Genomic DNA, 125487 nt, shown 5'->3' on the forward strand with positions numbered 1-125487 from the left:
TCTGAGACACACTGCCTACTGGACCTCCACTGAACTGGTTCTATCAAATTAAGGGTTTTATTTCAAAAGCAAGGATAAGGTGGGAGGTAAACCAACCACACCAAATCACTTTATACAGCTTATCATTCCAATACACTGTAAATGTGTAGAAGCAAAAATCATAGTATTCATTTGATGTGTATAACATTTCTGATAAGCTGCAGCTGTCTTGCAAAATTAACAACCAACTGTTAAAAGTTTCAGTAACAGTCTAAAGTGTTTTATTTGTAATTTACATAATGGCTTTTGACTGGATTCACCTGATCAGTAAAATCAACCAAAAAGAATGAAGAAAACATTCTCATTTTGGACATTTATTGTTGTAGATACACAGTATGAAACAGCCAAAAGCACTAACCTCAATGTGTCACAATATCAGCCAAATCCTCATTTCACATTATAATTGTCTGCCTTTTTTCCCCCCTGCCTTCAGATCTCACCACTCCCATCGGTCTTGAAGTAACAGATCCTCCCATTCCCATCACCTGACCTTCCAACCCACATGCACACCTGTTCCTAAAACCCATGAACCCAGCTGCATATACATTAACAAGCCCACTTCCACTGAGATAATCAGACCTGGAAATTGTCCTGAGTTGCCCTTTCATACGTGTAGTATACAGTAGGGCATTTTCCATGTCAGACTTGTTCTCGCCTTCTGGAAATATTTTGCTTGTTTGAGGAAAGAGGCGGCCCCTTAGCAGAGCATGCAGGAGGAGGAGGGGAGGGTTGGGTACTTTAAAGGGTGCCGACCAAATTACATTGGTCTACCAAATACTGATTCACCTTAGATCAATGGGTGCCAAATTTCTGTACCTGAGAGTCGATCTTTTAGCATAGCGTACAGAGATGGGATGACATTCTGTTCTTTTTCAAGCCAGTCAAGGACTGGCAGTTTTAGAGCTCGCTAGAGTTTGCCAGTTTCTAGTAGCACTTCATCCAAACCTACAGTTCTGTGGTGGCCCCCTCAGTGTTCCCCTCCTTCCAACATTACCTCCTTCCTGTGGCTTTCAAAGGATTCGAGCTTTGTTTCACTGCAGCTCCCATCTTCCCAATGTCTCACAATGTTTGTGGCTGAGATCGACACAGGACTGGGTGTTGTTCTCTCCAACTGGAGATCCTCCACATCAAGGAGCAGTGTGGAACATAAGGTAAAGCAGTCGCATACTGAACATCTCCCAGTGGTTGTCTGACTAAATCTTTTTGTTTCAGCTCACACCAGCTCATGGATTCTCTAGTAAGGACATCCCTCCCACCTGGCCAATCATCCTGAGGTTGGATAAACACTAGCTTACCTTTTTCAGGTGGTCTTTAATGGAACAGAACACACAGGAGTTTACTGCCACCTACACCTTTCACACCAGAGAGACAGACAAACTGTTGCTATATTTATTGTCTTCATGGTCTCCTCAAAGACATAATCTGTGATCAGGGACCTCAATTCACTTCTCATTGTACAGTCTCTTATGTGCCACCATCAGCCTTTCCTCTATGTTTTGGCAGACACACCTAATCTTGCAGAATGTGACATAAAGAGCTGCTTTCATGCTGAAAACAAAAGAAAAATTTCAATTCAATTCTCAAATTCTTCTTTTAATTTTAAATTCTGGAAACTTAATTTTACTAATTATTATTTTTTTTTGTTTATCCCAGTGGCAGATATTGTAAGAAAAGGAAGCTGATTCCAAATCCTGCCTTAGGTCTGCCAGCTATGCTGTATGTAGACTGACACCTGCAGAGGTCACATTTGAGCTAAAACTCTGCAGGGAGAAGGGCAGAGGAAGTCAAGAGGGAAGAGAAACACGACAGCGACAAAGAGATGATTGACTAGACTTACGTCTAGTAGTCTACAAGTAGTTTTCATGCACTGTTAAAGCTTATTTTCAGAGCTTGAACAATGTGCTGTATAGAACAAGACAATGAGTTCAACAAGTTTAGACAAAAGCAAGACAGAATTCATTTCTTACTTCTATATTCAAATTAGTTTTGTCATTTCTGCTTGAGTTGCTAGTTAGTAAGTAGAGACACAAAAATGAAGGTTCATTTACTCCTTCAGTACCACTACTGAATCTACAATACATTTTTTGTACCTTTGACTCCTCTTCATATATCTGTCTGCCAAAGTTACCAGTTACTTTGACACTTGATAGTTTACATAACACTTGCTTATATAATTGCTTATATAATGCAGGTGATACATTGTTAAACTGTTTACTACTCAGCATTGCAAGTCATTAGATCTAGCTCCAGCTGGATCAACTACAATATTAAACCTCTTCATTAATGAATAATTCCCATAATCATTATTCACTTGAAGGGCAGTATTATTCAGAATTTGTTTTTATTTTCTTATAATGTTTAGAAGCAAATTCATCTCCATTTTTACTCAAAAATAAAAAAAAAAAGCACACAGAGAAACAGAAATTTTTACACCATGGTGGTAGTGTTTACCACAGGATCTGTATACCTTCACTACCCACTAGCACTAAACAAAATAGAAGGTCTAAAGTGAAAAAACTGTTCCACTCCATCAGTTAAAGGCATATCGGGCTGCCAAGCATTGTTCAAACCCACATAATTTTATTTCACATTCCTGTGAAATTCCTTAAGTTTCCAGCTATACTAAATATGTCACGCTGCATTATGTGGAAATGGTGTGAACTGACGTGAGAGACATGGAAAACCTTTTATGTAATGGTGAGGCTATAATAGACAGCATCATGACATTGAATATTTCATTCATTTAAATTCTGTGGCTTCACTGAAGCCTTACATACAGATGCAGATGCTTGCGTCTGACACCGTCATATGCGTGGGGGAGGGTTTTTTTCTTTTCCCAGAGGAAACACTTGAGATTAAGAGAAACATCAAGTTTCAACCAGCTTAAGTTAACTCTCAGTCTGGCATTGATTTACGTTACTGCCGTTGCATTGCATCAGTTTACTCCTCCTACCCGGTAGTCGACACAAGTTAAAACAAACATGATTAACCACTGAACTACTGAGTAGGATTTCACTCAGAGCAGGGACAGATGTGCCAGTTACAAGTCTTTTTGTCAAGACCACTATTTATTTACTTCATATAGGGCTAGACAATAAGGCATAAAGTATTATCACAATAACTGATTGATCAGTATCAATCTGTATCTGATAATCACTGAAGCCAGTAGAAATAACAGAGTTCATTAGATAAACTTCACAAAACAGTTTATTAACATTAAAAATGGACTGATATAATGTAAACACTTAAGTGTTTAGTATAGTTTGAAATACATATTGTGATTAAAAATAAAATAATGTTGTGGTGGCCGGGATGGTATCTTTGCAAGTGATGGAAAAGATCTGTGTTTTATTCTATTTTATTTATTTATTTTACGTATTCTGCAGTCCACCGTATTCTATCACTTTTGAGATATCCAAAATACTTCCTTGTAATTTCAACTGCATTACTTTTACTGACAATTTCTTCAGCATTGGAGGATAATTCGAGTTCATTTTTCTTTTAGTATAACAAGCACATTGTGGCTGCGTAAAACAAAGTGAGTTTGGATTATGAGGGATCAGCAAGTCAGTGTGGACAGAGAGGCCAAAGATGTGGGATTTCTGTAAGTTTGTGTTCGCCTTGTTCCGCAGGTGTTTCATAAACTGACTATACTGTCCCCCTGTTGTTGCACTTATGAATAATGAGCATTGTCACTGTTGGCGCCAGTAAAATATATCCTAAAGTCAGCTGCATTCCCTCCGCTGTGGGCACTGCTCTTATGCAAACAGGCAGCGACACAGGGAGTAGAGGCAGAGAGGCAAAAATCGCTTTTGTGCTGATCATTTTTTCTCTCTGGTCCAGAGGACATCTACTTTCACATCCACTTTCCTCACCTACCGGCTCAAACTTTTGTTCTGCAGTAGAAAATGGGCATGTACTTTGATGTGCAAGTCAAAAACTGCAGACTGACTGTGATATTCTGTTAGATCTCTGCATATCAAGTAAAGCAATTTCCCATTTGTTTCATCACCAACATAAATTTTAACCATGTAGAGATCGTTTTACCACCCAGCCCTCGAGTCGGTGCACATTAAGCTGACAGTGTTGTCGCAAAGTTCGTTCTAAACAAGACATAAATCTTTCCTTTAACTTTTACTCCAGCATTTTGAAGCCAGAAGAACCAAAGCTGTCACTATTGAGTAAAAAGATACTCGCTGCACAATTTGATCCAAACCACATTTTCAAATAGCATTTCCATGAATACAACACAATGTTCTGATTTACTAGGAAGGGCGTCATGTCACGATCAACAAAAGAAATAGAAAAAATGAAAATCATAAATTATCACACAATTTTTTTCTTCCCTTGGAGTCTTCTTACCTAAAATCCACCATACTCAAATCCCCTAACTGCCCTACATACACTAGCGGAAGGCATCTCTCTTGTTCACTGAGAAAACCGAACTGCTGACAATGTTACTGGACCAACTGTGGCCCATTGCTCTAATATGATTCTGCTTATTACTGTCAGTTAAAAATATCCTTTATGCTCTATATACTAGATCAGGGCAAGTTCAATAGGGCCAGATATAAAACCGCGAAATGTAGATGGGCCGACATTTTGCTAATAACAAAATTTATACAACGCAAATGAGTGTAGTAAAAAAAACAGCAATGATTCTTCTCAGTTTCTCTGGAAATTTGGGGCTTCTTTCAAAAAGGTGCTTCCGAATGCCTTAATTAATGCCTTAATAAGCTTAAACTGCCGCTATGCACTCACTGCAAAATAAACACGCTGATCTGGTGTTTGGAGATGGACGTAAAACAAACTTGCCAGTTCAGGCAGGGTTAAAAATGATGGTTCTCATCGTCAATTTTACATTTCATGGTTGACAAAGACATATTTTCAGTGTTGCCTACATGTGACTGTCGATAGCCTGATGTTCTGAAAAGCTACTAGGTGTGGTCCGAACTGTGTAACATGAGAAAACATTGATTCGTGAAAATATATCAGTGCTGTACACGTGCAACTCTCAACAGAGATTACAAAGAATTCCATCATCAGCTCTGGAAAAAACTGTTTTTAATTCAGACTGTTACTGAATAAAACTGTAAAAAAGTGTAGTTTGCATATTTTGTCATATGAGATTTATATACACTGAGCTACTCGGAGGTCGCTTCTGGGCTGGATGTGACCCACTGCTGCCAACTGAATAATCCGGCATCAGTTTAAGCGTTAATCATTTCATATTCTGTCTTGTTCTCACTCGCAGTTTCAAATGAGCTAAGGAACGATCCAAAAAGTGTGCGCTCATTCCATCTTATTCTTCCACCTTTACATAACCAGATTAGACCGTTTAACAATGTATTTTTAACATGTATCTGCGACGTTTAGGAGCCATAAGGCTGCATGATACTGTAGCTCTAATCATTTTGCCATTCAGGAATGAATCCTGAAATTCATGTTATTCTACTCAATAAATATGACGATGGTGAATCAAGCTGAAACTGGGAGCGACGCAGTATTGTTGCATTTTCCCATGTGTCTTTTTACACATGCAGGGTGGACGTTTGTGTGTGTGTGTGTGTGTGTCAACCATGGTGTGTACTCACCTGCATTGCAGCATCTGTGGTCTCGGGGTTCCAAGTCCGCCCTTGTCCTCACTTGCCCTGCACAAGAAACACGCAGAAAAGGACTCAAATCACAAATAAAAAATGTGGAAAGTCATTGCTCCGTTATTTCGACCTGCCCTGTAAAAATTTATCAAGATCGGTGATTGATTAGAACGTGTGGTCTGCGGTTCTCGTTGCATGTCGTTCTCTCACAATGTGCCAGCACAAGCTGAGCACTGGACATTCTTACTGGAACATTTCTGCTGTTAAATGTCAGTGCTGTTGGGCAGAGGACCAGCTGGAATTTTTTCATTCTCCTTTTCGACCATATATTTTGTGAGCAATTATTTAATCTCATTTCTATCAAATTTATATAATAATTTACTATTTTTCTTACATATAAAATGTCAAAAACACTTCTTATTTTCAAGAGGTAGACTATGGAACTGAATCGAGGTAAAAGCTATTACTACTCTGTGCTTTCCTTTATTAAATAACCAAAGAGAGGAAATGTATGTTAAAAGAAATACACTAGTTAAAGAACAATGTTTTTGCTTTGAGACAACTGAGATAATGTTAAAAGAAAAAGAGCAGCCATTTAACTATAAGCATTTGTCCATTCAGACTGTACAATAATAAAACACTTCACTGATTCATTTTCTGCCCTTTAGGAAGGTCAGCCTCAGCCCTGACGCTGCTGGAGGTCTGCGAGCAAGGCGGAGGCTTAAGTGGTCATTTACTCTGAGCAAATCTGCCCTTCTGCTACTGATACAAAGTTCTACACACAAGCAAAAGCAAGGAAAAGGCCACTGCATTATTCCAAGAACAGCTCACGAACAAGAAGAGTATATCACCACTGTCCTTAGCTATTTCTGTGATGTTACAGTAGTAGCATGTCCTACCATGTTCGAGCTCAATCTTGCAGACACACAAATCAAACAGTTAAAGATTTTGCAAACACATGAAAGAGGCTGAGTAGGTGGTTTCAGTGAGAATATCTGGTCCTATTTAATTCCTAAGAAATCCCCTTTACTGCAACATGTACAAGAAACCTTGAAAATGAGATTACGTACAATCAGGGTTTAGTTTCAACATCTCTAACATTTGCCTTGGCCTGTGTTTGATTCCTCGAACAAGAGTCAACTGACTGTGTATGAGAACAAGATTCATATAGTGACCTTCAAACTGAATTACATCTACCACTATCAAAGAATCATCACAGTCTGAGATGTCAGGAAGATTCAATCATCCTTGTTCTTGCCATTCATCTCTCACCCAGAAGTGTCTATCGGTTATTTTTAGCTTTTGTTCTTTCCATACAATCACAGCTTTAAGGAATACAAGGGGATTGAGAATCCCTCACAGCACCTCAACATTCGGCTTAATAATGCAAGTGGTACAGTTTGTGTAGGTGTTTTATGGTTTTCTGTGCCTCTTAAGTACATAACGCGGGCAGCCTCTTTTTGCTGTGGGTATGTTAAAAACAGAACCCCACCCCACCCCCCCACCCCCATCTTCTCACAGGACTCGTGAACTCTCCATAAACCTGCAGATTCCCTCCAGAACGCTGCTGTCTCTCCGACATCAGTAGAACTAGAAATAAAACAAAAGAGTGAGGGGGGGGAAAAAAAAAAGCTGAAATAGACAATCAGGTTTAGAGAATGATGAGAAGGAGGGAATAAGGGGGTGAGGGGTGGGGGTGGGGGGTGTAGCAGGCCAGATTGCAGAGGGTTGAATCAATGCAGCGGCCTGGTCTCTCTTTTTTTTTCCCCTCCCCTCTCTTTTTTTCATTTTTTTCTCTGCTCTCTCTCTCTCAAATGATTCACAGTGGAAAGAAAAGGCCTTTTCCTTGTCCTCAGTTGAACTCAACATCAGCTTCCTGTTAGAAAGGCAAGGAGGAAACACTCAGAGCAACACGCGCGTGCGCACATGTACGCACACACAAATACACACAGAGGAAGGCCTTCACTAGTGGATTCTTTGCTGCCAGAGAAATTAGGTCAAGCACTTAAATGCCCTGCACTGAGATGCGCAGAGATTTAAAACATGAAGTGTTTGGTGGGGACAGCAAAGGCATATCGGAGCAACAAAAGTGCACGCACACAAAATGCTTGTTGCACTTAGAAATACACACTTCTGTAGCTACACACTGTACTGTCAGTTCATGGCTTGCCATAATTATTAATACCAAAAAAAGAGAAATAATCGGTGACAGACGCCCACAGTTCCTACTGTTAATGCACCATCCATCTGTGCAGATTAGAACATGACAAGGTGGCTTAGAGACATACAATAAAATAAATGATGCATGTTTTAAAAAAGGCTAAGAAAAACACCTTTTAAGTCCCACAACAAGCAGGAACTAAAGCAATACGTGCACACATTCTCAAAATGCCAGATGACCTGATTAGGGAGTGACAGGAGTCTCTGTGCGCCTCTACAACACAGCTCAGGACAGGATGGGACAGCACAACACGCCACATTGCTGGATCAGCAGTGCACACCAAAAATCCCCCCCTCCCGCCCTCTGACCTGAAACGGCCTTAAAGAAACAACACACCACATCACCATCACATCCAATCAACTATTCATAGAAATGCTGGATTGCACACATCCTGATCTTACCGTTTAGGGTTTCAATCAATTGCGTGAGATGTGAGAGAGCGAGAGGGAGAGCGGGAGGGAGGATGAAGCTGTTCTGAAAGCAAATGAGAGAAAATTTGGGTGAATCCAAGCCTCCTCTCCTCTCCATATTTGCCACCGCCAGTATGTCCCACAACGGGGCTCTGAGCTACAGGATGGCAGGGTAAATCAGATGATAATCATGCCAATTTTCACTCTGCAACCATGTGCTTTCTCCTGTCCCACTGACTCACAGTGGAGAAATGAGCCCCAGTCCATTGTCTGAGGGCCACCTGTGTTTCTGGTTCCTTTTCTCGAAGGCACAATGGCATTTTCCTGTTTATAGCGGCGCCTGCATTTTATAAACATTCAATATCTAGGTAATAATACATCTCATTAAAAGAAATGTGTTTACGACTGAGGACTAAGGCCAGAAGGTCGTTCTATTCCTGTTCACCTTTCCGTTTGTGACAGTCCTGTTCCTCTTTGCAGTGAAAGAGAGAGAAAATGGAGGGGGAGAGAATGTGGAATAACACAACACCATTCTTCTGTTAGCCAACACAGTTCTTTTCTTGTGAAACACTAAGTTGCAATTTCGACTGACACTCCAGTACTATGAGCAGAATCTTATCAGGCCAGTCGGCCAGACTGCAGGCGAAGCTTTGACACACACATACATAACGCAAAATACATAGCCAGGTGTGCACGATGCCAGAGATGATCAGAAAGAACAAACGACGACGAAAGACAAACTGATAACGTGTGGCGTGTGTGTGTCACCTTGTCTTGATTGAAAGGTGCCTATGTGTGCTGTGGGTAAAAGTTGTCTTTGCCATCAAGGATATCTGCGGCATGAGACAGCTAAACAAAAAGGAAGCGAAGACTGAATCTCACAAAGAACATGGTGGCGTGTCACAGAGTGCAGCAAAAAAGAGTGTAAAAAATAATGTGATTCTATTGCAAAGCAATATCCGGTTGACGATCTTTAATGCACTGTTGCATTTTTGCTTTAGATGCTCAGAAAAAGATGAATGAATGAATATTATTTGGAAAAATGTGCAGTTTATCAATTAATAATCCATAGCCACAAGAAGAAAAGATTCAGGATACAAAATGAACTCTTTATGAACCTAAAACTACTTTTTTGTCCTGCTCTCTAGTGCGAAAATCTTCACGTCCTGCCTAATGAATGTGAAGCTCCTGGTATGTCTGTCCAGGCACACAACCCCATGTCACAAATAAATATGATCACATACATCCTCACTTTAATTTCTCAAAAGAATTTGGGTTCAACTGAACGTAGTTTTGTGTTAATAAGCTCGCTGCACACCTGAGAAACAGACTGTGGAAGCCCACACAGGCCTTTTAACCATTAAAAATACATCGAGCTACTGCTGAGTTAGCTCCTCTCACATTTCAATGAATTAATTTCATCAAAAACTTCTCTGAGGGAAACCACAGTGACACATCAGGGGAAACCGCACAGCTCTGCCATATGTTCTCCTGTCTTACATACACCGATTATTTCATGGTGAACAGCTCGGGACACGCCGCTTTTCTAATTAAATGCACATTTTACTGAAATCCTATAAACTGCTCGCTTGGAGAACGGTGATGTTTTCCGCTGGACTGACGTGGTCTGCCCGGCTGCCTATCTTTGTTTGCATCGGAGACAACAAAGGGAAAGATTATGCCTCTCTGCGAAGGGGAAACTAGGGCACGAAACGGCGACCTCTTTTCTTGCATTGCGAGGGAGAATTTACAGCCTGGCGACCATTTCACGTAAAGGCTGGAAGATGTTTGGTACTTGTTCTCAAATTTACAGACGATTAATCTCTTAAACTGTTATTCCCCTGGAAACTTCTCCCCCCACACCACCACCACCACCCCCCCAAGGACTGTGGATCGGATCAGTCATGACAGTGACAATATCCACAGACCCAGTCTGGGGGAAATATATCGGTACATGCTCACGCTTAAAACGCCCGCGACGACAGCTCACTTGTCATTTTTACGCACTTTATGTGCAAATGCAAACCTGTTAAAATTCGCGTTAGAAAGAGAAAAAGGTTGGATATAAAGACTACGCACCGACAAGACTCAAGTTCAAGTTGGATGGTCTCTTCCTTCGGTGTGTCCAACTCCCAAGTCCGCGGGCTTTATATTTTCGAGACGGTGGTTTGTCATCTTGTTATGTGTCTGGGCCCAAACATGCAGAAAATAAAAAGCACAAGGCGACAATATTTGTGGAAAAAGTCCTCATATTTGAGTGTGCTGGGAGACGATCTCCGTCAGCGTCCGCCGGGGCACGAAACAGTTGCGTTTCCCTCCCCCGTCGCTGCGTCTCACTCAGCGGCCATCCAGCCCGGTTCAGTGGGGACACACAGGCTGCAGACTGCGCTGCGCGTCTTGAGCCGCCGGTGAACCAGATGCGTCAAGTTCAGCTGAGGTGAATCACCGTTATACAACCAGCCTGGGTGTGCAACAGCCCGCACACTTGCGCTGCTTATTTAATGTCTCCTAAAGCGAAAAAAACAGAAAAGACACATCTCACTGAAATATCTGCAAAACTAGGCTGTGTCCAGATGATTATTAAGCGCTGCCTCACTCCCCCCACCCCCTCCTGCCCCCTCCGCATATCTAAAAAGCAATGCCGGTATTTGCTTTTGTGAACTTCTTACCTGCTGTCAGTCTTATGACAAAAGACGTTTTCAGTCTGACATTCAATTCATTTTGGTTTGAAGACAGCTCACACTGCCGCCTTTAAATTATTAAACTGCATTTCATAGTCATGGGAGTTTTGTTTTGTTTTAACAGATTAAAAATTCACTTCTTAAGTTAAGTAAGCCAAGGTCACCTAAAGTCTAAATTTTAACGTCGTACACGGACTTCAACTCCATCTTGGATTGTTTCAGAAATAATATGATGTGTTTTCCTTTGTGGCCCCACCTTAACATTTAACAGCAAATTAGCCTCATGGGTTTAGCTAGAAAGTCCTAATCATGTTAACATTTGCATTTCAGAGCAGCAGACTTCATGTTACACAGCATAAAGTCATACAAAGTAATACTTAACGCCCTAAATATCACCTTGTCAACAATGCTATAAGATAAACACATTCAAACAGAGTAACATTTCTCAGGCTACCTACAAATTTAGTTAAGCTCAAAAGCTAATTATTTTCTCTTTATGCGAGCTGGCGAAAGACACTCACGTGATGTAAAGCAGCATTTCTCACACCTGTTTGCCCGCATTAATGAGCTTGATTCAGTTTTGTCCCTCCACCCCTTCCGTAAATTAATGAAGGACGGGCTCAGACACCACAGGTGACTGGAAGACAAGCCCAGACTTGTTGAGTTCCCCGATTTGCCTCACAGACACTTTATTGATTAATCAGCTGTGGAGATGAGGCGACGAGTAGCCGTTAAAGGACCAGTCTGTCATTCAAAATGTTACTGACATCAAAAGCAGGAGACGGGGAGACATTTAGAGCTATATGTGACTTCATGTGTCGGTTTTTAGGAGTGTGAAATTAAAGTAGATGACAATAAACCACATTTCATGTAGCAGTTTGGACTGGGTAATATTTTAGTTTTGTGCAAACAGTGGAGACTTATTTTGAGTTTGGGTGTCAGGGATTTAAAATATTATTGATAAAAGCAGAACGTGTTCTAACCATCATATTTTTTTATGTGTGTTTTCTCACTCTAAAATATTTTTACTTTCATAGTCACACACTTTGCAAACACAGACACACAAAGAGAGAGGTGGATAGGGCTGTTATCCCCTTTTAGAAAATTAGTTTTTCAGCAGAATAAAGACATCAAACAATAAGTGAAAATATTGAGAGGAAATGTAATGCTATCCTCCGTTTATGCTGAGGATGGACCCCTGCAGTCACTATTTAAAATGTAGAGACAGAAATTAAAGTGCATATTAAATAAAGTGGGGTGTTTTCACATTTAGCCTTAAAGGAATGGAAAAATATTAACTATTAATATAGGCTCCCTGTAATGTTTAAGAACCCACCCCTTCATCAATATGATGTAAATGAGTAAATAAGTACCTTAAAGTCAATAATTAAATAAAAAAATGTTAAAATCCCCTCATTAGTTCATTTCATTAAAAAAAAGGGCTATCACCACTTTAAGTAAAATTGGTTTGCAGAAAAAAGTTTTAACTCAAAAACATCAAATAAAGACATTATGTGATAGTGATTTGTTAGAACAAAATTAATAAGGCAGTGAAAAGGCAAAACTTCACTGTGCAGCTGAACGCAGACTTGTTTGTGTCGCTCTTCGTGTGTTGTTTGATTGTTTTCGGCTCTGTGCACATGAGCCGAAGCACCGGTCAGGCCCACTGAACCTCCACCACAGAGGCGAGTGTATTGAGTGGTGATAGAGCTGTATTGACAGGTGATATTACAGCTGCACTCAGTGACCGTGCCCCATGTACAGTACACCTATAACCATCAGCACACAAAGATAATATAGGATTAAGTGTGTGTGTGTGTGTGTGTGTGTGTGTGTGTGGGTCTGCTGCATAGAGGTTGAGCATGTAGGCTATAGCTTACAGGGATTAGAAGGTGACACAGGTTCATATTCATGGAAATTCACCTGGTGTGACTCAAGACTAACAAACACACACACACACACACACATTATTTTTTTCATATCCAAATATTCTTACAGTTTTTCATATTAAAGCTGAATGTTAAAAAGGTATTAACCAGGTTCACTGGTTAGAAAAAAATGCTTTTGAAATGAAGGCTGCATGAACACTTTTATATTACTGACTAATTCACTGCTTACTTAGTCTTTTTGATTTTTTTTTAAAAACGTTTTAAAATAAGAGCAACATTATTATCAGTATGTATTTAATTACAGTATTATTTGTCAAAACTTTTATACAGGAGAAATAAGTATTTATAATATTAGAAAATGAAATAGACCTTTTCCTTACATACAGGATAGTTAATAATGACTCTATATAACTTTTTATCTAACCTATTCTTTCCAAATGCACACTCACACATACAAGCCTGTTATTTGAGATTATTATGGTCCATATATTATTATTTCATTATTATATATGATATCTAACACACTATGGAACACGGAGGTGTATGCTGATAACACTTCGAGTTTTGGCAAGTCTTAAAATATATAGATTTGATCTGTAAATATATTTTGTACTTTTTTCTATTTTTTGGCAAGAAACAGTTATTAAGAAAAGCAATTTGTTATTTGAATGTCAGATTTTTTTTCAATTGTGACTGCTTATTTTCCATTGAAGATTTGGTGTTTTCTAATATGTAATGTTGATGCTTTAATTGCACAAGCAAAAATAATTTTGCATGGTTCCAGCTACTCAAGTGGGATACACATTCCCAGGAACTGTCAAACTTTAACAAAAACTGTAGCAGCGAGGTCAAGTATCACCTCAAGTATGAAATTAACAGATATCAGTCCCACTCATATGGATAATGTATGAAACACTTTTCATCCCAAACTTCACACCTAAATAAGCTTCAGCAGTTAATACTCATCACTCTTTTATTTTACACAGTTTGTATACTCAGATCAATTAAGAAAAAAGTATTGACAAAGGACAATTGACCTTCACCCCTGACCTTCTTTGACAGGATTTTTTTTCCATTATTTGAATCTGTCATATTAATCAGCAACATGTCCAAGGACGAGAGGAGAGGAGAGAAGGGGGTTAAATCTTGTGGAGGTAGCCAGGGTGCTCCATTTGGCACTGGTAATTTGCAATCAGACACTCTCTTTGAGCTCCTTCCCTACCATGTCTCAAGACAGTGTGGATGGCAGCTGAGACAAAGCTAGCATTCTCGGGCGCCCAAGGCCCCTCTTAGTTTTATTTCAGGCCACTGCTCTCAGACACAGACCATTCTGCATGGAGCACCCTAAGCTAGGAGAGTAGGAAGGAACAAGTTCAGAAGAGGAGGAGGGAGACAGGCGAGGGGAGGTGTGGAAAAAGTGGGAGGAGGCTTTGTCAAGGGGCTAAACTGCTGTCTCTCTCCCGCCGCCCTCACCACCTACCCTCCTCTTGCTGCTCCTTCCTCCCCTTGGATGGTACCCCGGGCCTGTTCCCCTCTAACATGCTGCAGTGCAGTGCCACGCCCCACCTAGCACCATGGAAAGACTTGAAATTGGGATTGATCGCTCTGCTCTGATCAGGAGAGCCAATCATCACCTTTTTTCACATCCACCATCTTTACTTACATGTGACTCTAGAGAAGTGTGCGGAGTTCAGTAAAGTCTTCAGAAGCTGAATTTGCCTCCCGCACATGCACCAAATGGACAATATACCATAAGGTATCTCATCTAGGGGTGCACTGATCTGACACACCGGATCTGAATTGTGTAAGTTCGTGACTTTATTGAGTGGATCCGACAATGTCAGAGGTTTAAGAGCCACATGAATCAAACCCCCACAACAACTTAATTACTGATTTTAATTCTGGGAACAAAAGAAAACTGGTATGGTAACTGGTTCTCAGAAGATACCTTAAGTTGAAGCCTATGAGTCAGTACCAGGAGAGAAAAAGTCATATCCCTTATATCATCCCCTACGAAGCTGCTTCAAAGCTTCTCTTTCTACACATCCTCCTTTGAGATTGGTGTGCTCTCTATATTTTTTATTAAAGTTTTGTTTGTACAGTGTAGGTTGGCTGAGCAGGTATGTTTTTACAGCAATGTCCTGTTTAGGGAAATCATTAAAACGAGTGAAGGATAATAGGAGCACATGCCAACAATGCTTTAGTGTAACTTATATTTAATTGAATTTCTCGCAATTCTGATATCCGCTCAAAGAGTGAACACACACACATGCACAACTGCCTGAATGTGCACCTGCGTTATCACTTCATTATCAGCAGTCCAGTGGTTGTGCAGTATGTTGAAGCTTGGTTGCCACAGGTAACAGGTCAATGATTACCCAGAGGGCCTTGGGTGTCCTCAAGCTCAGGTCAGAGCCATTTCCCCATGAGAGAGAGGGACAACAGTGAGCTGCAGCTGCCATCCGTAACTCTAAGCCTGTGCAGTTATCAGTGTCTTATCTTGCTTGAAATACTGCATTGTGTTCACATTGTGTGTGTGGGCTGCGTTACAGACAGGGTCACGCTTCAGCAGCACATGCTGCATTCTGTGAAGTTCAAACATGTTCTTATTTTTTTTCATAGCGGTCAGTTCGAACAAGGAGGTGCTACATTTTTTTGCCTGATGGTTACCTCTTTTTTTCCCCCCTTTTTTTTTTCTTACAGAGCAGCCATGTGTTCGGTCGTGATTCAATCAATGAATCAATGTCTGGACCGTTGTCCTTCATTAACCATCAGTAATGTTTACAAGCAGGTCCAAGAAGTAAAGCTAACGGAAATACATAGTGGTGGGGGGAAAAAGTGCCTCAGTCCTCTTTGGGTTTGGGCCGATTCCCACAGGTTGTCTCACTTATTAGCTGCTTTCCTGCGCCGGACTGAAGAGCACAATCCCTCTCAGTCTCACTTGAACACATAACAATGCCAGGAATGGCTGCATTTGTGCAGTACGACCATTAGGCAACATCCGACTGCCTAATTCATTCAATTTCTCCCTCTGCCATGCCAGCACAATTGGCCTGAAAGGGCGCAGATGGTGGGCAGAGGAGGCTGGGGAGCTTGTTGCCGAAATGCAAGCAAGCTAAAATCGGTCACAGAGTTCTAATGGCAAAAGGACTGGATGGGTTAAAGCACAGGACACAGGGCAGACTGTTGGGAAAATGGTGTCCTTGAGGCGATCCTGGCAGGACCCAGCGGTCACCCTGACCCCCCACTCTGAGCTTGACACTGACTGTATCTTTAGCAGTAAACGGTACAAATTACTGGATCGTATGGCTCTACTTTCTCTCTTTCTCTTTATCACTTTCTTTTGCACTGGATGACCACAAACAGTCATTGTCACTGCAGACCACGAGAACAATTGGGTTCTTATGCTGTGGCCGGTCAGGGGATGGGAGGGTAAACTTCAGCAATGACTGTACTAAGTAAATTATAGCTCCAATGGCCTGTGTGGTTTGGAGAGGCTGCGCATTGTGAGAGGTCCTGCAACTAAAACCACCAGTTCAGCACATTTGCTGCCTCTGTACTGCAAAATGACGACAGCACGGCAAATGCAGACGGTTTTTTTTCTCTCGTTTACCATCGTTCACGTTCACACAAACACTTTTAGCTACTGGTGAGAGTCAAGAAGCACGAGCAGCTCTCTTTGGAAAGCACTGACACTTTCTAAACTATACTGAGTCACATCTTATGAAAACTGAATAATTGCGTGACTGCAGGGCAATGAAGGACTACCACAGTCCTGCTCCCGCTCTCCCTCCCTTCCTCTCGCCCCCTTCCCTCTCTGAGATCGAGGCTCCGCCTGTCCACTGTCCTCCCGCGCTCCAGTCGCTCCACCCTCCCGCCCTATCCCCTTTCTACATGACATCATCTGCACATCTGTCGTCCCAACAGGGTGCTGGTGACACAGACAGGCCACAAAATTAGCAGAGCTCTCTCTCCCTCTGCCTTTGTCACCTTCTCCTTCTTTCCTCTTGCCTCTCAGTTTCTTGCTCTTCATCTCTCTCTCTCTCTGTGTCCCTCTGTCCTCCTTCTTCTTTCTCCCCTCTTACTATAGATGCTTTGCTTTCCTTCTTTCTTCCCCTGCACACCTTGCTTCCACCCTTTTTTCTCTGCTGCATTATATCCTGTAATAACATGGTTGCATCTCACCGTTTCCTACAATGTGGCACATACATTTGAGCCGGCAGGAAATGGCCATTAAACTAAATGATCCATGGGCCTGACCCCAGCCATGACCCGTGTGATTATGAGCAAACTCAATCAGCAAGGTTATCCCTAACATGATGTGACTCCAACAAAAGTTTTTCTTTCTTGACTATCTGATTGTCTGATTTGAGCTATTAGGGCCTGCTAAAACCGGTTAAGAGGTTGTGGTTATATCAATTTGTGTGTCTATGTGTGTGTGAGGGTGTGTGAGAGGAAGAGAAAGAGAGTGGGAGCGATTTTTAGTGCGTTTCGACAGTAAGGCCCAACCCATTAAGGGCCGAGTATTCTCATGGGAATAGAAACTTACAGAAGTGTAACACATGTTTGATTCCCCAAAGCCCCAATGCAGTAATTCTTCACGTATGAATTACTAGCAGATCAAATCAAGTCATACTGGATCAAACCAGCTGCAGTGGAATAACAATCTTTAGTGATGTAAATGAACAAATACAGTTAATTCTATAATTAACAATGTTCTCCAGAAAACATGTTTTTTTTTTCTTACTTTCTCTTCTCCTAGAATGCTTAAAAAAGAGTGAAATAGCAGCTCATAACGTGTTTCTCTGTCTTCTTTAAAAAAAAAATAGAAATAACTCAAGATGGAAAAAAAAGTGTATTAAAAGAACTGAAAATGAAAAATCATTTGTTGCGCGGCTGACCTTCAGCAGGAGGATGTGCACCGACCACTTTTGTTTCGGCAGTTTCAACTCAGATACCAGCACAGAATGCAGCAGACGGGATTTGAACCCAGGATTACGGAGGAGGGGGGATCAAGAGTCTGATGACCACCACACACTCTTCAACCAAACCCCTAAGAAAAACTGTAATATATTTCTGTATGCATTACATGGACCTTTACTAAATTAATTCTTACTAATATGTAATATTGCTCAGGAAACGGCACGTTGAAATTTGACAGCAACAGGATTCAGGAGGCAGAAAACATATTCTTTGTGAGCTGCTGTGGACACACACACACACACACACACACACACGCAGGTCTGATGGCTTTTGAATCTCTTTGTCAAATACTAATTTCTGACTTGTGTCTATCTGTAAAGCCACTCTATAAAGACACTCACTGCACAACACTATAAATGTAAAGTCTGTCACCAGAGAAGGGCACAGCTTGCCTTTTTCACACGCGATGCCTTGCTTCTACTCGGAGAGCACAAACTAATTCCTAGCAGTTTAAATAGATGATGGAATAAAGAGTGGACATATCCTTTTAATTTCTATCATTTAAAACCCTAAAACCAGTGACAAGCAACAATGAACACGATTATGTTTTAATATTAGGATCACTGAAACCATAGAGATCGCAGAAGAAATATTTACATGTCCCGCGTTTACACAAACAAACGCGACGGTTAAATTTTGAAATTTCGATAGTAGGAACCAAGATGGTGGAACCACTGAGGGGTGGTGGGAACTACAGGCTGCTGTACAGCCTCCTGTACTTTGAAACACAGGAGTGAAGAGCCCCCTTGAGGATCTGAAATTTACTCACTTTATCCAATTGTGCCTCTGAAATGCTGCAATACAGTGATGTCAACCTCACCTCAGGATCAACACTGATATTTGTACAGAATCTGAAATAAGTGGAGAAAAAAAGAAGCAAAAAGACTCAGTGCTAGCCCACTGAGTTACACATTTAACACAAATGAAAATAATGCAATGTGGTGGGGAAACCTGTATTACTGATAATTTAATGCTAGGGTGTGTGTGTGGCGATAAAGCATGCAATAGCTGCTATTCTCATGCCACGACAGACAAAGTGCTGGTGTAAAAGAGACACGCTTGACCCAAAGCAAAGTGGAGTACGAGCTGAACAAGGAGCTTCTCTGGTGCTCTGTCTCCCTCTGCAGGTACAATTGAGTAAAGGCGCGCAACTCAAACGACAAAGTGAGGTGCAGAAGGCTAAACATCTTGCAAAAAGTTGAAAAATAGCAAAGCAGCTGGGTGCGCTGGAAAAAACAAGAGATTTTCATGCTTATTAATCACTACAGGTGTTAATTCCAGTTTGTAGTGCAAAATCTAAACATTTTTTAGCTTAAATTGCAAAGAATCGGAAAATGTTGATCTAGAGCAGGTTCTAACTCCCTGTAGAACCAATAAGCGAGCCTGCTGTGTAACTGTGCTGTTAATCTCTTTTCAGTACAAATAATAAAATTATCACTTACTTTGTAATTGTTACTTTTCGGCTTTTTCAGTCGTTCGCGTTGCTGAATTCAAAACCGTCCCTGTTGATGCCATGTACCCATTTTCTCAACATCTGCAACATGTTTACAACTCCAAATCTGTATTTCTACACCAAAAACATAAATCCTCTTCACATAAAAGGAATAATTTCCAAAGACATTTATGTGCCTCGTGGCATTGAAAATATGGCCCTCCCTTCATCTGCTCTCAAAAAGGTTCAAGATGCTTCAAAGACAATAATGTCTCGAAAGTGGAATTGTTGTTGTGCAACATGGAAACAATTTTCCCCCCGTCAGCTTCGTCAGGTTTCATGGATGCTCTGAACAGTGTGAATTAGATTTGATTACAAAGTAGTTAGGTCGTAAATACACTCCTGCCTGTTCAAACCCAGGGGTTAGTTTTGTTTTTTATTGGTAACGCTCCGCAATCCCTTCGCAGTGCGGGGGACCATATTCATTTTCCCCAACCACAATCGGATTTCTTGTGCATTCCAGTAAGCGTTTCACCCCATTACATATATAAGCACCATGTGTTTGTCTTGCCATATTACAGTCTAAACAATGCCTCTGACATTGCGGTAAAGCTTGAAAGTCACTCGAGTTGCATGTCGCTGTGTGCCAAAATCGCCCATATGCACTTGTCTGACATAAACAAATTAAACCCATCAGGGTCTCTTAGTAGATCAGACGCACAGGATACAGCTTTGATGCATGTCTTTCACCATCTAACTAAAGCTCTCATGTCATACTTGAAGATTAAGGCTGGCGGTATTCAGTATTGTTCTTATTGTTAAGAAATCCTCCAAAAAGATCAGACCCAACAATTTGTCTCAGTACCATCTGTGTCTCAGCCCTCACACATGTGTCTCTCATGTGTACCTTTAGAAACCGGTCACATCTATCCACAGTTTCATTTTTTTAAAAAGCAGAGATTGTACAATATAGCAAACACTAAAAAGGACTAAATAGTGCTGTGGGTGGGATCTACTTTCTGCTGCGAATTAATATGAGCTGATGAGTGAGTACAGCACCCAACAGTTCCCATGTTCATCGTAATGAAGGACACTGGTGACAACTTTATTTTGTTCTGGACAACAATAGACTCTGATGGTTAAAGTTTCATAAATAGAAGGTATGAGGTACAAGTATAAGGTATGAGTTACCAGTGGCATTAATACACAATATTCTCACAATATTTTAGACACTTTACACAACTTATCTAGGACCAAAGACATGTCCACTGACTATTTTACCTGTGAAAATAGAAGCCATGGATTATTTTACTCGAGAAAGATTTTTTTATCGTTGATATTGTTATTTTTGCATGCCAGTCTTGGTAATAATGATGATGAAAGCAAAGTGTATTGGGCATTCTTCTCTGTATTATTTATTATTATTTGTTTCTTTATTTTGTTTTTTTCCCACTACCGTCTAAAAATTTAATTGTATTTGAGACACATTAAAGACTCTTTTCTAGTTGACAATCTAATACTTGCTCAGTTGTTTAATAAAGACATACATGAACATAAAATCTTCAAATTCACCAAAACACGAAACTTAAGGCTTCTGTGTAGGTGTGAGCTAATCAGCAGTGGTAGGTTATAATGGCTGTGCTGTATGCCAGCATGAATATGAGTGGATGCTATTAGTCAGCTAGTAGCCCAACTGCTATGAATGAGTCAGTGACAGAGAAGCATGAATGAAGCGGCTGATGCGAATCAGCTAATAAAAGCGTGACCTCGGTGATCTGCTTGAACAAACGCTGTGCACTCTGTAATGCATGTACACAAGGCTCAGTGTGCTTTCTAAAATATTTAGAGTTTTGGTATGTGTGTGTCGACACAGTATTCTAATATTATACTGTGTTATTTTTGTGGTGGTGTGCTTTCAGCTGCGTGTTAACGGGATTGTCTGACAGGATGTTTAACACTTTCACATGAGTCCCGCGCTTCTACAGACAAAACTGTCACCTACAATGACTTATTAGATGTTTACTTCGATGATCGACAATACCATTTCCTCAACACCCACTCAGGGACCCAGCTACAAGTTCTGAGCTCAAGGACAACACAGGGCCGTGAGCCCATAAGACGCCATTATTAATCTGGACTTTCTAGGCCTGCTTCCAGCTTGAGGCCCCTCTACATCACAGCCCCAGTGTCTCCCTGCATGTCTCCAGCCCTGTTATTCATCATCATCACGAGGATGATGCTATCAAAAACATTTCTGTCAAACAGAAAGTAATAGTCATCTTAGTTTTACAGCTGCTGTCAACCTTGATCTGATGTCCCGAAGAAGAATTCCTGCACAGCCCCAAACTTCTCAAGTCTCCATGTTCACCTCGTCTTCGGTGTAAAATGTGAAAAGAAACAGATATCGCTGCGCGAGCGCCAGGACAGTGAGTGTACGCTGCTTAAGTGCTATCTTGGCTTTGGAAATTGTGGTTTAGGAGGATTATTTGGACAGAAAGAGAGATGAAGAGGGAGTGACAAAGAGACAGAGAAAAACAGCAAGAGGCATTCAGAAGACGCATATACACACAGATAAGATCTGCCTTTGCCAGAGACGTTATCTGTGAGTTGTTCTCCAGCGACAAGGCCAAGATGGTCCAATTTAGTGGCTGCTTCTCATTCTTTACACTGAGTTATTGTTACACACAGTCTGACTGGGCATAAGAATCAGACCAATGTTAAAACAGCCAAAGAATTAAAGGTATTTTATTCTTATATTCTCCAAATCACTGCTGTCTTTCAAACTGATTTGTTGGCAGCTGCAGGGAATTAAAATTAAAGGGTTCGTTTCCACAAACCTAAAATTGATCACTTTGTAAGAGAGGATCTCTCTTTTGTCCCGAGGATTGATATCTCGTGTTGGAACAAATCTCATTAATATTATCTTGTTGTGTTTGTTCAGCTCAAGCAAAGCTCAGAAAGTCTCAATTTTCAGTCTCCACAATGTCAACAGCAAAGGAAGAAAACATGTACTCTGTCCTCTGTCCACTCTGTGAAGTAGCCCTATAAAACTTCTCGTCCTTTGAAGGTCGTTTGGAATTGAATAAGACGGTCTCCTCCCATTGTGCTTCTCCCTCTCTTTAAAGTTCCACAGCAAACAGGCTGCTGTTTGCAAGAAACCTCTTTAAGAGAAAAAAATGGAATAAATTCCTTTTGGATCGTCCTTGTTGGCTTTTCGATCTTTTTACACCTGGGCACTTCAAAGACCATATGGGTTTAACAAGAACATAAACCATGTAGGAAAATGTGATGTTTATTCTACTGTAGTGATTAATCATAAACTTCCTGCTTTTCCAAAAGGCAAAACAGTCTCAAACACATTTCGCAACAATTCTGCTTTGTGAATGAAAAAGTTGAATTTGTTGCTTACATGTACTACACCGCCTGCTGTGCACACACATGCTTTGGGGTGATGACGTTTGCTCCATGCCACCACACGAGGGCGTATTGTTGGTGATGCACCAACTGAACATGTGAGCTGGAAGAGTCTCGTCAACTGTCTGTCTGAAGAATTTCAGCAAGCATCTGTTGCGCTGAAGAGCCAGTGAGAGAAACTTTATCAGTTCAACCCCATAGAAAAAAAAGGTAGAGATTAGGAAAGCATAACATGAGGTGGAAAAACTCAAAAATCTTGCATACGTAGAAGTTTATCCCTTCTATAGTCCTCTTTATCTGCTCTGTAACAACCATAAGATTATAGATCTATTGCTGATTATCATTTCAATCATTTTGTCTATAAAATGTCCAAAATGCTAATAATAATTTCCCAAACCCCAATGAGACTTATCAAACAGTCCAAAACCCAACAAAATCCAAATAAGATCGAGAAAAGCATCAAATGACCACATCTAATGTTAATCAGTGGATAAATTAATAAATGACAACAAATGAATTAACCAGCTGATCATTTCAGGTCTAGTTTGGTCTTCCTCGAGTCAGACTACATTTTCACGCCCTTTTTAACAAATTATTTGTTATCTTCCAAAGAAGTCCCTCAAGAAAAACACAGTTTTATGTTATTTTTATACTAATATTAAAGTACAAATCTGCAGCAATTATATATAGGAGCAATGTGCTAAATAAGCTAAGTGTAGTTATTTAATGTGTCACTGACATTCATTTACTCAGAGACAAGGATGATGATGTGAATTCATTATGGATGACAGGGGAAAAGAGGGGCTTTCCATTGTTATATTAATGTAAAAATGACTGAAGTTGAGTTTTACTTGGCATGGTGGCATTAACTGTGCCCAGAAGGTCACAGGTTTGCCCCCACAGCTGACAGCGCATCACTAACAGCTGAAATAGGCCTGAACTTTTAGTGAGTAACAGCAAAAACCCCAAATGTAAATGCGAATATTAACGATACGGCTATAAGAGTGAGAGAAATGGATGGATGGATGGATGGACGGATGGAGCAGGAGGTGTGTCCGGGGTGGGCATACGGTGGGATGCGGGGTGCGGGGCTCATCTCATGGGCTGATGCACCGGGAGAGGCCACTGTCTCCCTCCCTTCCAATGCCACGACAGTCTCACTTTCGGAGACTTGAGCGGCACGTATTGTACATCCGGATCCCCATCTGCCCCCTCCTCCCTCCCTCCCTCTCCCTCTCTCTCTCTCTCTCTCTCTTTCCCACCCGTCCTCTATCAGTCCAGGTGGCGGAGCGCACTTCGGCCGTGGGATGCAGCCTGTCATCTCCGACACATGGACAGCGAAGCTTGGAGCTGCCGAAGCGCGCCACGGCTCCACTAGCTGAAGACGACCACGTCTCAACAGACGACGCTCCTGCGTTTTTGTTTTTTCTTTTTCATATCTCCTGGGACCTCAGATAAAAGGATATACTTGTTCACCCGCACTTTTTTTTTTGAAAAAAATCTTCTTCTTTTCAAACCGCAAGAGAGCAGAACCAGTTGTGTTCAATGCGCAACCATGCTCATCATCTCGTCTCGCAGTGCGCTGCTGTCCGTCTACTACCCGCAGATCTTCCTCATCCTCACCAGCGGTAGCTACCTGTAGGTTTCTTATCACTGCACTTGCTTAATTCTGACACATGTTGGCTTGATTTGACAGAGCACAGCTGCGCACAGCTACGCACCGGGCGATTTCGTAATCAAGTTAGCTCGCACCTTGAAATCACTGGCTGTTTGTCGCAGGTGTTTTATTAGGACGGGGATATGCGCTTAACATATGTTGCTGTATTTTTTAAATATTTCTTGTGGTTACATTTTGTACTATTGTGGAAGGGCATTTTGGAACTGAAAAAAGTAACTTGGAATATCCAGTCAAGCAAAAAATGTAGAAGCCTTGTCGATTAATCATCTGAGTCTACTATGAAATCAAAGACTGACTTGCACGAAACAATAGCAGCTGATCTTATTCCCATAACATCTGTCATTTGAAACTAACGTTCTGTCATAAATCGACTAGTAATAAATAGTCAACGAAGGCTTGAGGGAACGAAGCCAGTATTTAATCTACGTGATTCTTACATGTTCCACTATGAGCGCAGCTGATGAGAGAACCTGCTCTCGTGGATTTACACATTACAGCAGAACCACTTTGTCATTGGAGCACCTCGTCAGACAAGGGCCATAACTGGAAAGCAGCATAATGGAAAACAGTCATACTGTACTACTTCATGCTCTGTCCGTAGGTGTAATGAGCTCTTTCTTCTGGCATTAAGAGACCCAGGCCCCTCTCAAAGAGGATGATTGCTGCACCATGCATGCCTCTCATTCATAACATGGGCAGGTCCTGAAACTGAAAATAGCTGTGGCGGTTCATGTTTTCTGTAACACAGAAAGGAGCAACAGAAAGGGACTGGATTTAGATCCAGTCCTACACTTAACTATTGTTCTCTTCCATGTCTTCATGGTGGTCTATTAGATTACGCATGATGTCATGTGGACTAGGGATGGACTTAGTTTTAATCCTCTCATTTTGTTTTAAATCTATAAACTGTGATGAGAAGTTTAGCAAAAATGTTCTAACTATTCTGAAACACACCTTATCACCTTTTTCCCCTAAAACTGTCTCCATCTGTCTTCAAAGTCCCTCTCATTAATCCCTGTTTCACTGTGCCCAGGGCGCTGTCCTCTGTGGTAGCTCTAGGTGCTAACATCATCTGCAACAAGATCCCAGGACTGGCTCCTCGTCAGAGAGCCCTCTGCCAGAGTCGCCCTGACGCCATCATCGTCATTGGCGAAGGCGCCCAGCTTGGCATCAACGAGTGTCAGTACCAGTTCCGCTACGGTCGGTGGAACTGCTCGGCCCTGGGCGAGAGGACCGTCTTCGGACAAGAGCTGAGAGTAGGTCAGTCTGTCTGAAACTTTAGTTTTCCATTGGAGTTTTAAATATAGTTGCAGCAGGATGAGTGAGGGGAAGAAAGTTGCCCAGAGGACGGGAGTCTTGAATGGGGTTCTTCTAACTTTCCTAGTTTATTTCTTCCTATTTTATGCCGTTAGCAGTAGTAGATTTCAGTACAGTACATGACTTACAGGAAATGACATGTGCAAGGGTTCTCGGCTGGAGTCAAGCTGGGAACACTGTCGCTCTTGGTTGAAACCCCTGAGCCAGAGGGCCACAGTAGCTAAAGTGAATCCCTGGACTGTATGTATCAACATTTTCACAACTAAACCAATCTAACTGAATTTAGACAAGAGGCAATCTGAGCCTTGATGCACGGCTGTGCACTGATGTGTGATCAGGGAGACTTTAATCTGTCGACACGTGTCGTCAGGTATGTTAACTGGCCTATGCTAAAGCAAACTGAGCTGTGCTGTCTGATCTTCTGATCCTTGAAGTTGAAAGGACTGTGCCACAGTATGTGTGGATGAACAAAGTTCAGCACTGCGGTTTGACATCAGCCTGCCTTCTCCTTCTTGTTGTACTGCCCTAGAACCTCCTGTAACTGTTGTCAGTGGCATGAGAAAAAGCCGCAGCATACCTCGACTAAGTGGCATGAAACAGACTTCAAGATGGGTGGCGAAACTTTAATGAAAGCATTTTTGGAACACCACAAGCAGGAACCACAATGGATTCTCTGCTTTGGTTAGACACAAACACAAAAAGACTGCAATTCAAATACCTTGTTAGTGTCCCCCAGTGGAGATTTGATCTTTAATTTATGTGTGTGACATCACTGTGAATGCAAAACACAGCGACATAGCAAAGCAGTCATAAAGACTTCCTTATGTTTAATGCCCATCTGGGTGTGCCATCAATATCAAAACTATACTATCTGTACGAACTAACACATCTCCCCGGTTGTAGTCAACATTCTTCCCCGTTTTATTTCTCACAGAAGCCTGTTTGCTCCTAATGTGAACCTCTTATATAAATTGTGTTTCAGTCCGAAATGTTTTGTTGCGGTCTTGCTGTGGGTTTGGATCCATGTTTAATCTAGCAGCCCTGGGAGCAATCACTTTCTTCTACACGGGAGACAGGCAGACAGACGTCTGGATCCCTTTATTTCTTTTGTCAGAGGAAATGTCTCTTTTCTCTTGTGGTGGGTGAACGAGCTCGAAGAGACACTTTGGACCCAATTTTGATCCTCATGCTTTCCCCATGTGGACAGTTTCACCAAATCAGAACTTTATGGAAGACTAAATCTTGTTAGATCATCTGTATAAAAACTAATTAAGACTGTTAATAAATGTGGAGACATAAATGTTGAGCATGTCAGATTTCCTTTCATCTTGATGAATTTTCAGCAAGATTGGTTTCCTTCTGTACAAAAATGGAAATGCAAGCAAGGGCCATACCCCCTCTTGCGTCGCTAATGTACCATCCACCACTTCACTTGACTGACCTACCGTTCCTGTGAACTCATTAAGCATTGAGAAAGACCAGGGAGATTCATGCTAACCACTAACTGAAATCAGCTCCAGCAGCTGGATGGCAACAATGGAACCCTGCATGCACTGCTGTACAATCAAAACAAATCACAGTGCAAGGAGATGGCTGTTTGGCTATTGCATGCGCCTGATGCCTTGAGAAATGCTCACCATACAATATATCTGAATGGGTCATGGATTTAGCCTGATGAGAGAAGACTTCAGAGTTTGTTATGAGTTATGGACCGGGGGGAACCGCAGGCCCGATGGTTTCTGCGAGTGAATTTGTCAGGTTGGAAGGGAGCCATTAGAATCGCCTCTACCAGAGACGCCATGCATTAATACTCTGGGCTGTTGAAAAGAACAAAAGGGTCAGCATTACCCTGATTGGAAAGTGAAGATATCCTCTTACTAACTGTGGTGCCAATAAATTCATTTTCCCCTCCACGCCATAAATATAAATGTGTTTATTTTCAAGTTCAAATGGTGACACACAAAAGCTTGGAAATGGGCACATCTCAGTTAAGCCTGGCCACAGATTATTTCAACATGCAACACAACGGTATCATTTTCTATAATAATGTGGACCGCCTAAGACAGACACAGAGTGACACTTAATCCGCGTGAGAAATTCCATTGATGAAAAACATTAAGAAGTAGCAACTCCACGAGTGCCGATCCCGAAGAAAAGGCTCCTGTAGTTAGCCAGTAGATGTCACTTGTGTTTTCTTCACTATGCTGATAACTGTTCTAACAGTGACTGAGGTAGCAAACGAGGTAGAAAGAAAACTCAGTGATTAATTATGATTATATTAAAATATTAATTATAATACTTGTTACACTGATGTTCCTCAAAGTCACCTCCTGATAACTGGCTCATTAATTTGCCTCAAGAAGTACGGAAAATTAGAGTATGGCTGGAAAGACGCTCTCCTACTGAAGTGCTGTTGATTGAGATTTATAAATAAAGAGAGAAATAAGATTACTTCAACACACTCAGTACTGCACTTCAATAAGTTGGAGAACATTGTTCCTGGTGAAGAGGCAGACAAGTGGAGAGAGAGAGGGAGATGCATGACATGCAGCAGATCACCCAGTCACACATGTTTTAACTCATTTCCCCTGATTAGACCTCTTCTGGGTGCACTTAAATAAAGTACTCGAGTAAACTGAATTTGGTGACTTTCCCTCAGTGATTATTCTAACTAAGATTTCTCACTAAGATTTTATTTATACTGCAAATATATAGCGGTGTCAATTTTACTAATAATTGGTATCGTGTTGGCCTCAAAAAATGCCCAATTTGTCGATCCCTAGATGTTATACAACTTCATGACAAGTAAGCTGCGATTCATGTATAAAATCTGTGTTCCTGTAATAAGAACATTTTTTTTTTTTTTTTTTTTTACATCGGAAGGTCAAACCAAGCAAAAAGCCTGCTACTTGTACCGTAACAGAACGTAACTCTGACATTCATGCTTACTGACTTTAGAATGTCTACTCATTTGAGATAATGAGAGTATTCGTATCATGTTACTTTCCACTACTTTTCACTCCAATTCAAATTTATTCAGATTCTGCTTTTTTTTTTTCCCTCTCTTCAGGCAGCAGGGAGGCCGCATTCACTTATGCCATCACCGCAGCAGGAGTTGCCCACGCAGTGACCACAGCTTGTAGCCAGGGCAACCTCAGTCAGTGCGGCTGTGACCGCGAGAAGCAGGGCTACCATGACTACCAAGAGGAGGGCTGGAAGTGGGGAGGCTGTTCGGCTGATGTTAAGTACGGAGTGGAGTTCTCGCGACGCTTTGTAGACGCCCGTGAGATAAAGAAAAACGCTCGGCGGCTGATGAATCTACACAACAATGAGGCAGGGCGAAAGGTAAGTAGAGTCAATCTGACAAGACTATGGACGAACGCATAAAACATCATGCAACACCACACCTTAGTATGACCGCGTTACAGATTAGGCAAAAACAGGAAAATGGCAAAACTGGCAAAGAAGTTTGATTTATTTACCGTGTATTTGCATCAGTTTCTATAAATGTAAATGTATTCTATAAATAAATCTAGAAATGTATCAGTCCTAAACTGTACAAGTGCAGAAATTATTTTCATTTAAAAAAAAAAAAAGAAGCTCCTGTACACTGGAGTACAAGTAAGAAAGTGCATGTGCAACAGAAATGCAAAACTTGGCAGATACAGCATCCAAAATGGAACAGTGCCACAATACCACACTCCATTCACTGAATTACTACACATTAAGTGAGGATAAAGGATATTATTGCAAGTCTCTGCCTCTTCCTCCACCAAAGACCACACTTCTGCACCACCGCACACACCAAAGTCGAGAGCAATACCCCCACCCCCGAATGTGAAAGCCATGAAGGGGAAGACAGAGTCATTGATTTGTCCAGGATAAACAAGTTATAATGTTCTGATTATGAGCTCAGTCACTCAAAAATCACACTGTCTCACAATCAAAATATTTCTGTGATAAAAATGAGGTCACCGAGCTCAGTCACAAGGGCAAACAGTCACCTGTCAATTTTTGTCATCTAAGAATATTTGTATAAATCTGGCTCAAACCACAATGTAATTCTATAGTGTACAGTTCCACAACAGCTCTGGTTAGTTTTTTCGAGCTCTCACACCATTATGTGGTCTGAAGAAAGGTAAAGTTTATTGGAGACTACAGTTATTTTCCGCAGGTTTTTGACATAAAGTTGGCATGCTGGATGGTGTGTTGAAAGTTGAAGTATTCACAAGCCACGCTAAAAAAAAGGGAGGGGGAGGGGGGGTTTGATGGGTATCCGATTGCCATGCTATTTAATATTCAAGCCCAGGACCTGCATTATCTTGCAGAAGGCATTTTCAGTTATTTAGTTATTTATTAATTTCTACTCTCTACACGATCAGATCCTAGAGGAGAGGATGAAGCTGGAGTGCAAATGTCACGGTGTGTCTGGTTCCTGCACCACTAAGACCTGCTGGATCACCCTGCCCAAGTTCAGAGAGATTGGTTACCTTCTGAAGGAACGATACAGTGACGCCGTTCAAGTAGAGCCAGTCCGGGCCTCGCGGCTCCGCCAGCCGTCCTTTCTACGGCTCAAAGAGGCCAGAGGCTACCAAAAGCCCACGGACACAGACCTGGTGTACCTGGAGCGTTCGCCCAACTACTGCGAAGAGGACACGGCCACAGGAAGCACAGGAACTCGGGGCAGGCTGTGCAACGGCACCTCGACCCACACAGACAGTTGTAATGTAATGTGCTGCGGTCGGGGCTACAACACGCACCACTACACCCGCATCTGGCAGTGCAACTGCAAGTTCCACTGGTGCTGTTTCGTCAAGTGCAACACCTGCAGTGAGAAATCAGAAGTTTTCACCTGCAAGTAGGAAATGAGGATGTGGGGCACCGGGGTCTGGGGAAAACGGACAATGGCTGAACATAAAAAAAGTGATTACAAAGTGGAATTTGAAGTGAAGGACCTGGAAGTATTTATTCAACAATTTGCACATTTTTACATCCTATTTTGGAATTCTTTAAAGAAAGGATAAACAGACATGAGGGTTGGAAAGCATTGGGGAAAAAAAACATGACACGAGTGATGTAAAAATAAGAGAAACACAAGACAACGTCTTGCAAAGATGTCATTTACAGATGTCACGCACGAGAGGGAAAACAATAAAGACGACTGTCGGATCTTGAGAAGAGTTTTGCCACACGCTAACTCGAAATTCTACGACAGCGAAAAGCCTCAGACTGTCACGGGAGAAGAGACTCCTGAAGACAGCTACGGAATAATTTTAACTGTACGCTCACACTGTATTCTGTTTGAACACTGAAAATAAAGCAAAATTATTTATGTAAAACATCTTTCAAACCTAAAGTCTTACACATAGGATGGATTTGACATTTTTCCTCTTTTATGATCTTCAATTGCTACTGATACATTTCAAGTTGGAAGTAACTGATTTCTTTTGTCACATTTACAGCTGCCTAACAGCAAAATCTTTGGTTATTTCACCCTTCTTTTTTTTTTTTTTTTACCCATTATCAGTTGTCTAGAGATTAGTTATTTTTCTGTTGCGCTCACATTTCTCTTTTTCACTGGATATCAGTAATTTGAGGAGTTGTGCTATTGAGTGCTGTGCTCACACCTCTCTCATGGACAAAATCCCTCTCTCCCCCAACCGAGCCCAGAGATCCTTTGTTACTCCAAGAGCCAAAGAGGCAGAAAATATTCCCAAACTATTTAAAGCATCCAACTTGTCTGTCTGAACGGCACTTTCCATCCTGACCGTGCTCATTGTTTTGTTTTTGGAGGGCTCTTGACTTTGGAGAAAAGCATGTAAGCCTCACTGGAACTCCATAGAGGTGCAATCAGGTTCAGATACATTCAACATTCCCATGAACGGCAGAGACGTGGAATTCCACATGATGGCCTCTGCTTACACAAGGCCTTCCAGCGCGGTTTAGGCCTGCCTGGGTGGATGGCATGTGCCCTAACCACACAGAAGGGGGTATGAGAGGATCAAAGGCCTCAGAGCTATTTTTGGACAGCACCCTTAATGTATTCAGAAATGTTTATTTAGGCGTTATGTAACTTACAAAACAATTTGAAGAGTATATTTTTATATGAGGAACGTGGCACTTTATGTCATTTATAGATGGAAAAGAAAGTCACTATTTACCAGTGTTTTCTAATGTCGTTGTTTTCGGATTTGAGAGGTATAAATTATTTGGAATTTATGTCTTTGGATCAAAGTTCCTAAATTGTAAATACTCCACGTTAGCCCAGATTGTCCAACTTGATAGCATCCTTCACAGTTTAGCATAGCTCATAAATGCTGAGTGATTTAAAAGTGTTGGAAAGACAAGTACTTTTTATGGAAACCACTGTTAAGCATTTGATTAAACGCAAGGATACCACATTGGACTGACTAGTTGTGCAGCTTTCAATCGGAGAGATTTCTGCGTTTTCAGTTCTCTTCATAGTCCTTGCAGTATGAACGAACAACTCAATGCATCCTAAAATCATAGTTCAAATACAGCTAATATAAGTTTCTTTATTTGTTCTGTGGCAAAATAAAAGTCTGCATCACTTACAAATGTGGGCAGTTGTATTTTTTTTTTCTATTTTACCAATAAAATTGGAGCATTCTTTTTTAAGCCTCTTGAGTTTTATGTCACATGTGGTCTTTATAGGCCTTATTAAAATCATTACAAAAAGATGTTTCACACACAATAGTTTATTAGGCATTGCATAAACATATTATTTGACTCAAGCGTATTCTTCACACCCTGACAAAGTGTCTTTTTTGTTTTTTTTGATGAAGGCCAATAACAAACCCGAAGGCACGAACACAAACTGTGGTATAAACCGCTGATATGGGAAACACAAGATCTTCTGGCCTTGACTGATGTGGTGATGGTGCTAATGTGTTAGGAGGTGAACAGACAGCCACAGCCCTGCCACCTCATTCAGCCCGGCTGACTCGCACAGCCTCTTTCCTGTGGGCCTGAAAAGCATTGCAGCCAGCCAGTCGAGCGCAAGTAACAGCTGTTTTGTTAGCTGTCTGAAATCCTGGGGACCGGAACCGCATAAGCTCCCTTCACTATGCCGGCGGATTGAGGGGAGAGTCCAGCCGATTGTTTCAATACATTTTGTCATTAAAAATCAGAGGCAGAGCAAACAGGGTGGAGCAGGGTGTGAGCAGGCCCGTAAAGCGCTGCATTGTTGAGGTGTCAGGACCGTTCAGCTTACCCAACAACAGGAGGAGCAGGGAGGGATGTCATTCTGCAAACTAATGCTTCTGGTCTCATTCACTCGCTCACTATCAGGTCGTACACTTTCAGTACGTTCTCATTCATTGTCTACGGATCCAGAATCACTATCTATGATTGAAAGAAGCACACCCACACAAACACACAACTACAGCTAAATATATCAGTATTTACTGCACTCTGGTAAAACTCAATTGCAGCTTGTTCAGAGTGAAGAGAGGCGGTCTAAAGCGTAAAAGATGAAATGAGCTGTTGTGAGTTTAAAGATGGTTAATGATCTACGATGGATGCCATTCGCCCTCATGCTTTATACTTCTATAGTGCGATGCAATAGGATTAAAATAGAATATTAGTAAGATGAAGAATAAGATGACATTCACTAGACTATGTTGAGTATGAAACTCCTTATAACCTTAATACAAGAAGCACTGCAAAAGCAAGCAGAGATATTGTCTAACGAGCATTGTTTCTAAATTACAAAACATGCATAGCGTCGGTTATTATTAGTTTTATTATTGCATTTTGCGCTTAGCTGTCCTTAGATTAATAATATTATGCCCGTTTAATTAAGCAGTTATTTTAAGCTTTTGGGGGGGGGGGGGGGGGGGGGGGGGGGCAAATGTCTTTGTGCCTCTGGCAAAGACACTGGATTTAAGTAGGTAAGCCTGTGAGGGGGGCTGATTACATTTTGTTTTGGTCATTCTCTGTTTCGTGGTTACTGCAGAGGTCACTATGGGCCTGGGATTAAACCCCGACCCCTGCAGGTAAAATCAGTGTCTGTGAGAAGTGAAAAGCCCGGATACTGTGGAGCTCTTTGTCTTTGGATTAAAACACAAAGCATCTGCCTCGCCAGAAGATGCCAGCGTGCGCCCGCCTCTCCCAAACTCTTCATTTCCCAGAGTCAGGTCAAGACAATACAAGAGCGCCTGCTTATATACCAGGGGGACCCCACGGGCCTTTTGTGTACAAAGAATAACTTAACCTCCATCTGCCCATGAGTGCAAGCATTACTGAGGTAGGAAAGTAATTATACATACTTCTCTGATAGAAATACCTAATTCAAAAGTGCCTTGCTGCTTAATCTATTGGCAGTGTGTCCATTGATTATCCTGGACAGGCACAAAACATATGTGTTGTTAGTGGACAGGTCATTCACCCACAGCTAAAGCTTAAGTATTAGGCAACATTAATGAGGCTGCAGCACAACAAGGGTACATGTTCACACTAGTGTAACCATGTGGAAACGTACCTTCCTTATTCCTTTCTAAATAAATACTTCACATGAAAACTTGCTTGCAGGGCTGAGGACCTCCTCCTGGCTGCTCCTCTAGGGTTTTCAAGAGTCTTTCCTCATGGGCTTGAGCAGAAAGCTTCCATCTCGCTCCTCGACCAGGAAACCCAACTCCCTGAGCGCAGAGTAGTCGGAAGTACCGCGACGTTCCATCGCGGCAACCAGCTCCTGGTTCTGCACGTTGTGTTCTAAGAGGTTCCTGATGGTGAAGATGGCCCACTGGCTGATAACTATTGCCGCTGAATTAAGGACAGCAACGACAGTGGAACACACTAGCATGGTTTCCATTATTTGTTGATTTCCACAACATACAAAAAAAATCTCATTATTAATAGCTAAAGTTAATAATATTTGAAAAACCAGCACAAACTTCAAGTCTTGCTGGGTGTCAAATTTTCTTTTGTAATGACCCAGAGTTACTTTAGATGACTACAAAAACAACACTAATACTTTGCACCGTTTTTATAAATCCTAAGCAAATATTTAATGCTAATGTTTAATAATATAAGCATGTGGAAGTATTTGTAATGCAATTTTGTATTCAACAAAAAAGCAAAAAAATAAGTAGACAGATGAAGGAAAGACTGGTTAGAAGTAGAGAGGTTAACAGTTACTTTACATTTTCAGTGTCCTGCTCAGGAGGTCAAATTCATGATGTAATTTGCCTTACATCGCCAACAGCCAAACAGTAAATTAATTTAGCCTGCAGGTTAAGTTTTGCAATAGAAAACAATTTCAAATCACTCCTCTCAACTTTCCCAAATAAAATCATTTTTAACAATCCCAAAAATGCTGATACCTACATGAAAAAGGTGGATTGTGAGTGTTTGGTGTACGTGTGTAAGCATGTGTGGGAGAGGGGCATGGGGACAGAGACTCAGCTCAGACTATTGGCCTGGGTAAAAGACAACCTGGCACGATTCCCTCATTTCAGCCATCTAATACCAACTGGTAGCAGGATGCCCAGCAGGGGCTGGACATGAGAACAACTCGGAGGTTGGAGCTCAGTGACCTGCAGTGCGCTCCAAACTAAACAGAAATCAGTTTTGTTCAAGCTTGTACGACTCTTGTGAAAAGGGACACAACAAACTTTCAGCTTAGAGTGCAGAGATATCTCTGTATGAGACAAACCAATACAAAAGTCCTTTAATAAAATCCCTCTTTGTTAAGCTTACCCAGCGTGTCAGAGAGATGTTGATTTAAGTGTATGGTAATTTTTGAAGATGCAGTTTGTGAATTTTATGTATTGGACTGTACCATGTTGAAAGGTCCAGCACATGTTTTTAAAAAAGGGACTGAAAAAATATTACAAAACAAATCAAAATGCAACCTAATACAATACCATCATTGTGGTCTAAATAATTACCACAGAATTGACTTAACTCTCAGTTACAGTAAAAGTAGTATTTACAAGCAGGGCAAAAGACTGGAAATGAAGGAAACCAATCAGCTGATGCAGCTGAGCAGTTGTAAGCAAAGATGAATTGAGAGGTGGTAAACGTTATGTGAAAATTACACACACTGCAGCAATCAAAGCTTGACGCAACGCTTATTTCTGGTTGAAAACCCACGAGCTTCTCTGTGCCAACATGCCAAGTTCAATTCTAAAAGTGCCAGGATAAGATACACAATGACCAAAACGACTTCTGGGCAGAAATGTGAAAAGTGATTTAAATAAACTTGAAATGTATGGAGATAAACACAGATGTGTTTGTATTTCCAGACAATAGACTTGTGTTAACAAAGGATACATGGGTTGTTGCTGTCTATGTTGCAGTTGTCCAAGATGAGGGGGATGCCTTCCAGTTCTCGCACCTGAGGAAACAAGTTCAGTACAATGTCAAAAGAAAAGACAACGGTTTCACTTTCCATGTTTGCCATCGCTCAAAATTTTACAATAGTTTTAACAATTTAATACTTTTGGTTCTAGAACAATAATTTTGTTGACTGATTTGTTGAATGATCTGTTAGCCCAATAGAAGTTAATTTCACAGGGCAGTAACAGAGTTTGCCTATATGATTTGTGATTATATTACACCATGAATCAGGATGTGTCATATGGCTTATCTTGAGAAAACATTCTTGGGACAAAATGAAATCCAAAATTACATTTATGAAAATGTTGTGACAGCCTCTTGCAGCTTTTTCAAAGCAGCAGGTGAGAGTAGTATTAATAGCACCAACAGATTTTGCCACACAATTCTGACAAAATGTCTGCCAAAACTTGAAAAAGGAATTCTGGTTGAGCAGTGCAGTCTAGCCAGTAGTCACTTCTAAAGGGAAAACAAAATTCATTTAAAGGCTAGAAATGTGTTCGACCTTAAGTGTCCCTCACATCCATGCAAGAGCAGCAGTGTGGTTGTGGGTTAGTTTAAGACCGTCACAACCAGGAGATCTGCTCTGTATCATGTCTGAATCTGATTCTATAGGCTTAATTATTGTCTGTGCTTGCTGTTGCCTTCCCCCTTGCCGTTGTGGTTACCCTCCAAACATACTGGTAGGAGCTCCAAAACAAGACAAAGTGCTGAGTTTCAAAAAATGGGAATGTCATTTAAACTGTCAAAGAAACAAGGCTGACTAGCACGGGTACCCAGGTCTGCATTTTCCACTTTCAAAATGATTGTCTGAAGTTGCTTACATTATGTCCAAACCCATAAAGAGATGAATAACAAGCCACTGGACATTGACTTCAGCCCGGTACACGCAGTTCAGTGCTTTGCATGCACATCTTAAATTACATTCTCTCCCAAAGGTGAACAGAATGACATTTGGTTTACTGGAAGAGTTCTTAGTGAAAACAGATATGGGGTGATTTCTGACCACTGACAGACCACAGATCAGCATCCATAAATATTATAGAGAGGCCAACTGAGGGTGGCCATCCCACAAGCATTCCACAAATCTGTTTCTATTAAGTAGGACTGAGTCTATTGTGTGCCACAGATAGAGGCCAACTCCTCCCCATCCACTTTATTATCTATCTGTGCTTTATGTCAATAGTGAGATGCCGACAGAAGGCAATGGAGGGAAACTGATAAAATCACAAAAGCTGAGGGAGGAAATGTTTCACATGTCAGTGCAAAACCAAGCTGTCGTGTTGAAAGAGCTCATAAGCTGACAGTCGAAGGAACACACAGACTCTTGCTTCATTAGATGTTCCACTCGTTTGCAATCCTCAGCCCCCGGTGATCATGTGGTTTGATACAACAGCTCATTACTACAACCTGCACTTTGACCTATGACCCTTTTGTGTTAGACTGATCATGGGTGCTAAATGTATCCTAAGTGACCCCAGATGACATTAGAGGAGGGATCCCAGTGGATCAGGAAAGAAAAAAAAAAACACTTCCGTACTTTCACCAGATTTCACTTTCTTAAGGACCATAATCTAGTTAAATCGTACACTCGTAGTCATTTTGTAGACACATCACTTTCATCACATTTCTCCTTCTTTTACAAAATGGCCAATGTTTATACTGGATATGGATGGGTATTAATAATACCAAAGCACATCACTGTAGAACTTAGATTGGTCTTCCTAACAACAACAGCACTGCACATGTGAAACGGCAGTGGGTTTACAGGGTTTACGGCTACAGCTTTGTGCACATTGGTAAACCAAAAAACAACTCAATTCAGTAAACACATTTTCTAATCTCCTGACCTGCCCAGGAAATCTACCTTCAACACATTTTTTAACTAATTAGGGCTTTACAGTCTATGTCCAGTGTTTTCTTTAAACATTAAGCACACTAAATTCACAAATATCCATTAACTCTAATCCACCCAACTGCGGGAAGTTAAAATATAGCATCAGTGTAATTTAAAGCTAGATTTTTGTTTGATAACTACTTAATTCAGTCATAAGTTTAACAGAGTGCTTTTACACCTAACATGAAAAAAACTTTTTTTTTTGTTGTTCTTTAATCCATTCATCCATTCCAAACCTTGTTCTGGTTGTTGGTATTGTTGTGACACAGGTTTCCTATCAGCCTGATGAGATGGGCCTTGAAGCTGATGACAGGAGAATGGGAGGAAGGGTCTTCATCTGCACTGAAGGAGGAGAAGTTTTGTGTAGCGCTGAAAATATTCTTACTGGCCTTCCCTATGGAATGCACTTGCTCCAGGAGCTCTGCAGAGAGGGGTGAAAAGCAGAAAAGCACACTGAGCACACTGAAGAACACATTTAATTTACAGCAAAAAGCCATTACAGCTAATCACTCAGATTTTGCAGTATATAAATTTACTTTTGGCATTTTGCTGTAGAACTGTGTTTTCATGTGAAGCCCACTTCAAGAAGTGTCTATTGTGCGCAGCTGAGGTATTTACAAGTAAACAATTTTCTATTATTGGGTGATTTCATTTACCAACAGTAGTCATTAGAAGGTCAGGATGATCCTGCAGGAACATAAACTGCTTGAGGTCCGAGGTCATCTCACACAGCACATCCAGCAGACTTATCACTGTCAGCGCCTCCTGGAGGACCTACATGGGATTGCAACAAGCAGACATCGGTCACACGGAGAATGGATGTTGTGTGTTCAAGAGGGAAAAAGTCTGGTGAAAAATGGAAAACTAATATTACAGACAATTTACTCGCATCATGAGGGAAATAATTCTCCATAATAATCCAAACACCAGTCCCACTGGCCAGCTAAATACGCTTTTCTGTGTTTGAGGCCTGCTGAAGATACATCAGTAAGGTTAACTACTCCATATAGACAAAAGTATCTCTTTATGGGGCTGTTTTTCATTGGATGGGCTCAGTCCCTTACTTCCTGTGATGGGAAATCTTAATGCTTAAGCATACCAAGGCATTTTGGACAATGCTATGCTTCCAACTTTGTGGCAACAGTTTGGTGAAGGCCCTTTTCTATTCCAGCATGACTGTACCCCAGCGCACAAAGCAAAGTTCATAAAGACATGGTTGGATGAGTTTGGTGTGGAAGAACTGGACTGGTCCACACAGAGGCCTGACCTGAACCCCATCCAGCAGGGTTGAACTGGAACTGAGACTGTGAGCCAGGCATTTTGCTCCAACATCAGTGCCTGACCTCAGAAATACTCTGCTGCATGAATGGTCAAAAATTCCCACAGAAACACTCCAAAATATTGTGCAAAGTCTTGCCAGAAGAGTGGAAGCTGCTGAAGCTGCAAAGCTGTGTGTGTATTTAGAATGAAATGTCATTAAAGTCCCTGTTGGTGTAATGGCCAAGTGGCCCAATACTTGTGTCTATAGAATGCACATGTACCTCATCACTTGTAGCAGAGCCAGTGGCGAGCGTCAGCACAGCTCCACAGCCTTTCTGGAAGGAACTAGCCAGGAAGCTAGCAACACTGGGAGGGATTCCACACTTCTCTGAATCCTCCTCTCTTAGCTGGGCAAAAATCAGCTCTAATAGAGTAACTCTGAAAAACACACACAAACACACACACGACATGACGCATCTGTAGTACTTTTTCATTTAAATTATTCTCTACTTGCTTTTATTAGGGAATGTGATGGGGCTGTGTTTATTGTAGGATCAGTTTCCGTGTAATGCAAGAAGGTCTGCAGCTCTACAGCGACATTTACTGTCTGTCACTACATTTAAAGCAAAGTACCTTTCAAGGTGAGACATCCCAGAGTACATGCTCTCCACCAGAGATAAAGACTTGAGGAAATGCTGGGTAGCTATTAGAACCCTGTAAATGAACAAATACCAAATAAAAAATATCAACAAGTGGGAGAAAACAGTTTGTAATATCTTGAAATAACACACACACTACAAGCTCTTTAGAAGCACACACACAAAAACCAGACACACATACTTACGTCCAGTCTAAGTCAGGTTGCGTCCTACAAAGCTCCATCACCCTGAGCGCCACCTGGATGTTGTGAGGCTTAGACAGTTCTTCCACCTTGGCTTCATCCAAACATGTGTGGAGTACCATGGAGGTGTAGTTTACGGCCTTCTCATCATCAGCACTAAGCAGCTGCCTGTTCACACATGTTTGGGTTGACTCAGTGTGAGGACAAATGCTTTGAGATCTGTGATAATGCTTTCACGTAACGTAAATGGCACAGAATGTGAAAAAGGGGCTTAATGAGTGTAAGCCCAGTGAGTTACAAGGATTCCTCAACAAAAGTCAAAGGTCGAATGAAAACTTAAAACTAATGATGAATAAAAATAAGATGAACGATAATGTGAATTACAATGGTTTTATGTAACAGCGGTGCTTGCTGTATGAAAACATAACTGCAAACTTACAGGAGAAGGTTTGGGAAACTATGCTGCCAAATGTCATCTTTACACATTTGGTTTCCAACTGCTAAGTTGCCAAGGAACTGGATCCCACAACAAAGAGCTGGGCCATAGAGGAAAAAATAGAAAAAAGAAAGGTCAGTATTAAAAAAAGATAACTCATTTTATTAAGGATTAATTACCTTATTTTAGACTTACGTTCAAACACATATCTGCTCTCCAAATTGGTGGTCTGAAGAAGGTTCAAGAGTTTAAGAGATATATCAATGAAACCAAGCTTCCTAGAGGAAAAACAGAATTATATTCTTATTTACTTGTATGTTTCCCTGCTTTATTTTTCTGAGAAGTAGAAACAATAACATGAATGCAAACTGCATAATGCAATCTAATACAACAGCATTGCAATAACACCTACAGCACTGCAACACACAAAGTTGAATTCTTGAAGAGACTGTCAATTTTAGTTACTCATCATAGATTCTCGATCTTTTGTAGCTGTAGGCCACCCTGTTTTTTCCCCAAATCTTTCCCACATTCTCATTAACACTGCTTTGTATCAGGGAGTACCTGAGCACACTCTGGTTGCGAGTGCTCTGGACACAGGCGTTTCTCTGAGCCCTGAAGCACTCAGCGGTCAACTGCAGCTGTAGGGCGACAGACTGCAGGTCCTGATTCTCACTGCCGACCGCCTGCAACTCATCACACAATTGGGACAAAACCTTTAAAAGAGCGGAGAATGCCTCTTCCTCCACAGCATCTCTGGAACAACAAAAAAAACAGGAAAGCAGCGTGGTTAAAATGGTTAAAAGAAATGGTTGGGCAAGTCTAACCCTAACCCTGGGCACCCTCACTGCACTGCTGTAGACAGATGAAATGAAAATGAAGTAACACTCGACTTGACCATAGTGAGCCATCATTACTGTTAATTGTTTCACTTGTGCTTTTCCTGTCTTGACAACTTTATGTCTGAGGACGGAGCGCTTGGACAGTCGTCTTTGTAACTGCCTGAATTAATAGGTCAATGAAGTAAACATATTTTAATTAGCTATACTGCAGTAAGATGGGTGAATGAACTTCCATCCTACTGTTCATTAACACGGAAAGGGTAACAAACGGCCTGTATAATAGTAGCAATAGTGCTCAAAACGCATTAAGCTGAACATTTATATTTGAAAGTGCGTAGCTGACAGTTGCGCTTCAGGCTAGCTCAGCCGATAAGCTAACCTCCCTGTATCCATTTAAAATCCAGTAAAGGGCTTTTGTCCGCACCTGTATTCCTTGTCCCGTAGCGCAGTAGTAAATGTTTTTAAAACCTGCAAGTGTTCAGGGCAGTGTTTTTCATTCAGAATGCCAGCGAAAGACACTGGAATGTCCAGGTTGCTATTGCTGGAAGCTGCCATGTTCGCCTAAACCACGCGCGTGGGCGGGACGTCCGGAAACATTTCTAACACGCTATTGGTTCAATCCGGGATGAAGGCGGAGTCGGAGCATGTGCTGCTGTTTTCACACAGCTGCCGGTCACTCTTGACAATACAACGTTTAAGAGACACATTAAAGAGAGAACTCTGAAAATGTCAGGAATTCCTTGTCAGGGCTGGGCTTATCAGCATTGGAAAAAAACAAAAAAAGTGCCTTTACTTGAGTCGTGTATTTAAGAACAACTTTTAGTTAACTGTACTTTACTTGATTGTTTCCATTTTCTGCTACTTTATACACTACAACTCAGAGGCAAATATTATACTTTTTTTAAAGACTTAGGCTTTATGTTAAGATATGACAATACTTGATGCTCAGGGATACAAGCTGCAACATTTAAAGTAATTAAAATTAGCCGCACCTTAATCAATTGCAGCACTAAAGTGATGTAGCTAGACATGATTGCACTAATAATTACAATCCATTAATATACATTCTTTTGAAATGGGTCATACCTTTACCTTTGGTACTGAGTGTAATCTGATGCTTATACAATTGTACTTAAGTAACATCTTGAATGCATAACTTCAAACGACTCATTTCATTATAATGTTTACTTGTACAAATTGACTTCTACACTGTTATATTACTACTCAAACTTAAGTAAAAGATCTATTACTTTGTAGTTTGGCTATTACTACAGGATGTAGTAATTTATTTAGATAGACTGGGTGAATAAAGACTCTTCCTGCTGTCTGTTCACACTTTTTTAGTTATTGCTGTTAATTAATGAAATAGTGTAACTAAACTATGGTTAGAAATTTAGATGTATGATGTTTTCTTCCAGTAATCTATTACTGACAACCTGAGCTTCAGGCTTATTATCTGTAAAAGGAAATTTACAGTCAGGTGAAATAGGAGCATTTCGAATAAGGATGCTTTTATAAGGGGTTTTAAAGCCGTAACCAGTAACTTCACTGATGGTTAACAGACAATTTACTGCATGTTTTACACTGCATATTTCAGTTATAATCCATTACTTTAAAAAACATGTTCTCCTGCATCACACAGACATTGTAACTGTTTTGTTCATTGTTTTAAAATGCAATTTACTTCATAGTCTGTTGAGACTTTGTTACAGTAAATGCTTTGTATTAAGTAAGTGTTACATAAATCAAATTCATTTTGTGTATGCCGTAGGCTAGATTAGATGTTTGAGAGCTCCCATTGCGGATATTTTATAAAATTAGGCTCACTGTGTTTCTATACTTAGACATACCCACATTGCATCCAGTCATTTCTGAGACAGAAGTTCTGTACAGGCAGTAAGCTGCAGCTGCAATCACATCTGAAATCCATTCACCTAACGCAGCGTTTAAGAGCTGATGGTCAATGCACTGAGCCCAGATGAACTGTGGGACAATTGTTGCAAAGCCACAGGACAAGCCTTTGGCATTTCTATGTAAAGTGGCAAATGTTAGATTACAGGATTTTCCTCCATGTGCTTGTCCCCTGTGTTTTCACTGGCCAGACACAGCACGGCAGTGGTAAAAGGCAGATCAATGTGGAAGAGAGTTGATTATGGATGGTAAGAAGTATCCACCTCAAACAATTTGTCAGCTTTAAGATGAGGTATTTGAAGATCCAAGCACTCCCAGTATAGGAGTCCCATTATTCATTCTTGAAATATCTTCACAAACTAGAAGTGGTGTGGTATGATGGGGAATCTAAAGACTTGAGATACAGGAAAAATAGAACATCGATCGGCTTTAGTCATTCTGGTAACCTCAGTTATGCTAACTAGAAGACATCAGGTTTAGTCTGCAGCGGTAGAGCTAAAAGTCAGTAAAAAAAACCCAAAAAAAAACAAAAACCATAAGCACAATTAACCACATAAAGTCTTTATCATTCACAGATGGTCATACAGTTTGGTGGCACAAAACACAATCAATGTAGAAAGTCTGTAGATGAAGCATTTTATCATCAAATGAAGCAAGTCACATCTATTCTGTCAAAACAGATAAAGTGGAGCAAATATTAAACAGTTCCATGGATAAGTCAACAGGCGACAACGGTGCCACTGATGACAACAAAGTCTGAATTCAAGTTACACACAGCTAAAAACCAAAGATTGGTTAAGGACATGATGGCATGTAACATTCAACACACCTGGGGCAGAGATATCAAGTGAGAAAGGAATCTATTTTGTGTCATCAGAAATAAATGCTAACGGTGTGACTCTGTGGAAGGCAAAGTTGGTCGGTCCACCACATGTCCAAACTGAAATACCTCAGATAGACTGGCAAAAATTTTGGCTGCCATTTGTGGCTTTTGGTGAGTATTTAAACAAGGCCTACTGGATATGTCCTGGAGAAGAATAAAGTTTAATAAGTTTAATGATCTCCTCACTTTTCATCTGGTTCCACCATCAGGTCAAATTCTTGTCCAATATTTCAAATGACGACTAAATAATAGTAACATTCCCATCATCCTCCTTTGTACATCATCTAGACAAAAGTATTGGAGCACCTGACTATTGCACCAACAGGGACTTTAATGGCATTGCATTCTAAAGAAATAAACAGCTTTGCAGCAGCTTCCAGTCTTCTGGGAAGACTTTCCACAGTATTTGTGTTTCTGTGGGAATTTTTGTCCATTCATGCACTAGAGCATTTGTGAGGTCAGATACTGATGTTGGACGAAAAGACCTGGCTCGCAATCTCTGTTCCAGTGGGGTCAGGGTTCTGTGTGGGCCAGTCCAGTTCTTCCACACCAAACTCATCCAACCATGTCTTAATGGACTTTGCTTTGTGCACTGGGATACAGTCATGCTGGAATAGAAAAGAGCCTTCCCCAAACTGTTGCCACAAAGTTGGAAGCATAGCATTGTCCAAAATGTCTTGGTATGCTTAAGCATTAAGATTTCCCTTAACTGAATAAGAGGCTGAGCCCAACCCCTAAAAAACCAGCCCCATAAAGAGCCCCAGCCCCAGACATACCTCTTTATGTCTGGATACTTTTGTCTATATAGTTTATTTTAATTAGTAAATGTTAGCCAGCTAACAGACTTGACTGAGTTGGTTAACATTAGTCCTTAGCACTGTCAATAAGCATGTTAGCACACTGACAAAACATTAAGCTAAAAAGCACAGCCGTGCATACAGAGCCTCACGGAGCAGTTGGCATGGCTGCCGATTCTTAGCCCAGTATCTTTTCATCATATTGTTTTGTAAGTATATATTATGCTGAAATGGCAAAGAAGTGTTGTAAACTCATTTCGTAATTTTGCAAAGAGCTTCTTTGCTTGTTTTCAGTGAATTAAATGCACGTGCAAATCCAAATCCAATAATTTATCTTATCTTTCATGCAACAGTATAAACATTCAAGGATCTGACAGAGAAATGACTGCTAATGCAGTGTTTTCATTGCTCAGCTCAGAACCAGAACTCTGAGATGAAGACACTGATGATGACAATGTTGCGATGGGAAATGACCCCTGACTTTACATAGTTCATAGCCACCTCCAACACAAGGTCCCTGGGGCCAGTGATAGGTTTCACCTGTCGAACAACACCTGAGGGAGGACACACACAAGAATTAGTGACTGAAATTCAGTTGTGGGATAGGTGGGATGCAAGTAACTGTAACATCTGCATGCAGTATTTAATAAAGGATCTGATACAGAATTGACTGCCTGGTTCCAAGTGACACTCCCTCCTCTTACCCATAATCATGCCTTCGTGGGAGCGCTTTTGCACATCAAAAGAGAACTGGTCATCTGCAGCCAGGATGTCAAAGAAAACATCAGTGACACCGGGTAGAGGACCAGGGCTAGCTGCCGCAACTGTCCGCAGATAAACTATATCTGATGGAAGAATTGGTTTAAAGTTTCTATTAACAGACACAAACCACAAAGTGTATTTTGGTCTTCAAATAATATATTTGTGATACTATGAAACAAATACTTTGTGGTTTGAAATAAGTAATTGAATCTTAGGCACTGTGGCAGGTTGGTAGGCAGAAAGTTTTATTTCAGTGAGGCTGCAAGTTTTGAATTTGCAATTACAAGCTACTATGTTAACCATTTCAGCAACAGAGTGGAAACTGTGTTTCTGTCTTGTATGCAACAGCCTCTAAAAATCTCTTATAAGCTCCAAATAGGAATGTATTACAGATTTTCATTACAGAATAACCAGGACTATTAAGTCTGGAAAACTACTGATAACAAATGTATTTTAACAGATCTGTGAAAGTGCCAAATATGATATTATCATTAGAGAACAGTAACAGTCTTCCAACAGTCCCAAAAGCAATACATAACTCATTAAGACTTCTCACTTAATAAAACTCAAGACCCTGGCATTATAACTAATAAAAAGCCTCACCCCCTGGATGTCAATACCAACACATGTAAAAAGAACTTGCTGTCTTACCCTCTGGCTCACTGAAGTCTCTGAAGGTTGGCAGAGAGAGGGCTGTGTTGGTGATGAGGTGGACGGGGTTGAGAGTGCAGCTGATGTCGTTAGGTTGGCAGGCCTTAATACAACGCACACTGACTGAAGCATCTTGTCTGGATCTAAAAAGGTCAGTGGAAAGGAGGCAGGATGAAAGGATAGAAGGAAAGGGGAGAAGAGTGAGATTTATGACATGTGCCAAGGAGAGAGGAATACACATTCTCTGATGATGTGTGAACTTCCCACAATTTTAAAATGTACAGTATACACCAATATTCATATGAAAATGTTTTGACCAAAGCTCCACAGCTGAGTGGAGAAGAACCTGGCAACACCTGAATAGACCCATAGACCTCCATGGTTAACCGAAGACCGTGTGCCTTAGAGAGAGGCCAAACCCTGATTCCACAACCTAAAATCATGTTTATGGGGTTCCCCTACGTGAAGACAGTAGTGCTTTCAAACATAACCTCAAAAACTGCAAAGGGAGCAAAGCCATGTAATTAGCAGCAAGCAGGTGAGTCCAAGTTGTTCGCTAAGCACGAGGCCAAAGCCACAGAGATGATTGTGTGGTATTCCACACCAGAGAAACGCCACCAAGGAAAAACTAGATGGTAGAAAACCACACAAGGGCATGTAAGAACGAATATCATTTGACATGATCCGATGACATCATAGTCACATAGAAGACTAAAGAAAAAGATCACAATTTTGATAGAATCAGCAAAAGAATCACCATGAATGCGTCTCTCCAAAGTAGGAAAATGAGATACTGTTATTATCATTACCATAAAGAACTTCACTATATTTACTATATAAAATAATTAACTTTGCATTTTGAAAAGTGGGTGGTTATATAATCCAAAGATTTATGAGAATAATTACTGCACGTATTTCATATACTTGCATTTTCAATCAGCTCTATATGCATTCAACCCCAAAAACCACCAGAAGGAAAGTGGAACAGTGGAAAATGTGTCTGGCTGCTTTTAGGCTTTAATCCAGCTGACCAACACAGCTACTGGCCTCTTGGTATCATTTACAGCAAATTAACTGATAACCACCCAATACCAACACTAAACGCGCCATCCATCATACGAGCTGTAATGCTGCTCCACCACTAATTGAGCCCCCATGCTGGCTGAGCCCCAGGTGCCCATAAATAAGTGCCATGCTTATTTTTCTTGCTGTCCGCTAAGGCGAGGCCCGTTTGATCCTATGGTGAGGCCACTTGGAACACTTCATAGGAAAAATTGGTTTCAACATTAGAAACGACCACAGAGGAGGAAGCATGAGAACAGTGGCAGAAACCATTGCCGGCATGTGTTTGTGCCTAGATATTAAAGATTGAGAAGTCATTTTTATCTGTCACTTTTTAATTCCCAACACACAGAAAGTACACATAAAGGGAAGCTGCTCCACAGACATGAAGTAGAGTGAGCTGCCATCAGTGTGAATAAATAACCCCGTCATCATGTCATGGTGCAGAGATCCTCAATAGCTGATGGGCCCCATCTAGTGGTACAATGTGCTACTCTTGGAAAGATCCACTGCTACTTCAAATACTAGAATAAATAACAAAAAATGGTACTGAGTGTTGTTAAAATAGCTGAAAAAACCCCCCACCTTGCATATACAAAAGCAATGCAGGGCAATTTTGATGCTCTGCTTTGGTTACCGATCATTTACTGTTAAAGTAATAATTTTACTCAGTGTTAAAGGCATAATTTGTTTTTTTGGGGGGGGGTATGCTTATTAACTTTCTTGTTGGGAGTTAGATGAGATACCATTCTCATGTCTGAACAATGTAAAGCGGCAGCAGCCAGTTAGCATAGCTTTGCATAAAGACTGGTAGCAGCTGGCTTGGCTTTGCTCAGTATAATAATAATAAGATCTACCTACCAGCACCTCTAAAGTTCACTAACTCTATTATCAGTCCTCTCACACAACTTTAAGAAAGAAAGCAAATATGAGCACTTCCCCAAATGTTGAACTGTTCCTCTAAAGGAATAATTTGGGACTTTTTTCACCACACATGTCACAGCGAGTGAGATTTATTTCCACGATCATTCTTTTCTTCATAAGAAACATTCAGTTCTGGCTTTCCAAATCAGTTCAATATAGCAATTAGTCAGGGACAACCTTACAATCCCTATTTATTGCAAAAAGCATTCCAGCAACACTAAAGCAGACTCTGTTTGATATGTTACTTGATTGGTTAACTGGAATATATTAAAAAGAAATGGGAACAGATGGATGCTCAGAATAAAAGAAAGCATTTTTTAGCTGTAAAAATTCAGTTGTTTTTTTTAAAATAACCACTCAAATACTCCAGCATCATCATTTTCGAGTTGGGTGAAAAGTAGACTGTCTTTCCACTCAACAAGATTTATAGGTTTGCCCCTTTTAACTGCATTAAAGGGCAAATGGAGCGGTGGTTATGAAGAAAAGGATGGATGAAAACAAAAGACACCGCAATACATGAGTGGTGAGTACAAAATAGGGACAGGCATCAAACATTTCCTTTAATTTCAACGACCCCTAATACGGAAATGTTCTTGAGGGCCGGATGGACAGCTCGTGTGTGACAAACACAGCGAGCTTGGCCATGTACAGATGTGTCGTCCCGTAGCGGATCAGCCTCGTCTCCACAGTCAGGAAGAAGTCCCGTGGCTGGGTTAAGGAACGGCGCAGTGAGATCTCTCCTCCGTGAGCCTGCTGCTTCACGCCAAAATAGCCCTCCTCGTCTCCGGAGGCTATATTGAACACCATTTTGTCTCCCGGCACGGAATTAGAGGGTCCCATCCGAAAGACATCAGCAGGGACTGGAGTGTTGATGGGAAAGCTGATGTTGTAGAAGGAAATTCTCAGCGGGAGCAAGAAACACGATGCAGGATCCTGCGTGAACTCGCAAGTTACGCGCTCGCAACGGCTGAAAAGGGAAATAAATGAAATTGGACGAAATTGGACGGCTGCATACATTAGTGAAAACAGAGGGATAGGACAGACAGAGGGAATGGATGGATGGAGGGAGTGACAGAAGGATGCTGAAGAGTGAGAGAAAAGTTTGTGACCGAAAACCGCTGGCGAATGTCAGCAACAGCATGCCAAAACTCAAACAACCCACATCACAGGAAGTGAAATAAGATAAAGAATGAATTGAGGAAGAAGACAGCACGGAGACCTAGTACTAAACTATGGATGAGTAAGATGCACCATGCCCAGCAGTGGACATTTAATCATTTCATTTCAACAGCTCATCATAACCAGCTCTCACCCCCACGCTGCTTGCCGGAAGTTGGGAGGACATGCGAAGGAAAGACAGCGAAATCCTCCCTGGATGTTGAAGCAGCTTTCAGACACAGAACAGGTATGGCTCCCTGCTGCACATTCATCAATGTCTGAGAACACACGGGGGTGGGGTTAAACATTTAACAGTTTACAACTCAATCTTCTCGGTCTCAATGGTTGAAAAAGGGTTTGTCCACTCACCTTGGCATGTGCGTCCATTGGCGGCGAGGGTGTAGCCTGCGGGTGGGCAGGTACAGTAAAAACTTCCTGGGGCGTTGGAGCAGCGGTAGGAGCACACATGACCTCCAGTAGGCAGAGCACACTCATCAATGTCTGAGAACAGCAGAGAGTAAAAAGTAAGCGCTATCTGTCCCTGTTTACGGTGAGAAATGACAGACTATGACGTCCAGCAGTACCTTCACATGTTATCCCATCCATGTCACTCAGCTGGTAACCACGGCGACAGTAGCACTGGTAGGAGCCATAGACGTTGGCACACTCCTGGCTGCAAGGGTTGGCCTCACACTCGTTGACGTCTGTCAGCGTGTAGACATATTCATTCAGAGATATCTTCTTAGCATTTGTCATGTAAAAATCAGTTCTAACATAAGTCTTAACGCATTGTGATTTCACCTTCACAGTTCCTGCCATCATGGGACAGTTTGAAGCCAGTGGTGCAGCTGCACTGGTAGGACCCCTCGGTGTTCTCGCACTTGTGAGCGCACAGTCGTCCGGGATAATGCCTGCACTCATTAATATCTAAAGGGAAACACAAAGGGAAGTTTATGAACTTACCAGAGATCCCAAGAGAGTTCATAATAAAACTGAGATAAAAACATATCATTTCACGGATGTTGTGCACAAAATATTATGGCTGGCAGGGAAAAAAAGGCAGAGATGAAATCCTACTGTACCTTCACACTGTTTGGTGATGCTGTTGAAGGTGAAGCCAATTCTGCATTCACAGCGGTACGAGCCCACCAGGTTGACACAACCATGGTCGCCGCACACATTTCCTGCACGACACTCATCCACATCTGTAATGTAAAGCAGAGAAATTACAGTTAGGAATGGGAAAATTAAGGTAAACCATTAACTATATATAAAGATGGAAAGCTCCCCAAAAGTGAGGCCAAAATATCTTAATCGCCCCATGGCGGCAGGCTCCAATACAGGTCATACACCTCCATGTTAGTGGAGGGGACTTTGACAAACTAAAAAAACTCAAAGTTCATATAAATATACAAATAAATGTTTCACAGAGATAATTCTATCATTTTAGAGAGTTCTTATCAATGTGATGCATGTTTTAATGTTAATTTTTCCAGTAAATTTGGTTTTAATTAGTTGACATTATAAATGGAGGTGAAATATCACGATTGACAGCGGAGCACTGCTTACAGATGTATGGGCGGGAAATGGATACTATGGCTCCACCGCCCGATTACGACTGCACAGACTCTGGTTCCAAATGACACCATCACCTCAAGATGGGAGCACTCATACGCAGGACATTTTGGTGTTATTTTTGTGCAGTAGGAGAAAGCAGACACATGTCGGATGTCTATTTTTTTCAGCAAGGTGAGGCACAATTACTTTACAAAAAGTCGGTTTATTGTGACAGTATTTACCTTCACAACGTGTGCCGTCTACACTTAGATGATAGCCTCGTCCACAGGTGACTGTGTTCTTACGACAGGTGTAGGAGCCCACTGTGTTCACACACGTCTGGCCAGGCAGACATGGACTGGTGTGTGCCACACACTCATTTATATCTGAAGAAAACACACATTGAGCACATCAGCTTGCCTTTTACCTGTGGAATACTTTCACTTGAGTGTGACATCAAACTCACCGATGCAGCTGCCGATGGCGTCCTGAATGAAACCGACTGTGCATGTCTCCTTTGGGTGGCAGCGGAATGAGCCGGCTGTGTTGGTGCATAGAAAGTCTGGCCCACAGTTATGGGTTCCCAAAGCACACTCATTTATATCTGGAACAAGCAGGAGGAAAACATTATTCATACACATTGTTTAAACAATTTTTCCAAGATAAAAAATTGCAGAGAATAGGCCATGTTTCGGTGGAGTTAGAGTGAGTATCGTGGTAATCACAGCGACATTCATTGTGATTTGGATATTTTTGGGAAAACTGGTCCTAACTTGGTTACCTTGGCAAGTATTGTCATCCTTGAGTTCATACCCGGTGCCACAGCTGGTCTCTCTCTGACAGCGAAAGGAGCCCTCTGTGTTAATGCAAATGTGGCCGACGACACAGTTGTGACTGCCAGTCAAACACTCATTAACATCTGAGGAGAGAGACATCAACTCAAAATTAAAGACAGCAGTCCATCCATATAATCAAGTATTTTCAGTGGACTGTGCAGTCACGTTTTATTTTTATAGTAAATAATCAAGACTTCAGCCTTTCACCCGTTTGAAAGGGCTAAAAATCCCTAGTAGGTGATTACATGTAGGATCTGTGATGAAGCCATTCTTTCATTTACATTACTTACCCGCACAATTCACTCCATCCTTTTGTAGTTGATAACCGTCATGACATGCACATGTACCATTGCCTACACACAGCTGAGAGCAAGTGGAGTCTGAAAACAGCAGAGAGACACATGAAGAGGAAGTCTTGTTTCCATCACTTCTGGGGACATTACATAGACTTCCATTCATTTCCTGGAGGCTTAACCACCATCCGACCATAACAATAAACATTACTTGTCTAATCTTAACCCTTACCTTAACCCAACCCTAACCTCACCCCAACCTTAAAGCAAGTCTTCACCCTAATATAACATATATCAGTAAGGCAGGTCCTCCTGTGACTGTGTAAACAGATTTTTGACCACATATATCCACACGCACACACACACACACACACACACACACACACACACACACACACACACACAGCTCCAGATCACAGGAATTGTGTCACTGGTTGATGGAAGTGAGCCACCAGTCAGAGGCTGGTTCTTAAGCCTCTTACAGCTCTTGCTATAACAAAGAAGATCACACTAAGAAATGAAGATGGCAGACCTATACAGGTGTCAGACCCCTCTGGAGGTTTGGCAGTAACATTAGCCTCAGGCTTTTCGGTCACTGGCTCTGTGGAAGAAAAAGCCTCATTAAAACCCAATAAGCGCAAGCATTAAGCACCTTGTCACACAGCAGCTCTGCATCACTAGGACACAGATTTGCTTTTCTTCACAAATAACGTCGATGTTTTTGAAGTTCTGTCCTTCCCACATGTTTGTGTTTTTCACCTGAAGCCAGCTAAGCAACAAAAGCTACACGCCACAGCACCAGTTGGCCCCAAGTTACCATTTGGCAAGGTGTCTACAGATTAGTCTAGTGAATACCCCTGTGACCTAGTCTGTCTGCCTCTCTGGCAGCAATCTGCTCCACAGCTGCTACCCCTAGGCTGTCTATCCGGACCTTTATGGAAACTGGGCTGCTCTCTCAGGCCCTAGTAACGCTGCCCGTTGATGTGATGCATTCAATTCTTTTGAAAACCCTTCCATTGTAGGTCAGTCATAAGGCACAGCAGGAGAACTCACCCATCACAGTTTGTTTACAGGTCTTGGGCAGTGGTGCTGCAAATGTGAAAAAGTTGCTTTCAAAAGCTTTCAGCGTCTCCAGCTGATGTCACTTGGGTCAGCATCAGCTGGGGCTGAAGACTGCAAGTTTGAAAATGAAAAATAACTTAATTTCTGGGGTGGAATCAGAAAGACGTAGTCTGCAGCCCAGTCCTCACCTCTGTTTGAGGCAATGGTTGAGGTGCATTATGGGTATTGTGGGCTCCAGGTTTAGAAAGGGAAAAAAGGGGAATGAAATAAATCTCTGATTTTGTTGAATTAAGATTTACCCTTGTTTTAAACATGTCTATCCTGAGTCAGGCAATTTTATGCTAAATAGGTGAAGTACTCTTCTAATAATCCTTAATAGTGGTACCAAATCACTTTGTGCTTTAAGCCAATTGGCACCTAATGTGTGCAAATGGCCAAGTGTATTGACTAAGTGGTTTGAGTGTCACAGACACAGACGATACACATGATTGTTTAGGTGTTTTTTTTTTTACCTTTATCATCTGGTTTGATTTCCTCCGTTGTGTTTTTGCCACAGCAGGTTTTAGTCACGTACGCACACTGCCTCCTCAGCGACAAACCCTGGAGGTCACAGCTCGAACCACGACTCGCTACCATCAGACCGAGCACACAGCAGTCACAACACATCTGAGCAGGAGGCAGAGAGAATGAAAATCTTATCTCAAATGTGATATTCTCGGAACAAAAACTCCCACTGTGTATTGATTAAGGAAGAACTATACGTGTTGTATAATCTTGTAAGAATAAGGAGACGTGTAAAGGTTGAAGATATTGACACGAGGAAGGAGGACAACCTTAGAGATTTTAGTTTCCCAGGGGTCTCCTTGGAAGAAGGGCCTCTCACAGGCCCCTTGTTCAGAGGCCATCTTGATGCCATTGTCACAGGGTTGGTCTTCTGCTGCTGCTGCACAGCACTGCTCCTGTGCAATCCTGTAAAGAAACTGCGAACCTTTAGCGCAAAACTTAATCCAAAACAGAAACCTACACTCTTCCCTCTATGATCAAAGAGTTGGATGCGGAGCATGTGAAGGAATATTATTAAGTACATTACGTACAGCAGATTGAGTGAATTTATGTTTTGCTATGGACAAAAAACTCCTCTCTCTCCCAGACCCTCCTTGACAAATGTTCCCTCCACGTGTTGACCAGGTGTTTCCTCTATTTCATCAATCACCACCTCCATGTTTTAACAGTCAAACAGGGACCTTTAGTGTTAAAAATGCTCCAGGGGGCCACTTAACGCCTGCAGTTACTGTGTAGTTACTGTGTGGCAATCCTCCCCTGTAGCGGGACGGATGGTTGAGGGCTGCGGAGATGATACGGGGCTTGCAACCCCCGAGGGTACTTCCTGCTTTTAAAAAAATTATGACAAACGCCATCCTATAGGATGCACACGTTTCTGTCGCAAAGTTCCACAGTATCGTTTGAAAGTTTTTCAGCTAAGATTTAAGTTAGATGCACTGTAGATAAACACAAGAAAAGTCATGCATTCCATTTCTTAAACCCCTGTACTGAGCCTTCCTTTGTCCCTGGGCCCCATTTTGAGGCCCTCCAGTGGACTCAGGCTCACTCAGAGAAACCAGGTGTTACTTACCTGCAGATGTGCGACGAGGAGATGAGGGGGAGGATTGTACAGTCTTGTCCTCCCAGGCCCCGATCCCTCCCATCCTGACAGCAGTCTTGTAAAGTGGGAGGCTGAATCTCTGCAGTGTTGGGATGAAGACATGAGGATCAGAAATAGACATAAAGGAGATGGGGGGGGGGGGGGGGAAAGGGCTGCTCCTGACTCAGATGAGTATAAAAAGGCTCACACTCATGTTGGTTATACATCACACATAATATTCTTCAAATAAATAAACAATAAACAAGTTTATAGAACGTCTTCAATCCACTAACTGTCTCAAAATGTTTTCAAATTGTCTATCTGGAAGTCAAACGCTAGCTGCGTTCTTACCTTGTCCATGCAGAACTCCATACAAAGAAATCAAAAGTATTGTCCACTGCGCCATTGGAGTCCGTTTGAAATGTCTTCCCCCCTTCGACTGTTCTTCTTCTACGTTCATATGAATGTACTGGATGATCGGCGGCTGAACCGCAGCTGGAGGTTGTGTGTCTCCTCTGAAAAGCCCCGTCCAGAAGGAGAAGATCCCCGTCGAAGCGTCAGGAGGTGTCGGAGGAGTTAGAGGTTTGGGGGCGGTGAGGGCGGGGTGGAGGGAGCCGTGTGTGACTGTCTGCACTGCTGAATAATTCAAACACGGCAGATAACTAAATCCAAAGTACGTGTTGCCTGGGTGAAGATAAAGAAACCAGGGACACTTTGAGAAAAGGCGGATTAAATAGCCATAAATACCCGCTAAATAAGTAAACAAAATAGAAATAATCAAAGCAAATCTGGTAAAGTGTCAGAGACTCCTCTTGTAATCTGGTGGTTTTTTTTTGTTGTTTATTTGTATTTAAAATTTTTAGTGTTTTGAATGAGTTTGGTTGAAATATGTAAACTTATTAAGAATGTTTTTCATTGTAAAATTACTACTTGGGGAAAAGTTTGGCGGAAGTAGGGGTATTGACCGAATTAAAATAATTAAAAAATAATATCACGTCACTAACAGACATGTACATTTAACATATAAACATGTAATTTCGCTGTCTCCATTTTTGATTGAAGTCCTCTAAGCTATAAACAAATTAAGAAAAGAACAAAACAGCAGAGAAAATAAAGTAAATGACAACAGTGGCAGCAAAAGCACAGGTCAGATCTACTTGTAACCCTTTTTATTACAAATATTGTAAATGCAGGTATTTCTTTTTGTTGTTCAACATTGTAGAATTTATTTACAGGTTCTGTGTATACACAATAAATAATTAAAAATATTATGTTGGACAAAAACAGCTGGGCTGACTTACATACTGAAGCTGAATTAGATTCTTTTTACCACCAGTGAGTAGACGTCCAAACAGGAGAGTTTAGTTAACCGAAGCCTCTGCCAAAAAATGTTGTCTTTAAACTGAATTGTGCATAACTACATGCTTTTTTTCACTACTTTCAGTGAATGAAACTGAATAAATGACAAGGATTAGGCCTATTCTTATGCAAAAGTACTCATGCAGCAGGAGGGCAAGGACACGATTTGGGAAAACACGCTGTTGTCAGAGGCTGATGATGAGAAAGTGATGAACGCGTCTCTGAATTATCTATGACTGATAGCAGTGAAGTTTGAAGAATTGTTCTCCTGATAAGAACCATCAAGGCGGCTGCATGATAAAACATTGTTGGGATTTGGGGGGGATGAGAGGCCTCAAACTGGCAACACGAAAAATGAAACCGTGATGGTGGCATTTCACCAAGCAGCACAATTTTCAAATACCAGGCTGTTTAACTCATTAGCACTGATAGATATGGCACTTCTTTCTGTACAGAAACTGCAGTTCATACAGCGGCCCCATCTGTTGCATACATATGCAAGGACTAATAAAAAAATAATAATACTATGACAATAAAACAATTTGTTTATCAGCCAAATGGCCAGTACACAAGTGCAAGTCTATAAACACAAAATGAAGGCATTATTATCTACACTAAAACATCTTACATGCATTGCTGATCCAAAATCTTTTTTTTTTTTTCTTATTACGATTGCAGCATTTGTGCCTTCAGTTCATGGCCTTGTTATGTGTAAGTAACTTGTAGCAAGGTAACACGCGATCCTATCGACAATGAGGAGGCTTTAAGGGCTTTTCGCAGGAAACAACCTTCTACGTTACATTAAAATTGTAACCTCTCCAGCAAAAACAAAAAAGAAGCTTTATTTGCTTCCTTTCATTGTGCATCTATAGGATGGATACTACTAAATAAGTCTGTTTAGTAGAGCAGTACCATTTTTTCCCTATTGCAAATATACAAAAACATTAAAACATTGTCTGACTGCAGCAAATGTAGGTCCCCACTGGGGCCACTTCTGTGGAAGACTGAGAACATCCATCTTTCCTACAGATTCTCTCTGATGTAATCCATCTATCCTTTCTCCTCTTTGGCTGTGTCTGCAGGAGCTGGTTCCTTCTCCTGGGTTTCAGGTGGATCTACATTCTGAGGGTTCTTTCCTTTTGGGGAGCGGGGAGCGTCTTCATCTTTTGTTTCACTATGAGCAGCGGCAGAGCTTTTCACCTCTTGTGCATGAGTTTTCTCTTGCTGCTGTACTTCCTCTGCAGGAGGCCTGCGGCCTTCAGAGGTTTCCAATTTTTTGTCTGGCCCCTTATCGCTTACATCGATCCCCTTCTCTGTTTTTTCCTTTTCGTCCAAAGCATGCAAGTCTTCTAAAGGGGGGATGCCTTTTCCCCCAGGGCTTTGTGGTTTGTCATCTTCAAGGGGAGCCATGCTCCCTTCCTCTATCATCTCCTCTTCTTCTTCATCTATCTCGTCCTCCAAAGGCGGGATCATCTGTTCCTCTCTCCCTCCAGGGAAGACCCGTTCAGGATAGACTTGTTTCAGCTGCTCTTCAAAATAGTCCTCCAAGTACAATCCCGCACTTCCCACTTCTGAGGTGGCCTGCACAGTCGGTGCACAGAAATAATAGAGAAAATGACGTTCAAGGCGGCATTTTACAATCATTCCGTTTTTTTCAGATAACTGGTTACATTCCCAGATGGAAACAGAGAATTTACCTTGTAGTACTTTGCACAGTTGAAAAATATGAGCCTGATGTCAGCAACAAACCCCTCTGGGCCACTGTAACATTCACTTTCCTTTGACTTTGACTCCAGTTTCCTCTTCACTATTGACAAATCCATCGGGGTTTTGATCAGCTCTTTGTACCTTCGTGTCTCCTACATTGGAAGAAAACAGTCAAAGTTGAGCATCTTAAACAAGTCATCAGAATCAAGCGTTTATTAAAGAGTCAAGCTCAAATACATCTTTCATATTCCCGTCTCCCAACGATAAAGAATAAAGTAGCCTGTGTTTTGTTGTGTTTGTTTTGTTTTTTTTTAGTCATATACATCACAATAACTAATGTCCTGACTTTAAGTCCATTTCATTTTTATCCATACACACCCCCTTGTTTGCAGAAAAACAAGTACCTATCAGCAAAACAGTTGTACTTCTTTAGTAATGGAGGGTTTTTTAAATATTTTACTGATAAATACATTAACTTACTGATGGAGATGCAGGCTGCTGGAAGTCGGTACTGAAGTCATTGCAGAAGAGACGCAGTAGCAGTCTCTCACACCTCTGCACAGGGAGAAAAGGAAACATAAGATAAGACTTTTAACCAATCAAATATAGATATTTTAACCTTATTCAAGAGATTAAACTTGTTTGATGACAACAACTTTGGAAATCAATTGGGAAACTTTAAAACAGAAGTTCGACTATCACGCACAGGAATGTGACTAACAGCTGAGTGAACACACCCTTCTATCAGCAGGTGTGAATCCTTCAGAGACGGAGTCATCTTTTCTGTCGCAGTCGTACTCCATCTCAGGACAGTCGAGGTCTCGGCAGAACGAACAGAACCACTCGCCGCTGCAGAGAGACATGACAAGAAAGATGTTATGACGCATGCACTTGCTGAATATGATCATGTGCACAGGCGTGTCTGCGCAGACCAGTCTTAGCTTAGCCCACGGGAAATGTGAACGCTGTGTTAAATGAGTGCACACTGTATATTACACATTATCATTAAGCATGATGTTCAACACATTTTTAAATAATGAGGCCTGACAATCATGGGTGCACTAAGCAGGCACATAAAGCTGGTTATCACCTTGAGGCAGACATGTCAAACCGGTCCACAGGAGGGCCGGTGTGGCTGCAGGTTTTTGTGCCAACCAACCAAGAGCACACCGTTTGACCAATCAACTGTCTGAAGACGGAGATCAGTTGATTAAATGAGTCAAGTCTGGTGTGCTGCTACTAGGTTGGAAAGAAAACCTGCAGCCACACCGGCCCTCCTGTGGACCAGTTTGACAAGTCAACCCAGGGTTTCTGACTGTAGGCTTGAGTGTGTTCTCACAAAAGGGGGCGCTGTTTGCAGCGCATCACAAATTGCAAACATGAACAAGTCTACTGGCAGCAGAGCAACTTATTTTACCAACTGTGAGGAAAATATAATGCAGACAATACAACGAAGTTAAACCCATAATCAACACAGTCGTAGCTGCGAGTTGAAGGAAGGACAGCTGGTAATAAAAACAAAACAAAACAAAAAAAACCCCAAAAAAAACACCCAAAACGAATTTTAAGCCCATTTGCTATGAATGAAGTAAATGGGCTTAAAATATCACTGCTATCACTACATCTGATTGTAAATACATTTGTGCATTCCGTTAAATTAATGTGCTGCTTGTTTACATGTATTCTCGCCTGTGACAGTTTCAGCTTTATTCTTTCAACTGCAACCTCAGGGCACAAAAGCATAATGAATGAAAAATTAAGTGAAGAGGACAGAAGGGGGCCCCTCCTACACAGCAGTACACCTCTCATCATCTGAGCACCGAGCTCCTCTATGAACAACAATGCCATTTATCAGAGAACTGATTTCCCAATAGGAGGCGCTTTTATACGTTTTGATCTGTTATGTCAATGCGTGCAGCATAAGTTACCATGGCTACAATACAACAGCAGCACAAGCAAAAGTCCCATCAACCTCTCTGGATTAATTAATTAATTATCCCCTAAGTCATTTGCAGTCATTTTCAGATGAACCACCACTCAGTATAAACCAATTCAATATATCTTTTATCAACACAGGCTAATATTGCAGCTGCAATAGAATATAATTTAAAGACTTATCTGTACAGCGATGTAGAACAATAAAGACATTTTATTAAACTTTTTATTGACTTAAACCTGCAGTGCAGGACTTTTAAATATAAATGAACATCTATCAAATTTAAGATCTTGCCAAAGATGTTCACACAAATCCAATCTATTCTCAGATCTCTGTTTTTCAACGTTTACTGGAGTCTGCAGAGATTTTCCTGCACTGGCACACCAGGTCACAGCAAAAACTGAAAGCTAAAAATCAAGGCACATATTTGCTTGACTTTTTGTCTAAGAAGATATTTCTTTTTCCACTTCAGTTCTTTTTCACTTGTTTTAATAATCATAACAACATATAGCTTCTTCTCGCAATCAAACATTTCATATCAGAAAATATGATGCTGATGTTGATATGCTAAGAATTAATATTTTAGTTGTGGCGACATACACTGAGGTTGTGAGCAAAAACCATAAGAATCATTTTTAAAGATAAACTTTAGATGTAGTCTTCAGGGCAGCAATAATAGCTCCAAATTTATTCATGTGTTCAACATCGTTTAATTGTGCAGCCATAGAATTGAGAGACCATCTGTCTCTCACCTGGGAGACTCATTCAGAGTGGGGATGTGGCAGGCCAGATGAAAAACTTTGGGGCACTTGTCACAACAGAGCAGCTCCCCTCCGTTCTGACATACGGCGCACCAGTCCTCATTGGGATCTTCCTCCGGCTCCGCTCTCTTTTCAGACTCCGGCTGTCCTGCAGACTGAGGACGCTGCTCATTCCCAGCTTTGGACTCCGATCCAGGCACCGGTGCTGGGGCCGGCACCTTCAGCTGCTGCCGTGGCTTCGACTGGGCCCCTGTGCTGCTGTCGGGCAGGCTGGAGCCAGCACTGGACTGCACCTGCAGGCAAAAAAGACTTGCAAGTGACAACATAACTCCTTACCGCCTACATGCTACATTCTGAAACAAAATGCTACAGCTGATATTCTGAGCAACTCAATTAATTATCTTACAAAACGAACTTCATCCTCGTCCTCTGGTTCATCCTTGATGACGATGACGGGCCCAGGGGACGACCTTCTTCGTCGCTTGGCTGAGGGGGCAGACGGAGTCTCAAAAGTCGGCTTCCAAAAAGTCGTCCTTCAACAAAGAGATTGTCAGAAAGAGACGGAGAGAAGACTGTGACCATGATACTGTTCCAAAAAAAGACGGAGATAAAGTTTATCCTCTGAATCATTTGAATGTCACGTGTTGCATCTTAGTGACAAAGTAAACTTTTCCATAGCATTAAGTCCCAAAAATTCTTAGTTTGACAGCCCAGTTGGTTGAAGTCTCCGATAAACAGCAACAAACACTCAGTACTGAACCATAAAAATGAACTAAAGAGAGGAGGAACTGAGGATAGATTTTAGACTCTTACCCCGTGCTTCTGTCTGAAGAAGACGGCTTGGCTATCGGAGAGTTCTGCCTTGCTTGAACTTAAGAAGAAAAGAAGTGATGATGAAAAGCTTAATTTAATATTAATGATCACATAGGATAGGATCTTCAGCGTTGCTGCTTCACCAGAGCATCAGAGAAGTGATAATTACCTGTTTTCTGATTAAGCGTGCTTGTTTTGTCTGCAGTTGCTGGAGCTACACTTGGTGCAAAGCTGGGTTTGGGGATCGAGATGGTGATGGAGGGCACAGACCCACCAGGCTCACTCCTCTTCAGGAAGGAGGACTCCGTCAGGCCCCGCTTTAGGCAACAAAACACAAAAAGGCTTTAATTAATGCTTCATAAAAGTTCCACAAAACAAGCACTTTCTCTCTCTGGAATCCAACCCATGCGAGACTAAAAACCTTGCTGCCTCCTACCAACCTGATGCAGAGACGTCTGTGTGGCTGCTCCGGCGGACAGAGGCTGTGGGTAGCGGGACACACCCTGCAACACATCCATGGGTTTAGGAGGAAAGCTGGAGCTATGGATCAGATCTCTCAGAGACTAGATGTAGGGAAAAATCCAAGTTGAAAGAATAGTTCAGGTGTCTAAAAAAAAAGTCAGTTTAGTAGGAAAGAACATGTCATCTTTTATTTCTGGGTAAGAAATCTGGTCTTCTTGAGAACAAGAAGTTGGTGCAAACAATCTATCAAGAAGCAAAAAGGATACAACATAATGTACTTGATAAAACAGCGTGTTTCACTCTACTTTCTGAGGCATAAAATAATCATGTCAATAAAGCCTCATGTGATTAAAACAATAAATTGCACTGAAGACAGTAACAGTGCTGTGAACTTCTATTTCTGGTATGTGAATCTCTGTTAAGCACCACTTTCCCTGTGACAAGCAGCTTGTTTCTGGGATACAGAACATTCCACACACACACACACACACACACACACACACACACACCTTATCTCTCTATCTGCAATTACTCACCTGAGCAGGTGGGAAGCCTGTGCTGTGTAGCATGGACGATGTGGGGCTTCTAGTGTTGGGTTGAGAGTTTCCGTATCTGCGCCCCGGCTGGATCAAGTTGGGGGGGACTTGGGAGGGGGAGGACCCACCATGGATGGGTCTGGTTGGGGGTGGAGGGCCAGGGGGTCCCGGGAGCCTGACATTTTGGTACCAGGACCAGTGATTAGGAGGGGGCTGCCTGTGGGGCTGCTGGGAAAGTTTGTCCACCTTTGAGAGAGAAATAAACACATTGTATTCAATATGGTCATAAGGTAGCAGACAGCACCTTTTTTTTCTACACGTCCCCATCTCAAAACAACATGTAAAACTACCAAAACTACCGACTGATGAAAATCTTACCTGCATCTGGAGCTGAGCCAACGTGCTCTGTCGCTGCTGAGCTGCTGAAGCTGCTGAAGCTGAGAGGCCTCCAGTGGGTGCCTCTGCTCTCGGACCTGACTGGTGGTTGGCGTTGGGTGGCCGGCCTGGGCCCCTTTCTACAACCAGAGAACCTGGAGAAAATAACAATTAAGAAACAAATTATGAATTGTTCCCCACTTCTCTGGTTGAGAGGGGAAATTACAAGACATACAATGACACTTTTGACACGTTTTAACATAGGCAAGCTTTTAAAAACCAACCAGAAAGAAACAAACAAAAAGAAAGTCATTCTTGTTTTCTTGCTGACCAAGAGAATGTAATTCTTGTCTATGGGAAGATCCAATAGTAACAGTGAGATGAGCTGTGAAACTATTTCTACAAAAAAGGCTTAGCCATTACACCAGCTGCTGCTTCAACATCAGGTGGCTGGAGGAGACTTAAGTTGTGGTAAACCACAGTGGAGGAATTGCTGCAATAAAGAAATGTGACTACTTCTGCTAAAAGATCGGAGATTTGAGGAAAGGGAGGATCCAGTCTTATGAGACAAAATCTGAGTATCCTAAACCTTTCAACATACTGACCACAGTCCTGTTTCATGGAAAAACTGATCTTGGTGGTTAAGAGATGTAGCAATTGTTACACTATTGTTCGCAAACTTGGCCTTCCCAAAGCCCAAACAACAGTTAAAGAAAGTACTTGCACACAACTGTAACAACTGAAAAGTTTGATGTCTTGTTTTAAAGAAACTAAGGTAATTTTATCATCTGCAAGCCAAGAACAAAGAGTACTACTGCTCTAGTAGTTTTGTTTTTTTCTGTGACCTGAACAGATCACATGGGTGTTTTCAGCCTCTGATAAACCTGATATTCCTGTTTAAGGATCTACCAGAAAAGAAGCACACACACACAGGTGAATCCAAACAGCAAAGAAGAGAAAGGAGAGGAGACGATCATGTAAACTGAAGACATAAGATTATTTAAACGTTACTTAAGACAGAGAAGCAAAAACAACATCTCTTGATTCAAGATCACACCAGCAAAGTGAGATAAAATAAAAGTAAAGGATGATGTCGACAAAACAGTCCAGCAGTGGCCTATACCTCCCTCATGACTGTGAGCGATCTAACTGCTGATGCATTTATTTTTATCATTTAAAGATCATCACTAACTTAGCATTTAAAAAAAATATATTTACAGTGGGGAAATAGTGGCAATGACATAAGCATAAACTAGAAAAGTAACAACTAACAGAAAATGTGTAGTTTGCAGTTATTTCAGCAGATGATGCATTTCTAAGAAGACTACTTCTACAGATCAGTAAGACACATGTGCTATTCTACAACCAGTCAGCAGTATCCATAACTGCCTGTAAGTTGTAGGTCTTACCAAGATCTACATTTGTGGCCCAAAAACCAGAGCGACACTGAAAGCGAACAGTACTCTGAGGGATGATAGAGGGATTACAGCTTGCTCTCATCAGGTAATGGATCTGAAAAAGGATCTGGGAGACAAAAGGAAATTTCAAAGGAGTCACTGAGGTCATGAAAGTATTGTAGGAGTTTATCATATTTTTATTTTCCACAGCAATGCATAAAGTACACGCTTTATTAATCCCTCCAGGGATTAATAAAGGAATTCTGATTCTGAACAGCTAGATGGTGAAATAATCACTAACCAGTCTCTTGCAGTAAAGGAGGGCTGTTCCACTATGGCTGGCTGTGGCCCATTTTGTGAAGCTGATGACATGGTCCAGTTGCCTGGTCAGAGAGTTTACGTCATCTTGCTGCTTTTTCAAACTGATCTCATGGTCCTTAGTCAGAGCCTAGGGGGGAAACGTGTCCATAAACTGTCAGAGTAACCAATTCCAAATGTCAAAATTGACTAAATGTCATTTAACTGTGCAGATTTAACAAACCTCAAGGTGATTAACCAGAATCTTTCCCTTCCTGTTAATCTCCATAATCAAGTTGCAGATGGACTTCTTTATTTCATTTGTTACAGACTTCCGGTTTTCATCAACTTGCTGGAGTCTAAGAGAAATGCCAGGACATGAATTTTAATATCATGCCTCACACAAATCCAGCATCACTTTCAAAATGCAGATGATCCTCCATGGAATTACATTTCCTAAAACCATTGCTGTAGTCTGGAAATATATACATGAATCCTCCAAGTGAACCACTTTGTCAAATTATATTTCACAGAAACATGTTTTAATCTGAAAGAATAGAAACTTTGATCAAGTTCCAGCTGTAGAAGATAACTTTACCCAGTGTTGATACAGCTGGATGCCTCCTCGATGACCTTTCTTTTCTCTTGCAACTGCTGTGTCATGTTCTCCAGATACTGCCTGTGGTTCCTGTATGCATCCTCCAAAAACTGGTAGCTGGACAAAAAACAATATGTGCATTAATAACTGGAAGCTCATTTTGATGACAGCTGTTTTTGGTTCACTTCCATTTAGTCTACCACCTAAATTAATCATCAGCTCTTCTTGTTTGGAAACAGACCTACACCATGCACCTACAGCCAAGTTTATGGAAGATAAAGAGAACAATATACTATTTTTATTGCAGTGGGGGAAAAAAAGTCAGCCTACTTGTGATCCTTGTGCTTAAGAAGCTGACAGTCTCGACAGGTGAGTCGGTCACACGTCTCGCAAAACAGCTTCAGCGGTTCCTGCTTGTGGATGTCACAAAAGACCGGCTTTTGTGTGGAAATACCTACTGCTTCTGGGATACAGATAAGGGGGGATTTAAGGAACATAAAGTCAACATCACGACTCACATCCAGCCAGAGCAGTTCGACTGCACTATTTCAGAACGCTGGCAGGCAGAAAACATTCCTTTAGAAGGAAAGGCTGCTGGCGTCTTTTTTGAACAGATGCTAACTGGGATCCCACCCATCTAAACTCGTTGAACAACCCAGCTGCTAACTGTGTGTTCTGTATATCCAGGAAATGACAGTTCTTGGAAGACAGGTGCAAAGGCAATGTGCTGTACAGCCTCAAGTCTAGATCACCTTGGGTTGTTTGCAAAATTATCTTATTTCAACATTTAACAGTGTTTAGATTATAGGAGCTTCAGAATGGAGCGTGCATATTCAATAGTACAGCATATATCTTTGAAGTTTTTACTCTTAGGTGGATGTAATTATAGAACATCTGGTGTTTTCCCTGCTGTGTACAACACACACTACCTGGAGACATCTCCTCCTTCTGGCGTATAGTGTGATCTCTGGTGAACTTGACCCTTTGATGCGCCTCAATACATGTCACACACAGAAACTCCACACACTCCACACAGTAACCTGTGGCCTCCGTGTTGTCATCGCAGCTCATACACACCTATTAAAGACGGCGATAAAGGACAAACGAAAGGAAGAAGTCACCAGGAAAGTGAGGACAACAAAAACAAACCGTTGGAAGGTGAGTAGATCAGAATACATGGACAACCAACCTGGCTGGTTTTCTCCACAGTGCTGCTCGGCACCTCGGCAGAGTCCTTGACAAAGAAATTGTCCAACACATCCATCTCCCAGCATTCCTGTCTGCATACTGGACATCGAATTGCCCCCACTGGAGCGAGAGACCAGATCCACTATGGTCAGCTCGCAACTACTTACATCGCTTTATTGATATCATCATTAAAGTTTTGTTTGGCTGCTTTTGAAGGCTCAATTACAGTTCAGGTACACATTTTTGTGAACACAAAATCACGGTCAATCCATTACCACACTCCATAATAGTGCTGGCAAGCCCAGCAGGCATGAGGAGCTTTGTAATCACAAGCTGCCACAGTTACATCAATTATAACTTGCCACAACGCTTCACATCACCTCTCCATTTCAGGCTAATAAATAAAAGACACTGTTCTCACGTGGTTTATTGTTGTCGACTGGACCTTGTGAGTCACGCCTGGGGTCAGCACTCCTGAAGGGAGTAGGGAGACACCTCTTGCAGAAAGAGTGAAGACACGGTAGGAGTTTGGGCTCTCTGTTGTGGAAGCTCAACTTGCAGATGGGACAAGTGTCCATGAGCTCGAAAGTGCCTTGCTGTTTCAGCCTCTCTTCTTCTGCTGGCAAACTTTCTGCCTCGTTTTCCACGATAATGACTATGTCGTCGTTGTCAGTGCTCTTACCGCTTTCATCCATTTTTGTTCTCCTACTTCCCCGATCTCTCAGTCAACCAATCAATGCAGCGTTACGCTTGGTAACAAAGGATAATGCTAATCTATAATTTTCCTGACTTAACAAGCCAGACAGGAAATATAACGTTACATTATGCCTTAAGGCAGTAAAGACATAGTTCACTCAACTGGTAAGGCGTTTATTAAACTGAGCGATAAAGGCTTTTGTTGAAGTATATATTTTTCCGTTTTAAGAGCTAAATTAGCAACGTAGCCTGTTTTATTTGCACATATACTCGACACAATAAGTAACAAAATTTCCGGCTTGTGGTGGTTGTTATTTAAACTGGTGAAAAACAACAGTCCTAACTCAGTTGTAAATTAACATTACGCTACATGCATAGTATTAAGCAGCTCATATGTCCATGCGAAAAGCAACCATCTGTGAATTCTTGGCTCAAAACACATACCACATATTACCCAGACGGCACTGCGGTATTTTAAAGCTACAGCGCCCGATTGAGGCCAAACTACATTTTTGAAAAGAGCAATTTGATATGGTAAATCAATAGTCAAGTAAACTATGTGCATAGACTCTCGATGTTAAATTGATATCTATTAAAGCCAGGCGTGAATACGTCAGATAAAGTTTTTATCACTTAGTGGCCAGTTTGGCAGGGAGGCAGCTCTTTTCTGCATGGGAGGAGCTTGCATAAAGTGCAATAGGACAAACTTCAGTAACGGTGTCAGCTAGACTGAATGGTGTATTTAGCGTGGTGTTTGAACAAAGCAGCAGCAGCAGCAGAAGCATTTCGGCTTTAAAAACTCCTACATTAGTGATCATGAACCTGACACCTGAGAGTCACTCCATTCCTCTCTGTGATGGAAACAGCATACCTTTAATAGGCCTGGGAACTTATGATGATCCCCAAACGGTAAGATACATTACTGAGCCAAACTGCATACAAGGACATAAACTAACAACTGACCTGCGTGTCACATTAACAATTTGTTTTTTCATTTACATTGTTCAGTCTGTTATATTATTAATGAAATTATTATTTATTTATTATTTTTCTTTTTATGATAGACCCCTAAAGGAACTGCATATGAATCGGTCAAAGTGGCTATTGAAATAGGGTACAGACACATTGATGGGGCTTTGGTCTATTTCAACGAACATGAAGTGGGACAAGCTATAAGGGAGAAAATTGCAGATGGAACAGTGAAAAGAGAGGACATCTTCTACTGTGGGAAGGTGTGCAAAGTTTGCTTTGACTTGCTTAAGTAAATTTATTACCCCAAAGTGACTGCTAGACTTGCCCATCAACTAATACCTTTTTTGTTTGCAGCTGTGGAATACATTTCATCCTCCAGAATTGGTACGACCTGCTTTGGAGAAAACCTTGAAGACATTACAGCTGGATTATGTTGATCTCTACATTGTCGAAATGCCCACAGCATTCAGGGTGAACAAGTATTTAATGTTGCATTAAAAAAGATATCTGTTGAAACTGTCAAAACGGCATTACAACTGCATTTTTTCTTTGTTAAACTGTGTCGATATTCATATCTTTTACTGCCATAATCATTTCACCTCACTGAATATTATTATTTTCTGAAGCCAGGAGATACATTTTACCCTAAAGATGAGAATGGCAAGTGCATTTACCACAAGACAGACCTCTGCGCTACATGGGAGGTGAGACTTATTGACCTGTGAATTAGAGACTAGAAAATTCTATGTTTTATCTTGTTTATGGACAACACTGACTATGACTAAGTAATTAATGATGTAAATCCCCTGTTCCTTTTCTTCCCAATCAACAAAAACTTTCATTCACAACCGCACAAGTTTCAGACTTCCTACTGCCTATACATCACAGTTACATTCAAAAAGGGATAGATAATAGTGGCCATTTGTGCTAAAGGTCAGTGACTTAACGCCTGGCAGGAACTTGTGCTGTGCGCCAATAAAATGGACATTTTGTTTAAAGTTCAAAGTTTGATGTGTTGCTTTCTGCTTTTCTTGCTTTTTGGACAGGCTTTAGAGGCGTGCAAAGATGCTGGATTAGTGAAATCCCTTGGCGTATCCAACTTCAACAAGCGACAACTGGAGTTGATCCTCAACAAACCTGGCCTGAAACACAAACCCGTGTCAAACCAGGTACAGACTGGTTCATTATAATTAAGGCAAATTATAAGAAAACATTAAATTCTGTGTCAGAATCAGAATTCCTTTATTTATCCCTGGAGGGGAAATTCTTGAATCACTGAAAGGAAATCAATAGCGTAAATAAAGACATGCAACAATTCAGTGACTTATTATGCTAAGAAAATATAGAAACTATTTAACAAAACTCTAAAGATGCCTTTAAGAAAACTGGATTTATAAATAGTTACTGTTGCAGCACACAAGACTCACAAGGAAGCATTCTGTATATCTTCCACACTTAACACACACTATTTGCACTTTTTTTAAACACAGGTTGAATGCCATCCATATTTCACTCAGCCAAAGCTGATAGAGTACTGCCAGCAGAAGGGTATTGTCATTGTGGGATACAGCCCCCTGGGCACATCCAGAGATGCATCCTGGTATGAAAGAGCAATACACACTGATCACATCAAGTTAATGTGTAACTCATAATACTAAATGAAGGACATAGTGTTCTCAGCTAAACCGAGAAGACCTTGCCTTTATAAAGTTAACTACTAAAATGTAATTTTCCTTCTTATGAATACGATCCATTTCCACAGGGTAAACCTAACATGCCCCCCACTGTTGGAAGATGAGCTACTGGTATCAGTTGCTAAAAAGTACAACAAGACCACAGCCCAGGTGGCCTTGAGGTTCAATGTGCAGAGAGGAGTGGTGGTCATCCCAAAGAGCTTCAACCCAGTTCGCATAAAGGAGAACTTTCAGGTTTGTTTGTTTGTTTTGCATCTGTACAGGCAGCTTGTTATAGACTGAAAAAAGCAGGAAATTAATTTTCACATGTGCAACTGACCTGCAGATATTCGACTTCTGTCTTTCTGAGAATGAGATGAAGGCAATTGAAGGGCTGAACAAGAATATCCGTTTTGTGGAACTTCTCATGTGAGTGCTGTTTATACTGTGTGAATGATGTTCTATTCCTGTAATAAATGAATTACAACTATGTCTCTTTACTGTACTGACTCAACAGGTGGTCTGATCATCCAGAGTATCCATTTCATGATGACTACTAGACGCCAGATGTTAAGACCACATTTAAATTTGATCAGATAATTTGGCTTGTTCACTTTGTTGCTTTCACAGTTTTGTGCCTTAACTGGAAAATAAAATTGATACCCTTTTTATTTTAAATTTCATGAAATATTTCTGATATATAAGCCTACATGATTGGTTAATTAAATGTGTCCTTTTAAAGCAGCGAATCTCCTTATTTCATTTCTGTATTAACAATTATTTGTTTTTATGGCTGATTCATCGACAATTGGAAAACATCAATCTTTCTTTGACAAACTGCGATTCCTACGGCCTTTCTGTCGGAGACAGGTGTTTAGGATGGGTTCAGTATTGTAAAACTGTAAAGTGGTATAGAAACATTAGCATGAGTAAAAATAGTATTATTGTTGTAAAGAACTGATTTATGATTTTTGTAGTTTCATACCAGGAAGGGTAATTGAAAGCAATGCAAACACAAATTAGCATTTGGTTGCTTAATGTATTCTTAATTATTGCCGGAATATCATGTACCCACTCCAATTTATTGTACTGATACAACACATAATAGTTGTTTCATAATACAAGTGGTTGCAAATTAAACAACTATTTACGGGCAAAACACTGACTTTTATAAGACCTGCGACCTCGGAAGTAGTAGGGAGTTTCCGAGTTTTCATGAAGGCACCATAACAGCTCTTCACAACCTTGCTAGTTAAAGCTAGCACGTTAGCTAATGCGGATACAATACCTACAAACCAAACGTCGTCAGATTTTACGGAAAGTGATGTCCGGTTAAATAAAGCAAGACGAGTGTTGCTTTTTTTCGAAGTGATTCCGATTAACCTATTGGAGCAATGGCGGGGTGTCCTGCTCCATCGACTTTCTGGGCTAACGCCAATGTTAGCTGCGCAACGAGCAGCTCCAGCTAAGCTTATGTTAGCCAACCAAATTAGCTATGTGCTAGTTTTCCCCTGACTTAAATGCTTCAATGAATGGGGGTTGTTGCACGGAGCGAAGACACCAGTCAACAATGCACACTTGCTGCTGCTAGCCTCCTCCTTGCTATGTTCCACCGTAGCTGGCACTCGAATAACTGGACGTGAAGACTAGAGTTTATCTGGGGAAGCCTGTCGAGCCAGCCTGATTACGTTAGCTTATGAACATTACCAGCCTGCCACAGGAACTTTGGAAATGCATCATCACGAAGAAATCATGCTCTACCCAGGTACATAGCAATCGCAGTGTTAGCTTGCGTAACATAACATCGTAGCCAACACTGTCAAGCCGGAGTATTTTTTTGTGTGTTTACAAACTTCTTTTCAAATCCCGTGATCTTCCCTGGCCCAAGGCTTCACTGCAGGCTCGACTGTTGTGAAGTTGTCGTTTGTGAGAGGGAATGATGGCGTTTCAGACCGACCCTGCCCTCCGTCCCAGGTAGAGAAGTGGTGGTGAAGACTCCCCGGCCTCGCCTTGGCCGCTGTTTGCGGATGATGGGAAAATATTGATCAGTTCATATGTTGTCTTTATGCATTCACCTTGAATCGAGATTGTGATTCGCCACCACGATTGTGATGATCTGTCATTGAAGTGATTTGTTCACGGATCATGATGGATACGGAGTAAAGTTTCCCAATTATTGGAAATAATCATGTGTTGAGCTCAGCTTCATTTCATCTAATATTTTTTAAGACTGATTCACTGGCATCACACAAACATGGCTACATTTGCCGAGTTCGTCCCCCCTCCAGAATGCCCGGTTTTTGAGCCGAGTTGGGATGATTTTTCGGATCCTTTAGGATTTATTAACAAGATCCGACCCATCGCAGAGAAAACGGGAATCTGCAAGATCCGTCCCCCCGAGGTAAACCCACACATAAAACATATAAAACATTGTCATAGCTGTGGCATTAAAGTCTGCCAGGGTTTGTTTGCTGTTCTCATACGTAGGCAGCGCTGGCTTATTAGGGCCTACGTGAATTTTGCGTTAGGCAACCACATTAGTAGTTACCATTACTCTTACAGAGGTCAAATAATCTTAATTTCTTAGCACTCAGGTGTACGTATATTGTATTGGATGGAGATTAAGTTTCATCCATTGTTCTGAAAAGTTTTGAAAAGGCAAAATAAATGCAACAGTTCCGGTTACTGTTCATTTGTTTTTGTTTTCTTCTTGGCTAGCTTAGTTACAGTACAGTGATTGTACGACATTAGCTGTGAGGATGCGACACTGGGCCACACGCAGGCCTGTCGCTCCTGTCAGATATAACAGCTCCATATTTATGCTATGTTATATGGACGCACAAATAAGTGCATTTTAATTTTCCAGGACCTTTAACTGTCGGGGTGTGTCTGTGTGGCGAAAAAGCTTTAAGAGTAGACGCAATTATATGTAGAAAATAATAGCTTGAAATAGTCAGTGGGTTCTGTACGGATATTAGATCATCACTTTTATATATAAATACTTTTATAACTGAAGTGGTGTTTTGTTATTAATACACACACGCCATAACTTAATAACACTTAATAAAATCTGTTCGTGTTGTTTTCTTTTTGTTTATAAAAAAAAACCTCTTTGTTGCTGTCATTCCTCATAGTTGACTAGGAAAAGTGAATGTGTCTGTGTGGTGTTTTTTGTCCGTTAGGACTGGCAGCCTCCGTTTGCCTGCGATGTACGCAACTTCCGCTTCACTCCTCGAGTACAAAGACTGAATGAACTTGAGGTGAGTTATTCAAGAAAATGCATCACGCCATCATATCAGTAATACTGAATGAAGGTTTGTCTCAGGCATTGCTTTGTGAAGAAGGGGAAAAGATATTTAGAAGGACAACACTAGTTTTGGAAATTGTTGTAATTGCATTAAATTTTGATTGACACATCTAGGGACAACAAGCAAACTGTCTCCCTCAAGATGTTAATGAACTCATCAGTGCTACCGGTACATACTACTTGGACTTTGTTTTTCACCTGTTGAGATTTATATGTGTGTTCTTACAAGCTGCCTTCTCAACTTGTTGTTGCTTGATTGTTGGGAGGATGATAAGGGTCTCACATGATTCGAGGAGTATGGCGGTATATCAGAGTGCAGCCATTCAAACATAATTTTGCCTGAGGTGTCCAGTGTGCGAAACAGCATTATGCTCCTGCATTAAGAGTTTTTCCTCTGTTCTCTGTCTTCCTCTCTCTGTCCAGGCCCTCACACGGGTTAAGCTCAACTTTTTGGATCAAATCGCAAAGTTCTGGGAGCTGCAGGGATCCAAAATACGATTCCCTCATGTGGAGAGAAAGGTGCTGGACCTCTATCAGCTCAGCAAGGTAAAACTAGATCACACTATTTTTAAGAGTTTTTGGCTAATTATATAACATTGACTTTAGTGATTTTGTCTTTTATGCTGGTAAAAAAAACCCCAAAACAACTCATATTGGAAACCAATGTGTTTCAGATTGTGTCGTCGGAGGGCGGCTTTGAGACTGTGTGTAAAGAGAAAAGATGGTCCAAGGTGGCCGTCCGAATGGGCTTCCCAGCTGGGAAAGGCACCGGTTCACTGCTACGCTCCCACTATGAGAGAATCCTTTATCCATATGAACTCTTCCAGTCTGGGGCCACGCTGACTGTGAGTGGTGCCATTTTAATATAGATCAGACAGTTTGACCATGTTTCATACAGCTTCTGCACAATGGAAACCAGGGGATTGTTTTTCTGACAAAATCAACCCCGGTGTGGAACCTCTGACACGCAGTGTTATTGTTCACCTGAATTAGTGCTTGTTCATGCATTCATCTTTCACTTTGCACCATTCTACATGATATAACAAAATATATTGATTTAAGTACATGAAAAAGACATATTGTGAGTAGGTGTTGCCATTTGGTTACTTTACTTTTTATTCCCAATTGAACTAAATGTGCTTTGGCTGCTCCAGCATCTTTCTCAAATTTCTTTGAAATTGGCACACGGACCAAACTTGGCCTCACCAAAACATACATGTTGCAGACAGCCTCGGGCCAAATGTCATAGTAATAATAGACCTTTTTCAAAAAAGCCTCAAATGGATAGATCTTAAAAGGTTACCCCACAGTAAAAAGTTTTTCTCTTCAAAAAAGTTTTCCAAGATCTAATTTCTTTTCACATCACTGCTTTTAGGGCATCCAGCGGCTATATGAGGAAGGGGATGATGGGGAAGAACTGGATGAGGGAGTTGGTGAGGAGGCGGTGGAGGAAGACGAGCAAGATGAAGAGGAGGATAAGGAGAAAGATGGGGAGGGTGATGGAATGCAACCCAAGCACCGACTTCTGCCTGAGAGACGCTCCAGGCGCCTTAAGTCTGAGGTAAATGAAACAAACCAACGACACGAATGACAAGTATTCTGCAATAAACAGTGTAGTAGTTGAGTAGATGAGAAGATTTGGATTCACTACAAAAAGTTTTATTTTTTGGCCAGGCAGATTTTTTTACTAAGCAAGTTTACTAAGCTGTAATAACATTTCGCTGAATGCCATTTTTGAAAGGTCACAAATGTCTTTTTTTTTTTGCTCAGTTTTCAGCCATATGCAATCAGTGTTATTTAATCAGAGCAGTTTTTCCCCCAAAAGTTTATCCCTTTAACATTCTCTCATCTGCTTTAAGCATCCCTCGCCTGGCCCTTTCCAGATTCCCAGCTGTGACAGGCATGCTCCCCGGAGGCCGTATAACATTTGGCCTTCTAGCAAGATCACAGTCTCACAGTCTGCTGCTGCTGCTGTTGTTGTTGTTGTGTTTCTCTAGAGGGAAAACAAGGAGCCAAAAGGCCTAAAGCTCTTCGGAGCGAATCCCAAGATGGTCGGCCTTGAGATTGTATCAGCTGGTGAGGATCATTTTTGGTTGACCTGTAATTTCACACGTGGCACAAACATGAAGCAACAAATCAGCGGCGTTACTGTAAGTATTTCTGTCCTTTCACTGGCTTTTTTTCTTCTCTCTCTCTTAGATGATGGACTCAACAAGAAACAGCGTCACCTCAAAGCCCAGGCATTCGCCATCAAAATGAAACCACGCAAGGAGACCCTGGAGGTCAACTTTGTGAGTGGCACTTTCTTATATTAGACATTTTTACTTATATCTTGGGGGGAAACTCTGGTCATGACCATCCCTGTATGTTCTGTGGCACTGATCCCCCAGATCGACCTCTACCTCTGCCTGGTGTGTGGACGGGGTGATGAGGAGGACCGGCTCCTGCTGTGTGACGGCTGTGATGACAGTTACCACACCTTCTGTCTGATTCCTCCTCTACAGGATGTTCCCAAGGGTGACTGGCGCTGCCCAAAGTGTGTTGCCGAAGTAAGGCTTAAACATTGTAAAGTTGTTACGAATTTTTCCGTTGTTCCCTCAAATATTTAACCCACTTCATGCATAATGCACTTGATGTAAATTCTTGTAATACTGAATGTTGTCCATCCTCCCTCACAGGAGTGCAGTAAGCCCAGGGAGGCATTTGGCTTTGAGCAGGCAGTGAGGGAGTACAGTCTCCAGAGCTTTGGAGAAATGGCTGACCAGTTCAAGTCTGACTATTTCAACATGCCTGTACATGTACGCAATATCCACTCAGTGAGCTGGAATATTTTATATTATATTATTTTATATTAATTATATGTTACATTGACATCCTTCTATCACTTGGCTGTCACACTGTCTGCCATAACAGTTAGAGGTGAAATGTGTTCACATGCAAAGTTCGTTATTTCCGCCTTGTGCCTCCAGATGGTCCCCACAGAGCTGGTGGAGAAAGAGTTCTGGCGCCTGGTCAGCAGCATTGAGGAGGATGTGATTGTAGAGTACGGAGCTGACATCAGCTCCAAGGAGGTGGGCAGTGGATTTCCTGTCAGGGATGGTAAAAGGAGGCTGCTGGGAGATGAAGAGGTGAGACGATTGTTGCTTTCTTTTTACTACCTTTTTACTACCCCCCCCCCCCCCCCCCCCCAACTTAATGCAGCAGTATTCAGTGAAAACACGAAATTTGCCCCGAAGTGAAAGAAAGCACTCTGTTTTCTCCCCTGTTAGGATTATGCCAACTCAGGCTGGAACCTGAACAACATGCCAGTGCTGGAACAATCAGTGCTCACCCACATCAATGTGGATATCTCGGGTATGAAGGTGCCCTGGCTCTATGTGGGTATGTGTTTCTCCTCATTCTGCTGGCATATCGAGGACCACTGGAGTTACTCCATCAACTTCCTGCACTGGTGAGGCTGAACAAAGGACACACATGAGTGTGAAAACATATGCTATTAAAAGTAAAGAATTATTGATGACAACTGAAAAAGTAAACTCATTAAATTATTTAAACATAAAACGAACCTTTTTCTGTTCACTTTGTGTGTACCTCTGGATAATAGCATCAGCTCAATGTATTTATTCCTCTGTTTTCCAGGGGTGAACCGAAGACTTGGTATGGGGTGCCAGCCTCCGCAGCAGAGCAGCTGGAGGCTGTAATGAAAAAGCTGGCTCCAGAGCTGTTTGACTCCCAGCCTGATCTTCTCCATCAACTGGTCACTCTCATGAACCCCAACATCCTCATGGAGCACGGTGTCCCTGTATGTAGACTGAGCCTTTGTGTTTTTTGGGATGGATATTGGTAGTAGTGGTCCATGTTGATCATTGATGACCTGCCTTCCCTTCCTCCAGGTGTACAGGACCAATCAGTGTGCAGGGGAGTTTGTGGTGACCTTCCCCAGGGCCTACCACAGCGGCTTCAACCAGGGCTACAACTTTGCAGAGGCTGTTAACTTCTGCACTGCTGACTGGGTGAGGGGAAAGAGTAAATTCTTCAAAATAAAAATAAAAAGAAAGTCTTTTCTTGTTTATTGTGGGTGTTCATCTTTCACACATGGTTTGCCTTAGTTACCCATGGGTCGTCAGTGTGTGGCCCATTACCGACGCCTCCACCGCTACTGTGTCTTCTCTCACGAGGAGCTGCTGTGTAAGATGGCTGCTGATCCAGAGAGTCTTGATGTGGAACTAGCTGCTGCTGTTTTTAAGGAACTGGGAGAAATGATGGAGGAGGAGACAAAACTCAGACAGGCTGTTCAAGAAATTGTGAGTGTCTTTTTTTGTTATTATTTGGTTTTTGCATGCAGAAGGGTATCTGTGATTGAGGGTAATCTTGCTTTGAGCCTGTGCCTTACTTGCAGTTTAATATAACTGATAACAGCCTCAACCTTTGCTTATTTTGTGTCCCTTTTAAACTGCAAGCTTTATGTTTTCCCAGTAGGCATCATCAGTCTCCTCCTTATCTACAGGGTGTGCTGTCCTCAGAGCAGGAGGTTTTTGAACTTTTACCTGATGATGAGCGCCAGTGTCATAAGTGTAAGACAACCTGCTTCCTGTCTGCACTGACCTGCTCCTGCAGCCCTGATCGGCTGGTCTGTCTCTACCATGCTGCAGATCTCTGTGACTGTCCGTTTGGAAACAAGTGTCTTCGGTGAGGGCCCTTTTATGTGTGTGTGTGTGTGTGTGTGTGTGTGTGTGTGGTGGGGTTATAGTACAAACAATGTATAGTACGTGGCCAAAAAACCCTATATTGCCATACACTATATTTAATGTTTCGTCATGCTTGGATTAGCAGTACTATCCATTTAGTTGAATACATAAGCCACAACTAGAAATCTGCACAATATATTTCAGGTATCGCTATGATTTGGAAGAGTTTCCGTCCATGCTGCATGGAGTGAAGACACGGGCTCAGTCTTATGACACCTGGTCAAAGAGGGTCACCGAGGCCTTGGCTGCTGACCAGAAAAACAAGAAAGGTTTCATACTTTAGTACAGCTGCAAAATCTTTGTTGTCTTGGCATTATTGCATGATTGTTTTGCGTGTCTCATAGATCTTATTGAGCTCAAAGTTTTGCTGGAGGATGCAGAGGACAGGAAGTACCCAGAGAAAGCTTTGTTCCGTCGCCTGAGGGAGATAGTCAAAGAGGCAGAGACTTGCTCCTCTGTAGCTCAGCTGCTGCTCACCCGCAAACAGAGGCATAGGTCAGTGGGCATGGATACACCTTACTGTAATCTACTGTCCAGCATGTGCACACACATGGAAGTCAGTGCCGTATCTGCTGGTGAACTAAACCATCGCCCTGTTTGTGCCTGCAGCAGCCGTCTGCGTTCTGAGAGCAGTCGTAACCGTAACAAACTGACAGTGGATGAGCTCAAGGCCTTCGTGGATCAGCTCTACAGGCTGCCCTGCGTCATCAGCCAGGCCCGACAAGTCAAAGTGAGTTTGCTCTATTTATATATGTCTAGCCAAAAGCAATCTTTTTCCTATACTCTTTGGCCTCCTGTAAACACCCATCTTTCACCATCAATACTGTTGAATTATTGCTGAAACTACTTCAGTCTTCCTTCTTTTTCTTTACTCCCAGGAGTTACTGGAGAACGTGGAGGACTTCCACGAGCGAGCGCAGGTGGCACTTGCAGACGAGATGCCTGATTCTTCCAAGCTGCAGGCACTATTGGACCTGGGTAGTGGCCTGGACGTAGAGCTACCAGAGCTGCCACGACTAAAACAGGAGCTCCAGCAGGCCCGCTGGCTTGATGAGGTGCGCTCATACATCACCCTCAACCTGACTCTGTTGTCTACCGGAGTTGTTGTAATTGTGGTTTCATGCCATGTGTGCTGTCGTTGTCATGTCCCAGGTGCGTGTCACCCTGGCTGAGCCTCACCGCGTCACCCTGGAGCTCATGAAGAGACTGATAGACTCCGGGGTGGGCTTGGCTCCCCACCACGCTGTAGAGAAGGCCATGGCTGAACTGCAAGAGATCCTTACCGTCTCAGAGAGATGGGAGGATAAGGCCCGTGCCTGCCTCCAGGCCAGGTTAGATTGGGCATTTACAAGCCTGTACAAGCACATTGGAACTTTCCTGCTGTGCTGTCTGTCACTTAATAAACTATATCAGAGACAAAATTCAAGTGAACCTCATCTGGTGCTGGGTACATAAAAGGTCTTATTAGTTGAGTCATACTTTATCTTCCCACACCTGTCTGTCCTCCTGTCACTCAGGCCTCGACACAGCATGGTGACCTTGGAGAGCATTGTGCTGGAAGCTAGGAACATCCCAGCATACCTACCTAATATTTTGGCCCTCCGAGAAGCCCTTCAGAAGGCCAAGGAGTGGACAGCTAAGGTGGAAGCCATTCAGGTATTGTCTGTGTATACACTACGTCATTTAGAAGCCCATATCTCAAGAACCTTTGACTGAGACTTGGACCTTTTTGCTCTAAATAAAGGTATCAGCTTACATGTCTCTAACCTCTCATCTTCTGTGTATCCGCCTCACGCAGAGCGGCAGCAGCTATGCTTACCTGGAGCAGCTGGAGAGCCTGCTGGCCAGGGGTCGATCCATCCCTGTCCGGCTTGATCCATTGGCCCAGGTGGAGTCTCAGGTGGCTGCAGCTCGAGCCTGGAGGGAGAGGACCGCTCGCACCTTCCTCAAGAAGAACTCCACATACACATTGCTGCAGGTGGGTCATCATCAAAAAGTTGATTAAATGTTCGCCTCTCATGTGTAAACCTTATAATACACATGAAGGGCTGAGGTGCACAAACCATTATTCTTTTGATTTATTTTACTAAGGTCATTCAAGGGAATGTCAATCAAACTGGTGCTGCCTTATTTATTTTCAAAATAGTTTTAAACAGTTTTGCTGTGTTTGTGTACTTAAATTCTTGTGAATTTAAGAATGAATATGAGTGTTAAGCAGTCTCTAGATCACATTTTCTCTGGAACACCAAAATGGATGATTGATGTACTGTACAGAGAGAAGATTAATAAATATTGTAACTAGAATGAAAGCTGTTTTGTTAGGTCCTCAGCCCTCGTGTGGACATTGGGGTCTACGGCAACAGCAAGAGCAAGCGGAAACGTGTCAAGGAGCTCATGGAAAAGGAGAGAGGAGGTTTTGACCCGGACACCCTGAGCGACCTGGAGGAGAGCCTCGAAGAGGTGCGAGACCCATCCACTGTTGTAGCAGCCTTTAAAGCCAAAGAGCAGAAGGAAGTGGAGTCCATCCACTCGCTCCGCGCTGCCAATTTAGCTAAGATGGCCATGGCCGACCGCATCGAGGAGGTCAAGTTCTGCCTGTGTCGAAAGACAGCCAGTGGCTTCATGCTGCAGTGCGAGCTTTGTAAGGACTGGTTCCATGGGGCGTGCGTACCTCTACCCAAGACAGGATCTCAGAAGAAGCTGGGTGTGGGTTGGCAGAGCAATAGCAAAGACTCCAAATTCCTGTGTCCGCTGTGCCAGCGATCGAGGAGGCCGAGATTAGAGACCATCCTGTCGCTGTTGGTGTCGCTGCAGAAGCTGCCAGTGCGTCTGCCTGAAGGAGAAGCCCTCCAGTGTTTGACAGAGAGGGCAATGAGCTGGCAGGTATGGATACAAAAAATGTATTTTGAAGACTTAATTTCTTTTCTCTACTTTTGATCTGTACTAAATACCCAACCTTGCTAATCGAACTTGTACTAGGACCGAGCACGTCAATCTCTGGCCACGGAGGAGCTGTCCTCAGCCCTGGCAAAGCTGTCTGTATTGAGCCAGCGCATGGTGGAGCAGGCAGCTAGAGAGAAGACTGAAAAGATCATCAATGCCGAGCTGCAGAAAGCTGCTGCCAACCCTGACTTGCAGGTATTGTAGACTTTTTGTCTTTTGTCAGTTTTTAATTTTGTTCTGTCTTAATACTTTATACCACCAGTAAGACTGTAGGAATCCTGTTTTGACATACTTATTGTAATTTTTGTGGTACCTACTGTGACTTTGGATGTTACTATGAAATGGACCAGAAGATGGCACTAATAAAGCAGACCACACGAGTGGACTGACAGACTAAAATATGAAAAAAAATAGACAGAGTTACAGTGTATGGGTGACAACAAACAAAGAGAATTCACTGTATATATTTGATGAAAAAAATAGTAGTTTTTGTAGTATAATAAGTAATATATTTGTTTCTGGTATTATTTGATTCATTTTTCTTATGCAACATCAAGTTGTTTTAAGCAATAAAAGGAGATGCCTCGTGTGCCTTTTTGGTGTTGCGCTTTTGGAAAAAGCTGCTTTGTTGGAAGACGATTAATTTTAAAAGGACTACATACACATCTTGAAAATATATATACGTGATTTGTGGCAAAGTACCTCAAAGACGTGTTAAGACACTCTGACACAAGGTATGTTTCTGTCCGTCACCAGGGGCACATTCAGACTTTTCAGCAGTCAGGTTTCAGCAGAGCTGCATCACCTCGCCAGTCTGTGGACTACGATGATGAGGAGACGGACTCAGACGAGGACATCAGGGAGACTTACGGTTATGACATGAAGGTATGCATTACAACAGTAATGCAGTTACGCTGTCCTGTCTGTGTAAAATCAGGCAGGATTTTTTTCTTCACCTGCTGGGTTGTGTTTTTGTTGCAGGACCCAGGCGAGGTGAAACCGTACCTGTTCTGCGATGAGGAGATTCCTGTCAAGTCCGAGGAGGTGGTCAGTCACATGTGGCCAGCTGCCACGCCCTCCTTCTGCGCTGAACACGCTTACTCGTCAGCCTCCAAGTCCTGTGTGCAAAGTGAGTCCACATTCACTTAATGAGATTACACCTGTTGCCTTGACTCACAAATGATTCTGGGACAGCTATTATTTTGAGCAATAAATTGCAATAAATATTTTAATAATGAAATAAGTGTCCTTGTCATGTCATGCTGAAAATATTTGAATTTCAGATGTGGGCACGCCCAGAAAGCAGCCTAGGAAGACCCCCCTGGTACCTCGCAGCCTGGAGCCGCCAGTGCTGGAGCTGTCCCCGCAGGCTAAGGCCCAGCTGGAGGAGCTAATGATGCTGGGAGACCTGCTGGAGGTGTCCCTGGATGAGACCCAGCACATCTGGAGGATCCTGCAGGCCACACACCCCCCCTCTGAGGAGAGATTCCTGCAGGTCATGGAGGTAGGGGAGGACATCCATTATGCAACCTGATTTCCCAGCTGGACCCCATGGCAAATGCTGGATAATGACTAAACACTGGCTTTGGGTTTGAATCATGAATTTTTCTGGTTGGTTCTGACTTCGTGAATAGATGTATTAGTATAGGTCAAATTAGGAAAAAGATGTTCCTGTAATGTAATAGTAATTCTTCTCTTCCTTTTCTGAAGCCTGAGGACTCTCTGATGGAAAAGCCACTGAAGATCAAGCTCAAGGATTCAGAGAAGAAGAGGAAACGGAAATTAGAAAGAGCTGAGCACCACCACATGCTGATGGCGGCCGCCGCGGGCGGGGCTTCTACGATGGGTGACATGCGACCGGCAAAGTCTAAAGAGCTGAAAAGGGTGGGCCTGGAGCTCAGTCTTGGGGGCAAATCCAAGAAGAAGAAACTCAAGCTCAACCTGGACAAGAACCGGGAGATGAAGCAGCTAGCCAAACGCTTAGCTAAGGAGGAGAAGGAGAGGAAGAGAAAGGAGAAGGCCGCGGCTAAGGCGGAGGCCATCAGAGAAGGACTGGAGAAGAGGAAGGAGAAGAAGATTCTTGACATTCCTTCCAAGTATGACTGGTCTGGAGCTGAGGACTCCAATGATGAAAACGCTGTGTGTGCCGCAAAGAACTGCCAGAGACCCTGTAAAGATAAGGTGAGAACTCTATCACTGGCCACTGCAGTGTATATGAGAAACATTTTGCTGAATATTGTGATTTTGCTAATGAAATGTGTCTTTTCCCAGGAATAGAAGTCTGAGTGTGAACACTTATGATTGAGATTGTGTTGCGAAGAGGTTGTGTTGCAGTAAAAGAGGCACAGGAGGTGAATCATAGATGAGTGATAAACACAGCTACAGTTTAGCATTTAACAGAGGTCAAAGGTGACCATGTGACTGTGACACCTGTTGAAACTGAAAGGTCTGTTTTAAAGTATTCATTTAAACCCATGTGTTTAATATGAATATGCATTCAATCACATTGTAAAAGGTCCCTGTCCCGTTGAGTCAATAAACGAATTTGGGCTTGATTAGTTGTTCCAGCTCTAATATAATTTTTAAAACATAGATCTCAGTAATTTGTATTGTATTAAATGTAGATATTGCACAGGTGGAATCTAGTTAACTTACTCTCGAAATCATTCGCATTTAGACTTGGCAGCTGTGAACAGCACATTGTCAACATGAGAAATTTAGTAGAATCCTGTTGTTTTTAAAGATAATAAAGTGATGCCCATGCATGGTGTTGGAGATATGTATTAAAGCAACATTATTATAGAAATTTGTATTTTTTGCATTTTTAGCAAGTCACCAATTTTGTGAATGCAGGGAAACATCAAACAAGTGCAATAACAGATGCAACTTAATATTACTAGTCCAACAGCAAGAAGTCAGCAGTGTAGACACAAACACTCCCTGGCCTTCCAAGCAGTCATATAGCTGCACGCTAACATGCGGGCATAATTTGCAACAGTTGCAAGTAGTTGTCAGGAAACTCGCAGAAAATCACAGAGAGTCGAGGCAGAGCAGCCAGAGGACACGATGCACTGTGATTCAACTTGCTAAACAAAGTTGCATAGCACAGAAACTGTGTTCAGAAGCTTAATAATGCTTAATAATGCTCCCTGCTGTGGTGATTATAGACTGTACATTTTCTGTCATAAAAATGTTGTACGTGTCTGCTCCTACTGGCAGTCCCATCATTCAAGTTTGATGTTGAGTGCAGGCTGGCCTCCTGAGATCGGACATGATGCCTCGTTAAAATGTAGGTGGTCTCGGTGCGTGGCATCATGTTAGCAGACTACCGGTACCTTGTCCATTAGACGATCTTGACCTTCCTTACTATCGTCCCTGCCCCAGTAAAGACAGGCGGTAAATTCTGGTTGATGCTTCCATCACAGGAAGTTGACCTTGAAAACTCCCTGAAGACATCCAAGTATCTTTTGGTAAATGACACAGGTTTTTTGTTTTCTGAACATCATGGAACTTTATTGAATATCAACAGCTGATAACAGCACTGGAACACCTTAAAGAGAGTTACACATAACGTATTAACAGGACACACCGATGTGGTCCTTCTCGGAGACAGCACGTCAGACTGTCCACCAAGTTAACCAGTGGCCAGTCTCCTTCCCCTGCTTGCCTGCAGTGGCAGCCAATCAGAGCTGAGGAACTGGTAGGCATGCAGTTCTGTGGGTGGAGTTAAGATGATGAAACTGTGAAGGTGCTGCTATTAAGTGGGACCTGAAGTTGGCATGATGTTTCCTCAATGGTTTCGCAATCAGTCTTCTTTTAAAATAAATAAATAAAAAGATACATTTTCCATCCACTAATAATTAAATCCAGGACACAGGTTCAGTTCTGGTCAGCTGTGTGTTTTTTATGTTCTCTGTAGAGATTGTGAACAAAATAAATGACATGTAGCCTCTTAATGAAATACACTTATCAGATGAGGAGAAGCAGAAGAGTAGGAACATGTGGGTTGTCCCCATTATATTCTACTCCATAGTACCTTAGCTGACTGTCCATAGTGCTGTGTAAAACATATCCATGCTCATCTACAGTCCATCAGTGTTTTTCCAGTTTGTTTTTGACTCAGCACATCAGATCAATCAGACAATGACTGACTGGCAACTTTAACATGCTGTTAAAATTTACACATGATGATGTTTTTCTGGGTTTTTTTGTTTTGCTTTGCTTGACAAACCACTGCCACATTCTTTTTCAATAATTGCCCTAGTGTTTCCTTTGTGTTGTTTCTCTTTCATCCTCATTCACATAACTGCCTTTGTCTGCCCGTGTGTATTTCCAGGTGGACTGGGTGCAGTGTGACGGCGGCTGCGACGAGTGGTTCCACCAGGTGTGTGTAGGCGTGTCCTGCGAAATGGCAGAGAACGAAGACTACATCTGCATGGACTGCTCCCGTAAGGCCAGTCGGACGAGTGGGGGAGGAATCGGGGGGATGACCGTGGAGGAAGTGGCAGAGGAGAGTGTCGTAGTGATGACCACGTCGATGTGCGGCGGCGTGCAGAGTCTGCCATCGTCATCTGTTGTGGCCTCGTGGTCTCGCGCCCCGTCGGCCTCTCATCTGAACCCAGCAACTTTGCAGCAGCAAGAGCCTCAGCAGGGCAGTTAGCGCTAAAAAGCAAAAAAACAGCCTACGACTGAGTTTGAATACTGCTCCTCACACAATGAGCTTAACACAAAACCTAGCATCCAGGTCAACCTCTCAACCTGTAAGACTGTACCTTATGATGGACAGAATAGCTCTTTATGAGTGGGCTTGGAAGAAGGAAAACCAGACTCATTTGTGTAACTGCCTGGATTATAGAGCACAAGAAGTAAAGGCAGCTTGGATCTGGGAGGCAGAAGAGTCCTACCGTCATCGCTTCAGCAATGACGTGCTCTCTCTCCGAATGCTAAGATCTGTCGAAAAGGTTGTCTGAACGCAGACAAGACTCACTCCCCCTACAGCAGTTTTAGATCTAGGAACGTCCAGCAGCTGCTTGCCAGTCCTCGCCTGAACAATAACAAGTCGTCGGTATACTTACTCACTGTCAAACTCCCACTTACTCCAGCTGTTGTGTTCAGTGCAAACAGGCAAATAAAGACATGTCCCCAGTGGTGTTTTATGGACATCCCGAACTGCTCCCCTCTGTCCTGGCTCCCCAGACAGTAACATCTCAATATGTAGGACTGCAGACTAGGAAACGCAAATGGTTGTAATGTAGTGGCATTATTTATAATGTACATACTTTTAAGCAATTAAACAAAAGGGTGGTGGCTTTTTTTGTTTTGTTTTCTCACCTTTAATAAACTATTCCTAGTCAAACATTTGATAGTTGTGAGTTTTTTTCTTTGTCTCAGTTTACTGTTTTGAGCATTTTCTTTTTCAGACATTAAAAAAATGGCACACTTTGTCTCTTTGTTTTGTCTTAGAGAGCAAAGTACAACAAAAAACTTTGCAATTTCAGGGAATTATTGTTTCCTTTATTTGGCTGAAATGTCAGCATTTGACCCACCTCAGGGGCTCCACTGTGACTCAGGTCTGTGTTACTGAGAGGTTGATTGATTTCAAGTGGCAAGTTAAGCTTCACATTTCCTGTGTTAGTCATTAAGCTTAATTAGTGCGGAGATGTGGAAGCATGTAGCTGAAGCTCAATTATAAGCAGAGAAATGTCCCTGTTTTGCAAAAATATTTAGAAATACGTGGACAAATTGCCTTAAAATTTCTGATCCTTGATTTTTTTTTTTTCTCAACACAGCTGGGGAAAAAAAGAAAAAATGACAGGATTTACACATGAATTTGCAGAAACACAGTTTGCAAAAGAAAGAGGGGAGGTTTGTGGGTGTGGGCTTGCTGGAAAGGCTCTGCCAATGTCCATTTCTAACTCAGCCAAGTTAAATCCGGTGTGAACTGACCTCGGCAGCTTATGTGACTCACCTCTTTTGCCGCTCTGAGAGTTAGAAATGTGCAATCACAGGGGGTTGCAAGGCATCAACAAAACGAACTGTGATGGCACAAAACAGATTACATAATGTCTATCCTGTCATCTCATGTCATTACATCTTCATCGACTGCTGGTTGTCGTGTCCACCCTGAGTGGACTGAAACTTCTGTGTCTGAATGGTCCCACAAGCCTTTCATAATCATCACTTTATGGCAGATATAATGCGTGGACCTGCTCCTTCTATCAAATAGCCTCAGTTAATACTTTGATTCCCAGCTCATCTGAGAACTGAGAACTTGACCTCAGACATCATTAGGATGTACTGCACAATGATGATACATTGAACCTGAAATATAAAACTTATTTTTAGGGTGGCTGTCTTTCATAAAAATGTAAATCCATGTATGCTTTTTACGGGAATGTAAAAGCACACAATTTAAGAAATAATTACATAACATCATATTTTGATGTACATTTTCCTGAAGGGGCCAAAAGAAAGGGAAAGACTGTGGAGGCTGGCCTAAGTTTAGCATTACAAACCCCCGCCCCTCTCTTCGCTCATGTTAAATACTAAAACCTGAGCATCTACAGCTAAATCCCCAGGGACTGCTTCAGCCTTGAGACCAGAGTTAAACTTAGAAGATCCAAGTGGCACTGCGATGAAAGGTAAGCTGTAAATGTCAGTCATTTTGCAAGATTTTCATTGTGATTTGAATGGATTTAAGCTCATTACAGTAATTTCTTTTTTTTTTTAGTTTAAGGTAAAGGTAAATATTTTGTTGCACTTCAATGAAAGTGATGCAACTCAAAGGTCAAAATGCAACTTTTTTGTGTGCTTTTATGTACATGTGTTGTTTGTTAGAAGGACTGAGCATGCATACTTCTTTTCTATTTATGCAATTTGACACTTTCAGATCTTACAGGTGCATAGTAAAACTTCTTTCCTCCACTGTTACCCATTCTGCAACTGGAACTGTTTGTCATGTCTCATGCTTGCTTAAGGACATCTTTACTGTTACTGAGTGCACGGAAAAACAACTCCACTTCATGCAACAACAAACAGCATCAGTAATCTCCTGCAATCCTCCTCCTCTCTGTCTGTCTGTTCTGCAGGAGACGTTGCCAAAGCACGACTCCCCAATGGCACCAGCCAAGCCAAGGACCTGCTGTCCCCCTTGGAGGAGAAGATGGAGGAGCGGGGCCAGTGGAGCAACAAAATAGAGTTTATTCTGTCGGTCGCTGGCTCCATTATCGGTTTGGGAAACATGTGGCGCTTCCCTTACCTCTGCTATAAGAATGGAGGAGGTGAGTGGAGGATGAGCTGAGCGGAGGAGGGGGGTTAAAGTATGTTCCTCTCTTTGGTAGTTTTCAATGAATTCACTGACATGTGGAGGGTACGCTGTTTGCTGTGGGTCAGGCTTAGAGAAGTCAATATTACTCTAGTGTACTCGAACAATCACCCATGCATTATTGTTTTTGCATTGCACTGAATAGTAGTAATAATACATGAATGCAAAAAGCAAAGGCAAGACATTACAGAGCGCCTGAGTGCTCCTTTTTAGATCTCACTAGCTCATGTGAAAGAAATAAAATCATGTGTATTTGAGGACTCACATTTAACCAGAATTGGACCCCAGAGAATGTTTTACTCCATTTGGGGATGGACGTGCTCGTGTAGCCGCTAAATTGGACGCCCCTCTTCCTCCCTCCACGGGGTGGCAGGGTCAGGGTTCAGGGCTGATCGGGGTCAGGCAGCTGTTGTTGCTTCTTGCTCACAGCAGCTGTCCCTGCAGAGAGGCGGAAATCTGAGCGCACCAAACATCCTCGACCACCCTATGGGACATCAAATGCAAAAGGCAAGAGAGAGTGGCAGTGGCCGAGGTCTAAAGCTAAAGGAAAGAGCATTGAAGGAACTTTTCTTCATGTCTTCTTGCATGTCTTCTTAGTTCTTGTTTTCATCAAGAGTTATAATACAGATCATTATGTTCAAGCATGTATTCACCCATTAAGGTCAGAAAAATATCATTTCTTGAACATAAAATATGACATTGTGTACACTTGAGTTTGCATGGTTTTAAATTTTCCATTTTCCATTTACTTTTGTATTTTAGGTTTGTTCAAAGCAGCTTAAAATCACATTTACTTAAATATAATTTGGTGCAAATGCAATCAACATATGCCACCGGAGACAGAACAAACAAACAGGTAATAGGTGATGAATGCTATGTAATAAGTGATCTGAGAGAAGGTTAAAGAGATGAGTGAAAGAGAGAGTGACGGGGAAGGTTCACATCTGTTTAAAATATTTGACTCTCTCCATGAATCATTTTTATGTAGTAGAGGTATCTTTTAGAGTCCTAAAAATTATTTTACACATAAGTTCTGCATCTTTCTGCAGAGTATTGCACACAATGGAGGATCATATCTCTGCTGTAGTAACTGCTGTAGTCAGATGCAGTCTGCATTTGGGTCCACAGTGTAAGAAGGCCCTGGTTGTGTGTGCTTCACTGAGTTCCTCAAGATGATTCGGTTTAATCCAAAGAACAAAGATGTTCTACCTGTACATTAAAACTGTTGTTTAAAATAAAAAAAAATCTGAATATTTCCACAACACTGTATTCTGGTCAGGTGGATTAAAAACTGCTATTGTGAGAAAATGAATGGGATTCTCTGTTTATGCATTGGCTCTGCGATGGATTTAGGTCACATGTGTCACCTATTGCATGCTTGGACAAGCCTCAGCCCTCATGACCATTAACAGGAAAATTAAACAGGCATATAAGATGATGGTCGACCGTTTTCAATACTTTTCTGTGATATCACGTATAAGCCTTAACACTAAAATCCTTTTCCTCTTTAATCTCAACTCAGGTGCATTTCTCATCCCCTACTTGATCTTCCTGTTTACTTGCGGTGTTCCTGTCTTCTTCCTGGAGACTGCCCTGGGCCAGTACACCAGTGAGGGAGGCATTACCTGCTGGAGAAAAATCAGTCCCTTGTTTGAAGGTAGGCAGGACAGGTGTATCACCTCCTGTCAACATCTGATAAATGTTATGAAACCATAAAATGAGATGGAAATAGATGAAACCTGAGTAGCCCAGTAAAATGTGTCCACTGGCTGTTTTAAGTGCCATATTCTAAAATGTTGTTTCTGCAGGTCTTGGCTATGGCACACAGGTAATCGTGACTCTGTTGAACTTCTACTACATCATCGTTCTGGCCTGGGGGATTTTCTACCTGTCTTTCTCCTTCTCTTGGGACCTGGCCTGGTCGTCCTGCAACAACACATGGAACACAGGTAACAGATGCTCTTCAAAATGCATCAGATGTTCCTCAGATGTTTTTTATTTACATTTTAAAATTTCTACATTTTGCCCCCCCCCCAGAAAACTGTGTGGAATTTCAGAGGAGAAACAGCTCAATCAACCAAACAATTGACCCAAACACCACCTCTCCTGTCATGGAGTTCTGGGAGTGAGTTTTTCCTCATCCTTATGTCCTCTTGCTGATATGTCTCTGTTCTGACAATAGCAGTGATGCAATTTCCCTGCATTTGTTTCCTGTCTCTGCAGGAGAAGAGTGCTGAGGATTTCCTCAGGCATTGACCACATGGGCTCTCTGAACTGGGACCTGGCCCTGTGCCTGTTCATTGCCTGGGTCATGTGCTACTTCTGCATCTGGAAGGGGACGAAATCCACAGGAAAGGTGGGTGAACTGGGCCCGTGAAAATACCAAGTGACCCCTTTTTAAATTGTTTATTATTGTTTTACCAAAGGGGCACTTAAAAGATGACACCTGGTATTTATTTCTTCTTTTTGACATGTTTCTTCTTTAACATCACTGCATGTGTGTATAGGTGGTCTACTTCACAGCGACCTTCCCATATCTGATGTTGATCGTGCTGTTGATCAGAGGACTCACCCTGCCTGGTGCTGGGATCGGCATCCAATTCTACCTTTATCCAGACGTGGGACGACTGGCGGACCCACAGGTACCACAGTGTCACACAAAACCCCATTAAAATGCAGAGAACCTAATGACTGCTGTCTTCTTTTTTAATATATCATGATGGTACAATCAGTGAATTGAAACTAAATTCCCGTTGAGCTGCTTTAGAAGATTTAGTGATGTGGTCCCTGTTGGTGAGGGCACACCAGGTGCAGGTGTCCCATGGATCTCTGTTGGGGAGCCTAGTTTCTGCTGGGTCCATCTGCTGTCCATGAAAGAGGCAGGGGCCACAGGGATCAAACACAGGGCCAGCACACCACAGGGACTGTAAATACGAGCTCTACCACACAGTCAGCTAACCAGGCAGAGTTTTTAAATGGCTCATTTCTGTTTCTATTATTTTATTGTCTCATTCTGCTTTGGTCATTAAAACAAACCAAGCAAACTAGCGTAAAGCCCGATGAGGGATATGTTATGCGTTATTTTCCTGTGATCTATTTATGGAAGCTTGGTTTGTTAATCAATGTGTAGAAGAACAGCCTATGGCAGACTGTTAACACTAATGTGCAACTTCTGCAGTCAATGATTACGCATGCTGACATGTGAATTCCTCTGATTTATCTAAACATTGCACAGCACCTTTTATGTATACACGTTGAACATCAACCAAAGTATGAACAACATTTAGTTTCAGCAGCTTATTGTTGTTCTTTCTTTTGTGTAAGGTGTGGATGGATGCTGGCACACAGATCTTCTTCTCCTATGCCATCTGTTTGGGGTCGCTAACTGCTCTGGGAAGCTACAACAAATACAACAATAATTGCTACAGGTATGTCAGCGATCTACATGCATTCTTACATGCTCAAATAAACAGGTACTTACAAAGAAGATGATGATCAAAACTGGCTTTAAAGTAGCTATCATTAACATCATCATCAGGTGTGGCTGAGGTGACCACCTGTCTGAAGCCTAATGACGTCTCTTCCCCCCACAGAGACTGCCTGTCGCTGTGCTTTCTGAACAGCGGCACGAGTTTCGTGGCAGGCTTTGCCATCTTTTCCATCCTGGGTTTTATGTCTTATGAACAGAACGTCCCCATCTCAGAAGTGGCAGAATCTGGTGAGGCTTGCATCGACTACACTCAAGGCCAAAAGGGATAATAAGAATCTATTTGACTAGCTTCTGAGCAGTATTTTATTCGATCAGTCTACATTGTGGAACTTGTCTTTGTAGGTCCAGGCTTGGCCTTCATAGCTTACCCCCGAGCTGTGAGCATGATGCCTTTCTCTCCTCTGTGGGCTGCTCTCTTCTTCATCATGATTGTCTTTCTGGGGCTTGACAGTCAGGTAGAAAGTTAATTACTGAAACAAAATCTGTTTCAGGGACTTGTTTTCACTTTTTTTGCCTCTTTGTAAATTGATGTCAAATCTAGGCAGGTCTTTTCTTCACAACAGCTGACATACAAAAAGAGTTCATTTGTTTTCCTGCGCTTTCTTCTCTCCCCCTGGTTTTCCTCACATGTCCCATCAGTTTGTGTGTGTCGAGAGCCTTGTTACGGCGATAGTGGACATGTACCCCGCTGTGTTCCGACGTAAAAACCGCAGGGAGCTCTTCCTGCTAGCCGTCAGTCTCTTCTCCTTCTTCGTGGGCCTTGTCATGCTCATGGAGGTAGGCCCCACACTCTGGGACCACACACACACACACACACACAGATGCATGCACAGAGACAAAGATCTGCAAGCACAAACTTGGCTTTTACAGCAGTATTTTTTAAAGATCATTTTATCAAAATCTGTACAGTTAGTGTCTTTAAATCTTATTAGGTGTTTTCTGTTAATATATTTTTCCATACTAAACTAAACTAATGAAATGAGCTTCATACACACACACACTCACACACACACACACACACTCACATCGGGCTGTTGCTGGGGAGGGGGTTGCACCGGGTGCTTTCTTTTGATGCTTTGTTCTGCTAACATAAACTATTACGGAGTCCCACATGGTTGACATGGTTTCACCTCTGCACAGCTGGAAGCATGAATGCTCTGCAGAGGTGTCAACAAGTCATCATTTTGTAAGTACAAGCAAGTCATAATGACCATGTGGAATTTGTGTTTTTTAAAACTACTTTAGATGACACAGATTATCAAAAAAGAGACTATGTTTAAATAAAAACAGTCTAGTTTGTATTTATGCATTATAAAAACAACACTGTTAAATAGTTTGGTGCTTTACCTGTTGTCGCCATATGAAAAGATTACCTGATCCTCTACATGCTACAGTATGTCCAGTTGGATTGTGACAACAATGCTTAAATAATAGAACATATTATGTCTTTTTTGCAAGCCAGACAAGTCAAACTACAACAATTTTTTTTATCGTATAAGGTGTTCACAAAAACACAGGAGTTTATCGAATTAAAAAAAATGGTCATTGGGTTATTTAATTAACCGTCAGTCTATTTTGTATGAAAACCAGTTTATTAAATGTAGCAGGTTAATGATCCAATGCAATTATGACTCAGCGCTTCTTATCTCTCTCTTTGTAGGGGGGCATGTATGTCTTCCAGCTGTTTGATTACTATGCAGCCAGTGGCATGTGTCTTCTCTTCATGTCCATCTTTGAGACTGTTTGCATTGCATGGGTCTATGGTAAGACATAAAAGACTCATTGGTGATGATGTAGAAATGCGTTTCGCAGTCATTCCAGTCAATGTTTACCCAAATCACTGGCAGATGTTCCTGTTAGTGAAGAGAAAAATGTCTTTACTGTGTTTATCCAGGTGCAGATCGCTTTTATGATAACATTGAGGACATGATTGGCTACCGCCCAGGTCCTTACATCAAGTACTGTTGGTTGTTCTTCACCCCAGCCACGTGCATTGTGAGTATCAACAAACTAATTAAGGAGCATCATGGCTTTCCAAAAATGACAAAGGCTGACAGCACCCGAGGTATTGCAGAAATCAAAAGAAATTCACCCTTCACCTGTAGTAATACTTGTCTGCTGGTCTCTGCAGGGTACCTTTGCCTTCTCCCTCATTAAATATACTCCTCTGAAGTACAACAATGAGTATGTGTACCCGTGGTGGGGCTATGTCATTGGCTGGCTGCTCGCACTCTCCTCCATGGTCTGCATCCCACTTTGGATGATATACAAGATCAGCACCACTGAAGGGACACTCCGAGAGGTAAGAGCTGACCCTTATAGTTGATCTCTGTGATCTTTCATTGTTAGGGCTTGACTTGAATGCACCTCATTGTGGAATAAAAATGGTGAAGGCTGGAGCTCATTAACAGTGATTAATCTTTCTACAGCGCATCCAGCTGCTCATCACACCATGTGACAGCTTACCCAAAACAAAGAGGGAGCAGGAGAAATTACTGGCCATCTTTGCTCCTGGGGGAGATGCCACCATGAATACAAATGGTTACTATCCTGTTTCAGAGAGAGACTCCAACTTATGAGGCTTCCACTGGTGATGCATGTAGGAAAGACGTGGAGTTTAGTTCCCATCTTTCACTTGCTGCACCTTCGCCTCCATCCCAAAGATCACAGCAGGGAAAGATATGATAAAGTGTCACATCATCTACTCAATACACAACAGACATGGAGGACTCGGGTGATAATAGGCCTACAGTGTGTTGCATTTGGAAGTGTTCTGTACATTTCTTGCATGGTAGTAATATGATAAAGGAATCATAAAGAAAAAGAATTTTAAAAGTCATTCATTATGTGGATGTATTTTGCATAACTTAGAGGTTTTAAAGGGCACAACAACATTTATTTCAGGGACAAAAGTCATTTACTTTACTCAAACTGACTCACTATATTACTACGTTGGTATGCAGTATATTGTTTAGTCCCGCATTTTACTGGTGATGCAAATGAAATAATTCACTATCATCTGAAATGTATGAGCCAACCTTGCTCTGAGAAAATGTTGTTTATCACAGGAAGTTAGTGTCATTTTCATCTTGGGCAAAGGTTGTAATTGTAAAGAGACAGACATACACGCTCCCCCAGAGGTCTATAAATAAATATGTTAGTTTGCATAGTAAGGATGAAGTTTGTGCAGATGAAACACTGACAGCAAAATCAGTAATGGAACAGTTTGTCACCACTGAAGTACTGTGAACTGAATTACTTTTCCAAGTCTCCTTGTGTATCTGACATCGCTTCATGGCTACTTAGCCATTATTTGTATCATATATTGTATTATCACAACTGATTGGGGAAATTTTACTGTATTTACAACAGTCAAAATAAAATGGTTTGCATTAATGGGCTGTGTAAGGAAAAAAAAAACAATGCCAGAAAAAATGATAATATTGTAGCACCGCAGTTGCTGTAGAACTAACATGACATATAGTTTCATATGTTATGCTGTAACATAATATGACTGTATAAAGAAATGTGAATCTTGTAAGTATGTTTTTAAATAAACATGCAAAATTTCATGGTGTCTAGAACGGTTTCAAGACACCGTGAGTGTTACACAGTGTTGTGTAAGTGTTGTGATATCTCTCTGGAGGCAGAGTGAGAGAAACACTGTCAAATTAATTATCCATCCATCCATTTTCTATACCGCTTATCCGTCAGGGTCGTGGGGGAGCTGGAGCCTATCCCAGCTGACTACGGGCGAGAGGCAGGGTTCACCCTGGACTGGTCAGTCAATCGCAGGGCCAACACACAAAGACAGACAACCACACACTCTCGCAATTTAGAGTAGCCAATTAACCTAATGTGCATGTTTTTGGTATTGTTGGAGGAAGCCGGAGTACCCGGAGAAAACCCACGCAGGCACAGGGAGAACATGCAAACTCCACAGAAGGGCCCAGACCAGGATTCGAACCTGGAACCCTCTTGCTATGAGGCGACAGTGCTAACCACTGCACCACCGTGCCGCCCGTCAAATGAATTACATTATGGAAAATGCACAGTCGTATTCAGGACTAAAAGCCTGGATATCTTGGCCTTCTTCCAAGTCCCCCAACTTTACGAACTGCAACACTAAATCACTAACCCTTTCACTTCCTCATCATGACACTGTAAACTTCAAATCATTTTTACTTACATATTCATTAGTGATTGTGAAAGCAGCACAATCAGGTATTGCAGAACCGTAGTTTGCATAATATGCTTACAGGCTATCCAAGCTGCATTTCCCATAAGAACGGCCAGACATTTTCATAAATGACTTCTAGGCTTTTGTGCATTTTGCTGTTTCACAGTGACAGAGAAGGCGTAATTTCTGATGAGGAAAAATCAGACTAAGTCTTGGGACTGTTATGACAAAAGACTAAACGCAATTGTTTGTTTTGTCAATCAAATGACACAACACTGGTGTGTAATATTTTTTATTAAAACTGTAAAAAAATTCTAGACATCAAAAAGGCAGCCACGATGATTGAGCAGTTTTGGATAATTTTTCTAGAATACTGTTACCACTGGGTGTCATGCTTCTCCTGTTCTGTCGACGAGCTGCTGATTGGCTAAAACAGACCGTCACCCTCTACGTGCCTCAGTGACGCCCAACGTTTACCCACAATGCAGCGGGTGATGTCTGAGGAAAGATGGCGGAAGGAGGAGCGGCTGATCTGGATACTCAGAGAGGAGAGGTCGCAGCACTGTTGAAAACACCGCTAAGAAAGGGAGACACTTGGTAAGGCTTGAGCTGATAGCTTTTCAAAGATACCGCGTGGCCGTCGGCTGGCTCTGCCGGAGCTGTCAACGGCATGAAGGATAAGAAAGCCGAGGTGACGGGCCGTGTTGACAGTTGGCTCCGAACTAGCTAACTGGAGCCTGTCATCTTCATGTATGTCAGCTTGGCATGCTAGCGGTGGTTTAGCCATCGCTGGATGCTAAATTGTCAGTGATGAACGATCGACCCCGTATCTTTTACGTTAAATGTCTTACTCTGGTAATTACATTCGTTACTGCCATTTTAGTATCTCGTCTTTTATCTGATGACATGATCTCAGTGAGGGTACATTTCGATTGTCTGCTCTAGTTAGCAGGCTAATAGCTAATTAGCTAGTCTAGCGAAGGTCCAAGTGGTTTGCCAGGCTTTGGGGTTCATCCGTCGGCTTCTGCAGGGCGGAGTCGGAAAAGAAGCACCTGTCAAAATCACAGAGCCAGCTGGCCAGGCATGCTGCAACCTGAGCTGACGTCTCCGTCAACAGTGCTGCTGTTACAATTATTAATCTGTGTCAAAGTCAGATTTGTGTAGAGAACTGGCAGCAAGGTAGCCTTCACCTGTCCATGTATTTCTGTTGTCACCGTTTAATATGTAAAAAGAAATACAAAACCCTTGGTTTACACATTAAAGATCTGTGGCCCTTAAACAATCTAGATTCAATCTGATTAGCAGTGTCCCATCTTGCTGTATCAGAGCTGAAATCATACTGCTTGCTTTCTGTGCAGGTACCTGGTGGACAGTCACTGGTTCAAACAGTGGAAGAAATATGTGGGATTTGACAGTTGGGATAAATACCAGATGGGTGACCAGAATGTCTACCCAGGACCAGTTGATAACTCTGGTCTTCTCAGAGGTAAGACAGATGATGCATAACCTCCTTAGACCTCCGATCACCATCATTATTATATAGTAAATATTGTGTGGCTTTTAACACCCCTGATCCATGGTCAGTATATCTTTATCATTCTGGAAGTAGCAACAAAGAGTTCAGAGGAAAAGGGAACAAAAAACAACATTGTTGACTGGCTCTATAGAATAGTTCTTTTCAGGGGGAGGGAGGGAGGGAGGGGTGTTCATAGAAAGCTCTCCAGCGTACCTTTTTCTTTGTTTGTTTTGTGTCGTGTGAGACAGTCAGCGCAGGGTCGCTGGTGTTAAGTGTTGTCCCATAATGTGCTTTTCCTCCCTCTGCCTGCCTGCTTCTTTCCTCATCCCCTCCCTACCTCTAGATGGAGATGTGCTGGCCATCAAGGAGCACCTCATCGACGAGCTCGACTACATCTTGGTCCCAACAGAGGGCTGGAATAAGCTTGTCAGCTGGTATGGACTGACAGAAGGTCAGGAGCCAATTGCACGAAAGGTAAGGGTTCAGTCATGAGAAAAAGACTATGAGTTGATTTGATGAATGGAGAGTGTTCCACACACTGCATTGCATAACCACCAGTGAAGGCGGTTTCCTCTGGTGCAATGTAATGTTTGCAGTTTGTAGCTGTGGTGTGTATGTGTGGCTTGTGTTGTGTTGGCATAAAGAAATGAGCACTAATGTGACTGTTTGATCAGGACATGAGGAATACAACACAATAGTAACAGACATTTGATGCAACAGCATTAATCATCAGACACAGCCAAATTATACAGGAGAACTACAGTAAATCTTCATAATACTGATATGGCTCCACTGCTAAAAAGAAAAATAATCTTAAAAACATTTAGTTTGTTTGAAATACTGTAGGCTTTTGTGTAACCACAGGAAATGCTGTTCATGCAAATGTATACCTTGCATGAACAGGAAAAGAATAATTGTGCTTTCCATTCATTTGCTTCAGCTTTTCATTCATTTCTATCATGAAATGCACTAATTTATTTTAGTATTAATACGTACTTTCTCATAATTTTCAGTAGAGTGAAACAAACCATTGAATGGCTGTGTGTGTGCTTACAGTTGATCAGTTAGTAGAATACTTCATGATGGCAGCTACAATTTAACAGGACCTACAGTATCAAATCCCTGCTTCAAATCTCACTAGTCATGGCATCATGGCTGCTAGAAGAGGGTTCTCTGTCATCCCCCCTCCCCACCCTTCCTCCACTGACCCTCCCATTTTGCCATGTATGTCGTGGGACGTATCGGGTGGCCATGGGGTTTCTATTTTCAGGCAACGTTCTGGATGACTGAAAAGCTACATGGAGCGATCTACGAGACACAACATGCAGGAGGTTCATGATTTGTTTTCCTCTTCTTTTTTTTTTTAAAACTCTTTGTTTCTTCTGTGGGGTTGTCATCCTGAGGTGCATGGCAGTTGAAAAGGATTCAGGAGGATTGTAGTCATGGGTTTGTCGCTGTTTTCTTCCGTTGTCCTCTTCTGATCTGATTGCCAACACTGGCGGAGTGTTCCTGTGTGTCCTTGTTTTTTGAAGAGGAGGAATGCCGCCTGAGGTCATACTGAGAGAAGCAGCATGGACACTTCTGAGAGGAGTGTGAGAGGCACAACCAGTGTGGGAGGAGTGGGGGTGGGTGGGTGGGGTAAAAAGTTTTAGCTCAGATCTGATTTGAGAAATTCTGTCAGACTTTGCCGATGAGTTGGGCTTTTGCTTTGAGTTTACAAACACAAGTGTTGTGCTGATGTGGTAGGATTAGCCCATTGGGATTTCGGGGTATGGTCAGGGGAGGGTCGCAGAGCTGTGAATCTGAGCTGTGTACATGTCTATTGCAGTTCTCGAGAGCTTTGTGAGGTTGGTGCTGTGTGTATATATGTGTTTGTTGGAGGGGCACAGCGGTGAAATAAATAGGCTGGGACCCCTCAGCTGTTTCCACGAGGTGCTGCTAATTTAGGCTCTTCACTCTGACTGTGCTCATATCAGGACACCAGATGAGTGGCAACCAGGCCAGCAGACTGTACTTTGTTCTCAATGAGACACAGAAGCTAGTACAACCCCTAAATTTACCACACACTTTTCATCAGCTCAGACAGCTAATAAATGATCAGAACAAGGTAATGTCACAGGTGTGTCTGATGATACTATAGCACGCTTACTACTCCCTCTTCAAAGAATAGCCTGCTGATTTTGTTCCATGTTTGGTTAACAAGCTGTGGGGGCTCCATTTTTGTGTCAAGATAAGCAGGAGTGTATTTTTTTTTTCATCTGATATTGTGATGTTATGGTTTTGACCACATTGCGCCTTATGTTTGGTTTAACACGTACGTGTTGCAACATAGTGTTTTCAGGTTTCACTTGGTGCAAACAGCTAATGTATTCCATATATGACACACAGCTAACATTAAAGAACTGTGCTTTTCTCATTAGAGCCACTTTTGCATAGCAAGAATAAAATGCAAAGTTTCTGCTAAAGCTTTATAAAGTCTGCATGGTCCCTTTTTTTGTATTTGATTAATAATGGATTCTTTAAAATTTTGTTATTATGACAATTAATAATTTCTCTGTAATAATTTCCCTGTAATTTCCAGGTGGTGGAACAGGGTATGTTTGTGAAGCACTGCAAGGTGGAGGTGTACCTGACAGAGCTGAAGCTCTGTGAAGACAGTAACATGGACAACGTGATCACCAGACGCTTCAGTAAAGCTGACACAATAGGTAGGCCTGAGTTCCATGAAGTTACAAGTTAATTTAAATTGTGTCACAGTTCATATTTTAATGACCTGGAATTTCACAGATTTTATTGTAAATGAATTGCTTTTAAAACTTTAGTTAAAACATTAATTAACAACAACATTGCGTTAGTGTCTGTCAGCCGTGTGCCATCACACCACAATCTTAAGCACAATAGAGTAATTCACTGTTTGGTTCCTCCTTTGCAGGTCTTTTCTCTTACCATTCTTCAAGTATGTGTAGGTGAATTCCTGGCTGTTTCTGTTTTTAACCTTATAATGTGAATCACACTTTGCTGCAGATATGATAGAGAAGGAGATGAGGAAGCTGTTCAGCATCCCTGATGAGAAGGAGACCAGGCTTTGGAACAGGTACATGAGCAACACCTTTGAGCCACTCAACAAACCTGACAGCACCATTCAGGATGCTGGCCTCTACCAAGGACAGGTAGGGGCTTTTCTAGTTTTATCTTAAACTGTTTGAATATCTCTGCAGGGTTCCTTTCCTGGAGTCAGCCAAAAAAAGTGTTTGACAAATATGACATGCTATGTGTGCAGAGTGAAAAATGCTCTAGTTTCAGTCGGCCTTTTGGGATATCTTTCCCTCATTTGTGCTGTCTGGCATTCTGCCCTTTTGGGCCACAGTAAAGTGGTGCCTTACAAAATCCTAATAATTCGATTTTATTTGAATCTGTATCCAACAGGTTATAATGACCTGTAGAGGGCAGTCTAAAAATGAAAATCAACTGGATAACTTTATTTTCAGTTCTTTATGATATGCCAAAACCTCATTTAAATGCTGCAGATTGTGATGAGTTTCTTTTTACGTTCTGTGAAAGTGTGGTTCTCTTTAGGTGGTTTTCTTGTCTTTTTCCTTGTTGCTTTTTCTATTATCAACCCATTTTCTCTCCTGAGTTAACACTTTGCTAACCTTGTATTTTAGGCACAGAAATAAAAAAACCTTGAAACGTGGGTGGCGGAGGACACCAAAGCAGGAATGTTTATATATGAAAATAATATACCACTGATCATTTAGCTCACAGTCTGTCCTGTAATGTGACGATCACGGCTTTGAAACCCACAACATCTGTGTGTCACCTGCCACGCAAGGGAATTTACCTGTCCTTGTAAGCCGCTTAAAATGTGCACGCAATTCCTGGCATCCACCAGGCAGTCGAGTAGAGCAGACACGTCCTCTATACAAGCTTAGATTATTGTAGACACCTGGCTACAGTGAACCAGCAGGCCTCAGATCAGCAGCTGTCCCAAAGGATTGTTGAACCTCAGACAAATCCTCGCTTAGTAACAGGTTGTCGGCAATGGCACGTGTTTACAGTACGTAGAAATATAGAAGACAACTTTTCCTTTGTGTTTATTTATTAAACACAATCCAAATAACCCATTAATTGTGCTTAAAAAAAAATCACTGATCCAACCTAGTGGAAGCAGATGGAGCCCTTTTATCTTTCTGCCATCTCCCACAGGTTCTTGTAATAGAGCAGAAGAATGAGGATGGGACATGGCCCCGAGGCTCCACGGCACCCAAGTGAGTGAATGGTGCATCTCCTGCCGTATTTTGCTTTGTTGACTGAAGGAAAGAAAAGTTGCCAGAGAAATAGAATGCAGTTTTTACACTGTATTCAAACACACCAAATATATTGAAATATTACACATAGGCAGTCTGTCATTGTAATGCTAAGGACTCTTTTACTTGTTCAGAGGTGACACAGCACCAGAATTCCTTATCTGGGAAGCTGTCTGAAACACCTTTCACTGGAAACTGAAAAATTACATTTGTAACCTTTTTTTTTTTTAATTTCCCCTGTTATTCCACTACAGCGCCTCATCATCTTCAAAAATTTTCTCTCTCTATGACTTTGCGTCGGACTACCTCTTTTGCTTGACCTTTTGTTTGCTGACATATCCCTCCGTTTATTTTAATTCATCTCAGTTTTATTTAACTGACACACGCGCACCTTTCTGGAACAGCTCCTTATTTTCTCTAACTCATGATCTATTCTTTATCTTTTGAAGGTCATCTGGTGCTTCCAATCTCTCTGCTTTGCCAAAGATCTCGCCTTCATCTCTCACAAACAATCATAACAGCAGCTTCAACAGCAGGAAGTAAGGCTTAGTAGCGGGTTGAAGAGCTGAGGGGTGGGTGCCAACAGCCAGATAAGGAGCCTGGAGTGTTGCTCAGTAAACGTCAAAACGTCAAATTAACCTCACAGAAATTTTAAGATTGGATTGGCTCAAAAAATGGCAGTGGGCTAAAGAAACTTGTGACTTCAGTCAGATCTATTTGAACTTTTTCTCAGCTGTTCTGCTCAATATACGCTCCAGTAACCCAATTTGAAGCTGGTCTAACTTTGTATTGTACAGGTCTCTGTCTGGCTGTGGTTTGGGGCTTAAAGCTGTCTCATGATGATGCAGTTGTAAGAGCTGATAGCAGGGAGGGGGAAGGGGCTTATGAGGGTTTTATCTCTTTTGAAATTTCTTCAGCCACAGCAGTGCTCTCTATAAATGGCTGGCCGGTGCCTCTGGTTGCTTTGGTCAATATTTCAGTCTAATTTTCTACCATATAGATTAATTGTGCTGGCTAGGGCTGCATGATGATGGTTAATGTGATAATTATTTTACTGTCTCACTCTCGTACAACAATCATTTGCAACATTCAACTAATCAAAACGTTAGCCATGCATGTGGGGCACAGCTACAAGAATGAGTCACACTTGGGATACACCGAGGTATCCCAGGATCTGCTTTAATGAACTCTCTTTCATTTTCCAATTTAGAAAGATTGTAAATCTGATCAGTTTTTCTCCTTTGCTCATTACTATGTTTTTTAAAGATGATCCATGTGAGATTTTTCAACCCACAGCTCCTCATTCAGAGCAACATTATATTTCACCTTATCTGAACTGGGCCAGTCCAGCATAGCAGCAGAGATGCCAATGTAGACAAAAGGGTAAAAGTAATGCAGTTATTCTGCAAAAATAATGCACATTATATTACTATGTAATGTGAATGATTTTTGCCGTGATAATTTTCTGGAGTTGTAAAATCCAGTTTTATAAAACGTTGTGCAGTAGGCCTGTGACGCCACACAGAAGTCAGGATGTTTAAGAAAACGTTTCATTCATTTTCAACAGACAATTGTGCAGATTACAATTTGTTACAGCTTGTTCCACCTCGTGTCATTTAAATCCCCTGAGGTAGTTGGTACAGCTGTAGTACATTAAGTGATAAATAGTGAACATACATTCTCACAGGTCATAGATCATGGGGTCATATTTTTATGCAGAGCTGACTGAAAAACAAAAGGGAACGTAGGTCAGTTGCTTCAGTAATGTATTTGTCCCTGACTTCTTTCACATCTAGAAGCTGCTTAGAAAAAGCTGCTGTTGTCCTTGGCACATATGGGAAGTGCTATTTAATGTGCGTTAACGTGTTTGACATGTTTACACTCGCAGACCATACCAATGTCAAACTACGGTGTCACACCGTCCTCATCTGACCTTCCACTCGCGCTCCATCTTTGGTGTATTTCACCAGGAACCCGAAATTTTTCCACACAGCTAATTAGAAAGAAGCAGCCTGTTACCTGATGCAGTATTCCCACACCAACAAAACACCAGTGATGTTTTAATTCACTTTAGCTGTTAGTCTGAAACATTGACCGTTACCCGAAGGTAAAGCTGAAACATCTGGATTGCCCCCTGGTGGCAGGCTCAAGTACAAGTCATAAAACCCTCTCTCTTAATATTAGCAGAGGGAACTTTGACCAAAGTACACATCACATAAAATTTTCCCAAAGATGGTTTCTGTTATTTGAAGTAGTTTTTATCATGCTGATATATATTCAAGGATTATTTTTTTTAATAAGTTGTTTGGTTTTAATTAGTTATTTGATGTTTTAGAAAGGGGGTGACATGTCATGACTGAGTCAGATGGTAGTATGGAGGGACCTCGATCCCACAGCTCCACCAACTAATCATCACTGTGCAGACTCTGGCTCCAAATGATGTCATCAGAGCAAGATGGCAGTGCTCATATCTGGAATATGTTGCCGTCACTTTTGTAAAATCAGAAGAAGTGGAGATGTGTTGTCCATCTTTATACATGTCAGTAGTCTTAAAGCAGCTTTACTTTTTATTGTGTTTGTAATTACAACTTGCAGTACAACTTCCATTTCCAAAGATGGCATCGTTAAGATTTGACTGCTCACAGCCATCTTTAGTCTTGTGTTAGTTTCATGATGCAAATTCAACTCTTCTAACCTTGGCCTCCCTGGAGTCATTACACTAACTGCCCTTGCCTGTAACAGAAGTTGATATACCACTTCAGATGTTAAGAGGTATCACAAAATTTGCAAAAAAAAAAAAAAAAAAAAGAAGTTAATGTTTAAAAATGAAAATCATGGTTTATGCTCAGTCATGCAGCTCGAGTGCCAGTCTACATTTTTTGAAGCTTTAGTTTTCTTTACCATCTCAAAACACTTGTGATCAAACCACGATTACAGCTCACTGTCTATCTGTCCTGCATAAATGAAGCTTTGCCAGCAATGGGACCCAGCGGCACTGTGTCACCCTCTGCAAGAGAGCACTGTTCAGCTGTGGGTGGAGCTTTCATCACTGCTGTCCAGTGGATTTTACTGTCCCCTCCTTCCACCTTCTGTTTGTGATTTACTGCATGCTGGAGTGTATATGTGTGTGCGTGTTGTAGCTGTAGACGTTCTGCATTGCATTTTTTGATACTGTTGGAACGCAGACATAATAGACACAGCTGGGCCACCCTGAAAAATCAATATTGACAAAGAAGGAAGGTGGTGAGGTGAGCCTGTCCTTCATACACTCAGTGAAAAGAATATCTCTCCATCTGTTTTTACAGTACACCATACTGATGATTTTTGCAGCTGGGAGTGTAGGTACATTTCACAGCTGATTCACAGCTCTGCTTTATATTGTTTGATAAAGGTGGCATATCTCTTTTCCTGCATAGTGTTTGTGGATTGTGGAAAGCACAGAGTGGGTGACTTGGGAAAATTAGATCTTCACTCCCAGCAGCTCTCCTGTGCCTGATTCACTGTAGTGGCAGAGCTGTCGCTTTCTTTGAATTATGCATAGGGCCTCTTTTTTTTTTCCATAAGAAGCGTTCCCACATTACGTAACACTTGTCTTTTTGATTTTGCGGTTTTCGGCCTGGTCGGTTTAGCCTCGGTAACGATGCTCTGGAACAGCAATAAGTGTCACTATCCTACTAGGCGGTGTCCCTTGATTCTGGCAGCCAGTTTCCCTCTCTGGTCTCTTTACCTCTCCTCTCCCCTGAGCTCATTGCGATGCACTCGTTCTGCAGTCTTAAGTGACCTTCAGAATACATTTCAACTGCTCCTGCTCCTCTCATCGTCTGCCTCCACACACACACACACACACACACTGGTCCAGATGATGAAACCAACCCTCTGTTCAGGTTTTAGTTTATTTATTTAGATCCTCCCCCTTTAAAAGCATATGCACAGACAACCAAGGCATATTAAAGAGGATGAAAGGGAGTGTCAAAGTGTGCTTTTGACTTTAGAGGTTGCTGACGGTGTCCTAGGGTGTAATTAAAGGGTGAGAGCGACAGTTTGGATAAATTATGTGTCGTATGAGTGAATGTGTCGATGTGTGTGTGTATATCTGTGTTTGGGGTGGAGTGGGAGCGGAGGGGTGGAGAGATACTGAGAGAGAGTCAGGCCTGTGCATACTGCAGCCTCAGCTGGATGCAGTGGATCAGCTGCTCCCTCCATCCCCATCTCATTTCTCCTCTGTCACCCCCCCCCCCCACACATACACACACTGTCCGCCCCTCCCCCCATTCTCTCTCTTTCTCTCTCTCTCTCTCTATGCACCTCTAGCTTTGGTAGCAGTAGTCTTGAGCATCCTTGCTGCTGATGCTGCTATAAATATCTGCTGGTAGCCGTAGAGCGGCAGAGAGCAGCAGGCAGGCCAGAGGGAGGAGCAGAAGACCAGAGGACAGGACAAGGGGAAGGGATCTGTGGCAGAGAAGATAACAAAATGACAGGCGGTCGAGTTCGAAAAAGAAGAAGGGGGGAGATGAGAGGAGGGGAGCTGCTTAGTTAGCTCTAAGAAAGAGGAAGAGGAGGTATTTGTATGTTCTGTGGTGTAGTTATTGGCTGTTGCTGGACTTCATATTTAGGCCTAAACTTGTTTCGGACTATACCCAAACTGTCGGTTGGAGTTGAGCTGAGTCAACATTCAGACCCAACAGTGGAAACTGGAGCTGGAATTTTCCTTCCTGGCCTCTAACAACCAGGCTTCACATGTACTGGAACCTCCGACCTCCGAACTTCGACCTGAATCCCATCAGAACCCCTTCCAGGTGGCCAGTTGTGCAGTTTCGCGTGGAGATGCGGGCCAGGGCGGGGCTGAGATGTCATGCTCCTGTGTTGCTGGTGGTGCCTGAGGCCTGAGGCAGTGGAGCTGGACAGCAGGAGGGTGGACCACCACCGCGTGCTGACCTGCGAGGCCACTGCCTCTGCCGCCATCACAGCTGTTTCCCTTGACCAGTGGGAGACAGGAACAACCAGCACTGCCTTGCAGCCCTCCCAAAGGTCTGCTGAGTGCTGCAGTTGGGATAGCTTTAAGCTCTCTCTCATTGTCTAGGAAGCCATTATCTAGGAAGGAGAGAGTCTTTTGAGGGTTCCTAGGTTTGGATTGTAGTTAAGATTTTTGGGAGCTGTATGTCTGCCTGGTGGTATATTTAGTAACATACTTGAGTGTATTAACAACCTCATCTTGATTAAAAACAGTATATACCTGCTTGACTCAACATAAATATAGCATTATTACCTTTATGTGTACCACAGGACCTTTCGTTTGCTTGTAGCAGTGTGACTAACCCTATTCAACCCCATATGACCTGGTTGTTTGTGCTTTGTATTTTTATTGCACAGTGTGAGAAACTCGAGCTATAGTCTGCCGTCCTACCACCCCTACAGCAACAGCTATGACTACTCAGACCAGAGCAGGCAGAGCGAGCGCTCGGGCCTCTGTGGACTCTCCAACCTGGGCAACACCTGCTTCATGAACTCTGCAGTGCAGGTAACAGCGTGCCTTCTGGGAGCTCAGCACAGTCTAGGAAAGTACGGAAAGTTATTCTGATTCTCCCCAAGTCTTCAAGGGTTTGTTCACAGAATCTAGAAGAATGTGGAAGTGGAGTGCTGCAGAAATGAGAATGACTTCACTTTATACCTTCAGGCCAAAATGTAGATGCATTTGACCTCCATGTCTGTGTGCATATCTTTGCGGGTGTTTTAACATTAATGTTTCCTCTTCTTATTATTACCCTCTCCTCTTTTTGCTCACCCCTCTCCAGTGTTTAAGCAATATTCCTCCACTGACGGAGTACTTCCTCAAAGACAAGTACACGGACGAGCTGAATGAGGACAACCCATTGGGCATGAAGGGGGAGATTGCCAGAGCGTATGCTGAGCTTATCAAGCAGTTGTGGTCGGGCAAATACAGCTACGTCACCCCAAGGCCTTTCAAGGTGATTATCTCGAAACACTCAAAGGAGTTTTGTATGTTTGGGTCACTACCCAAACATTGTGCTTTTTATACATTTTTTGGTCCATAGAAGTGGTAAAATTGTGACACATTAAGTAGCCGTTATCTCTATACTCTTTTTTTATTGTTTTTTTTGTCCCCATGTGTTTTTGATCCTCCAGACTCAGGTGGGCCGCTTCGCCCCACAGTTCTCGGGCTACCAACAGCAGGACTCTCACGAGCTGCTGGCCTTTCTCCTAGACGGCCTTCACGAGGACTTGAACCGCATCAGGAAGAAGCCCTACATCCAGCTGAAGGACGCTAATGGCAGGCCTGACAAGGTGGGATAAGGATAGAAATGTGTTAAATTGTGTCCAGATCTTAAAATGGTAATTAAAAATGAAAGATAGATGTTTTATAAGGGACATCCTATTTATAAACAGATTTATAAATAGACAGTCTGGTGCTAATTTGTGCTTTGCTGGTTATTTCAGGTGGTGGCGGAGGAGGCTTGGGAGAACCACATAAAGAGGAACGATTCTATCATTGTGGACATATTCCACGGTCTTTTCAAATCCACCCTTGTTTGTCCTGTGTGCTCCAAGGTCTCTGTGACCTTTGATCCTTTTTGCTACTTGACCCTGCCCCTGCCCATGAAGAAGGAGCGCACACTGGAGGTCTTTCTGGTCAGACTGGACCCTCTGGCTAAGCCCACGCAGGTATTATCCCCAGAGTAGCAGCTAAAGTATAGCACCGTGACATTATGACTTCATGCAAAGGCAAAAGTTGACGGTAACCTGTTTCCATTTCAGTACAAGCTGACTGTGCCGAAGGTGGGCTACATCTCTGACCTGTGTACCTCCCTCTCCAACCTGTCTGGAGTGCCTGCTGAGAAGGTATAAACATCACAGTGAGCTTTGCTCCAGATGCTAATCCTGCTCTCTTTAAACTGTCCCTGCTCACCAGCAGCCAACGGGGAAAAATGTTTGTGTCCTTCTCTTGTAGGTCAATAAGGACCTGAATAAGAATGCAATAAAAGAAAATAAAAATACAAGGAGCAAATGAAACAACACTTTCTAGCCCTGACTAGTTAATTAAACTCAAAGTTTTCCCCAAAATATTTAATTATACTCAAAATTAATTTTAACACTGCTATGCCAGTTTACTAAACAGCCTTAATAATATGTCATACGTGAGTTTTCTGACTACTTTTCTTTTATACCGTAGATGATTGTCACTGACATCTATAACCACCGCTTCCACCGGATCTTTGCCACCAACGAGAACCTCAGCAGCATCATGGAGAGAGATGATATCTATGTGTGAGTGTTGAGCTTGTCAGGCACGCTCAGTTATCCAAATCTTGAAACCACATTATGTAAATTTTGACTTGTTTGAAGTTTCTTCCTTTCTTTAACTTTTTCCCTTTTCTTTTTTAAACTGATTTTACACCTAATGCGTAATTTTGCCAGCCTGTTGTTTTATTGTTTTGATTTTGACTTCAGAGATTTAAGGCATTGAACAGAATGCTGCCCACCCATTAAAACTGTTTTATTTGCCAAGGGCATAAATAATAAGGCATTAGGATTTCACTCTTGCTGCTAACATCAGAAATGACCTCTCTTCTCTCTGCAGATTTGAGTTGGCGGTTAACAGGGTGGAGGATACCGACCACGTAGTGATCCCAGTGCACCTGAGGGAGAAATACAAACAGTCAGGTTATAACCACACCAGCACGCCTCTCTTCGGACAGCCCTTCCTCATTGCCGTCCCCAGAACCCTCAGCGAAGACAAATTCTACAACATGCTGCTCCTGCGTCTCTGGTACATCCAGTTGTCTCAGTGTTGCATCATGTAGTCTCTGTCGAGTGGGGAAAAAAAAAAAACAGGCTCACTGCTTTTAGAAATAAAATTATTTTTGTGTTTGCAGCCGTTTTGTCAGATCTTCTGTAGAGGAGGATGAAGAGGACTGTGAAGAGACGCAGCCATCTAAACAACACACTGTCAATGGTAACGCCACTAATGGACTGCTGGAGGAGGGGTCGCCGAGTGAGTGCCCCAACACACAGACACACACACAGATATGGACCTTTTGGAAGGTGTTGCTTTATTCATGTCAAACAGCATTTATCATTTCAAGCAGTTCAAGTGTTTTAAAAATCTTCTCTGTCCTCCCTCAGGTGAGATGGAGACCGATGAGCAGGACGACGAGTCCAGTCAGGATCAGGAGCTGCCCTCTGAGAACGACAACAGCCAGTCAGAGGACTCTGTGGGCGGGGACAACGAGCTGGAGAACGGTGTGGTCGGTCCTCAGAACTCCACCAAAGGCCAGCAAACAGCCGGGCACAACAGAAAGAGACTTTTTACATTCCAGTTCAACAACATGGGAAAAACGGACTACTCCCTCATCAAGGAGGACACCAGGCAGATCCGCTTTGACGAGGGACACCTACGGCTAAGTGGTAGGGACCGAGACGCTGGGAAAATGAAGAGTCAAAAGTCCTAAAATATAACGATCAAATTATTCTTTTTTTCTATTATTTTTTCTGGTGTTATTGGAGATATTCAAATTCAAATGCTGATCTGGATAATATATTAATTTAGAAGCACAGGAAAGTAAACACCAGAATTTATGACCTTGTAAGTCAAAATAAGTGAGTGATGACTAATGTTGATAGTAAAATTAAAAATGACTCATCTCATTTGTGCTTCTACAATCTGTTCACCTTTTTACAGATCGCTCTTATCTTTCCTTGGACTGGGAACCAGAGATCAAGAAGAAGTACTTTGATGAGACTGTTATCGAGGTAAAGCCGATATCAGAGCTCAAGATGCTCTTTCAGATATCCAGCTTGACAGTATTAATGCAGCAGATTAGCAGTCTGCCATCTTGTCACTAAATATGGACAATGTGACCCAGACAGGAGCAGCAGGAAGTCATGGTACTGGTCACTGTCTGGTAATCCAGAGGTGGCAGATTTGATGCTGGCAGCAGCCGCTGCATCCTTTAGTGTTAAAGCGCCATCTTGCCGCAATGGATGATTTGTTTGTGGCCTTAAATTATCCATACATAATCAAATAAGTAAAGTGTATAAGTAAAGTTTTATCTGACTTGTTCTGTTTTGGGAGAGGGACGTGGCAGGACACAACAGAGCCATGAAAACTGTTTCCTAACAGCTTTATCTGCTTGTCTGTGCGTGACTGCGAGCAGGACTTTGACAAGCATGAGAGCATGGAGTACAAACCTCAGAAGAAGGCTTTCTTCAAGCTGAAGGACTGCATCGAACTGTTTACCACCAAGGAGAAACTGGGAGCAGAGGACCCATGGTGAGAAACACTGTACACTTGCCACGTAGGCAAAAAGTTTACGAGCAGGTGGTGACAGCTGATATCAGCCCAGATGATACAATGCATGGGTTCAGCTGCGTCTGCTAACATGAAATTTACCCATGTGGTCTCGCAGGTACTGTCCAAACTGTAAGCAGCACCAGCAAGCCACGAAGAAGCTGGACCTGTGGTCTCTGCCGCCGGTGCTGGTGGTCCATCTGAAAAGGTTCTCCTACAGTCGTTATATGAGGGATAAACTGGACTCCCTTGTTGATTTCCCACTCAGGTACACACACATCCGTGCAAGGAAACGGCAATAAATCACTGCAGCAAGTCTTGTGTTTTCAGCAGCGTATGCATTGTTTCTGTTTTGGTGTAGCTGTTTTACTTCCACTTATGGTATTTCAGGACCTACAGTGTAAACATATAAAGGATGGAGATTCAGTGAATAAATCATGACTTGCATAAAGCATGTGACTTAATCATGCAGTAAAGAGGTGACAAATGCCTGAAGATCAAAACAACAGGCCTGTGTTGAATGATGAGGTGACTGTAACCTTCCTCAAATGATGAGGTTCTTTGAAGTCAGTCATCTCGCTGAATAATGCTTAAAACTTTAAGACTAAGAGTCATAAATTTGCTCTTGATTTTTTTCTTCTTTTTGTGAAAAGAAAAAAAAAATATTGTGGAAACAAATGTGCACATTTCCATAAAAATGTATTGTTGTGTATTCTCCAACACATTTCAGTCTCATTTGCACTATTTCACATACGCATCTCAGTTAAGCGTATGTGGCGCATGATGACTAATGACTAACTGTGTTTCCAGAGACCTGGACATGTCTGAGTTCCTGATCAACCCCAACGCTGGGCCCTGTCGCTATGACCTCATCGCCGTGTCCAACCACTATGGCGGGATGGGTGGAGGCCACTGTAAGATGCTCCGCTGAGCGGTTTCACTGTTGTTTCATGGCTGCTCTCTCTGTGTCACGCTGGCATTATGCCGTTTTGAATTTTTGTCGACATTGCAACAGGCAGGAAACGCGACGATAGCGTTAGTGGTGATTGGTGTGTGTAGGTCATTATCAAGTGGAGCTCTGTTTTTGTGTGACGCTCACCACAGGCATCACAGCTGGGGGCTCGCTGCATTTTACATTGTCATTCTGTTTATTATTGTAGCCAACAATCTGCTTGTTTGAATATGCTTTTCACTGTGGTAACCACCAGGAGTTGTCAAGAACAGGAGTGTGTATGTGTTAGGTAGATCCCTTCCTCAATACACACATGTAATCTGGTTGCTTTTGTCCTCACTTGGGTGTCCTTTTAACAGCATATGTGGTAACGTGTCAAATAACAGTGCCCATACTGAATAGAATCTTGTAATCACCTGTGAAGATGAAAACCTGTATAACACTACACTTCTTGTCCTGCACAGATACTGCTTTCGCCAAGAACAAAGACGACGGAAAGTGGTACAACTTTGATGACAGCAGCGTATCCTCTGCTAACGAAGATCAGATAGTGGTGAGTGTCCTCATTTGGCAAAGCCAGGCAATAACCCTACTGCATATTCCTCAAAGGCCATTTTGGTGGACACACATTAGGATGGGTCATTTCATCAAAGTAATCGGGACTTATTTTGACATTGCAAAACCATCTGTTTTCTCAAAGATGTCCGACTTTGACGCTTCCCAAAACAGGACCAGTAGGGCACCAGAAAGTCTTTCCTGTGTCTGTTTCTGGACAGTGTGTGATATATGTGACATGTCTCATTAAGATGTGTTGACAGTGGTGGCTATTGAGAGTGGTTGTAAAGGCTTTTGCGCCTCACCGCCCACTGATAATTCCCCTAGACATACAACTCCTAAATAAATTCATCTGTCAGATTCAGTACAATCACAGCTGATACACTTAATAACATGCATGTGGGTAACCGACACCTTTCTGCTGTTGGGAAAGCGTGAGAGAGTCCATGCAGTCAGCTGTTGATAATGTGAGAAATAGAACTATCTCCAGACTTAGTTCAGATGGACTGATTACTCATCCTTTGTGTAACCAATCAGAATTGAGGAGGTTCCTAAATTAGGTTTGTTTTGGGAAGAATGTCTGCTAACATTAAATCCTCGGGGTACGCTGTAATTAATACAGTCTGTAGTATCCTGTTGACTCATTATCAAAGTTGCAAAAGTTGCATGGTCATGTTATTAGAAATTTAAGTGTTGACTCAAGTTACAGCAGTGAGCTCTTTGTGTTGCTGAGTAACTTTGTTGTTGTCTTTCCTGCAGTCCAAAGCAGGCTATGTGCTGTTCTACCAGCGCCAGGACACGGTCAAAGGCACCGGCTACTTCGCCCTCGACCGCGAGGAAGAGGAAGAAGATGAGGACGAGGAAGAGGAAGAAGAGGAAGAGGAGAACATAGGCAAGGGGCGGCAGGAGAGGAAGGCCGCCTCCTCTGCTCAGGGCGCCTCATCCGCTGCCGGCGCTTCCATCCAAAGCGACGAGGAGGACTTGAACGAGAACAGGCGCAGGAAGAACGACAATGAGCAGGAAGAGGAGGAGGAAGAAGAGGAAGAAGAGGAGGAGGAAGAGGAGGAGGAACAGGCACCCAGTCGGGACGTCCCCATGAAAACCAACTGAGGCAAATGAGGACAGGAATCAATGGAGAGAGAGACTAGGATCTTTCCATCCAAAGCCATATGGACACACAGCATGGCAGCGGGCACCACCGGTCCCACCCAGTGGCTCGGACTTGGCCACTCGACAGGCGGGGCCACGGCTGGGATGACGGCTGTCAGGTGGGGGAGCTGTCGGAGTACGCAACAAAAATCAGGGCCCTCTTCTGTGGTTGGATCACTGTGTGCGTGTGTCTGTGTCGAGTGTGTGTGAGTGTGACATCACGACCATTTGTGGAAGATTTGCTCACCTGCTCTCTGAAAAGACTCACCGAACAACATGGAAGAATGATTTCGAGGCTTCACAGTACTTTGGTGTCGCGCTCTGAATCTCCCTCTTACGTTTTGTGCTTCTTTGTTGTTGTTGTTGTTTTTTTGTTGTTTTGAGAGAAAGTTTCTTTGAGAGCATCGTTTGCATATCATTTTATTTCATTTCATTTAGACCTTGTAAATATTTTAAACACTGAGTTATATTGGGTTTTCATGATGCGCTGAAATGTTTTGAACTTGCACAATCAACCATCCACCTTTTTTTTTTTTTTTTTTTTTTTAATGTATCATTGCCAGACATACTGCAAATGTGTAATGACTTTCTCAGAGGGTTTTCTCACATAAAAAGCTTAGGAAGCTGCCTTCAGCAAGCCAGTGATGGAACGTGTCTACAGTCTAGACTCAACATGGACAGGGTCACGCTCATAGTTGTGTGGTTTTATAAAGTGTCCAACAGCCAAACTATCTTCATTTTGTACTGCTGCTGTGATATTGCTTTTTTAAGACAGATTATTAGCATATTGGCATGAACTTTAGAGGTTTAAGGTCCGGCTTTTGCTGTCTCTCTCTTATCTCCTCTGTTGATCATTTCTATTATAAACCTAAAATAAAGCGAAGATGTTATCCAGCTAACTTCACAAAGTGATCAAACAGATCTCAATTGTGCGTATTTTGAATGAAAATGAATTGGCTAAAAAGTGTTTCAGGAGTTCCAGAAGCGCTATGTCTTAACTCAACATAATGCACAGGAATGGCAAGAAATATGCGTTTGAAAGTTAGCTGGTTAACTCGGACGTCCTCAGCTACGAATCTCCTCTTCCACACTCCCTCTTAGGCTATTCATACGTGGTGTTTTAAAGCTTTACCACAGCTCTGCACTCTTCCTCCCCTTCATATTGGAGGCGCTGTGAGATTAGAAACATCGGTGATTTCGCTGACATCAGATGGGTCATCTCTTGTATGCATCACCTCGGCCTTAACTCTTAATCTCAGAGCAGTCGCCTTTTCTTTGCACATCACCGTCGACACCGTCTTTCTTGCACGGCCCTTTCACATGCCAACACACGTGTACAAATGTCCATATTGCTTGTCTGCTTGTTATATCAAAGCCACGGCATCTCCAGCATTTTATTTTATAATCCACAAGAGGGCCAGAATGTATGCTGAATGAAATGAACACTGACCGGATGTATGTGGCTGATGCCTTTTTTGATTCTCCATAGGGCCACATTTGTTTTTTTCCTCCTTTTTTTCATGGCTCCCTTTCTTGGTTTGATTGGATGTGATTGTAATGGGTTCTTCGCCTTTGATATTAGCTGTACGAATTCACGGGAACTGCTGAATGCATCCCTTTCCAAAGGAGGGAAGAAAATGCATCTTTGTGGTCCTGAGCTTTGACGATGGGAAGGGAGGGAGGGGAGGTGGACAAAACAAAACAAAAAAAAACAAACACAAAACTGTGGGGTGAGTCTGCCTAAAAGGCCCTTCAGCTTTTGGGATGATACAGTGAAAATATTGTGTGGCAGATCTTCGCAGGTTATTCCTCCATCAGTGTAACTCATGACAAAACTATCCTCCATGGTGGAGTGTTATGTTTTCTTTTACTACCTGTTCTTTCCATTGTAAACAGCATTAGCGTACCTGTTGTCACCTCAGAATATTAGCTGTGTACCATGCCTTTCTGAGCATCTCTGTGCTTTGACTTGACTGTGGGCTTCATCGCCTCGCCGCTGCCTTGCTTTTTGGGCGACTCACCCCATCCTGACTGAGATGTGATTGCTACTATAGGCTTATACAATACTGTACATAAGAGTTCACTCTGTGAGTGCACATTTGATAAAGTTTATTTATTTATATGTAAGCATTTAATATTGAACAGACAATATATTTAAAACCTTGACAAGACCTGAAATGTCAGTGGAAGGGGGGGTGGGGGTAGGGTGGGGTGGCGTGAGTCCACATATACACACTAGTTTGCAAAGTCTTGCCTGTGCTCTTGTCAGGGAGGGAATATTTTTTAAAAAAAGGATGGTTCTGTTGTTTCGGGACTTTTTTTTGTAAAAATAATCCGGACATCCTTGCATGACGACATTGACGGGGGTTCCAGGTTTGGCTGCACTTGAGTTCACTTGGGTTTACATTTGAAATGTGCATGTGTATTTATACACAATCTTCAATAAAGTTGTGTAAAGCTTCCTATGTGTTCTGCTCTGGATTTCTTCACTGTGCACTGCAGTGTCTCTTGCGTGTAGTGTGTGTGTGTGTGTGTGTGTGTATCTCAGTTTCTTTTTGCACAACACAGTCTCTGATGTGCTGTGCTGTGTATTTTTCATAAGTAACCCGAGGCACAGTTAATAGTTATATCTATATATTCTGAATAAGAATAAAGTTAAAGGGAAAATAGCTCTTTTTTGTTAATATAAATGAGGTCTCGATGTTCTTGACCACAGCGGAAAGAATCTTACACTTCAGTTTCCCCTCTGACTCCTGTCTGTCGGTTTTCTCCTCTGCAGGAATTTAAAAGGCACACACCCTCCTCGTAGTTTTGTGTCTCCCCCTCCCTTTCTCTCTCTCTCTCTCTCTCTCTCTGTGTATCTTTCTGCAGGTATCTCGCCATCCAGATCTTCATGTTGAACTGTAGCCGGCTCTATGACCAACCCAATGTCTACTGTTCACATCTGCCTGTCATTCATTCTTTTGTGCACCGACTAAACATACATGAATAATACAGCAGTTCATTCTAATTTCATTATTATAATTTCAGTCTTGTGAAATGCTAAAACCATATTGAGGTGGTATCAAAAATGAAACTAAACAGTTGGAATTTTGTTTTGCTTGTCTTTTTAGTAATGTCATTCTCATGTTGTTAACTGCTTTCCTGCCTGTACAACATCCATTGCACATCTGCCCGTCCTGGGTGAGGGATCCCTCCTCTGTTGCTCACCCTGAGGTTTCTTCCTTTTTTTTTTTTCCTGTTAAAGGTTTTTCTGGGAGTTTTTCCTTAGTCGATGTGAGGGTCGAAGGGCAGAGGATGTTGCTGATGTTATGTCAAGCCATTTGAGACAAACTGCTTGTAAAAATGGGCTATACAAATAAAGTTGACTTGACTTGACTGCCATTTTATTTTCCTCTCCTTCTATCCCAGCGTGTGCAGCAGCTGCGGGCTGATCTGTGAGGAGGAACACGGTGTTCTCTCCGGGTTCTGACGGGTTCTCAGCTCGCTCACAGCTGGTAAGGTTCCTCCCTCCCAGTGCAGCGGCTCACGCTGCTGACCAATAGGAAGGAGGAGAAGGACCGAGTGTGTGCAGAACAGAGGATCACTCGTCAGGAGAAAACAGCGACCAGCGCACCCTCAGTGAAAAGTGATGCGGAGCAGAAAACACGATGAATTTAACATAAATACATATATTTAATATATCGTTTTAACATTATCACAGACATTACGCTGTGCACAGTAAAGCTCGAGTTGTGATAATACAACTGAATGAGACACCTGTGTATTCTTATCCAGTTTGTATGCTGATGTTGATTCAATATGATTATCAGTGACTTATCAGTAGTTTCAGATTTGTCCCATCAAGAGCGTATCAGAGTCACTGTGATTAAAAAAAACAAAACAAAACATTGCTTATGGAGGAAAACATCAACCAGCAGATGGTTATCAGTTTCACTACACAGAGGTTAATCAGGAGAATTTCTATCACATGTAGATTTTGTGTCATGTTGACATTGCAAAGCGTCTGGCCGGTGATGGTCTGGTACGGCTTCCTGAACACAAACGAGATGGAGGTGATCTTTTGAGTATCACCAGCTGATGGCGCACTCTGACAGTTTCCTCTCTCCTGGTGATTTGGAAAAGCCGTCAGAGTGGGACCTCTGTGTTTTCTCTCTTTCTCCGGTCGTGCCTACACCCTTCCTGACGTTCCCCGCGAATTTTATCCACGCCGCTCCGCCAGTTCCACTCATTTTCCTCACCTACCTGACATGCGGTATTTTTGGGGAGAGAAAGGGCAGAGAAAATGGCACATCACTCCGCTTAGGATTCCGTACAAATTTTTTTTGTGCTTTGAATCGAGTGGGTTTAATTCCGGGACAACTTTCCCTCACGACGCATGGAGAGAAACAGACAACAATAGATTATAAAACAGTCTGCTGCAGTTCATCTGCAAGGTGAAGGATTCGGTTTGGAATTTGTGCATTCATTCAGAGCCAACAAAATCCCGGTAATATTTAGATAGAATTACAGCCATGAGTTTATTGTGACTTTTTGGTACTCTGCTGCTAATATCGTGGTTCATTACGCAAACAAAAAAAATGCTATGATAATACATTTTTATACAATATGTGAAAAAATATATTTGTATATTTCTGTTAATTAAAGCTGGTAGATATTGTGTCGTGATTATGGATGTTTACTCGCAGTGCGGTGGTTTGATGTCTCCAGACATTTTGCAGATAATAAATTGTTTTCTTCGTTCGACTCATTCATGTTATGCTTGCTGAATTTTAATGTCAATATTCCAAATAACATTAGCACCACAGTCCCGCAATTTTAGTGGTCTGATAGCGTTGACTGTCGCTTTTGCCACTCAGGGAAACTGATGGAGAGCCTCGCCGTCCTCACCTGCCATTTGTCATTTTCACTGAGGTCATCTGAGGAGAGTAGCGGGTGCAGGAAATATGGGAAAGGTGCAGGGGGTGTTTTTTTTCCCCCCCTTTTGGGTGGGGTTTTTGTCTTGTCGTTTTGCTCGCACGCCAGTTTTTTCGTGCGCTTTTACGCACAGCGTCAAACACCGAGAGCGGAGATTCTGACTTGAAAGTGGAGTGAAGACATCTTGAAAGAGGACAAAAGAAAAGGCAAAGAGCGCCTGGAGCCAAGCGCTGGTTGAGGTAGTAGTTTGTGCTGTTGGTCGGGTTGTCATATTACCCCTTGTGGAGATGACTGCGCAATCTACTGCCTTGCCGGCGCTGGTGACTTGCGACAGAGAAGTCCAACCGGATCAGCGTGAATGAACCGAGCTCACTGTATTTGTTAATAGACTAGACTGAATGGGAATAAAGGCGCCTTCATAATGACCACGAAGGTGTGACCTTGTTAAAATGAAGCTAAAATATCCCTTTGTTTAGATGCTACTTTTGAAATAAAGTGATTTTAATGGGATGTAACACGTGGTTTGGGTTTACTTCTTTCCAAGCTTTTTTTTTCGCTCTAATGAGCCTGAAGGACATCAGAATTGTCCAAAGAAAGTCAGAATGTGTATCCAGAAGTCAAAGGAACTGTTCACTTCATATGTAAATGCCTATTCACCGCACTAGAATTCACATTTGGACCTGTACAACTGATACAGAGCACCCGGAAAGTATTCACACCGCTTCACGTTTTGCACATTTTTTTTTATGTTACAGTCTCATTCCAAAATGGATTAAATTCATTTTCCCCTCAAAATTCTACACAAAACACCCCATAATGACAGAGGGAAACAAGTGTGCTTGAACTTCTTTGCAAATTTTTTTTAAAAAAATATTAACATGTACATAAGTATTCTGAAGCCCCTTTGGCAGCAGTTAAAGCCTCAAATCTCTTTGAGTATGATCTTGTAAGCTTGGCACACTTATTTTTGTTTCTCCAACTCTTCAGTGCAGAACTGAGCTCGAGCTCCATCAGATTGGATGGGGAGCGTTACTGCAAAGCCATTTTCAGATCTCTCCAGAGATGCTCAATAGGGTTCAAGTCTGGGCTCTGGCTGGGCCACTCAAGGACATTCACAGAGTTGTCACTGCCACTCCTTTGTGATATTGACTGTATGATTAGGCTCGTTGTCCTGTTGGAAGATAAACCTTCGCCCCAGTCTGAGGTCCAGTGCACTCTGGAGCAGGTTGTCAGCAAGGATGTCTCTTTACATTGCTGCAGTCATCTTTCCCTCAATCCTTACTAGTCTCCCAGTTCCTGCTGCCGCAAGACATCTCCACAGCATGATGCTACCATCACCATGCTTCACAGTAGGAATGTTATTGATGAGCAGTGCCTGGTTTCCTCCAGACATGATGCTTGTCATTCATGCCAAAGAGTTCAATGTTATATTATGAGTATCTTATATTAATATTTCATCAGACCAGAGAATTTTGTTCCTCATGGTCTGAAAGTCCTTCAGGTGCCTTTTGGCAAACTCCAGGTGGGCTTTCATATGCGTTTTACTGGGGAGTGGCTTCAATCTGGCCACTCAACCATACGGACATACTGACTGCTGCAGAAATGGCTCTCCCCTCTCCACAGAGCAACACTGGAGCTCTGTCAGAGTGAGCATTGGGTTCTTGGTCACCTCCCTAACTACAGCCCTTCTACCCAGATCACTCAGTTTAGTTGGGCAACCAGCTCTAGGGAGAGTCCTGGTGGTTCCAAACTTCTTTCACTTATGGATTATGGAGGCCACTTCCCCAGATCTGTGCCTCAACACAATCCTGTCTCAGAGGTCTATAGACAATTCATTTGACTTCATGGCTTGGTTTGTGCTCTGACACGCGCTGTCAACTGTGAGGGCTTATATAGACTCCTGTGTGCCTTTCCACATCATGCCCAATCAACTGAATTTACCACAGGTGGACTCAGCTCAAGTTGTAGAAACCTCTGAAGGATGATCAGTGGAAACAGGAGGCACCTGAGCTCAATTCTGAGTGTCATGGCAAAGGGTGAGAATTCTTATGCACATTACGTTTTTTGGTTTTAATTTTTAATACATTTGCAAAAGATTCAAGCAAACTTGTTTCACTTTGTCATGAGGTATTTTGCGTAGAATTTTGAGGGAGAAATTTAATTGAATCCATTTTGGAATGAGACTGTAACATAACGAAATGTGGAAAAAGCAAAGTGGTGTGAATACTTTCCAGATGAAGTGTATGATATGATATGATATGATGACTTTGGGTACATTTAGAGAGTGTAAGAAAATTATTAGGGGAAAGGGGAGTATTTATTTTTTCTGAAGGGATTTAAATGTTTTGGGAGTGACAGACAGAATATTTTGTAAAAAGGATGCTTTATTTTCTGTGTTGCTAATCCAAATGCTACTGTCTGATATAGTGTTTATGGAAAAAAATCAGAAACATATTTAGGTCTCACTTGGACTACATAAATTTAAATTCTTGGTGAACTTGTACTCAATAACGACAAACTGATTGGTCCGAAGAACAATATTACTGTGAGATAATGTGGAGAAGTTCATACATGTCCCCAACCTTCAGCTGGTAGCAGTAGGAATACACCTAATGATTTAAGTTGGACCAGTTAGTACTAGTACCTAACAAGTTAATCAGGACATTCAGCTGTTTCTATTTGCATTTCTTCTGCGATTAATGTTGATACAATACAGGAAATTAGTTTGGGATAATGGCTGGTGGGCTTTAATCCAGGTCATCCCCGTCATCATTAAGAACTGTGTTGTTGTTATCGTGCACATTCAGTGAGTCCACAGTCTACTGAACAAATGAAGCCTGTTCGTTCAGCATGTTTCCAAATGTTTGAGATTCACCAACCACTCTGCACTCTCCACTAATGAATCCCTCTGCTCTCAAAGTCTAACCAGTCTTTAGGAGGCCAGTTGAACATGTTTGTTTTGCTTTTCCCGCAAGGAGAATTTGGGAATAGAAACAGCAACAATATTGATTGGTGTTTCTGTTCTTGATACTTAAGATTGATTTGGTCTTTTAAGTGATTTGGATGGCAAACATTATGATTCTGTTTGGCTTTGGTGGGCTTTAAGTTTACCTGACATTCAATTTATTCTTTTAAATGACACAAGCTACATTTTTACACCAATCTTTAACATTTATTTTCCTTTTTTTTCAATTTCTCAAAACGAAACACTGAAGGTAAACATTGCTTTTCCCCAAAGTCTAGCGTTGCACAACGAAACATTAAAAATATTTCTTTTTTGATCTTTTAGTTATACAAAATGTGCATTTCACATTCACAAATAAATAGTTTGAGGGTAGCACAATGGTCACTTAAAAATGGTTTCCCAATGGGCTTTTAACTTCCTCTTTGCTACAGAAAGAAACAAAACTCGTAGGTAGTAAAAAACAACAGCAGCTCCTACTTTTACAATACAGCAACTTCAAAAAGGGCTGAAGGGACAAAGTAAACATCCATGTCCAAGGTCTTCCCGAACACAACAATCTAGTCCCATATCATTACAAATGTAGTGGAAATAATAATCCACCTTGGTAGACTCAATGCTTTTAGAAAATCACTCTTAACAGCTCTTCCACTTTATCTACACATGAGAATTGAACCTGAGTTGATGTGCAGCAGTTGGGTGGCACAACGGGATGATAAATATAAATCATATTAATTCTTTGACATTCACTAAGAGAAAAGGCTTAATGACAGATATAACACATTCTGATGCCCCGTTCAGACGTTGTCTTGGCATGTTCACAGTTCAAAACATTCACTCTCTACGTCAGATGAAGTCTGATTGTTTGTAATCGCTCGGTTGAACTGGGACACATGCTAAGACAATGCTCATGTGGTGGCAGGACAGTTTTGACTAAACAAAGAGAAAATAAATAAATAAATAAAAACATTCAATAAATTTAAGAAAAAGTTCTATAAAAACTTGGGAACTAGCTTGTTAGATAAAAGAACAGAAGCAACAGATACAACAGCAAACAAAAATGATGTATTATAATACAATACTTTTAAATGAAATACTTCTTTCATGGAATGTACAGGAGGAACAATGCACCATATGAAACTCAGGCAAACGTAAGCGACTGCTGCTTGGAAGAATGTAGGTAACTGTTGCCTGCAAAAAAGTCCAAGCTAAGATGATAAATAGCCCATGTAACACAATGGCACATATCAGGTAGCGCAAAGCAAAAGTTCATTTTGGGAATTTTGGTTATCTTCTTTCTGGTAGTGAGTTAGTTGTTAAGATTGATACCACTCTCACGCCTGCATGCTAAACATGAAGCTAATGTCAGGAAACGGTTAGCTCAGCCTGGTACAATGGTTACAAAATCCTCTACCAGCACCTATAAAACTGAATACCTGAAATGTAAAATGTCAATTTGCTATTTTACTGGACTACAATGTGCCAGTTACATCCTTCAGTCAATAGTAAATTGTCATTTTTATACTTATGTGCTTTGGAAGTGGTGTAGATAGACTTTAGCCAGGCTAGCTCTTTCCTCTATTCTCTGGCCGTTATGCTAAGCTAAATACTAGCTGCTTAGCTGTTACTTCACATTTATTGTAGTCTAGAGGGTAGCATAAATATTCTCATCCAATTGTCTGCCAGAGTATGTCCCAAAACATCAAACTATTCTTTTAACAATGGCTTCCTCATCCTGGCACTGCACCATATTTCCAAACAAACTTTGGGTTCAGTCAAATGCCTTTATGCTATACAGTCAAGCCTAAAGTAAAAGAGTGCTACTCCAAAACTCTACATATCCACTGCTGAGGGAAAGAAAATCATCGCAATTTATCATAACTGAAATGTTAAAACATGCAGTTTGTTTAAATTTTAAAGATGATGATTGTTTTTTTTTCTAAGCTTGAGATCAAATTTTTCAAAATGATTGGTCGCCTTTCTTTCTCAAATTAAATAGATGAAGAAAGTACAAAAACACACAATTTGGTTTGGCGTCTGGCCATTACCACTTTTCCTTCATTCATTCCTTTCTTTCAAAACGAATCACACCCTTAGCTCTCGTGCTAAACGTCTGGGAAGCTAAACTCTAAAGGAAAAACAACCATGTAATGTATAATGTAAATGTAATGTCTGCACATTTAGAAACAAATAACAATATCACTAACTCTTTGATACGTTACAGAAATACAAATTCAGTCCATATAAAAACACACAGCAGTATAAACCATTGCACCGTCGCTCATATTCCCAGGCCTACAATATGTCACTGCATGAACTGACACACAGTCAATCACTACGTCCAAACATAGCATACTGCTCTTCTCAAACGCTTCCCAACACATGTCAAAGGAAAGAAAGTCTTTTTTGGGCTTTTTTTTGTGAAACTTTTGTTCACAATGACTGTGATTGTATTTCATTTTCCATTTTTAGCTCCTCAGTGGCAGAGCACTGGGACTGGATTAGATTCATCCTGGGTACCTTAAGGCTCTGGATGTTGTGGGGCTGTCTTGGTTGACACGACTCTGCAGCATCGCGTGGCAGTCGGGGACAGTGCCCTTGGACTGGCAGACCGGGGTGGTGGTCTCTCTTTTTAAGAAGGGGGACCAGACGGTGTGCTCCAATATGCCAGGGTACTGGAGGGGAGAATCTGGTCGATAGTCGAACCTCAGATCCAAGAGGAACAATGAGGTTTTCGTCCTGGTTGTGGAACACTGGACCAGCTCTATACCCTCCGCAGGGTACTTGAGGGTTTATGGGAGTTTGCCCAACCGGTCCACATGTGTTTTGTGGACTTGGAGAAGGCATTCAACCGTGTTCCCCGTGGCATCCTATAAGAGGTCCTCTGGGAGTATGCGGTCCGGGGCCCTTTAGTAAGGGCTGTGCGGTCTCTGTACTCCTGGAGCAGGAGTCTGGTCCGCATTGCTGGCAGTAAGTCGGACCTGTTCCCAGTCCCATGTTGGCCTCCGGCAGGACTGCCCTTTGACACCTGTCCTGTTCATTATTTTTATGGACAGGATTTCTAGGCGCATCCAGGGGCCGGAGGGTGTCTGGTTTGGGAACCAAAGGATTACATCTCTGCTTTTTGCGGATGATGTTGTCCTGTTGGCGAAGCAGCTGGGATGAGAACCAGCACCTCCAAATCTGAGGCCATGGTTCTTGACCGGAAAAAGGTGGTCTGCCACCTCCAGGTTGGAGGAGAGTTCCTTCCTCAAGTGGAGGAGTTTAAGTATCTCGGGGTCTTGTTCACGAGTGGTAAAAAGCAGTCGTGGTAAAGAGGGAGCTGAGCCGTAAGATGAAGGTCTCAATTTACCACTCAATCTACGTTACTACCCTCAACCATGGTCATGAACTTTGGGTCATGACTGAAAGAACGAGATCTCGGGTACAGATAAATGAGCTTCCTTCGCAGGGTGGTGGGGCGCTCCCTTAGGGATAGAATGAGGAGCTCTGTCACCCAGGAGGAGCTCGGAGTAGAGACGCTGCTCCTCCACATTGAAAGGAGCCAGTTGAGGTGGCTCGGGCATCTGTTTCGGATGCCCCCTGGACACCTTCCTGGGGAGGTGTTCCGGGCATGCCCCACCGGAAGGAGTCCCTGAGGAAGACCCAGAACACGCTGGATGGACTATGTCACTTGGCTGGCCTGGGAACGCCTTGGGGTGCACCCGGAAGAGCTGGAGGAAGTGTCTGGGAAGAGGGAAGTGTGGGCATCCCTGCTCGAACTGCTGCCCCTGCGAGCCGGTCCCGGATGAAGCGGAAGAAGATGGATGGATGGATGTATTTCATTTTTTAAATTATAACAGAATTTAATTTAATCGTCCCTGCTGCAGGGAATATTTGCTTTTTCATCATTTAATATATCATGGCTTCATGAAACACCATAACCTTGACTGCTAATCACCAAGTCAGTCCAATTAAATGCAAACTTATTGATAACCAACAGTGAGATTTTTTTTTTTAAATTGATTTTGATTGATTCTCAGTAACATTTTTGAATTTTACGATTTAAATTCATTTCAAACTTCAAAAAACATATTAAAGCATGCCCCCGCTGATCTGCACAGGCTCAGGAGTTCTCATTTCACAACAAATCTGATTCCTAATCTGCCTTCCTACTGTTAACTTCAGGGCTCTGTCCCCCATTTGTCAGGCATGCACTTTCTCAGAAACATGAAAACTGATTGCAC

At 42.1% G+C, this 125487-nt stretch overlaps 8 protein-coding genes across 19 annotated transcripts; 5 read left to right on the forward strand and 3 right to left on the reverse strand.

Annotated features, from left to right (window-relative positions):
* The first annotated feature begins 23760 nt into the window (after positions 1 to 23760).
* Positions 23761 to 31000, forward strand: wnt7ba (wingless-type MMTV integration site family, member 7Ba). 2 transcript variants are annotated; one of them, XM_046379118.1, is made up of 4 exons: positions 23761 to 24294; positions 25378 to 25604; positions 28732 to 29006; positions 30044 to 31000. In XM_046379118.1, exons 1-4 carry the CDS (start codon positions 24212 to 24214, stop codon positions 30521 to 30523), a joined length of 1065 nt encoding a protein of 354 aa, XP_046235074.1. In that variant the 5' UTR covers positions 23761 to 24211; the 3' UTR covers positions 30524 to 31000. The 2 variants fall into 2 exon arrangements, with proteins under 2 accessions (XP_046235074.1, XP_046235073.1); XM_046379117.1 differs by having other exon boundaries at positions 23765 to 24304.
* A 2510-nt stretch (positions 31001 to 33510) lies between these two features.
* Positions 33511 to 41891, reverse strand: atxn10 (ataxin 10). The gene is made up of 11 exons (XM_046379116.1): positions 41721 to 41891; positions 41019 to 41210; positions 40650 to 40732; positions 40458 to 40554; positions 40022 to 40186; positions 39811 to 39891; positions 39459 to 39615; positions 38574 to 38691; positions 38154 to 38338; positions 35958 to 36021; positions 33511 to 34436 (listed from the first exon to the last, which is right to left on the reverse strand). The coding sequence occupies exons 1-11, from the start codon at positions 41849 to 41851 to the stop codon at positions 34252 to 34254; spliced, it is 1458 nt and encodes a 485-aa protein (XP_046235072.1). The 5' UTR covers positions 41852 to 41891; the 3' UTR covers positions 33511 to 34251.
* Positions 41892 to 44711: 2820 nt separating this feature from the next.
* Positions 44712 to 55662, reverse strand: LOC124053342 (fibulin-1-like). Of its 2 annotated transcripts, XM_046378401.1 has the most exons (17): positions 55186 to 55656; positions 54826 to 54934; positions 54026 to 54161; positions 53705 to 53858; positions 52663 to 52731; positions 52128 to 52217; positions 51783 to 51920; positions 51468 to 51605; positions 51244 to 51387; positions 50527 to 50649; positions 50246 to 50371; positions 50029 to 50148; positions 49814 to 49945; positions 49599 to 49722; positions 46301 to 46443; positions 45592 to 45732; positions 44712 to 45441 (listed from the first exon to the last, which is right to left on the reverse strand). In XM_046378401.1, the coding sequence occupies exons 1-17, from the start codon at positions 55292 to 55294 to the stop codon at positions 45302 to 45304; spliced, it is 2136 nt and encodes a 711-aa protein (XP_046234357.1). In that variant the 5' UTR covers positions 55295 to 55656; the 3' UTR covers positions 44712 to 45301. The 2 variants fall into 2 exon arrangements, with proteins under 2 accessions (XP_046234357.1, XP_046234358.1); XM_046378402.1 differs by lacking the exons at positions 44712 to 45441; positions 45592 to 45732; positions 46301 to 46443 and adding an exon at positions 47466 to 49253 and having other exon boundaries at positions 55186 to 55662.
* A 313-nt stretch (positions 55663 to 55975) lies between these two features.
* Positions 55976 to 71592, reverse strand: trim24 (tripartite motif containing 24). 4 transcript variants are annotated; one of them, XM_046378400.1, is made up of 19 exons: positions 71458 to 71592; positions 66265 to 66383; positions 66005 to 66152; positions 65406 to 65538; positions 65076 to 65192; positions 64722 to 64836; positions 64482 to 64628; positions 64193 to 64307; positions 62787 to 62938; positions 62409 to 62654; positions 61851 to 61973; positions 61580 to 61727; positions 61411 to 61468; positions 61004 to 61130; positions 60589 to 60890; positions 58638 to 58749; positions 58381 to 58455; positions 57891 to 58052; positions 55976 to 57774 (listed from the first exon to the last, which is right to left on the reverse strand). In XM_046378400.1, coding segments are annotated over exons 1-19 (2931 nt in total). In that variant the 5' UTR covers positions 71459 to 71592; the 3' UTR covers positions 55976 to 57243. The 4 variants fall into 4 exon arrangements, with proteins under 4 accessions (XP_046234356.1, XP_046234354.1, XP_046234355.1 ...); XM_046378398.1 differs by lacking the exon at positions 71458 to 71592 and adding an exon at positions 66685 to 67410 and having other exon boundaries at positions 65406 to 65535; XM_046378399.1 differs by lacking the exon at positions 71458 to 71592 and adding an exon at positions 66685 to 67409 and having other exon boundaries at positions 61851 to 61913.
* On the forward strand, positions 67682 to 70303 carry LOC124053343 (aldo-keto reductase family 1 member D1-like). Its single transcript, XM_046378403.1, has 9 exons — positions 67682 to 67868; positions 68024 to 68191; positions 68286 to 68402; positions 68558 to 68635; positions 68978 to 69100; positions 69422 to 69531; positions 69694 to 69859; positions 69951 to 70033; positions 70122 to 70303. Exons 1-9 carry the CDS (start codon positions 67776 to 67778, stop codon positions 70162 to 70164), a joined length of 981 nt encoding a protein of 326 aa, XP_046234359.1. The 5' UTR covers positions 67682 to 67775; the 3' UTR covers positions 70165 to 70303.
* A 259-nt stretch (positions 71593 to 71851) lies between the features above and the next one.
* Positions 71852 to 85960, forward strand: kdm5a (lysine (K)-specific demethylase 5A). 5 transcript variants are annotated; one of them, XM_046378392.1, is made up of 29 exons: positions 71852 to 72005; positions 72787 to 72864; positions 73335 to 73457; positions 73586 to 73756; positions 74287 to 74472; positions 74909 to 74987; positions 75111 to 75202; positions 75302 to 75460; positions 75590 to 75727; positions 75881 to 76039; positions 76181 to 76362; positions 76551 to 76713; positions 76805 to 76924; positions 77021 to 77215; positions 77419 to 77600; positions 77804 to 77928; positions 78004 to 78154; positions 78269 to 78389; positions 78538 to 78714; positions 78812 to 78990; positions 79177 to 79315; positions 79458 to 79637; positions 79982 to 80542; positions 80639 to 80797; positions 81359 to 81487; positions 81584 to 81731; positions 81886 to 82106; positions 82313 to 82783; positions 84939 to 85960. In XM_046378392.1, exons 1-29 carry the CDS (start codon positions 71859 to 71861, stop codon positions 85260 to 85262), a joined length of 5259 nt encoding a protein of 1752 aa, XP_046234348.1. In that variant the 5' UTR covers positions 71852 to 71858; the 3' UTR covers positions 85263 to 85960. The 5 variants fall into 5 exon arrangements, with proteins under 5 accessions (XP_046234348.1, XP_046234349.1, XP_046234350.1 ...); XM_046378393.1 differs by having other exon boundaries at positions 78272 to 78389; XM_046378394.1 differs by having other exon boundaries at positions 75590 to 75709.
* A 1208-nt stretch (positions 85961 to 87168) lies between these two features.
* Positions 87169 to 94585, forward strand: LOC124053930 (sodium- and chloride-dependent GABA transporter 2-like). The gene is made up of 15 exons (XM_046379525.1): positions 87169 to 87243; positions 87691 to 87882; positions 89449 to 89583; positions 89735 to 89875; positions 89964 to 90051; positions 90150 to 90282; positions 90434 to 90568; positions 91251 to 91354; positions 91520 to 91644; positions 91759 to 91871; positions 92056 to 92193; positions 93077 to 93179; positions 93311 to 93411; positions 93548 to 93718; positions 93846 to 94585. The coding sequence occupies exons 1-15, from the start codon at positions 87237 to 87239 to the stop codon at positions 93993 to 93995; spliced, it is 1836 nt and encodes a 611-aa protein (XP_046235481.1). The 5' UTR covers positions 87169 to 87236; the 3' UTR covers positions 93996 to 94585.
* Positions 94586 to 96063: 1478 nt separating this feature from the next.
* LOC124053712 (ubiquitin carboxyl-terminal hydrolase 15-like) lies at positions 96064 to 115844 on the forward strand. Of its 3 annotated transcripts, XM_046379132.1 has the most exons (22): positions 96064 to 96193; positions 96955 to 97082; positions 97456 to 97586; positions 99694 to 99820; positions 100137 to 100282; positions 101319 to 101380; positions 101869 to 101958; positions 106790 to 106937; positions 107212 to 107385; positions 107564 to 107722; positions 107876 to 108100; positions 108194 to 108277; positions 108609 to 108703; positions 109017 to 109205; positions 109312 to 109430; positions 109562 to 109843; positions 110118 to 110188; positions 110593 to 110708; positions 110845 to 110994; positions 111537 to 111640; positions 112143 to 112231; positions 112993 to 115844. In XM_046379132.1, exons 1-22 carry the CDS (start codon positions 96105 to 96107, stop codon positions 113341 to 113343), a joined length of 3129 nt encoding a protein of 1042 aa, XP_046235088.1. In that variant the 5' UTR covers positions 96064 to 96104; the 3' UTR covers positions 113344 to 115844. The 3 variants fall into 3 exon arrangements, with proteins under 3 accessions (XP_046235088.1, XP_046235089.1, XP_046235091.1); XM_046379133.1 differs by lacking the exon at positions 101869 to 101958 and having other exon boundaries at positions 96073 to 96193; XM_046379135.1 differs by lacking the exons at positions 96064 to 96193; positions 96955 to 97082; positions 97456 to 97586; ... (2 more) ...; positions 101319 to 101380; positions 101869 to 101958 and adding an exon at positions 104226 to 106447.
* The last annotated feature ends 9643 nt before the right edge of the window (positions 115845 to 125487 follow it).

This window comes from Scatophagus argus, chromosome 22 (assembly GCF_020382885.2).
Source record: "Scatophagus argus isolate fScaArg1 chromosome 22, fScaArg1.pri, whole genome shotgun sequence".
NCBI lineage: Eukaryota > Metazoa > Chordata > Actinopteri > Scatophagidae > Scatophagus > Scatophagus argus.

Coding starts and splice junctions, on each gene's coding strand:
- wnt7ba (XM_046379118.1), top strand. CDS start 24,212: ATGCGCAACCATGCTCATCATCTCGTCTCGCAGTGCGCTGCTGTCCGT. Junction 24,295..25,377: donor CTTCCTCATCCTCACCAGCG/GTAGCTACCTGT, acceptor CACTGTGCCCAG/GGCGCTGTCCTCTGTGGTAG. Junction 25,605..28,731: donor CGGACAAGAGCTGAGAGTAG/GTCAGTCTGTCT, acceptor CCCTCTCTTCAG/GCAGCAGGGAGGCCGCATTC.
- atxn10 (XM_046379116.1), bottom strand. CDS start 41,851: ATGGCAGCTTCCAGCAATAGCAACCTGGACATTCCAGTGTCTTTCGCT. Junction 38,339..38,573: donor CCTTCTAATGACTACTGTTG/GTAAATGAAATC, acceptor CCCTCTCTGCAG/AGCTCCTGGAGCAAGTGCAT. Junction 34,437..35,957: donor CATAGACAGCAACAACCCAT/GTATCCTTTGTT, acceptor CAGCGGCAATAG/TTATCAGCCAGTGGGCCATC.
- LOC124053342 (XM_046378401.1), bottom strand. CDS start 55,294: ATGAACGTAGAAGAAGAACAGTCGAAGGGGGGAAGACATTTCAAACGG. Junction 54,162..54,825: donor TCCTCGTCGCACATCTGCAG/GTAAGTAACACC, acceptor GTTTCTTTACAG/GATTGCACAGGAGCAGTGCT. Junction 45,733..46,300: donor AGACTTCAGTGAGCCAGAGG/GTAAGACAGCAA, acceptor TTCTTCCATCAG/ATATAGTTTATCTGCGGACA.
- trim24 (XM_046378397.1), bottom strand. CDS start 66,958: ATGGATGAAAGCGGTAAGAGCACTGACAACGACGACATAGTCATTATC. Junction 58,053..58,380: donor AGCAGCCTGCATCTCCATCA/GTAAGTTAATGT, acceptor CTTCCAATGTAG/GAGACACGAAGGTACAAAGA. Junction 57,775..57,890: donor ACTGTGCAAAGTACTACAAG/GTAAATTCTCTG, acceptor CCGACTGTGCAG/GCCACCTCAGAAGTGGGAAG.
- LOC124053343 (XM_046378403.1), top strand. CDS start 67,776: ATGAACCTGACACCTGAGAGTCACTCCATTCCTCTCTGTGATGGAAAC. Junction 67,869..68,023: donor CTTATGATGATCCCCAAACG/GTAAGATACATT, acceptor TTTTTATGATAG/ACCCCTAAAGGAACTGCATA. Junction 69,101..69,421: donor ACAAACCCGTGTCAAACCAG/GTACAGACTGGT, acceptor TTTTAAACACAG/GTTGAATGCCATCCATATTT.
- kdm5a (XM_046378392.1), top strand. CDS start 71,859: ATGGCTACATTTGCCGAGTTCGTCCCCCCTCCAGAATGCCCGGTTTTT. Junction 73,757..74,286: donor AGTCTGGGGCCACGCTGACT/GTGAGTGGTGCC, acceptor CACTGCTTTTAG/GGCATCCAGCGGCTATATGA. Junction 76,040..76,180: donor GGCTGCTGGGAGATGAAGAG/GTGAGACGATTG, acceptor CTCCCCTGTTAG/GATTATGCCAACTCAGGCTG.
- LOC124053930 (XM_046379525.1), top strand. Junction 89,876..89,963: donor CAACAACACATGGAACACAG/GTAACAGATGCT, acceptor CCCCCCCCCCAG/AAAACTGTGTGGAATTTCAG. Junction 92,194..93,076: donor GCCTTGTCATGCTCATGGAG/GTAGGCCCCACA, acceptor CTCTCTTTGTAG/GGGGGCATGTATGTCTTCCA.
- LOC124053712 (XM_046379132.1), top strand. CDS start 96,105: ATGGCGGAAGGAGGAGCGGCTGATCTGGATACTCAGAGAGGAGAGGTC. Junction 100,283..101,318: donor CTGGCCTCTACCAAGGACAG/GTAGGGGCTTTT, acceptor CATCTCCCACAG/GTTCTTGTAATAGAGCAGAA. Junction 101,959..106,789: donor AGCAGCTTCAACAGCAGGAA/GTAAGGCTTAGT, acceptor TTTATTGCACAG/TGTGAGAAACTCGAGCTATA.